The sequence below is a fragment of the Cheilinus undulatus genome, linkage group 4, assembly GCF_018320785.1.
Source record: "Cheilinus undulatus linkage group 4, ASM1832078v1, whole genome shotgun sequence".
NCBI classification, from domain to species: Eukaryota; Metazoa; Chordata; class Actinopteri; order Labriformes; family Labridae; genus Cheilinus; species Cheilinus undulatus.
In genome coordinates, this window is record NC_054868.1 from 12,963,231 (window position 1) to 13,107,409 (window position 144,179).

Sequence of the window (144,179 nt, forward strand, 5' to 3'; positions counted from 1 at the left end):
GGTCTTGTCTGTTCCCGAGCTGATGTGGGCTAGTGTCCTCAATCCTCTGCCCTTTATATGGCTTCCTATTGTTTAAAACACTCACCATATGTGCTTGTGCAGTCTAGGTTCATTTTTTCCTTTTAGAATAAAACGGCATTTTATCTATGAAATAAAGAGAAAAAATGAGACAGGAACCAATAGAATAAAAGTTTCAGGGTTCAAGGCCACAGATGTTACTGAACAGAGCTTAAATTCACACACAGTAAATTGGATTAAGTTGAATTTTGGACATTCCTGACATTATTCTCCGCTGAGCACTAAGAGAACCAGGAGAGCAATGAAGAGTGAAGGAAATGGCAGGGCAGTAAATAAGTAAATAACTAAATAAAATGCTGTTCTTTATGCATTTTAAAAGACACAGTGCCCCAATAGAGAAAAAAAAAATCTACATTTCAATTCAAATTAACACAGATTTTTAATTTTTTAATTTAATTTATCTATTTGTAAAGAGACAGAGAGGCTCATTTTCATCAGTAGTCCCTTTACCAGATGTTAATAGGCACCATAGAATAAAAGATAACATACAACAGTAACAAGAAGTAATAATGACCATATAGACATCTACAGTAATAATGACAATATGAACATCTACAGTAATAATGACCATATGAACATCTACAGTAATAATGACCATATGAACATCTACAGTAATAATGACCATATGAACATCTACAGTAATAATGACCATATGAACATCTACAGTAATAATGACCATATGAACATCTACAGTAATAATGACCATATGAACATCTACAGTAATAATGACCATATGAACATCAACAGTAATAATGACAATATGAACATCTACAACATGATTTACAAGAACAATTATTATATTACAACGGTAATGGTACAGTGATTTTAAGTATGGGTAGCCACAGCATCAGTGTTGACATTGTTTGTTTTCAGTCAACCATTTTTTAAACATAATATTTAAATGAATGACAGAATGGTGACTCTCTAATTGGTTGGGATATTAAATTCCACTGATGTGACCCTCTAAACAAAAAGACAGTCTGTCCAAATTTGGTTTTCCCGAGTGGTATTATGCAGTCTGTCCTAACTGCACCTCTAATGGTTCTGTTTGCATCATTTATAAAGTAAAAAAAAAACCTGATAGAGGTGAGGGTGCTAAGCCATGTAGAATCCTATACACTAGACAGATGTTTTACTATTTTATCAGGTTAACCCAGCTGAACGGGCTATGCTTCTTAAGGATGTGGCAGTGGTGAAACTGAATGGTTTCTTGTCTAAACCAAACAGAGACCATCTTTTAACTGCTTGTTTATATAATGATTCCAGTGGTTTTAGGGCTGTGGTGCATGTATTTGACCAACAAAACACACAATAGGTGATGTTAGAGAGAATCACTGAGTGTAAGTACATCTTATCTGCAGCAGTTGATATTTTTAATAAACCTTTGTTACAGACTTTTTGGATATTTTTTTTTAAGTCAAGATTACAGTCAATATGAAGCCCCAAGTATTTGTATTCTGACACAATTTGTAAGTTTTGTCCTGAGATAACAATGTCTTGCTTTATGTCCAGAATTTGAGCTTTAGTGAAAACAGGCAAACTGTTTTTGAAACATTTAACTGTAAACGGTTTTGATTGCCAGGAGGTGATCTTACATATTTCATTGGTTAGTTTGAGCGCAACCTACTCAGCACTTCTACCATGAGTAAAAACAACAGAGTCATTAGCATACATTAAAATATCACACTGTTCACACATAAACAGCAGATTATTGATGTACATGCTGATTGGACCAAGCACTAAGTGCTATGGAACCCCAGTAGATGGGTGTAGGAGCTCTGATTTGTAGCTGTCATTTTTCACAAGTTGCGAGTAGGATGAGAAATAGGATTTGATAAGGCTAATGGATTCTGTGAAAACTGAAATTGAGTCGTTTATGCAAAAGAGTGTTATGATTAACCTTGTCAAAAGCTTTACGTATAGATCGAGGAACACAGCCCCTACAACACTACTGTCATCCATGAATGCTGTGACTTTTTCCATGAAGTAGCAGGTAGCAATTTCTTATGTCTGAATCCAAATTGCATAAAGTGAAGTGGACGTGAACTATTGTCACAATGACTGATAATTTTGGTTAATAACCAGTTGGTAATATGGGTAGGATACTGATGGACCTGTAGTTGTCTAATAAAAGAGGGTTCCATACAAGTAATCAATGACCTGAATTTTAAGAAAATACTATATATATATATATATATAAACATATATACAGTGCTTAATAAATTTAGTAGACCACCTGTCATATTTGTCTCAGAGACCAGTGAGCTCTCCACGTTTTACCATTTTGAACAGGAATGAGGAATTTCAAACTGAATTCACCCAAATTTGAGCCGGCTCACTGGGCTTCTCTGAGAAGTCAGAAATGAATCAAGCTTAACATTCAACCACTAAAACTCATTTTTCTGTTCAGGAAGGCAAGTAAATAACTATAATTTGACATATTAATCAAGAAATAATAATGTGCTTTACTATTTTTTCCATTTTTTTGTAAATCAGTAAATTTGAAAATCCATGGATAACAATAATAATTATATTTTAGCATTAAAAATATCATTTGGGTTAAAGAGCTTCTACATATTGGTGTATTAACCATTGCAGAAACATAAAAATGATTTTGGTAATTACCAATGCTGTTAATTTAGGGCAGCTGTGGCATAAACCTTACTTTGTTTAGGATTAGGGTGGTCTAATAAATTTGTATATATATATATATATATATATATATATATATATATATATATATATTTAAAATAAAAAAACTGTACAAAGTTGGACCATGTCTCTCAAAACTAAAAGGAAAGTACTGGTTTTAGAAACAATGTGATTTCAACACTGACCACAAAGTCTTTCTTCACGGGACATTTTAAAGGAATTGTTGTACATCCTAAAAGCAAACAACTTCTGTGTTCGTAATTGTGGTGAAACAAAGCAGCAGTGACAAACAGCTTTGAGCAGGGCTGGACTTGCCTTCAGGTATTTCTTATCTAAAAACAAGAAAAAACAGCTGCACAGGATCTTCACATACCTCTGACAGCAAGAATCATCTTATGATCTGGATCTCATCACAAACCTGAAGCAGTGCTGTTCCCACTTTGGAGCCCAGTGGTAAGTGTCAAATCATCAAATTATTGAGCTTAAATGATCTACTGGTTCAATTTTATCATTGAGGCGGGGATTTTTGCCCATTGTTTTTGTGTAACCTTCTTTAAGGGGTGACCAACCCCAAAATATCATATGCCAGCATGTACTGATTCACTGTAGCTTAAATTGCAATTAAATGTTGAATTTGATATACGTGCCTATGGAAAGTATTCACCCTCTTGGATGTTTGGCCCTTTTATTGAGTTTATAAATCAATCATGGTATATAGCTACACACACACACACCTATATATATATATATATATATATATATATATATATATACAAGTGTGGGTGGGTGTGTGGGTGTGTGTGTGGGTGGGTGTGTGTGTGTGTGTGTGTGGGTGTGGGGGGGGGGGGGGGGGGGCATATTACATTTCTGTGTAGCTTTGACTGCTTGCTTCAGGTCATTTTCCCAAGCTGTAGTTCTAAGTAAGTAAGATTGCTTCACAATGGGGATGGTGTGTTTGTGGTGATGTGCTGTGTTTTGTGGCACTGGTGGTGGCCATTTCAATAACATTTTCTTTGAGTTTCTTGGAGTGTTCTTTTGTTTTCATGGTGTAATGGTAGCCCGGGGATACTGATTAACCAGTGACTGGTAAGTGTCTTTATACTACAATCACTCGTGGCACATTCACTGCACACAGGTGACCTCTGTTTCACTAATTGTGAGACTATTAGTACCAGCTGGCGGGGCCTCTGTTGACTTAGGTCAGTCCCTTTAATGCACTGTTTACATTTAGTCAGAACTTAACCTTAATGTCTTGAAACCCATCATAAAAGTAAACAAAGACACAAACTTCAGCCATCAGAACAAACTTTAAAATATAAAGAAAGAGGATAAGAAAAGAAAAAGAAAAAGACTTCAACTCCACTAATAAGTATACATAGCCAGAGTTTACAGTCGATATGGACCGATTTCCACAGTCTTTGCTGAAAGCTGCCAGGTGATTTGCTAATGGTAGATTTAAGCTGATCCTGTAAAAAAAATGTGTTTAAAGGGTATGGTCACAACCTCCTAGTTTTATAAAGCATCTTTTGCTGTACTGGTGAGGTACAAATGAAAATAGACTGAATGATTTATCAAACTGTGTGTAAAGATGCAGGTCACATAAAACTAACAGTTACAACAGACCAAACAAAGCTGCCTCTTCATACTCTCCTCTTCCATGTGTCCTACTGTATTTCATTCCTTTGCTTGATTTGTGTTTTTAGCGTGTAACCTTTCCATCCACATTTTTCATTAGGATTTCCACTGACTCTTCTCCTTATTTTATGTGTTTTCATGGGTCACTCTGGTGCATCATGTTCATCAAGTCGTTGGCATGCAATGTGCTTTAATTTTCTACCCAGCATCTGTCAGCTATAAGTAGTGTAGCAGTGCATTAAACCCTTTTAAGCAATGCTAGCAGCCCTCCCTCCACCTACTCATTCGTTCATTCTTTCCTTTATCTCTTATCAGTACTACCAACTGTTTCCACAGCACTCAATATAATCTCTGTGGCTCCATCGTATTCTACATCTTACGCAGTCAATGTTCTCACTGTTCTCTTACGGGTTCATTATCTTAATCCTCATCTGTGTGCTCTGTCTTATAAACATCCCTATGACTCTAATCTTTCCTGCATCTGCAGGTCTTCATTCACTTCTATTCCAAACTTCCAAGTGTTTAGAATATTTAAAGAAGTGGTGTTTCCTTTTGTTTGGTAGGAGTCGTGTAGCCTCCTCTCATCATTTGAACTCCCTCACTTAGAGGTTAAATAATGTCCCAGTTTAACATCATAATCCTCAGAACGCACACTCCAGATAATCTGGCCACTTATCTTAGTCTTGAACTCACAGCTTTTGGCATCAATTAAACATCATGATCATTATGAGCCACCAGAGAGATTCAAGGTGATTTCACTCTGACTTATGCAACCATCAAGGTCATATGAATAGCTGTCCATTCATGTAAAGGCAGATTTTTATGGTGTGTATTCAGCTATGGAGATATTATGTCTGTATGATGTGTCGATACAAACAAAAGCGGTTAGTAGTAATTTTTGCAGTGATTAAATAACTTTTGAGTTTAGAACTCAAAAGTTTACACTTTAGCCTACTGAATCTAAAATGACACCAAACGGTGTCTTTGGCCATGAGGAAAGTTTTTGTCAACAGTGCTGTCTACTTAACAATTTTGTCACACGGACCGTATGTTCATGGCAGCCCTGTTCACACTCAGGGAAGGAAACTCATAAGAGAGCCGTCGGCCGTATCGTCCTGTAAACCTTGGCTGCAAATCTGTAGAAAACAGTCTACAGTTCCTACGTGCTGACAGGAAAAGGAAATGGTCTTCTTGGCGTATCCATCTTCTAGGGATGTCCACAACACAGCCTGTTTCTGACGTCCCCAGGTATATGGAACTTGGCCTTCAGTATGCAGATGGTTCAAGGGTTCACTCCAAATAATGAGGGAGCTTGGTTTTTTTGGAACACCAGCTTAAAGTCCCCCCATCGCACGGGCCCTTTCCAGACCAGTAAAAGGTGACATGCCGGTTCTTGGAGCAGACACCTACTGAGTACTGCCACAGGGTCCATGCTCACAAGTGATGACAATCAGGTGTCAACCAGGCACCTGATTGTCAGCACCAGGGGGTATCAGAAGCTCAAAAAATGTCAGTAGTCAAAAATTTAACAAATTTTTCATAGATGCAACACACATGCTCAGCTCTGCTGTTCATGCCACACATGTGTGTTCCTTACACATGTGGCACCATTTAAAAGAGAAAAAAACAGGCTTTTCAACGGTATAAGATTTACTGCTAAAATGCATCACTACAACAGCGAAATAATCTACCAAACGGACATTTCCTTTCTTTTTGTGCTTAGTTTGTATAACTGTAAAGTAAAATGGCCTGAAATCACTGACATGCCCCTGCTTTGCAAATGTACTTTTTCATCTTTTTCATGCAACACTTCCTCTGTCCTTTTTTGCTTTTTTTCATCTTATGTCCTGTTTTTGCAACCACAAGTGTTCTCAGTTTAGAGAAAAAAAATGCCCTGCTATACAGCTAAAAAAAAAAAAAAAACACAAAGAGAGATGTTGATGAATGCAGAGGAAGTGAAAATGACACAAAGTGCCAGAGCGAGGGAGAGAGATAGATAATCCGCTGTTACTGAATGGTTGCGAGGTAGGGGCTTTATATTTGTCAGTGTGACCTGTTAGCTCTAATCCTGCTCTGTCTTTATATTCTGAATCTTTACTCTACAATATTCCCACCAAATTACAAAAAAAGAACCTCCATGGTAATCCCACCCTGCTGTGGCCTACATTACACCTCCGCCTGTGTCTGTCAGTCTGATTGAGAGTGATGGACTATTGTGATGGTGTCAACCAGACAGTGAATCAAAATGCATACCAGATTAAAAGAAAATCAATCACTCAAAAGGTGGTTGTACAGCAGCTCGGAGTCAACGTGGTCTCAGATTACAGGACCTGAAAAGCATAATCCTACTTTATGACATGTCTGTTAAATCAATGCCGTAGTGCTCTCTGGTGGCCAGAATAAACATAGCATGTATTCTAAACCTGAGAACCAAAGCAACTGGTTTACCTCCCTTTTGATTTTATGATAAGAATTCTTACCTAGGTTCTGTTTTCATCAAATGTAATACAATCACTTGCAAAGCAGAGATTATTTTCTAGACTTACTTTATTCTTTTGACTGCCCATTGTAATCATTTGACCTCTGTGTTCTTCAGTAAAAGTGTGGCCATGTCTTTCATTTTTCCTCTTAGTTAACTTGGAAATAGCAATTTATGGGAACAGGCACATTAAGTACAAGGGTTTAAGTTTTTTGGTTTGTTTTTTAGTCCCTTTTAGTAGCAAAAGTGACAAAAAATAACCCAACGTCAACAAAGATTTTTCCATTCTCAGGATGTGTCTATCACAGTTATATTTTGCATCGACTTAAATCACAGTTTCAAGGTGTTTTCTTCAGGACACTTACTGTCACTAAATTACATGCCTTGACTCCTGCTTCCCTTGGTAATGACTTTATGGTCTGTTTTAAATAGCTTAGTTCAGTGCTTTTAGTGGAAGAAAAATAAGTGCCTATCTCTTCTCCATCACCCGGTGTCAGTGTGTCACAAAATCACAGAACGAGGTTGGGTGATATGGACCAAAAATCCCAAATAAGACTCTTTTTTTGGCTCAGTTGCAATGCATGATTTGGCCATTTTTCTGCGAAGAAGTCACAAAAACATAGTCACATCTACAGTATGTCAAACCTACTTGGATAAAATGCCAAATGTCACAGCACTTTGATTAACAGCTGGCTGTACAGTGTCAGCGTGCCATGGCATGAAAAGAACATGGAAATATAATACATGTGGGGAACAAATCATAGTATTTGATAGTATAATATCAAATAATATTTAATTTAAAAAAAGTTCCTTCAATAACACTAGACCAATAAAACGATAATTCCCCAGTAGCCTAACATTTCAAAAACATTATCTTGTGGTCAGTAAGCATATTAGGCTTCTGTTAGTGGTTCCTCATCTGTTTTTGTAGAGTATTAAGGCCTGCTGTCAAATTTATTATGTAATAAATTATTTTTTTAGCCTCATAAGCACCAAATGTAACTCACTCGACACCCTGAGTCAGTCCATACCCAGGCTTTTAGTCTTTGCGAATAAGCCTGTTGTTCAGAGAGCAAAATACTGCCCTTGATCCCTTGACCAACAGTAAAGTAATGGCTGAAGTGACTGCAGACATCTCATCTGGTGTTATTGTCGACAGGAACAGGTGTTAGTGGAGCATCAGGCTCTCTGGAGGAGGTGCTGCCGCTCGGTCTATACTGGAATGTCCAGGAGAGGTGAACGTGATCACTGTGTTTCCTCAAACACAGCGACTGCCGAGATCACTTGAATTTGTGCAGCGAGACAAACATCACACAAAGAAAGGTACAACATGAGCCATGACAAGGTGTTTTAGATGCTATCATGAATCCCCCTTAATAGCTGTGGAGAGGACAGGAAACTGGTGAGAAGTCCCAGTACACCTGAAAAAAAGTCCCAGTACACCAAGGGGTAAAAAGGGCAGTGCTGCTAACTGGCCCACTCAAAGCAGTGGTTTACTGATTATTGAGGCCCATATTTGGCATCTTATAAGTATCTGCATTTTATTTTCAATAACTGATAAAGTGCATTCCTCAACAAATGTGCTACTTTGCTTCCACTTCAAAGTGGATCTTCCCTAACCTGGCACGCCAGATGGATGTGTGAAACACATCCATCTGGTAAACCTCTCATGACAGCATTTGGGAAAGGGCAAAGCCTTTGAAAAAAAACTTGGAGGGTGATTGCATGAACGTTCTGTCTGTCACATCTTTACAGGCCAATCAGAGAAACAAAACTTGTTATGTAGCCGCTACCAAGGAATAAACTCAATGTAGAACTGCATAACATGAACCATGGCAACTATAGACATGTCAGTGCATGACTTTTGTCTTTTTTTTTTCTTTTTTTTTTTTTAGATTTATTTTTGGGGCTTTTTATGCCTTTATTTGATAGAAGGACAGTGGATAGATTTGCGGTAAAGGGCCACAGGCCAGATTTGAACCCGGGCCGCCTGCGTACATGGGTAGCGCCTTAAATCACTCGACCATCTGCGCTCCCGACTTTTGTCATTTTTGAAAAGAAAACGGTGCTGTTCTTTGTTCTTTGTTCTTCTTTTAATGAGGAAATGTCGTCAAGTTCTGATAAAACTGGCATTTTAACAGCATCCATGCTAATGTCTTCCGCCATAATTGCACAGGCCTCTTGTTGCTGCTTTCTTACGCCACGACTCCGCCCCCCCGAAAGCACTGCCCCTTGTCACTGATTGGTCCTGTCACTTTCTAACCCGGCCCAAACAGTTCAGACGAGAGCTTTGCCAGATGGATTCACAAATTTTTGCAAGGTTATATCTTCCCCTCTGGCTTTATTAACATCAGTTTGGATGGTTTTCATTGACATAATCCCAACATAATAGGCCTACATAAACTTGTTATTGACAAAAGATCTATGTATAAACTATACATTATTACAACGTATTAGGGACTAAAATAATGAGGGTCAGTTAATTTAAAAACATTTCTTAAATTTTCAAGCTTAATAAGTCTAAATTTTACAAAAATTAACCTTGACCAACATTGTCAAAATTAATGTAATGTTATCACTGTGCTTGTTAAGCCAAAAACTTGAAAACTCAACAAAGAAGACCTTCAGTTCAAGTGACTTCCGGTATTAGAAGACGAGATATGGCGGGGATTTTCTGACTTCCGGTATGAAGTGGAGGACCTCGGCTGCATCCAGGTACTCTTCGAGATTTCTTGCACCCCCCAGGGGTACTTTTGTATTGAAAATGGCCAATTTCAGGGGAAAAATGTGGTGGAATAAAGACTGTGAAAAATATTTTAGAAGCCATTTAAACATAGTCAGAATGCAGAAACTTCTAATGATTGTTTAATGCTTGATTTAAAACCACGATGGACATTTTCTTGAAATACTGACATGCAAATGTAAAGATATCTTTACTTACATTTGAAAAAATAGAAAACAGTCCATCCAACTTATAACAAATACTTTTTTTTTTTAACATACATCTGGTCATTAATCAAGCATTTGATTTCAGCGACAATTAAAAAATTAGACAAATGTCGGATTTCTCCCGAGGGACCACAAATAACATCATCAAATTTCAGGCAGTTATCAATGATTGAAATACTTTAGTGGACCAAAGTGGTGAGTGGACCCACCAGCCTTCTGTGTGTTGTTAACATGGTAGAAAATAGTGTGAAACTATGCCCCTCATTTTCAGCATCCTTTAGTGGCATTAGTCTTCATGTCATAGATCTAACTGGCTTAGCTCAATTCATCTAAATCTGACAAATCATTACCATTCAGTTAACTCAAACATGAAGCCAACATTCCATGAGTCTTTACTTAATGAAATAAAAACAAGAAGGTATAGTTCTCATAAATGTATACAGCGTGGGATTAGGCTCTCTTTGGACTCCTGGAGAAGGCTCTTCTTGCCTGTATTCCAAGCTTTCCGTATTTTCACTTGTTTTTCAATACAGCTCCACAGTTTTCCTCATCTTTATTGAAGGTTTCAACCATGTTCCTCCTCACTTTCCAGTTCTTGTCTGGTACCTTCCATGGGTCTCTCCTTGAGGCCAACAGAAGGTGAAGGTTGTGAAAAGGAGGGCTGATAGTCAGAAGGTGGAGGTGAACATGAACCCTTTGGTGACCGTGGCACTCCAGGGCTCACATCCCGACTGCTTTTCCGCCTGATGTGAGCTCTTAAACTTTTGCCTGGCACCATCAGTAAGCCCCCTCCTTCCTCCACCAGGCCATCAAACACTGCTCCCAGACTCTGTTGTATTCGAACACAAAAGTTTGGACAGCTGAAGGCGTACAGAATGGGGTTCAACACTGGATTCAGGAAGGCAAAGGTTGTGGCAAAGGGAAGTCCTACCTCCACCAGGTAGAGGTTTTTTTGCCAGTACTGGGCTGTTACTTCAATAATGCAGAAGATATGATAGGGGGCCCAGCACAGAGCAAATACTGCTATCACAAATGTCACCATCTTGGTGAAGCTCTGGGACAACTGACTGGGACTAGAGGAAGGAGACAGGGTACTCGGTGTCAGGGTTAACGCTGGACCAGAGGATAGAGGCTTTAGAAATATACTGGTGCTTTTAGTGGTTGTAGGCGTCTTTGGTGTTCCTGATGCACCATTTTTGTTTGAAACCATTAATACATCAGTGAGCCTGCTGGCGCTCTGCTTCCTCCTCATTCTCCTTTTTCTCAGGCTGAGACCAATTTGGATATAGCTCACAGCAATCACCACCAGAGGGATCAGGAAGGCAACTAGCAACTTGGAGATGGCAGTTGCTGCCTGCCTCACTTTACAATTTCTCCCCAGAGTCACTACAGAGGATGAATACAAGGCAAAATTATGATAGCACAGTTTCCTCCCATCGTGTTTCTTAGTCACAGAGCGGAACAGGAAGTATGGGAATGTATTAAATGCTGCCCACAGCCATCCCAGTGCACACACCTTCCACGCTCCTGCAACCGACCGATGATTCTGGCTCCACACTGGCTTGACCACCAGAAGGCAGCGATCCAGGGAAATAGCTGCTAGCAGGAATGCGGACACAAACATGTTTAAGAAGAAGATGGAAGCCTGTATTTTGCAAAGTGGGCTGCCAAGCTCCCAGCTATGTGAGGAACTAAGGTAGAAGGTGAATAACGGCAGGGTCAAGGTTGCCAGGAAGTCAGACATGGCCAGATTCAGTACCCAGACAGAAGCTACAGTGCGGCGCTGAAGACGGAAGCCCACTACCCAGAGGATAAGGGCATTCTCCAAAATCCCCAGGCAGGAAACCAGACCGTGGATGCAGACAACAACAATGTTAGCCTTTGTGTTATTGTTGAGGCTGTGTTCCGTCATGGCCTTCAGCAGAGGACAGAGCTGCACATCTGAGCTCAAGGTCCCATTTGACGACATGATCTGGAGAAAGGAAATGAAAAGGAAAGATGAAAAATTTTAATCAGAACAAGCCTAGCAAAGAATGTTGTAGCTGTGGTGAACTGTTAAATAGCCTTGAGTTGGTAATTAGCCCTTACAATCTTGTTTGACCCAGATGTGGTGGAGTCATGCTGGACTTTCTGTCTTCATAGAAACTTTTCAACCACACAGAGACACTCTCTAAAGCAAAAACCTTCTTTATATCGATTTGTTCTCTAGTTTTTTTATTTCAAAAAATAAACATGGTTTCAACCCTTAGAAGTCCAGAGGCTATTTTTGACGTTTGTCAATACTTTTCAGTATAAACCACTCAGACAATGTCTACCATGTTCATGTTAGTATCAATTTTTTATGCACAACCTCAACTTCATGAAATGAAAAATATTTCTAAACTTAAACATACTGTACTAAATATAGGACCTCTGAGCACACACACAAAAAATCAAAGGTCAGATATTTAAAAATTGGTATCTGAAATTATACATGCACCACCACTCAAAATTTGGGATCACCGGCAAATTTCTTAGTTTTCCAAAGAAAAACATTTTTTTGTAGTTCACAAACAGCTACCAGCAATTGTCAGTCCTCTGCATTAATCTCCTAGTATGGCTGCTAATCCAAGTTAATCAGCAGAAAACTATTTAACTAATAAGGGAGCAAAAAGATTGGACACTGGAAGACTGGAAGAAGGTGTTGTGCACGGATAAGTCCAAGTTTGAGGTCTTTGGATCAAACAGAAGAACATTTGTGAGACACAGAGCAAATAAAAATATGCAAGAACAATGCTTAAAACCATCAGTCAAGCGAGGTGGAGGCAGCGTGATGGTCTAAGGTGCTTTGGAGGTGGTAGAATAGGACATTTGTGAAGAGTGGAAGGGACCTTGGGGAAGGAAAACTATCACAAGATGAAGTTTTCATTTGAAGAATTAGGTATTTGGAAAATGTTGTAAACTTACACATAAAAATGGTAAAATTACGCATACAAGCTAAAAATGAAATCTAACTATTTTTGGACAAATATCAAATATCTATAGGTGTAATTTTTAGTCCACTAATCAATGTCCCAGTTTAAATAACTTTAGTATTTAAATGTACCAATGTAACAGTGTAACAAAATGGCATTTTCTGCATTCCAAGACTGGGAAGGGTTTCCAAACAGCGCAAATAAAACATAATAAGATGTATAAATGAGCCAAACTCAAGCAAATTGCATAAAAATACAATTACATACATTGATGGTTTGTTTTTTTTCAATTTCATCTGTCCCTTTGTAAAATATTTCATGTGCACAAATACAAGGATGGTTAAATTACACAGACCGCATTTTCACAGAATCAATAATTGTCAGATTTTAGAAAATAGAAGAAGACTTTCCTTTTTAGAAATTGACATAAAATGGTGAAATTATGAAAAAAAAATACCAGTGCCATTCCTGTACAGTATGGACCACTGCCACCTATGTGTAAGATTAATTTTTTATATCAAATACAAATGACCATATTTCCTGTTCTACCTGGTCTATCTACTTCACACAAACGCTAAAAATCACACTTTGACAAAAAGTGATCATAACATGTGGCTTTGTTGGCATGCTATCTCCTAATGACATGTGGCATGATTGTGGTCACTGAGAATAGGAAAGGACTGAGAATAAATCAATTCAGAGAATGTTCACTTGATATATCAGGTGTACATTTTTATTGTATTATAGAATCAATCAGCAACCTCCATTGCTAAAAATGAAGTCAGTGCAGAAATGTAATTCTTTATGTCCTCTCTGAGGCTAACTGCAGAAAACCCCATAAGTCCAATGTACATCCATATTAAAATGCCCCTTTATGCAGGAATTACATTGACTAGCAAGGGGAAAAAAATCATTTACTGAAACAACAGAAATAACTACATGCAGTATACTCAGAAATGCTGCAAATTTAAAAGCACATGCAAGTTTCAGAAATGTATGCAATACCTGAAAATTTGCTGTGTGGCACCTGGTGTGTCCAGATTTTTAAAATAACAATTTCCACCAAGAACCACTATGTGGGTGAAATTTCTACAGGAGTATTAAAAGTAATTGGTCAGTAAAGCTCAGACTGCAAAAGTAAACCAAAAGACTTGAAATAGTTAAATCATGACTCAGCTTACAGATTCTTCTTTATGTAGATTCTGTAAATAGAATTAATTAGTCATTACCTTCACTTCTCATTTAGTCTCTGCTGAGTGGATGATTTTTTCAAGCAAATTTCCTTTTACATGTAACCTTCAGCAGTAGATGATATTCTTTACTCATGTCTGTGATTGTCTACTGTGGAAAAACTTGAGAGTAGCGAGACAGTGCTGATGATGGTGATAAAGATGATTTTATGACCAACGGGCTTGCCCTTGCTTGTAGATGGCTGATAGAGTAAATAAATCCCTTTCCTACAATGACTAAAGGAAATGAGCACTGTAATTGTCCTGCAAGTCATCTTTAAGCACCACAAGATAATGTTATAAAATGTAATTAAGCTCATAATGATAAGAATTAAATCAACATGACTGCAGGGAAACTGCTGATAAATCCTCCTGAGCAGCAAAATGTCTGTGTGTTTTCTCTTTGATACAAAAGATTAATATTATATTTAAGAAGATGCAATTTAATGTATTATACGTTCACCTTACACTGTAGCACTGCTAGTCATAACAGCGCACTGATGTAACGACATCCCTAAGGCTATGAATACAGTAGAGGGGAATCACTCCATGTACCAGCTGTGTGCAAAAAAGTGTTATAGAAACGTCTGTGGTTTGTCTTTAACTCTGCATTTTCAAGAAAACCAAACGGGACAATTCTCGACATTGTCCCTGATACCAACATGTCAAAGCCTGTTCATGTGGTCTAACCACATACCAACTCTGAGGCAACGACCCAAGTTTCGTGAAGCAAGAGAGTCTGGGAATGTCTTGAGAAACCTGGAAGATAAGGGCATGTGGTGTTTAGGAGCAGTGCTTTTCTGTCTGTCCATCAGTCCATTAATCTCTTTTCTTTTGAAGTAATCCCTTTGTGCTATCAACCCCCAAGTGATCCTGCCAGAGCACAGAAGTCCACAGAAAGTATCCATTTTTAAACAAATAATTCATAAAGATCCTTTTTGTTAATCACACAGCAACTCACATACCAAAGCCATCTTATCACCAAAGGAAATAATCTTTGAGGACTGATCACTTATAAGGACATCTGGAAAACTTGTCTGATTTTTCATCAAGGTAAAAAGTGCCTCTTCAAACAAGTGACTGATAGTCATGGATGAATACTTAAGTCATGTCCCCTTATTCCACCTTATTATAGATGAGGCAAGCACAGCAGCTTGCCTGCACATGAATACAGACATGAGCAAAGTTATCCATGACATCAGGCTGATGTGAATGCTGCTCCTGTAAGTGTAAACTGCACACAGGGTTATAAGTCAGAGGGGATTGTTGCTTCATTAAATGCTAGCACAGAGCTGTTTTACATCGACATTAGGAACAGGAATCAGATATTTCTTTGAAATGCTAGATGTGCAGTACAGACAATTACATGCTCATGACTTAGCCACTACTTCCTGTCTATGGACAAATTTCAACAGAGTTGTGTAATACTGCACAGTGTTGTGGCGTGTGTTGAAAGTTTTATGTGGAAATATAACTCCCTAGCCAAACCAATTTGTAAAAAAGTAAATGCTCCTTATTAGCTACTCTTTTTTTGGCTTTTGTTCTGTTTAATACAGAAAAAATGTAATTTATTTCTAATTCTGAATGATGAAAATTAGATCTAAAACCCCTCACTACATACAGTAAGGCAATAAAATAACTGTTGTTATAACTGGAAATGAGTAACTGGGAATTGTGGCCAACTGTTCCTTGCAGAATTGTTTTATATAATTCAGCCACATTGGAGAGTTTTCAGGCATTAACTGCCTGTTTAAGATCATGCCACAACATCTCAATCAGATTCAAGTCCTGACTTTGACTGGGTCACTCCAAAATCTTTTTTTTTTTTTTTTTTTACCTTTCAGAGGTTGACTTGCTGATGTCTTACAGATCATTGTCCTGCTACATGCTTGAGTTTGAGGTCTGATGGCTGGACATTCTTGTTTAGGATTTTCTGGTAGACAGCAGAATTTTTGATGCCATCACATCTGGAAAGTGGCAGGTTCTGATGCAGCAAAGCTAAATTAACATTCTCAAGTTAACTGTTTCCACATTATTGGAGTCAATAAGGTCAGACTTAAGTCTAAGTCTAAAAGCCACATAATATTTTCTATGTATAAGATCCAAGATAAAGTAGAAACCAAACCCTGAGAGAGGTTCATAGTTGGCAGTATTTTAAAGAGCAGATAAGGTAGTATTTGGTAGGCTGAATTAATATGCTGTATATTGGCTATATCTGACTTTTGAAACTTTACCTGTACTGTACTGAACATCCACTCTTTGCTCTTTCCTTCAACCCCACAGCCTTGACATCTACCAAAGATTGCATATTAATGTCAAGAGCACTCACTCCATCCCCATTTTAAGCAAAATCAATAACTTAATGGAAGAGCAAGTCACTCTGCGACGGAATAGGTTCGGGGCTTTTATGAAAACATCTGGGGCTTAGGCCCATGTAGCCACCGCCTAACTCCACCGATGGTGAGATGAGGCTTTGAGTTCTTTTTGGTCAGCAGTGGTTTTGGCCTTGGAACTCTCACATGGATGCCATCTTTGCCTAGTCCCTCTCTTACTGAACCTTAACTGAGTCAAGTGAGGCCTGCTTGTCTTTAGATGTTGTTCTAGGTTCTGTTGTGACCTCCTTGATGAGTTGTCAATGTGTTCTTGGAATAATTTTGGTTGTAAGGTTCTCCACTGCTCTGACTGCCATGACTGCCCTTCACCATCAGCCTGTTTGGGCTGGTGTCACCAACATGAGCACTGGAACCTGAACATGTGGAGGATTTTTATGTTTAGCGATGAGTCCAGATTCTGCCTACAGAAGCTGGGCTGGAGAGTCTAAGTGTGGAGAAGGCACAGAGAATGCTATGCTGATTGCTTCACTGACAAAATGACATATTCTGGTGGAGGCAGTGTGATGGTGTGGGGCGGCATCTCCCTCACTGGAAAAATGAAGTTTGTCATCATTGAGGACAATCTCAATGCTGAGAGATATCAAAATGAAATTCTGCAAACACAAACTCACATCTACAGTAGGGCTGCAACGATTCGTCGACATAATCATTTGTGTCGACTATAAAAATTTGTCGACGCTGGAATTCAAGTGTCGACGCATCGTATTATTGTTTTTTATATTAGTAAAATCTAGTACCGGCCGGTAAGGACTCATCTGTACTTGCAGTTCACTAAAGGAAGTGGTAGGGGCAGTATCGCTCCCACTGTTTACATTATTCACAGAAACTAAGAAAAAGAAGTTAAGCATGGCGGAAAGTACGGAGAACACACCAAAAAGCCGACCCAAAGCTTCTAAAGTTTGGGAACATTTTACAGAAAACAAATAGGCGAAACAAGTCAACTGCAAACTGTGTCAAGTCAAACTCTCGTACCATGGCAGCACTACGGCAAGGCACGAACACCTGAAAACGTAAACACACTAGCTGCCGCGTCTTCAAATACCGCAAGTGGGCAAGTTTGCAAGTTGCATGAATATCTTTTAGATCTTTTGCATTTAGTTACTGAGCCCTTTGTGCTTCAGGCACGAGGATTAATTCCAGTAGACTATTTATAACGTTGGTGCCGTACGTTAATCAGTCGGAAAACCATCTTTGATATTTGTTAGGGTAACGTTTTTTTCAGTAACGCTATTTAGTGTGCAATTTACTTTAGTTATCAGTTTAATACTTTTATATTAGAGGAAAAACAAACCTTGACAATGTAGCAACTTGACATGTCTTGTCAATTTGCTAAACCATTAAGTTTTCACAGGTGTGCATGCATAAGAAGGCAAGGTAAAACGGGAATCCAAAATAGTATGCCAAATAGCCACGATTAGTCGACCAATCGTAAAAATAATCACCAGATTAGTTGACATGAAAAATAATCATTTGTTGCAGCCCTAATCTACAGTCTACAAGTCTGGGACCGAACTCCATCCTCCAAGATGAACACACTCGCCACCAAAGAGCAGAGTTTATCAAAGACTACCTCCAGCATTTTTAGACCTTGTTTCTTCAGACTTCTATCATCAAATCCACCAAACAACAGTAAACAAGAGTCAGTGGCAGGAAAGACTTGGCAAATTGGGCGAAACCCATATACTCAGCTCTGCTGCTCATCCCACCAACGTATGTTCCTTACAAATTTGGCACCATTTAAGAGGGAAATAAACAGGCTGTCCACATACGTGTAAATATATATATATATATATATATATATATATATACAGAGAGACAGAGAGAGAGAGAGAGAAATTTAGGTATAAGCAGGTTTGCTAATTCCAAATATTGAAAAGGGTCACAGATGACTGCTGGGCAGGCTGATCTTGATAGGTTAGAGATAAAACCCATTATTTCTTACTATCTTTGAGCACAGAGCTGTACAATGCTAAAACAACTAGGTCTGCTAGCACCAGTGATCTGATAAAAGATAGAATTTGGTCAGCATTACAGAGAGACTGAAGCAATGACAACAGCCTATTGAGATGTGAAAACAGTGTATTGATCGGCATGATGTTTACTTTTAAAGGTAAAAATCAACCAGTAAAAACTGCTGCTTTAAGGCAAACAGCAGATGAAACAGTTGTAGGATGTTTAAGTCTGTCTGCTCAAAACAACGAAGCAAACGTGAAAAACACTCACCAAGATGTCAGGTTACATCTGTGGAGGAGAAAGAATGTTACTCTGTCTCTGAAGTTCCCCTCCTGCCTTTCTCTTCTTTCTGTAAAAGTCACTCATCTCATCCCTCCAGTTCTGTCACTTTCTAAAAGCTCTACTGACATGGTAACGCCCACTGTAACCCTGCAACACACACATACACACACACCCACCCACACCCACACACACACACACCCGCACACCCACTCACAACCTTACCTTTTCTTGCTCTGCACAACGCTAATGACAATTCTGATGATTCTATGTGAACACTGATGCAAATTTGACAAGACCCACTTTAGTAAGTTGTGGGTAAAAACATAAAGTGTTTGCTAAAGGCAAACTGCAGATAAAAAAAAACTGAGTAGATTTGCATACACTGAGAGGTGATATCAGTTTTGTGTTGTTGTCTGACTGATCATCCCGCCTGCTCGACTTGTGAGAACTAGTTTATCTGACACCTCAGCCTGCGCTGTCATTTCCATGACGATACATTACATCAATGCAAAACACATGTTTACATAGTGACACATCTTTATAATATTATCTACTAATGTAAAACTTCACCTGTAGCCTTTAACAAGCTTCTTCAGTTCAATAAACACCTTTGAATAATCTTAATAAGCAGTTTGGTGTACAAAAGCAAAGTGAAAGTGTCATGTGGTTAAAAAGTCTCTGTCACCATCTGGTGGCATTCACCAGTTAAAACACATCACTGTCATTATACCTGCAGTAGAGGAGATCAGTCAAAGTGAACATGCCAGTCATTTTTTATGAATTGAAACAAACACTGATTATGGAGGCTGCTACATGAGGAGTTATTTATTCAAGAGACACCACTCATTAAGACACTGCCAACTGTTTTATTAATATATTCTTTTTAACTGTAGTATTTTTAGTGCAGTATTTGTGTAGTATTTCTGTATCCTAAGAAAGTACACAAAAAAGGGCAAAAAAGTAGGTTTTAATGCATTTTTATTTATCCCGATAACTTTATCCCATAACTTACTTTGCCTAGAACAGTACAGGACCAAGGCTGACACAACAAAGCACCAAACCAGCATATGCTCCCTTACCTGACCTGACACAGTTTGTGCGCCTTACAGTCCTTCTGTCACCTGCATTGCCTTATAGTCTCTGAGTATCCACACTGACAGTGTGGCAGCATTGTTATATTTCAATCATGAAAGCCTGGCTGTCATCAGCATTTGAGTTTGGGTCAGAGCCAGTCACAGGGAATGCACTCCATTGGTGAAGACCACATGTTTTGTCACGTTTATGTGTGCTACTGATCAAACTTAGACGAAACTACAGCACTGTCACATTTTTGTGGTATGAAACTGACTGTGATTTCACCTGTTGGGTCATTTGTCAATGTCAGTGTTTTTCACAGCTTACATGAAAATATGAATAAAAGCAGCACCCCTGTATGGGGTCAATCTAGGAAGATTTATGAAACATCAGGTTGTAAAAATATTGTTTAGGGGATTTTTCTTTGCTTTTAAAAACAAAAATGAGTCATTTTGACCTGAGGACCAAGATTATAGTATTGGGATTTTTCATAAGGTTTTATTTTTATCTTATTTTCACTTTCTATGTTCAATTTCAGTTTCGTTTTTATTAGTTCTGACTGTTGGTTTGTTAGTTCAGTTTAGTTTTTATTTTGTAAAAAAAGCTTGGTTTTAGTTTGTTTTTTTTTTTTTTTTTTTTTTTTTTGGTTTGTTTGTTTTTTTTAGATACGTACATGTCTGGGCCGAGTGAACATCGTGCATTTTTAAAAACATATTCAAACATGCTACTCTTCACTTATCATTTTATTTATTTAAAGTTGATGCTTGAATACAAGCCCAGACATAAAACTACTGCTGTATGAAGTCTTAACCAATCAAATCAGGCCATTTTACTCTTCCCAGACTTGGGTGTTGTGCCAGTCAGCATACTAGTGTCAATGACTAAAACTAACGATATTTGTAAGCACACTATACTGGTTTAGTTAGTTTTCTTTTTTTGGTACAGCTTAGCTTTTATTTCGTTTCAGTTAACTAAAAGGAATTTCAAATTTTAGTTTTAGTTATTTAGTTAGTTTTAGTTAACTATAATAACCTTGCCAAGGACAACAGGAGGGTTAAAAAACAACTGACCCTACCACTTCCCAAATTACCATAACTTTAGACATTTTTCAGGCTTCCTCTTTAACTTAAAGATTGTTTCATCTGTGTATCTCTGATGTTGGGCCAAAACCTCTTGTGTCCATTTTTTGTTAAATTCATTTATCAGTGCTATTGGACACCCTTTACAGCAGTCAGTGTTTTTTTTTTTTTTTTAATGAATTTGACACCAAAAAAGTGTCAAAAAAATGCTATCATCTTTCAGTGTTAAATTTGATGGATAATTGCAGTGTTTTTTTAATTCTCTGAAAGTGGTGATTCTTCAGGTTTTTTTTCTTGATGCCAGCATAAGCAAAATTTATACAAAATGATAAATCCACTAAAAGTGATGCAATGGGTTGTGAGGCAAAAGATCAAGGAAGAGAAACTTCCCGCATGCTGTTCTTCCATCAGAAATAAATTATTAGAGATACAGTGTTCCTATTCTTAGACCTTCAGCAGTTGATGTTACCGCAACCTTTTTTTTTAATTAAGAGGTGAGGGTGTGTTTATTTATGCTTTTATGGACAAGATCATAGAGACTGACAGGGTCTGACAAACTAACTCTCAACTGAAGGCTGTATAGGTCTCACTGGTGACAGTACGAGTAGTACTGTGAAGCAGGTACAACCAAAAATAGTTTAATGCCATTTTAATAAAACCCAAATTATGGAGAAATATTCAAATAATTATTCAAACGATTGTGACTTGTCTAGAATTAATCTGATTTTATTTTGATATCATCCCATCTGTTAAGTGGTAAAAATACCTGGGTATAAGTTTGGCCACTCTTATTGCAAAAGTCTGGACAAAACTTCAGGATGGATAAGTTCACTTGTGCTTTTTGGTTTCTGCTCTCTTTCTCTTGATGATGGTGCTTTTTAAGTTTCTTTGGGATGGGCATGTTGTTTAGGCATAGCACAATAAGAAAATTAAATCAGTCAATGCAGCTAAAGCACCATAGCCACCATACCATTTATTAGATATTAATATTAAGATAACAACATGTGACGCTTACATCTTCATGTGCCAAATACATGGTTAAATTCAGAGTGGGCTTTAAACATAAGGCCAAATCAATTCAGAGAGAATGTCAATCCTCAGAACAGTTAAGACCATAATCCAGACCAGCTCCCTGGCAAGCTTTCACTAAGTCCTGTATATCCTGGATACAGGTCAGGGTGACGGGGATGATATCTGAAGCACAATGAGGGTGAAAGAGAAACATCCCACATGACAACCAGATTCAGAGTCAGTCTCTGCCTGTCTGAGACTCAAAGCTGAGTTGAGTAAACTTAAACTAGAATCAGTTTCCTTATCGAGTGAAATGCAGAAACAGTGTAAATGCTGTGTTATCAAAGTCTACATCATGATGTTGGAGTCATGCTTGCTCCACTTCTAACCCAGGGTGTGGAGAGAACATAAAGGGCCCCACCTTTGTTTGAACCTTGGAGCAGTAAAGATTTTCTACATACATGGGTCTAGTTTTTCTTTTGAAAATGCTCGAGTGTATTTCACTCTGAGTCATTGGTTAATGTAACATGGGTCATCACCATCCTGAGAGCCAGACCACCATAAAACCAACATTTTTTATGTCTTATGGCATGTCCCTCAGGACATCAGTAAGCTTGAGTCATTATTTCTCATATTTCCTGTATGCAGTTCTGCATCAGACCAAAACCCCTCCTCGAACAACACCACTGAAAAGTGAGTCAACTTGAGTATTGTTAGCCTCTCTAGAAGTATTCTTTCCATTCAACACAAGTGGCTATTTTAGTAATGCCTGAGCTGACAAACTTAATCTCAATATATACAAAGACCACAGTTTTCTCTTCAGCTAAAGGAAAAACCTCAGTAAACTGATGTACCTCAATCTAGGTTTCAAAATACTTTAGCCACACTCAGCCAGCACAGACCTCTGAAGTCAAAGTTTCAGGACTAACATGTGTGGTACCTAACATTTAGGCTGAATCCTCAACACCTTTAAAAATTCTTTTAAAAAAATTCTTTTCTGGAAGTATTCTTGAGCCCATGCATTGATTTCCAGTACAGACTAATGCCTGTTGACAATGCAGAGTCACCTGAGAGCCCAAACATCCAAAGCATCCAGCCTTGACTTTTGACATTTTCCGTTTAACACAGAGATTTCTCCTGAATGTCTGACTCTTTTAATGATATGATGTACTGTATATGGTTGGGTATTCAAAGTCTGCACCATTTTTTGTTGAAAATCTTCCTGAAAATTTTCCACAATGTTTAGATGCAGCGTTTCATCGATTGGTGAACCCCTGCCCATCTTTACTTCTCTTTAATATTCTCCTTTTGTACACAGTTATGTGACCCTCTGCCAAATAACTTAATTAGTTGCAAAGTCCTCCTCCAGGTGTTTTGCTGTAGAGCCACTTACTTTTCCAGCCTTTTGTGTTGCTGCCATTATATTTAAAACGAGCTAACATTTTTCTTGAAATGGTCAAATATCTTATTTTCAACATATGATATATTTTTTTCTGTTGTATTGTGAATAAAGTTTGAGATATTCTAATCATAGCATTTTGTTTTTATTTACATTTTAACACAGTGCCCCAACTTTTTTGTAATTGAGATTGTTCAAAACAAGATCTTGAAAAACAAGATTAACTTTTATACCCCTTTTACAATCTTTGTGGTTGTTTATTTGCAATAGTATTCTTGCTCAGGACACTCTTGAAAAAGAGATCTTTAATCTCATTGAGGTTTTCTCCTGGTTAAATAAAGGTTAAATACATTTTTAAAAAAGTATTGGTTGTGATCATTTCCCAGCGTTCTTAGTAATAAATGAAGCGTGGTTTTATTGAAATTTGAATCTCGTATGTGTCGTAATCAATCATTTTTAAAAAATGATTTTTTTATTTATACAGCACTAATTTTTAACCAATGTCATCTCAAGAATCTTTACAAAGCGCGCACGTCTAGTCCATACTCTTTTAATATTATTAGTAAAAACCCCAATTAACCTACCACCACGGCTCCAGGCAACATTCAAGTAACTGTGTAAAGAAAAAAGCCTTTGTTTGTATTCCTTAATAGGCAGAAACTTTGATCAGATCCAGACATGTTGAACAGCCATGTGCTTTAGCTGTGCTGTGTGTAAAGGGAACACCCTGCACTGTAAAGCACAAGTGTTTACAGCACGGTAATGAAAACATACTGCTTTTATGGGGGAAACCCTTAGAATTAACCAGGTTACAGCTGAGTCTCACCGGTTATGACATGACAGCGAGGAAGATAGCATACCCCCCCCCCCATCCCCACACACACACACACACCCACCCCCACACACCTACACACACACAAAATCCCAGCCCTTTTTTAATGTATAGTCTCCACCCTGTAACATATAAAGTACTGGACGCTGAGGCAGCACACTGCACTTTTTCAGGATTCATTGAAGTAATTACAGCCAAGAAACGAAAAGGTATGAAACATAACTGTTTTTTACTCAATATTGTGCCGTTAAGACACTGCACCAGAAACTTATTTCCTCACGTTACTTCAAAAAATGTTTTTTTTTTTTTTTTGACAAATCAGTTCAACATATTTAACTTCTTAGTACTGAACGTGAGTGACTTTGTGTTTGTTCTTCAAAGGTAGAGTGGGAGAAGGAATCAACCATGAATGATTTAATGAACCTTTTTTTGTCTTAAATAAACTTTTGAAATATGTTTTTTGCTAATCAATTCATTATGGGTTTATTTGCAACAAATTCATGCATTCTTATATTCTAATTTTGTTAACTTGTCTAGGTGGATACCATTGTCTATTTCCTTTTTTATTTAGAAATCAGCTGGGGAGTACCGCAGAGAACTTAATTGTGTTTGAAATGTGACTTCACTCACTTTTTTCAGTTGATCTTATATTCTTCTTCTATCATATTCTTTTAAAAACATTACAACATTTGTTTATTCTGTTATCGTTTATCATCGGAAATCATGCTATTTTAATCCTTTTTTTGCTCTTTCTGTAATTACCTGCCTTAGGACAATGGATGAAATTTAGCTATTGTGCTAATTCCGGCATATTTACATTTACGTGTTTTGCAAAAATGCTGATTGATGTGCACTGTGCTAATCAAATAAATAATATATATTTTTTTTTTAATTTAAAATTGTTTACAAGATCACAAATCAAATTGGTTAAATTAACCGTTTTATAATTTTTACCAAACTGAGAACTGATGTATGTTTATTTTCTCTATCTGCAGACTGATAATGACTTCAGCACTGATTATAGCCCTGCTGACCTTTGGCCTGTCAGTGTACAGTGTGGCCTTTGTCCCCATTGGTGGTGGTGCATCCACTCATGTCAGCATTACAGGAACAGCTTTACTGCAAGAAGTGACAGAAACGTGTCGGTCGATGGCTGAGGCAGCTGGTCATGAGTTTGAGCCCACGGTAAGATGGGAAAAAAAAGTTAAGAAAAGAAGTGCACAACAACATGATCATGGTCACACACAAAACAAAGAAAAACATGATTAAAATAACTGTTAATGGTGCGCTGGTAGTCGAGTTTTTAAGGTGCGTGCCATGTACGCAGGCGACCCGGGTTTCGAATCTAGCCCGTGGCACTATTTCCTGCATGTCTCTCCCTGCTCTCTTCCCTGTTTCCGACTCTATCCACTGTCCTATCAAATAAAGGCAAAAAAGGCCAAAAATAACTGTTAATGTTTTATCCTGTTAGCGGTTGAGTTTTATTTTACGACACTAATGTGGCTTTCAGCAAATATTCTCCTAGTGGACAGCATTGTTCCTCGAGATGTCTTGTAATAACTTTGATGACTCCTTCACTTTCATCCTCTGCCCTTTTGAGGTTAAATGTATCATATGGTGTGCATGATACCTGACATGCTGACTGATAAGCTGAGATCTACAAATTGTTTTAGACAATACCAATATCAGCCAATAGAACCTGAAAGTTAAAGGATAAAAACAGAAACAAACTTCAGTCCAAAAATATATTTTAAGTAATGAGGATGAACAACGAGCTTTCATGAATCTGTTGGTCCTGCCTATAACCTCATGCATGCATAAGGCTAATATTTACAGGCAATATATCAGTTGCAAATATTGGCAGACAATGTCTTTTACCTAATGACAATGCTAATTTATCTTTTCTAAATATCTATTATGGGCCTGCTATTATTGGGGTAAGACCCTGGGGAATTATGTTAGAAAGGATCATAGGTGATTTGAATCCCAGCCGCTTGCACATGAGGTGCAACCTAAGCATTAAAACATCAGTACCTTGATCATTAACTGTTTAAGCCAATGTCTGCCAATACCAGTATCATGCTGATAATACTGTGCATCCCTAATTAATTGATCACTGGTTTGATCATTTGGTTCATGAACTAATGCCATAAATACAACAAATACACTAACCTGACACACCTGATAGACTGTCCTTATATCCATTACTTGGATGTATTCCACATTCATCTGGGAAACCTCCAATTCAATGCATTTGGAAGGACAAAACTTTTAAAGAAAAAATCTTGGAAGGTGATTGGACAACTGTTCTGTCTGTCACACCCATTACAGGCCAATCAGAGCCACAAGACAAAATGAGGTAGTAGACAGCTGCGGTAGTGAGCTAGTGCTGTCATAGTTTATACATGGTGGAGCTTGTTGGTAGATGAAATTCATGCTGAGGCCAGTCGGTAGAAGTGCAGAAGTATCTTCCCTGCCAAGAAAAACTTTCAGTGGAGTTCTTTGCTCCTCTTTTTTAATTATGAAATGTTGCAGATTTGAGCTTTGCCAGATGGATCTGTCTGATGATAGACATGGAATCTGGCCAATCCATCTGCTTTACAAGGTTATCATGGTACTCCCTTTAGACTTATTTTAACACTGCTTAAACATCAAGATTGAATGATGAACAGGGAATATTATCAGCAATGATAATCAAATTGATGTTGAGAGGCTGTTAGCATACCCTGTGAGTTATATAAGCAATAGCCAAAAGACCCTTGTGTCTCATTGTCACATGGCTTCAGAGTCTTAGATTTTTATTTTCTTGCACCATAATGTAGATTACAACAGAAGTTGAAAACATTAGACTATGATGTGAACGACCAGCTCTAGTCTAGGGTTCCATGACCAATATGTTCTGTATTTTTGAAAACCAGATAGAGCCTGTCAGAGCTTCTTGCATCTCTGAGGATAACCTAAATACAAAGCCATTAGTTCCTATAACCATAACCTTCAGCTTTTGACTCCTCAATGCAGGGTTCATCTCCTGAGGAGCTGGTCCAAGCTTGTCTAGGTCCCTCAGCACCAGGACAAGTGTCTGGAGAAAAATTTCACTCTGCCCTTCAACAAATCTACACCCAGAATGGGCTGGTAGACCGAGACTTTATCAACAGGTGAGATGAAGACGGTAAAGGGGCAAATGGGACTTAATGTGTGTATAGGTTTAACTGTGATTTTTCCTTTACATTTTCAGTGCTCCACACCACTTCAACTCAGAGGCCTTTCTTGAGGGACGTAGGCTTATCACTGAGGGTGTTGTAGCCATAAAGGCGAACATTCGTAGTGAGAACTTCCAGGCTGCCAGGGAGACGCTGGGCAGAGTACTTCACACGTTGCAGGTAAGGAAGGTGAAAACACAGGCCTTTATTTTAAGAACAAACTGGATTGAGGAAAGATCATAAAGTTCACTTAACAGTGTGGACTAGTACAAGATCCAAATTCATGAACAACAAATGTTAATGTCTGAATGCTACGTCAGGATTTCTACAGCCACAGTAACTGGGTGGAGCTTGGATACACAGAGCCATACATCAATCTCATACGCCCAGACCTTCCACTGGAAAACCTTGCAGGTGGGTTGGTGTGTTGTATGTGTTATAGTCTTATTAACGGAGGGCTGTGCTAACAGTTGACCAAGAGGAGTTAAAGAACATAAAGTTGGCATCATGTAGTTGTACTATGGCAGGGCACTGAGGAGAATATCTATAGCCAGGTGAGTTTATTATTGTGGCTACAAAAAGTTTAAGATTATAATTTACTGATGAATGTGCCTTATCAAGAGATAACCATACAGATCCAATGTAAATTAATTATTCTATCAAAGTTTAATAACACAGAACTGAAGTTAACCTAAAGAAATACAGTGATGCACATTGTCATAGATTCATACTGATTTTTCACTAGTCTCATGGACCTTTTTCTTTGGCAGATGTGGACACAGCTACCTGCAGGGACTGTGCCAGTGGAACATGCCCCAATCCCATCCTCCCAAACATCCTGAAGGAGAAGAAACTCACATCTGGCTATATGGGGATCTTCTCTGCTGCCAAGCCGAAAGGTATCATCCTCAAACCCCTTTTAAATACAAATGCTTATATTCTGTCCTACTCACACAAAACAAAAACCCTTGAGGTCTGTACTTTCTCTGAAAAATAATAACCTCAGCCTTACACATTAAAATTAGCATTTTGGATCTGAAGTAAACACCACAAAAAGACAAATGTGTGACGGTGCTTTGCCCCACCCTTCCACCCCGCAATTGTCTCATTGTCCTGAGATAAGAGAATAACAGAGTATAAAAAAGGAGATGACCAGAGGCATTGAGGGGTCTTAGTCCATTTGGGGTGCCAGCTTGTGTTATTTTTCCTCATCCAAATTCACTGACTGGTTTGAACTACTTCATCTAATTCATGAACTTTAAAGATGCCACTAGATCATTGGTTCCTAACCTGGGGTCTGGGACCCCCAGGGGGGTCAAATTAGATTTACAAATATTGACAAAAAAAACATGATGAAACAGTTATTAAGTAGTTTATACGAAGGTCTTCATATAAGAAAAGCATGCATAGGCCTTTTTAGGGTTTTATCAGTGAAACAATTAAAATCTATGTTGATTTTTAAAGGCGTTGGACCACTTTTTCTTCTCTCTTGGGTCCTGGGGTGCTCTACTTTTGTTAGGTACATATAGTGGGGGCAACACAGAAAACTGGTTGGGAAACAATGCACTAGATGGATGTTGTTACCTTTGGATTCTGCTAGTTGTCCAATCTCTGTCTCTGTCTCCAAGTCTTTATGATCAGTTCAGCAAAAATGTTAACACTGAATCTTCAGAATTATGGATGATATTTTCTCAGAAATAGAGGACAAATGAGTGCATATCCTAAACTATTTCTTTTAGGCCTATTAATCAAATAATTATGCTTTACCACACACATCGCTCTATAATTGCTTTCAAGACAACACAAAGGTCATCAACAAATGTGCCCCCCGTCCTCTGCCAGGTAAATGCAGCCATGGAGGCGAAGGTGACCTGACTGCAACAACAGTTCCTCGTGGAGGCATTAACAAAGACGAGCGTCGCTCAGACAGCGCGGCCCTCCACACTGCTGCTGTGAAAGCAGCAACAGAGGCCAGCCTCCAGCTTCTGCAGGACATCCGATTTACTGCTGGAGACAAGGACTTTTTGAGGTACATATCTCAGACATGGAAAACATTTAGTTTTATGGTGACAAAAAATACCTAATCTAATATTCTTTACTCCTTATTTACTCACAGAATGATGGGGATTGCACGCTCCTCTGTTGTGTGCTTCGTTATTGACACAACTGGCAGCATGAGTGACGACATCGATGAGGCCAGAGCAGTAGTTTATGAAATCATTGACAGCAAAAAAGGAACTCAGGATGAGCCATCTGAGTACATTCTTGTGCCTTTCAATGACCCTAGTAAGAAAATGTCTACCTTACTGATAAATTAAAGGAAAACAGTTGTTTTTTTAGAGGTGGTGTCTGGTAACACAACTGGATCCCAGTGCTGAGCTGTATAGCTGTTTACTTGTCATAAATGTGATTTTATGTGACACGGGTCAAGCAGACTGCAGAGGATCTGTATAAAGGCTATTGGACAAAACATGATTTACAGAAAGATGCAACAACTCAAAATATTTGGAATAAAAGATTCTTTGGGCAACGAGTTATTACCCAACAGCCTTAAATTATGTTTTTTTTTTCATATGTAGAATTTGGACCTTTGATCAAAACAACAGATGCTGAAACTATGAAAAGAGAAATCTCTAAGCTAACAGCTGCAGGGGGTGACGATGAGCCAGAGATGTGCCTGTCAGGACTTCAGGTACTATGATTGTGTCAGATTTTAACAAGGCTGGTGACGTTCCCAATTTTTTTTACAGGTTTAGTAATGATAGTGATCAACACAAACTAACAAAGTTTTTATTTTATTTCACTAGTTGGCTCTTACTGGGGCCCCTGACAGCTCCCACATTTATGTTTTCACTGATGCTACCGCCAAAGACATTCACCTCAAGGACGCTATTGTTGCACTAATCAGGACGACCAAGTCCACGGTAAATGTTGACACACAGTAAGCCCTATCTTCACTGGGTCTATTTAAGTGACTTCAAATAAAAGCTGCATATTTAATAACCTCGACAGGTGTCATTTTTTATGACCGGGGGAGCCAGAAGGAGACGTCGTTCTCTTACACGTGGTTCTTTTGAAGACTACAAAGACCTGGCTTTGGCCTCTGGAGGACAGGCCATCCAAGTGTCTAAGAACCAGTTGCCTCAGGCCACAGATATCATCCTTGACACCTCCACTTCAGCACTGGTGAGCCTTTAAAGCTCTGATTCTGTAACATGTACTGGAGATTTTTCTGTTAAACCAGTTGGGAAAAATTGATTTTTTTTTAATATCCATTTTGCTCCTCTTGTTCTCCCTCAGGTGACAGTTCTTCAGCGAGCAAGGAATCCAGGGATGCAGGAAACTTTCCCTTTTGTGTTGGATGAATCTCTAAGAAATATCACAATCTACATCACAGGAACATCCATCACTTTTACTCTGACCAACCCTGCAGGTAACAAACTATCCCTGATGACATTTTGTTCAGTGTTAATGGTTGATATTCTGTCTAAAAATATCAATTTTATAATTTTTTTGAGTAATAATGCAGACTAAAAATTCCAGGTGTTAGCCAGAGCCATAATGAGGCCAGTGGAAAATTGGGGACCATACAGACTGTGGGGAACCTGAGGAGAATTAGTCTCAATGCTGACAGAGAGATGGGAGCCTGGCATATCAACATCAACTCCAACAATCCCTACACACTGAAAATCACAGGTCAGATACTTTATATTTCTCTTAATTATGCAGAGCATTTCTGAATCAACACTATGTTGAGATGATTGTGTTTCAGTCAGCAGTAAATGCTAAAGAGACTTGTGTAACCATTATAACATCTGACTACTTGGAGCACTTTTTAAATACACTCACCCTTTTACTTCACATTCACAGTAAAGATAGCCCTGCAGAGTGTCCAGCAATGGGAGTTGGAGCTCAAATAAGACCTGGGGATCAAACCCACGATCTTCTGACTAGAGAACAACCAGTTCTACCTGTTGAGCCGTAGCCACACCAGTATGTTTCCTAGTTAGGCTTTTTGGTTAATGCAAACCGTTGAGTTTACACCAATGTATTCCTCAGTAGATTCATTTTGTAGTTGGAGTGCCACAAAAATCCATCTTAGGACCACTGTACATCAATGATCTCCTGTTGGTGTGTGAAGGTGCAAGGACCCTGATGTAAGGGGAAGATGCAGTCTTGTATGCATGTGGGAAAAATCCTAGACAAAAAGTTATGAAGTGGCTTCATTATCTCTGTTTTGCTTGACAAAAACAGTAACTAAGCATTTTTTTTTAAATTAGCAGAAACATATAGTTTTTACAGGATGATGGAAAAAGTGTGCCATACAATGAATAGCCAACTTTTGGCATATTGAGGGCCAAGTAACAATCAGCGCCTCTAGAATTTATTTGAATGCTATGATCATTTTACTTGCATTCCTGTATGTTGGTCTCATGCAAACAACAGTCTTAAAACCCACTCTGCAAACAAGCTCTGAATATTCTGAATAAGAAATCCCAACAGTATCATCAGTGTGGTATACTTGAAAAATATAAAAAGCGTAGCCAACAGCATCCCCAACCATGGCTATGCCATTACACAGTCTGCTTTTTCTTTTAAAGTGTAGATTTTTAAGTATTAGTTTATGATTATACAGTGATAACTTGTGGACCCTTAACCCTCAAAGTGTTACCATTATCTCACAGCTGTTGGTCAAATTTATTTTGGTTTGAAATCATGAAAAGTTATAACCTTGCAAAGCAGATGGATTCACCCGTTTCCGTGTTTCTCACTGGTGAAGCTATCTTGCTAAGTGCCCATCTGAACCGTTTCGGCCTGGTTAGAAAGTGACAGGACCAATCAGCATCAAGGGGCAGTGCTTTTGGGCGTGGCAGAGTTGTGACGTATGCAAGCAGAGAGAAGAATCCGGTGCAGTTATGGCTGAAGACATTAGCATGGATGCTGCTAAAGCGCTGGTTTTATCAGAACTTGACATTTCTTCATTAAAAGGAGAACAAAGAACAGCATTAATTTGTTTTCTTTTCAAAAACAACAAAAGTTGTGTACTGACATGTATACATGGTACAGTACATAGTTTGTGTTACGCAGTTCTCTACGGAGTTTACTGCTCTGTAGTGGCGCACCTCGGTTGGGGGCTACGTCAAGTGTTTTGTTGCTCTAATTGGCCTGTAAAGATGTGACAAACAGAACGTTCATCCAATCATCCTCCAAATTTTTTTTTTTTCAAAGACTGCCCTTTCCCAAACGTTGTCTTTGGGAGGTTTACCAGATGGATGTGTAAAACACATCCATCTGCGTGCCATGTTAGAAATGTTAAAGAAGTTGTCTTAAGGTGTGTCTGTTTAACGGTTTACTGTCTTTTATCTCTAGGCCAGAGCACCATTACCTTTATCTATGACTTTGTGGAAAGCTTCCAGGGACCTCACCCCGGCTATGCAGTGCTCAGCGGGCGTCCACAAGCAGGTACACCTCATGCAATAAAATGTCACATAACAGAAGCATGAAAAAAAGCTTCTATAATGGAATGGTGTTTTTTAGTAATTTAGTAAAAATGATTGCTCAAATACATTAACATTTGGGATCCTTTTAAATGTTGGTTGGAACATTTAGTATGATGCAGTGTGAGTTATTTATCCTTGTAGCATTAAGCAAAGCAAATTTAGTAAAAATGAAACATATTGTATTTTTAAGCAGATCTATCTAAATTATTGTTGAATCACCTGCAGAAATATGAAAATGTTTTATTTTTATTAACTTAGAATAAGCCTTTTATTTAAACTGAGGGAGGATCTAACACAAGGGTTGGCACAAGAAAAGGATTCATGTGCAGACTTGCTTGGGTTATTCAAAAAGGCAGGTTGTTTAATTCAGTCGAGTTCAAGTAAAAAAAAAAAAAAAAAAAAAAAAAAAGCAGATAAACCAGGCAAACAGATCCAGAGGACAAGGCTAAAGGCTGAGTCAAAAACACGAGTAGGTCTAAGGCTGGAGGGAAGTCACATGGGGGAGACCGCTACAAACTGGCAACATGGGGGAGCACACACTGGGATTAAATACACAGACAATCAGGGGCTGATGAGACACAGGTGAGGGTGATCAGGAGAGGAGCAGACACATGAGGCGGGAAACACGAGGAGTAGGATCTGAAAGACAGAGATGAGGGTAAGTATCTTCAAAATAAAACAGGAAATAACTAAAAACACAAGGAAAATAAACACATGACCTCAGGTAACTTGACCAATGGTGTCAGGATCTCCTTCATGGAGTCCACCCATCTTGAATTTTTATTTATTGCATGTTCCTGCAGTACCACAGAAGGGACCAAATGATAATAAAACAATTTTACATCTTCAGGTGATTTAACACTACTTAAATAGGCATACTTATAAATATTGTGTTCCATTTTTGTCAAGTTGTTTTTTCTAAATGTGACTTGGCTAAACATTAAACACTGCAACTTTAAGATAGTACAATTTCACCATGTCTAAGAGGCAGATGTTCAGTTTTGAGCACCCAGAAACAATTCCGATTTTGAGAATGGAAGTATATGCATGCCATTAAATCTTTCAAATAAAAGAAAGCTTTACTCATTAGGACACCTGACGCTAAACTGCAAAGTATCTAAGAAATTAAAGAATAGACAGGGAGAAAATATTTACCCCTTACACTTTTGTATAGGACATTAAAGTGGTATAAATAAGTGTCCTTCCACCAACACTGATTTATACCGTGAATTTCTGGCCACAGCAATCTTGGATGGTCACCATAACTGCAGAGGTAACACTGCAATGTCTACTGCTGGCTGTGTAGTTGCAGAGGCAGTTGTATCATAAACATTACACAACTTCTGATAAAAACACATTAATAAGATGATCGTAAAAGTAGTTAGATTTTACATTTTAGACATCACTGACCTTTGTCATGTCTAATATTTTTTCAGAAATAAAGACGCTTGGCAGTGCCATATTGCGATGAAGCAATGATTAGATGCAGCATTTACATGATTATGCTCGCTATTCAGTGAGGAAACAAGATTATTTTATGTATCCCTAAAGGATGATCACTCAGAAAGGCTAAAACCATTATACTTTTCTTGATCTACTTCTCTACAGGTAATTTCTGTTGTCCTTTACATCATTGTCAAAAATAGAAAATACATAGAAAGTAATATTAACAGAAGAAAAGAGTTGACCTCTTTAGTTCATTCAAACGAGGGAATGTTATAGTAAGATTCTTCAACAGTATTGCAGCTTGTGAAGAGTTGCTTTTAGCCAAGATTTGTCAGTATATAACTGATGTTATGGTTACTACTCATAGAGTGAATCAATTCCCTCCTCTTCTTCCCCCTTAATTGATTTTCATTTCTGTCTTCTGGAAACCCAGGCCAGCCAGCTACTCTAATGCTCTCAGTAATGGGTAGAAAAGGCCCGTCATCATTGTCTATTGGGGCTGTTGGTCTGGTGACCATGTCTGGCCCTGAGACTGTCAGCAATGGCACGACAACTGACATGGGCACTGGAGACATCCTGGTGACTGTGGATGCAGTTCCTGAGGGGGAGTTTGTGGTCAGTATGAAAGGAACCGACAAGATGTCAAACAGTCTATTTCAGAGGCAGTCCACCACCCAGATGTCTGTCTCCAGGGTCAACATACAGGTTGGTCTCTTCACTTCCTCTTTACAGCTGATGTCTCTTTCAGGTTTTATCTTAAAGTATGATTAAAGTTTACCTAAGCATTAGTAGTTTAGTTTGAGATATAAGAACTTGATTTATTCTGTATTTTTCTTTCTTTTATCTCTAGGCTGTGGTAGACAGCAGTGCAGAGCCTGGAAAAGCCTTCCAGCTTCCCTTCAGCATCAGGACCCAGGGCCCTGGAGGTCAATATTCAATTGCAGCCAAAAATGACAGAGGTATAAAAATGACCTACCCAACCAGGTGAGTAGAAGCAGCTTAAAACATTTTCTTTGAAAAGTAGCATTATCAACAGTGTGATCTTCCTGAATCTGGAGTTCCTCTTGCTGTTGCCTGTGGCTGAGGGTGAAGCTGCATCTGTGTAGAGACAAAAGAAAGTGCAGCCCCTCCCAAAAGGTTAGGTAAAGGCCACGGACGGGCTCAAGGCATCAGTATACCTATAATAATGTAGCTGTAACTTGAAAAAACCCAAAACAAAACAAAACAAAACAAAAAAACAAAACAAAACCCAAAAAAACAAAAAACAAAACAAAACATCAGCCACACTTTCACATTAAACCTGTTCTATGATTACACTCTTTAAAGTGTATTAGGCTGTTGAAGTAATGTAATATTTTGCATGAATCTAATCCAGTTTTGTGCTTCAGTGGTGGAAGTTTACTTTTGTGGGCTATTCAAACTTGAAATTGCAAGTTTATCCTTTAACATAGAACTTAGCTCAGGTAAAGTGCACCAAAGTCACCTCAGTGATTGATTAATCTTCAGCATTTTTCCAGCATGCCTTTAGGCAGTAGACACCATTGCACCATGAAGGAAGTTACAGCCTCAGTTAGAAAACTCACACCTGTGGGGTTTAACTTAAACATTGTAAGACAGATACACTGAGCTCTCTAGAAGTACACTTTGGGGGTTAAACGCACCTTTCAGTCTTTAACTGAAAGAACAGACAAGGCCGGCTACACACTAGATGATCCTCAAATCTTATACAACTTTAGAACTGTGAAAGTCCATGGATACAAGGACAGTTTCAAATGATCTTGTATCTTTAAACCTCTGAACGCACACCACAAATCAGCCAGACTGTCAGATCACTGGAGACCACAGACCTGACGTGACTTCCAAATAAAACAAACAAAACCTTAACATGGATGTGTGTCGATATCCTCTTGCTGTCCCTCAACAACAGGCAGCCCTGGGATGTACTACAGGTTCAGCAAAATTCTTAAAACAGGGAAAAGAATCAGGATGAAATCCTGGCTTGAAGGAAGGTAATTGGTGAAAGTACATATGACCTGGCTGGTGACACTGCCTGATCTGCTTGCCTTCATTGGTTGTTGTGATTTGGAGCGGTAAAACAATCATGTTGATGCCACACACATGAGGATTATTCAGACAAATAATCGTTGATTTGTCTAAAACAGCTCTTTCAGTTGTATTTGTCTGCATTAATACGCCATTTTTACTTTTAAGAGAACAGAACTCATTCACTTTAAAGGATTTTTGGAAATTATACTCAGATTATTTGACAATAATCCCTTAATCTGCAATTTCCCAGAATGCCTTGGGGCATTAGTCACTTAACTTCACAATGAATAAAGTTACTGACTCAGTCAGAAAGTTCCCAGCTATGGGAAGAAATATATAATGTCCAGTACGACTATGATGGAGGAGGAGTTTCTTGTTGGTGTACATCTTTCACTTATTGTCACATGTATTCCCATAAAAGGGACTACCTTGTGTGGCATAAGTATTCAAGATTAAAGTATGTGATAGAAATAAGGGAAAACTGCAGTGGATGAAGACCACATAGCTGTACAAATATATTCTTTTGAGTTAAATTTGAACAGAATTTTCAAGTATAGTGTGGGAGCTGAAGATCTTGCTGCATTGGATTTAAACGTGTATGTTTGCTTGAAGAGGAAGAAACCTCCACAGGACTCTGACGTAGAAATGATTAAACAAATACTTTAATCCACAGTTAGTTAAATCCTCTTACAGGAGTGTTCAAAGTTATGTTCTCCAAATCCTCAAACTATACTACAGTGAGAAAAACATGTGGTTTGGTCCTTTGGCCCTTGATTAATCCTCAACTGACTGAAGTCACTTCGAAGCTGTCTTACTGCTCTCACAAAGCATATCTTTCTTTAATAAACATTGATTAAATGTAAGCAATTTTAGCTGACTTTTTTTTTTACATGCTTTTATGAAATTACCAAAATAAATATTAACTTTTAAAACCAAAAATACAGCATGAATGAGCTTATTTAATGTCTTAGACATGCATAAATGTAACTTGGAACACCAAATATGATTGGTATCGGTATCAACAGAGGCAAAAAATAATAAAAAAAATAAAAAATAGAGCTTCTGCCAGGCCGTTAAACTCCTCTGTGAAGTAGCCAATTGCTGGAAAGTGAAAGTGCTATTGTGGGTAAAGAGGGACTATGGGGTTTTCTGTGGTTGTGTGATTTTTAAAAGTTATGGCCGGGCTGACCTTTAGGCCCAAATACCTTGATCAGATTTTTATTTCATGTACTCATTGTGTTTTTTTTGTTTGCTGACAGCCTCACCTTGACAACAGGACTATATGCTAATGCTACTTTGACCCTGACTCCACCTGCCAGCATGCCTTCAGGCACTGATGTTACTCTGACACTGGAGGCCAAGTCAGCCAGTGGTGTTGACTCCAATTACGCAGTATTGAGGATATCTGTTATCACCAAGGTAACCAGACCCATCCTATAGTTGCATATGATTGAATCTACAATAGGCTTTAAACATGTTTCCATCAATTTATTCATTTTGTCTTTGCTTTCGCTATTTTTTCCAGGTTACTGATTTTGTTCCACCTCAGTGCGATGTAGTTAGTGTCCTCGCTGATGACTGCCCTAAAGATGTGTCTCAATGTGGACCTTTCCAGTGGGAGTTTTTGGCCAACCTTACAGACAGTAACGGCACTGGAATAGAAGCAGTTACTCTGCAACAGGGCAGTGGAAACCTAACCTACACCTCCTTGAGTGCTCCGTTTGTTCAGGCAAACTACACAGCCTCCTGCTGCTCACAAGTTGTTGAATTTACAGCTGTGGATAAAGTCGGCAATGTGGGCAAGTGTTATCATTCAATTGCCTATTCTGCCGGCCCTCCTGCCTTAACCCTTTCTCTGCCACTCTGGTTGTGTCTGCTGGTATCAGCCATCATAGCAAGGTCTTAAAATGTCTAGGTGGCATCACTTTCAGTGTGAACGCTGAAAGGGCAATGGATAATGTTTGGTTTTAAAGGATTTACTTGTATTGCATTGTTTAACATTGACCAACTTGCTACAAACCCATCTCTATGAAGAAAACTAAATCTAACATATCTAACATAAACATAGCATGATTACTAGCATCCAATGCTGTGAGGGGCTGGAAGGGGTACGTTTTAAACAGGCAGGAAAGAAACAGTTTATAATCTGAGCAGGGGCTAGGTCACTTTCCCCGTTGAATCATTTTTACTATAGAAATAATATTAATGTTTTAAAAAAGAGTTTCAGGAATCCTCTTTCTATCTTTCATTTTAAAAAAATTGACCACTGAAATGGAAAATTAAGAGGGGTGAAAAGTACGTTTTGGAATGTTGGTGAAGGTTTTCAGTCATCCACGCCATGGTTTACAAAGCTTGATCGAAAAGCTTTGGATAATCTTAACCAAGAATAGTCATCTATTGACCAGTAGAATGCTATTGATCTGGCTGGTCACCTGAGAGTCATTGATGGAGTTGTTGACCTAGTTTCATCTGGGGGTGTACCCCCTCAGCCTTCTCTTAGAGTCACAATAAGATGCTGGGTCACATGATCCTGGGTGGGAGTATTCTTTTGACTGTTGATGAAGGGAATTCAGAGCTACATTGTGTATTGGTGATAAATAGTGTCTCGGGGCACCACCTCTGCTCAGGGATGTTTTTTCCAGGTTAACAGAAAGCTTTATTGTGTTTTTCCACCAAGCAGTCCTGTTCAGCTCAATTTGGTACAGTCAGAAGTTGCATGCATATCCACTCTCAGAAAATGGGAAAGATGCCGATTTTGGCACTCTTCTGTTCCAAGCATACCTATCCCACTGTAAAGGGTCAAGCTAAAACAACTGCCGCCGCCTACCAAGTAACGGTCCGGTTAGGCTGACAAACACAACTGTTGTGTTTCTGAATGCAATTTGTATTTATCATTTCTTTATATCAAAAAATAATTGCAATTTGTTTTCTGTGACTTTTGTGGAATAAAATTCATATAAAGATGTGTAATTATGTGACTCCAACTTGGTGTTTCACATTCTATCCATCTATCTATCTATCTATCTATCTATCTATCTATCTATCTATCTATCTATCTATCTATCTATCTAAACATAATTGGACCTACCATTCAGGCAAAGGGAGGAAGCTACCTCATTTGTCATCTTTCTATTGCACTGAAGATTCCCAAGAGCACAGTGTCCATGGTTCCATAAATGAAACAAGTTTGGCACAACCAGGACTCTTCCAAGAGCTTGTCGTCAAGCCAAACTGAGCAATCAGGGGAGAAACCTTAAAGAGGTGACCAAGAACCAGATGGTTTATGTGGATTTTGTTGTAAACTCCAAGCAGGATTTCATGTGTCTTAGACACATTCAAAAAACGATAACTGAATAATAGCTGTGTGGTAAAACAACATGCAATAGCTCAAAATTGATTTGTGGTGTAAGTACTGATATTGCCAAAAGAGTGGGTATATTTTTTCATTTTTGTAAGTTAAACATGGCCTAGAGACATACTGAAATATTCATATGTGGTGACTTTGGGAATGATTCTGTCAAAGAGATGTAATGTTCATGAATGATCCGAATCTTTTGAACGGCTCTTTAACACGAAGACGGGAATCGAGTCAAAGTTGTGAGCCGTTTGTTTTTTTTATCCATATGTTTCACACAGATGCACACACAAGCTCCTCCTTTGCTACTTCACTGTGAGACTATTATACACCCAAGGACAGTTCAGGAGTCCTCTGCAGGGTTTAACTTTTTTACAAAGCAGCTATATGCACTCCAACAGGTCATCAGTCCATTGCAGTATTAATACTAGTAGAACTAATACGCTGTATGTACATTTTTTTTTCATTTATTATAGTTTTATCTATTGTTCTAATACTTGAAATATTGTTTTGTCAAAGTATTGTATTTTTCTATCAAAATATTCTTGTGTGAAATGTTTTCTCTAAAACTTGCATTAAAAACAGGTGTACTACATACATATATGCAACACTAACAGTACAGAACTGTTGCAGAATGTGGTACTTATATTTTTCTCTTGTTTACAAAATTTTTTAAAGGCGCTTTCAGTGATTTTATCACCAATAGAATATATATTTGTGTGATGTCTATGTTTGAATGATTCTGACCCAAATTGTCCCCTATCAGTCCTTCCAGTGATTATTTCTTGGATAAAATGAGTTAACGCCTGGCTAGCTCTTTAAAAAATAAAATAAAAATTGAGCCAGTTTTTTTAACGGTTCTTTGACAGGAACAGATCCGCAAGAGCCATAAATCCCATCTCTATTCTGTTAGATGTGATGAGGAAGTACTTTAGGCTATTTTCAATCCAGATTGGTACATTTTACATTTTTATGACTGAAAGACAAGAAAATGAGCTATATGGAAATAAAAGCAATTCAAATTTTCACATTTTAAAAAAAGGTCCCAAATTCTGCACGTTTATTATCATGCATGTTTTCTTTAACTCTTAACAAAAAATGAAAAACTTACTTCAACAATGTTGTTGGATTGTTAAATAGTTTTAACAAAGAAATGAAAACATGTTTCTCTGCCTTTTGTGACAATTTGTCTTTGCAAACAACAACCACAAGGCTGCATTTCAGTTTAGATCAGATTTGAATGTACAGAGGTATTTTACAATCACAGCTGATGTTAAAATGAGCCCCACTGTGTCATTACATGTTGGACTTGAATTAAGTAGGTGTGTCTGGATACATCTGATTAAAAAAGTAAATTAATGCAACATGGCCTAAGTCCTCTGTTGAGTCATCCTCATAAAGTGCTTTATTATCCTTATAAACTTAATTTCAACTGACTCATGTGAGTACAAAGGTTTCCACTCATTCCACTTTTTCTTAATCTGAGACAAAGGTGGTATGCTTTCCTTATTTCTTTTCAAACCTTCCTGCTTTCATTTCTTTTTTTTAAATTATGAATACGTCACATTCTTTAAAGAAAAGGCTAAATGCATTTTCCTTACGTCTTTTCTGCTTTTGATTCCTGTGGTGTCGGATAATTTTTTTTATCCATTATCTGCTCATATTTAATAAGGATGTGTTTTTTGGGTATACTCCTAAAATTAAAAGTCCAGCATCCATTAGAGCAGAGGTTTTGAAAGTGTGAGCTGAACTGACCCTGGGGGGGCAGGGGGACCACAGGACTTCAGGGGATGCATGGAACAACCACAAAAAGGTGATTGGCAGATTTATAGTTAATGTAGACTCCAATATTAAAGTAAGGATTTTGCTGCATTGGTTCCGATGATGCTCAGAGACCAGTGTTTAATTAGCAAAGAGCTACAAGCTCATGACAGCATAAGGCTGTGTCAGCACTGGGCTCATACTGAGACAAAAGCACAGTCTAGAGACCAAACCAGGGGAATTTTTTTGACAAAGAGTAAAAGGAAATTTGGTCAGAGAGATATTTAGTGGTGTTTGGCACTGGCAATGATCAAAAGCAAGTACTAGGTACTGTGTACCAAGTACCGGCTAAAGGTGGAGGATGATCTGCTGTTATCCAATCCTTTATCATCTGCACAGACGCAGATCCTTAGTTTTCACTAAATTATAGCCTAAAGCATAAAAACCAGGTAGCGTAAGCCATAAGTTCATTACTGAAAACAAATAACTGCCTGGGAGAGATGGATATTTGAGAACATATACTACAGAACAAATATCAAAAATATAAAATTGTTAAAATAAAAATGCTTGAAGATGAGACATAAATGTTTGAAAAATATAACATAGCTGGTTAAATCATATTTTTGTGGGGGTGGGGTCCACAGAATAAATTATCATCTCTTGGGGGAGGCTCACTTACCCACACTCTGGAAACCCCTTCAATAGGGCATTAATTCCCTACCAATCCCCCTTTGCCCCCTCCCCCCCAGGGTCAAAGAGGGGGAGGGGCAAAGATCTCAGGGGGGCACAGGGCTTTGTTTGCTCTGAGGCAGCCAAAATAAGATTTGCACATATTGCCTAAACTATGATAAAACAGTGAAGTAGTCTATAAAAAGCTCTTTTGAATAGAATAAGGCATGCTGGTCTTATCTAAGGTTTAATCAGTGAAGCGATTGAAATGTATGCATCAAGGATCCATAGGAACCTTCTCTTGGTATGCAATTTTAAAATCTTCCCTGTTTTTCTTTTCTTTCAAACACAATGACAGTAAGCCCTTCGACTAAGTGCATATTGTACAAGGAAATCTGTGGCCTGTTCCAAATCTTAGGTGATGTCTTGAGTTTTGTTGTAAATTCTGCACCAAATCCTAAGTTGAAAGGATTTAAATAGTTGCTAAAGTTGTGCCATTGTTTGGCTGCACAAGGTGCAGCTCAACAAGTAGGGCAGAATGTCCAAACTAACCACATTATCTCATGTTTTCATTTCATTTGAGCAATCACAGGAAGATTTATATTGTAGTGTTTGTGACGGTGCTGACACTGTTGCTGGATTGCTTGTTTAACAAAGCACTGGGATTAGATAAATTATCTTGAAAGAACTTTGGTTATGAAGATGATCTAGACAAATAAATAATAATTACCAACTCTCGTCATGCCCCAAGTTATCACAATTTACAAAAGAGGATATTTACCATGACAACATTGAAGCTATCTCAGCTGGTGCAACATCATAAATGAAAGCAGAGCATTAACTCTATCTCAAGAATGAACTTGCACTTAAACATGACTGCATTTGAACTAACTCATAGCTGGTGCAACCCATAGCTGGAATAAAGCAACTGTTTGGTTTGATTTAAGTGGAAGTGATGTATTTGTGCACGGCAATTCAAAGTAATGTACAGTAAAACCAAATGCTCCAAATGCTTAAAGGAAAATTTAATATTTAAAGGAAAATAATGAGTCAACTGTTTTTACAACATGGAATATTTATGAGTTACAAATGATGAAAAAACATTTTGATGGTTAATGTCTTGCAGACTAAAAATATTCTTTATGCCCACTGTGATCAAACATGTACAGTTGTTGTTTGGAGGCAATTTACAGAAAATGTCTTTTCAACATCAAGATTGCAGCGCTTTCTGAGAAAATCAACAAATCTAATTTCTGTGGATTTTCAACTGTCATTCAAACATAAATAAGAGAGAAAATTAACCATCACATTTCCTGGATTTTTTAGGTCAGTTTGCAACAAGTCAAATTTACAAATTTAAGTGACATTACAACAGTAAACAATCGGACATTTCCATCTGCTTGCACTACTCTACTAGTTCTTTTTGTGAACAACAGAAATCTAATTATGAAAGAAAATTGGGCAATATCTTGGGCATGCAGAAGGGTTCATGTCCAGAACATGGCTCTTAACACCACTGAAACAAGTTGTGTGTGATTCCTACTAACCTTAAATTTTAGCAACAAAAAGATTCTACCAAATTCTGCGAATCAACAATACAACTACAAAATTATTCAAGGAAGACACTCAGTACTTTTACATTCATTAATAAAGTCAGTTTATTGTGTTAGGTCAACTAAAATTAGACCTTTAACACATATGTAAACATAGTAGATCATAGTAAGATAGATAGTATAGATCATAGTAAACTGAATATCACAACTCTGACTTTAAAGATCACACAGATATTCAGCAGTTGGAGATCAATTTACCTAATCTGACCTGAACTTGACTGGTGTTCTCGCTGGGTTTTGACCTGGAAAATGAATGGTATAAATGCTAAATGTTGCACACGTTGTGTTGTTGTGTATCAGCATTAGCTAGGGGTATGCCTTTCTCATTTGTCCCCCCCCAGAAAAAAACAAAACCAAACCAAAAGATAAACTCAGCATGCATACAATATGCACAAAGCTGTTAAGTGTGCTCAGGGTTTCACAGCATGACATAAAACCAGTTCACTGCTTACTGCCATGTTAGCAAGGTCAGAAGGAAAAGGTCCAAAGTAACTACCTAAAAGAGCGCATACCACCATCTACCCTAGCGAAGTCAGACATGCTCCTGTCAATAATTTGATTCTCCCGCTCTGCGTTTTTTTTATTGGACAAAGACAGTAGTCCAGTTAAATTGCCTAACTGACCTATAACCAATCTGATCTGACTTTGCTATGCATGTAAGCGTACTGAGTGTTCAATAATGTTTAAGTGCAATCTGAAAATACAAGGTCATAATTATTTTGACTAAATTTTATAGGTCAACTTGTGCCTACCTTTTTAAAGCAGCCAACCTACTCTTTGTACAATGGTGACTGTGCTCATAACTGGCGCTTGAATCAGAGGACAAACATTAGCAGCACATAACAATGGGTAAGAGCGAAACACAGTCTAATGGTGTCAAAACATGTTAAAAATCTCCTAGTCTTTTTTGCATGGCCAAAGAACTTTTCAAAACTCAGCATGCACACATCCTCTTCCAACCTCAGCAAGAACTACCTACACTCTTAAACTTCATTACGATTAAATAATCATTTAATCAGCTCAACATAAGTTCCTTGTCTCAATTCACATTAACTTCACAAATAAAATTGCACTGGAAAAAAAAAAGAAAAAAGAAAAGCCCAAATGATCCCTTCAGAGCTTTTTTCCTCAATGAACAGGTGCAAGAATACCATAAAGCGTGTGAATTCCAGATTTATATCACACAATGTGATATATTACAAGCCGTTTTTGTCTAATCTTGATGGCTGTGGCTCAGACTTGCAGTGCGTTCGCTGCATGTAGCCACCTTGTGGCAGGCACCGTCATTGCTCTTATAACGTGCATGTGTGCTACATGTTGGCTGGGTCCCCTCCTGCCACAGCCCCGTCTTTCTTCATAAGTCTCATCTTAATAAACCTTTCTTACAGAAACTTGATTAACTGTATAGCCAAACTGAGCCAGAAAAGAAATTCAGAATAAAAGCATTCTGTACAAATGAAGTAAGGTTCTTAAAGGAAATGCGAAACCATGCTTCTTCTTATAAAAGCACAAACCAGATGCATACCCGTTCTGTTTATTTTGCCTATGAAATATTCTACCACAATGCTTCACTAATAGTAGAAGTTCAGAGAATGACTTTATATTGACATACACATTCAGCTAGTGGCCTTGATCTGGTTGACATTTCTGTTTTAAAAAGCCTTTTTAATTGGTCTTATGTAGTATGCTTATATTTCATGAGCTGTAAGCCATAATCATCAAAATTAAACAAAAAAAGTTTGTAATATTTTTTCTATTACTTCACTGTATGTGCAATGAAACCACTTTTTGAATAAATCAATGGGAAAAAAATCCAACAATATTCAATTTGTCTAAGATGCATAAGACTTTAGATTTCCCCACACTTACTAAAAATGCATATATACAAAAGAGCATGACGTTATAGATGCCTATCTCTTATACAATTTTATGCACGTTCTTCACATGCTTTTTTAGGTGCCCTGACTGTGTGAAACTCTTAGGGCAGTGTGGACAGGAATGTGGTTTCTCTCCCGTGTGAATATATTTGTGTCTTTTCAGGTTATTGATGTCTAAAAACCCTTTCCCACAATATGGGCACCAATGTCTCTTCTCCCCATTATGCCACCTCAAATGCATATTTAGTTCTGTCCTCCTTGCAAATTTTTTTTCACAGAGGTTGCAATGGAAGGGTTTCTCTCCTGTGTGAATCCGTATGTGGGCTTCCACATCTCGCTTCGAGAAGAATCCTTTGTTACAGATCTGGCAGACAAATGGTTTAATCCTGCCATGCACCATCTGGAGGTGCTTTGTGAGGCCAAAACTGTAGACAAAACCTTTTCCGCAACGTGGACACACATGGATCCTACCATTGCGGTGCACCCGTCCATGCCGTTTAAGACCCTTGGAGTCTGGAAAGCTTTTACCGCAAAGTCTGCAAGAGAAAGGACGGTGACCTGTGTGGAGACTGACATGGCTCTCCAAGGCAGCACTACTACTGAGGACACGACCACACTGCCCACACTGGTTCTTTAGCAGACGCCAACCGATGACTGACAGTGGTTGTAATGGTGATACAACAGGTTGTCCTCTCATAGGTATGGGATGAAGGGAAACACTGGGAGGGTAAACTGATGGCTCATTCTGAGATTCTGTCTCTTTCTTCACAGATGATTGCAGCACCCTCTTTCTCCCTGCTGGGGCCTTTTTCTTAGTTGGATATGCAGGAGGAGTCCAGACAGCTTTAGTAGTCATTTTCTTTGTATTCTCTGTGTTAGCACAGTTTTCCGCTAACTGGCTTGTTTCAGCTTCACTCTGCAGATCTGATTGATGCTTTTGAATTTGGGCTTTTTTATCTTTTGCTGCTTTAGTGAACTGCTTAGAATTGACAACTCTTAAATTCTTACTTGGACAAGAACCTTTAACTACTCTGGGTTTCTTAGCTGGGGTGGATTCCCAAGTCTTACTAGGACTGACACTATGGAGATTAGTTCCACTTTTAATGTTACTCGGAGAGTCACCGTCATCGGCAGGTATTTTGGGGCTAGAACCACTTTTACTTAAACTAGATGTCCCAGGGCCAACAGGAATAGATTTAGTCCTTTTAGGGGTTTCAGAATTAATAGGATCAACAGTTTTGTCACCTTTTGGGCTAGGACCATCTCTAGTTGAACTAGTTCTCTTAGGTCGCACAGAGGTAGTTTTGAGACTTTTAGGGCAAGCACTTTCTTCAGTTTTGCTGGACCTCTTAGGACTGACAGATGTTTTTCTGGTCTTTTTAGGAGAAACACTTTCCTTAGTTGAAGCAGACCTTCTTGGACTAACAGATGTGCTTTTAGTCTTTTTAGAAATTGCACTTTTTTTAGCCAAACCAGGCCGCCCAGGACTAGCAGAAGCTCCTTTGGTCTTTTTAGCAATAGCACTATCTCCAGCTGAGTTTGACCTTCTTGCACTCACAGGAGAGGACTTTTTATTTTTTGAGTCAATGGCATCTCTGTCTGGGATAGACCTCTTAAGACTCACAGGTGTGGATTCAGTAGTGGATTTTGACTTTTCAGGGGACAGTTCCTTCAGAGATCTCTTGGATCGTACACCGTCTATACTTATGCTAGATCTTTTTGTGGAGACAGGAGGGGAGTCACTGGTTGTCTTTATGGATGTATTATCCAAAACTGTGTCTTGTTTTTCATTGCTCAGAGGAATGGGTTCAACAGGTGTGCTTTTATCATCTGCCTTGTCGTTCTCTAGTCTAGGTTTGTCACACCTTTCAGTGGGGTTTTCCGTTCCTGTGCGTGATTCTCGATTTGTCTCAGAGTTTCTAGCCTGCAAGTGAGTTCTGAGGTGACGCCGGAGTTTTGCCACAAGGATACTTTTTTCCAACTGTTTCTTGTCACTGGTGCAGGTTTTGGGACCGGAAGCGTTGGCATCTACTGAGTCATTGATGGAGGGCTGTGACAATAGAAAGAGGAAAAAAGTTAGTAAAAATGCAAACAGAGCAGTCAAAGTGTTGCATGCGGGTATTCTGGTGTGGTATAAAAAATACAAATATTGTGTGCAAAAATACTCTGAACAACATGAATGACATTAAAAGATGTAAAGATTAATGCACCTCAATCTGTAACCACTCCTGGTGATAAAGATCTGATTACAATGGAGCACTGGACTGGTGAAAATGTTACACAAATTAGTCAGTGGCCTGACCTCAACTCTTTAATAATTGCAGAAGTAATTCACAATTCACTTTAGAAATAAAATCATGGTGACTTAATATGAAGGGAGTATAACGTTTTTAAGTCTGTCCTCTACACTTTGGAGTAAAACAATTGGGTGTTGTGACGACAAGAAAAATCTCATGTAGTGAAATGGCAGAGCTATAAAATCAGCTAAGATGCTCACATTAATAAGCAACAGTACAAGCAGATTAGAATATGTAACACCTTTAAAGGTCACAACTCTACTTTCCCTGTTGCCATAATGTGATGTGTAGTAAAGGTGATGCAGTGCTGTTGAAAAGTACACCGCCTGTCTGTGGAATTATGGCCGGCATTACAGCATTATACTGATTTAGCAGTGCAGTGCTGTAATGAAAGGTTAAAAAAAAAAAAAAGATAAAGTTTTCCAGGAGAGAAAAGAGACTGCACAGACTGTACTATGCACATCTCCGCATTTGTGCGCAGCCTGCAGGACACTTGATATGAGACAGCGGTCTGTTTGTGTCTACAGACTGTAGAGAATTTTATAAACTTCGCCAGCTGACCTGGCACTCATACAGAGCATAGACCGACTTTATGATTTAACTCCCGTTTTGGTAGTTTCTTTTCAGCTAGTGAGTAAAATAAGTCTGATAGCGCTCTGGATTGTAGCTCATGTATAGAATGGTGCAGCAATTAGTCCTAAAATGCGGAAGTAAATTAGCATTTTAGCAGTTTTCCAGTTCCCTCGTCTGAAAGTCTATGGGATTTTTGACTGAGTTTTCTGTTAACTGCCTGAAATAAGTTCTGTGGTGAACACAAGCTCAAGGGATTTTAACGTTTTATCCCATGACATAAAATACATCTGAAAAGTGCCCACCTCTGAATTGTATATATTTTCACATCTTAAAGACGGTTGCCAAAGGACAGCTAACTAGGACTACAGCATTTGTCTGGATCATATAAACCATCACCCCAAGCACGGCAACTGAGCCTGCCGCTCACTCCTATCCTCAGTTGATGACGCTGAATTTGGTCAACTGTGTTGTAGTTCAATACAGCATGACGTCAGCTTTTTACATTTGTTATATTAACGAAGCAGATATGATGCAAAATATCAATTTCTGAAGATTATCTTTATGAACAAAATGTGTAAGTTTCATAAACTTTTACTGGACACAGAACTTATTTTCAGCAATGATCCAAAAACCCATTGAAATATCCCATAGGCTCACCACCAAGGGAACCCATCCAACACTAACTTTCGGGATTTGCCTACAAAATTAAGTCATGACTGCACCACTCTATTAGCTGCCTATTAAAGGCTGCCAGGATGTGTAGGAACCAGTATTTAAACATGTTGTCCCTTTTGCAAATGAAGTACTGAGTAGCTTGAGCTTTTTGGAGTATTATCTCACCTGTTTTGGGTCTTGCAAAATTGGTGTCACAGCTAGTTGGGCAAGGAACTGGGTTTTGGTCATTCGTACATGTGGGTCCGATGTGTCCTTGGATTTGATGGGCATTAGATGAATGACAGCAGGTGACTCTTTTTCCATGGGAAGTGGCTCTTCTTCCATGGGAGCTGACTCCTCTGTGGGAAGTGGCTCTTCTTCTATGGGAGCTGACTCCTCTGTGGGAAGTTGCTCTTCTTCTACGGGAGCTGACTCCTCTGTGGGAAGTGGCGCTTCTATGGGAGCTGACTCTTCGTCGTCCTCCTCTATGATAAGTGGCTCTAACTCTGTGGAAGGTAACTCTTGTTCAGGGTCACTGGGTAAGTCATTGTCTTGCACTGGCTTGCAAACTGTTCTGTTTTCCAACTTTGAAGTAGTGGGTTCACTGGCCATGACTGATAAATCTAAAGGTTCGGTAGAGTCCATGTCTGTTGTTTTCACACAGAATTGTGCTGACAGCCAGGAAGACGTAGAGGATTCCAAACAGATGCCTTTTCGAGGGGATAGTGAGGCCTCCATTTCAACGTTCTTTTGTCTGTCTGACATCTGAGAAGTTTGAAGACGCATAACAGCAGAAGTTTCTGCAGTGGTAGAAGAAATGCTGGAGGATGAAACTTCATTTAACAAATATTTTAATGCAGAAGCTCCACTTGTAGGCAGACTTGACACTAGAACTGCATCTTTGGATGAGATTGGAAGTTGGAGCCTGGTTAGTCTGACGATTGCAGAAAGTTTTTGTTCACAAGATGGTACTGCTTGTGATTCATGGGTTGATTCAAGCCCTGATGACACATCTAAAATAGAGCTGATTCCTGAAGGTTCTTTTATTGGCTCAGTAAAGGAAATGTTTTGTCCAGAGGATTCCAGGTTATCAGAAGTCTTCTTTGTTGACAGTACAGTGGCTGCTTCATCCAAAGTAGTCTGTGTATCTCTTGACTTGCCGAGATCCTGTGAGGACGACATCAGCGATGATGATGTTGATGATGACAACGTAACTGTATCAGATGATTTAGCCTCATGCATAGTTGTAACAGCCATCGTCTGTGACTGTTTCTTTGAAGCTATAGCTGAGGTCTGTCTTGGAATTATTATTGTTATTTTAGGGTGTGGAAGAGAAACTGACTGCAAGTCTCCTAAGGGGTCAGTTAACTTCGACTTGATGGCAGGAGGTGACTTCTGTGATATAACAGAGGAAAGGGGAGATTTTTTTGGTGGTACACCTGTGGAGGTTGAGCTTGGTAGTTCACTTTTGTCATCTGCAACCACAGCAGTTGGCACAACAGTTGGAAGCAGGGCTGGAGACGGTGCTGCACATTTATGAGGTATCACGGAGACTAATGAACTTGCCATAACTATTTTCTGTGGTACAGTTTCATCTTTTTTAATATTTGCTACTGATTTTAACTGGTGACCTGAAGGGTGCCGCTGAAGTGACTTTATGCTTGTCTGAGTTGCAGCAGTTGATATTACCATTGAAGATTTAGCAGTGTTGGCTGGTATGACAGTCAGAACTTCACCAGTTGCGGTGACACTTATAGTTTGAAGATCAGAGTTAAGTTCCTTTTTTGTCAGCTCTGTTGTTGTGGAAATCTGTGTTTGAGGTACTTTATCAGCAGGCTCCTGGGCTTCAACGTTGATTGGTGATATTTGCTGCTCAATTTGCACCTCCTCCACGGTTTGCAAGGTTTTGGTTGTAGCTGGTTTTTGTTGTGGGGAACAGAGTGTATTTTCTTCTGCTGACTGATTCATGGCTTCAACTAATAGCATTGCATCCTGAAGAGTAACAGAGGTGCGCCGTTCTCTTGTCTGTACTGATGGTGCTGGTAGCAACTTAGTTTTTGGAGTGTTTTGTGTTCTTACAACAGAAGGGCTTTCAGTTGATGACGCCTGAACGGTCCCATCTTCCATATCCACTGAGAGCTGTAGGGACTCAGCTGGTTGTTCATTTTGGGAGGAACACTTTCCAATAAAAGATAAACTCAGAGAACCAACCTTGCCTATCTCCACACCTTCTAGAGCGTTTTTTTGTCTCCCCTTCTCTGATGGACTGATAATAGATGAAGACCCTTTAGGCTGAACAGGGGATCTTTTTGAAAGTCTGGATGAAGTGATATTCACTGAATCCTCAGTGGCAGAATCTGTGCTGTTTTTCTTCCCTCTTGTGCGGAGAGTTCTCACTTCTTTTTCCTTTTCAGAAGATGATGGAAGCATTTGTTTCACTTGCTCTTGTGCGGTCTTTGCTTTCTTTGGTGGTCTTCCTCTTTTGCGTTGTACAGGTAAGTCAGACTTGGAACTATCCTCCCCCTCGGTCGGGCTTAATGTGAGTGAGATTTGTTGTGAAGACTCTTGTTCAGATGTCTGGTTGTGGGCTTCAGGTGGACTTCTGTCTATTCTTTCACAGAACCGTGCTGGGGCCACTGTAGTCTCTTCATTTCTTTGAGAGGAAGGGATTCCTGTTGTAGAACATTGCTGGTAAATGGAGTGCCCTTTATTTTCATTGCCACCAGCAGACAACTGTGATGAACCTAAACACAAAAGTAATAGTGAAAAGAATGGGGTAATGGTGAAAGGCTTCACTGAATCTTTTAAATGACCAAACTTTAGCTGAAAATATCGTCTGGATTTCTTACCGGTACTTTTTCTGAAGGCTTGCCTACGGGCTGCAATGGGCTCAGCATCCTCTTTCTTGAAACTAGACTGCTGGGAAGAGTCACCAGTTGCCTGCAGAAAAAAGTGTCATTGATTGAATTCAGGACATACAGACATGTAGACATTTATTCTGCTTAAATAATCACATACCTCCTGTTTCTCAAGTAAAAGCCCTGTCCGAGAATTTCGCTTTCCACGGCTCTCATAGTTGTGCTCCTGCCAAACGTACTGCATTGCGGAATTCTCACACTGTTGCTCTTGGTTTTGCCATGATGAGGGCCTCAAAGGCTCACACTGCTCCACCAGCATAGTGTGGGAAGGAACAAGATCTGTAATACAATACACAAAAACACAGTTGCCAAAACGGGATTTTTTTAAGAATAAGGTCCTGAATAGTTAAAGAAAGTACTACTGGCAAATCCTCACAGGATATTTGGTATGTTGAAGATTGCATTCTTAATCTCCAGTGACAGCAAATATTGTCAGTCAAACAACAAAAATAAGGGGCCAGAAATGTTAAGGTGCATACCTTCAATGAAGGAAAAATAAATGCATGTAACAAAGATTCAACAAATCCCTTGTGTTGTCAACATGATGTTTTTTGTTACACACACACGCAAAAAGCAAATTTCACCCTGCTCATCCTTTAAGCTATCAAAAATATCAAACAGCTGAAGGCTGAAGGTAAAAGCTGGTGAACGAACTAATGCCATTAAATTGTACACACACACTTCATGTGGAAACTGTCAATGCAGCTCAAAGTGGGGGGCCTGTGTGCTCTGTAAAACTTAAATGGACACTATTCTCCCTGTTGAAAGTCAGCACTTTCAGCTGCACAGTGAAGTCTTGCTACAATTTTGCTTAAAAGGCAGTTTAACAGCGCGATTGTACTTGCTGCGGTCTTACGTTGACCTCCACTTTTCCTTTCGTCTATTCTGAAAGTTAGAAAAAAAAAAATTACTCCCAAAGCCCTTTCCTATCCACTTTTCCTTGGTCTCGACGAAAAATGTCACAGGGTCAAGGAAAGGTGTGAGTAAGAGGAAAGGAAAGGAAAGGAAAACCACAGTGATAAAGGAATCTAATTGCTCCTACAGTAAGTGGATAACCTGGGACACCAGATGGATTTGTTTAACACATCCATCTGTTTAACCTTCCATAGACGCCTTTGGGAAAAGACTGAGGCTTTGAAAAAAAAAAAAAAAAAAACTCGGAAGGTGACTGGAAGAATGTTCTGTCAAATTTTTACGGGCCAATCAGAGCAACAAAACACGTGACGTAGCCTCCCAACAAGGTGTGCCACTACAGAGCAGTAAACTCCACAGAGAACTGCGTAAGGCAAACTGTGTACTGTACCATGTAGACATGTCAGTACGCGACTTTTGTCGTTTTTGAAAAGAAAACAACTCAGTGTTGTTCTTTGTTCTTCTTTTAACTCATTGAATGCCACTGACGTATATATATGTCATTTAAAATCCAACACTTGAGTGCCATTGACGTATGTATACGTCAGTGTTTTTTCGGCGGCTGGCACAAGGGGGCGCTCTCATGCTCCCTGTGAGTAATTTTGGGGCTTCTGGGATACATAGTCGGAACACGGAAGACAGTACATCAAAGCAACTGAGATCAAAACATGAAGTGGAGACGCAGGGATGGAGGTAATCTAAGCTAAAAGTTCAAAAATATTCAGTATCAGCACAAAATGCCCCCCAAAAACTGAGGGATCAAGTGGCCAGTTTCGCTTGCGGATGCTGGAAGAAACTCTAAACTTTTGCATGAGAAATCGGTAACTCACTGAAACCGACAGCAAGTCCAGGCATCAGCTCTTTCATTCATCTGCCTTGGCCGGCCGAGAGGCTAAAGGATGCTGTGAGGTCTGCCTCCGTACGTCGGCATCCACTGGCCAGCTTGATACTTACAGCGATGACACTTCAGAGCAGACTTTTCTGACCCAGACTCTGAGGAATGGCTGCCAAGTGAGCGCAGCGGGTCTTGTTCTCTGTCCCAGAGCGATGGAGGTGAGTTAACATTAGAAACCCATTGGTTATTCAGCCAGATTTATCGCATGAAACCATCACTCATGCGTTCACTCGTGTGATTTCAGAAGCAGACTTGAGAGAAGAGCAAGCCCCATGCAGTTCTGCAACACTGTTGGCAGAAAAAGAGCTAAGAACAAACAAATCTATATTATAGATTATATATAATATATATAACATATTATAGGTTATATTACTTCTATAATTTACAGGTAATGCCAGGGGACACTCAAGCAGGAGAGGACGTGGTTGTATAGGGGGTCATGTGGCGGCCGTCCAGTTGTAGTGTGCCGTATTTTGTATTTTATTTATTTTACGATAAAATAACTTTTGTAATACAATTTTCAGATGTCTTTTATGTCATTGAAGGCAAAATCATAACATTCAAATCACTGTTTTGCTTGACAGATGCTCTTTCACAAAAATGCATTTTTCTCAGCTTTCTAGAAAAAAGGTGGTCTTTCTGGTGAAACTAGCCTCTATTCAACTTCAGATAAATCAAGAACGGAACAAGGTGCAAACAAAAGTTTTTTTCCATGATGAAATAGAGAGTTTCTTCTTTCATTTGAGCTATTCTGTGTTTTCAGAGTCATAGTACAAAATATTCTGTGGGTCTTGAAAGATGACTCAAAATGGCCAAAAACGCTGGTACAAGCCACTTCCCATTTTATAAAAGGGCTGACACTCAATGAATTAACGAAGAAATGTCATCAAGTTCTGATAAAACTTGCACTATAGCAGCATCTACGCTAATGTCTTCCACCATAATTGCACCGGCCTCTTCTCGCTGCATGCTTACGTCAAGACTCTGCCACACCCAAATGTACTGCCCCTTGACGCTGATGTGTCCTGTCACTTTCTAAACGGGCCCAAATGGTTCAGATGGGAGCTTTGCAAGACGGATTTGCCAGTGAGAAACACTGAAATGGGCAAATCCATCTGCTTTGCAAAGTTACTAAGTGGATGTTACAGATGTAAAAAGCGAAATTTTACCATTGATGAACTACAAAATATTTAAAACCACCCAGTGCATTCTCCTTGTTGTTTAATAACGCAAATGAAACATGAAAACCTCCATGAGAAATATGAGCACTATTATTTTACTTATGAACATCTCCTCATGACGTGCAATGTCTGACATCACCCGTCAGTTTTATATTTCTTAATTCAAACCTTTTTGCCAAGTAAACCAACAGTTTGATGAATTGATATTTCTACTGTAATTGTGTGGTAAAATGTCCTTGTTTTATCTCTTTCTAGCCATTCTATCTTCAACTTTTCATGTTTTTCCTGGTAAAGGTGAAGTCTACTCTAGTTCTGTTGTCTCTTAGCTTGCTATGTGAAGAACAATGAAAATACTTCACCTTTACAAATAAATAATTTCTTAATTTCAACATTTTAAACTTTGGTTTCAGACCACAGATCTTAAAGCCCCCCTTGCAGACCATGAGATGCCACTTATGTCAAAACAGAAATACCCACTAAAACTTTAAAAATAAAACTGGATTTAATATCCATTAAGGGGTAGGGAAAGGATTAAAGTAAGGGTACCAGAAGTTCGATGTCTTAAACCTGACCTGCAAAACTTAATACCCGAGTATTTAATAATGCAGAGTAAACGGTCTGCTTAGAAGACAAAAGCTTCTCCTACACAAAAACACTAACACAGCTAACATAGCTAAGGCTAAAGCTAATGAAGCTACATTGACTATGTAGGTAACATTGCTCTTGTAACTAATGTAGCTAAAGATAACAAAGCAAGGTTAGCTTATGCTACATTTGCTTAAGCTCATGTGGCTACGTAACCTATACAGCTAATGTAGATATGCTAGCCTTAGCTATGTTTGCTAAAACTCCCACTGCTAAAGCTAATGTGACGACATTGAATTACGTCGCAATGTTAACGATGTAGCTAGCGCTGCTACGTTAGCTTTAGCTGTTGAAGCAAGCCATCACGTGTGTTTACTTCTAAAGCAGGTCTTTACATACTTTAAGCCTGGATTAGAATTTAGATGGCAGTAATACTCGTAACTTTTTTCAAAATGCTTTTAAACAACTAACGGAAAAAAAGCAGGAAGCGGGAATAACAAAACACATGAAGAAGAAAGGGTAACTGCATGTACAATAGCAGAGGAGTGGTGAGACTGCTGGCTTCTTTCTCTTACCAACTTCTCCACTGTGTTCTTAAAAGCCTCTGGATGTAAAAGCAGAGAAGTCGAGGACCTGAGCGAAAACAATACATTTACCCATACGCAGGTATACAGAAGTATAGAACAGCGGCTACAAGTATGTATTTAGTAGCTTTGCTTAGACCCAGCTTCTATGTCCCATCCTGTGTTTACATGGTCTATTTTGCAGTCCTTCCATGGTTAACACTAGTCAAGATTTTGCACAAGTATACACTCTTTAGCTAGTGTTCTCAACCTCTACATATCCACAATCAGCCTTTAATTTGCTGTTTACTAAAAAATATGTAATTAATGGTGTCGTAGTTCATCTCATTACACATGGACTAAACATGATGCCTTAAAAAGGCTCTTAAAATGTACGTGTTTTATTTTCATTAATACCTTTTATTAATTCTACCCTTCGCAGGAGATATTACACTGTTCATTGCTGTGTTGCCTTTTTCGTCTTTTTAAAATCTGTTTTCCCCTATTTTCATGCTTAAAGACCCTGTAAAGTGAAAATAAATCTGTATTTACGTTTGTCTTATGATAGATCACTGTGTTATGAACCCCCAGGTCAAATTTCAGTCAAATAAAGCATCTCCAAGTTTATAAAATTAAGCTTCAAATCATGAAAAATGAGGCAGTAAAATCTGCTCCAGGGTGGTGTGGGCGTGTCTGTTGAATGAGCTGAAGCCACGCCCACTCAGGAGGAATATGATCCTCTCAGGTTTTAAAAATGTTACAATCTGAATGGAGGAAAACACTCATGCCATAAGTCTGTCTCTTGACCTTTTGTTGACCTTAGAAGAAGAGACAAAGTCTGTTCAAATCTCTGCTATGATGCTTTATATGATCCACAGACCACTGTGACAACAGACTGTACTGAGATGAACTGCTCTGTGATTTTAGATTGTGGCAAACTGTGATGAGGAGTGGCTCATAGATAAGTTAAACGAGTTAAACAAGCCCTCATGCAGTAAGCATGAGCAGCTATCTTTTATTTAGAACCACAGATAAAGACACATACAGGCAGGGTAGTCTGCAGCATTACCCCCCTCACTCATGCAGTCATGGTGTCATACTTTGAAAAATACTTTGCCCTAAAAACATGAACCAATAAACAAAACACACATAACTATAACTCTGCAATGAAACATGAACAGTATAGAACCGTACAAGAGTGAAGTCCTTTGCACAAAATGAACCCAGAAATCCCTGCTCCAGGTGACTGCTTCCTTCCAAAATATTGCAGTGTTAGAGGGGTGGGGTCATTCCCTACTGTGGGCTCATAACATCATGAGCTGACATATTTGCCCCACCCACATGAAACCAAGCTAGGAAAGAGGTGAAATGGCCTAAATCCAGAATTCAGTCACACGTAGATCTCAGTGTTTTCACATGCTTACAGCAACCATATTCCAACATATCTACAGTGTAAAGACAAAAACTTTGGATTTCACTTTACAGGGTCTTTAACACAACCCAGGCTGTGCCAATTACCACAGGTAGTTCTTAATATTACGAGATGGTAAAGTAATTGCTACACTACAGTCAGCTTAGAGTAAAAGGAGGGAAACCTCAATTAAGGCCTATTAATGCAGGACTTTATGTAACTCTTTACTGATAAACCAAACCCATACCATACCCAACCGTGACCCCAAACGGATGTGCAAACCGAACTGTGACCTGTCAACCAATCACAGTCTAATCAATTCAGGTAACTTCACCTGAATCTGCTCATTTTGATATGCCAACAGCCACGATAATTTAAGGATTTCAGTAATCTAATTATTGCACACAGGTGAGTTTATCACTCTGCCTACTTGAAGAAGATGATCTTGGTCTTGTTGTGAGGTGGTAATTACCACACAAAGCAGATAGCTGGGAATGCTAAATTCCCAATAGAAGTTCAGCATTCCTAAAATTAGAATTATTAAAAGTTGGCCTCCCTCCCTTTTTCCCATTTACACTGTGGGTTTTAGAGTTGTCTCATTATCATATTTAGTCCTATTTTGCCACCATAGTGGTGATTTATTTAAGCTTTTTCACCATAAAAAACCCTCATCTATTGCTTCAATGCTAATGCCATTGGTCTTCTCTTATCTTATTTGGTCACTTCAGTGCTACAGTTTGACTGGTGTGAAGCTAGAGGGCAGCAAGCTTCCATTGGCAAAGTGCCAACCAATACCTAGTTTAACCTTTTTTAAAAATATAATCTATTTATCATTTTCAACCAACAAATGAGTAATTTGACAATTTAATATTTTAGAAAATTCTCCAAGAATCATGTTCAGATTAGAAAAAAAAACATCACCATAAAAACATTGTAAATGTTCATAAAATGTAATAAATTATATAAATTTGAATAAATATAAGAAAGCACAAATTAAAAAGTACAATTGCAATGGGTTCAGTTGACATATAAATTCAGAATTTCAAAGAGTATCAAGGCACTTCCTACTTTCTATTTTACCAAAGACTGAACATATACTGACTAAATTTCAGATATACCGGTAGCCCCTTGATGCATCGATGACGACGATACATTGATGCATTTAACTTAAAAATGTACTATTGCCACCGGACCCCTAGATAATTCTCACCCAAGTCTCCTTAATTCCCGGGGAAAACACTAAATTCGTTAGATAATCGTGTTAAAAATCACACTGCAAAACAAGTTTCATGATACGTTTCTTGTTGGTTGAGTTGGTGATGACCTGATTCTTGAGAATAACCAACAGCAAAAAAATCTCCCACAACAAAGGCCCTCCACGAGTTATTGTGTGGAAATGTATATTATTAAAAGTAAAACAGGGCCAATTTAAATATATAAACTTAATAAAAACTAAAACCAACTTAAGACCCATTTATGAGCGATATCAGTTGTGTTTGGTAATCGTTTAACACCTATTTATCTAACCGTCATCACATCCTCTGCTTCGAGCCAAGATAACGTGGTATGGTTTCCCTCCTTCTGTAATCGACGTTTTAAGCTAAGCTAGGCTAAGCTGCCACAACAGTTACACGCGTACCAACGAAGAAAAGCAAGAAAACCCAACCCATTAAACGCGATAACGACTACAGTTTCCTTGATTATCACATTTTTTAAACGTCTTGACAATACCAACAGCGTAATTATAGAAATTACCGAGCCATTGATGAGAGATGGGTATCAGAACTTACCACATTGAGTAGCTGTGTCACGTTTCTCAGAGTCGTCAGGTTGTCTCGGAACTGGCTCGCTCTCTTGGCGGTCGTTGGTATTTTGCCCTCTCGCGTTTTCAAATAAGCTACATCTTCTTTTGAGGTCATCGTTCTCCTTCTTGATTCTGGATATTTCTGCCTTCAGCTCGTCGACCATAGTTTCGAAAAGTTTAGTAGTTTCTGCCACAGCACTCTTAAGCATACTCTCCATGACAGAGGCATACTTCGACTGAAAATCGTCCGCAGACATTTTGGTTTCGTAATTTACCCCGTTTGTCCAAGTGTTGTCCTGAATCCACGTTAACAGTGCAGTGCTGCGAAATTATTAAAAACACAGCCAGCAGATGACCCAATATGGCTCCCTCCCTATGGCTCCTTCCACCAACGCGGTCTGCTGAGTGTGACGCAAATTGATTTAAGGAGGGGCTTATGGAAACAATATCCTCTGATCCAAACTGTATTTTAATTTACTCGATAAAGAATAGCTGTATTTATAAACGATGTTCATCATCGACCCTGACAATCATGTACATGTAGAACTCTCGACTTAAAACAGGTTATTCCTCACCAGACCTCAATAAATCCGAAAGAATTGTCCTTCATCCCAACCCGTAGTTTGCATCCCGGAAGTGGGGTTGTTTACGGAATCAAGAGGAAACGCGTTAGCTCAGCTTAAACAAATTGAGACATTTTAGCTAAGCAACTGAATAACGACTATTACTAAACCAGTCTCAATCTGCACTGTATGCATGTTGGATAAGTTTTAAATGTTTTTGACGACAGATTATCCCGCGGTCTTACTCTGTTACGCTAAATTGATTCAAAACTGGCTTACCTAGCTAGTATGCTAACGATTTTTTAAAAATCACCTGTGTTGTTTATTGAGTTTTACGTGCGTGGAAATGGAAGTAACCAAACGATAAATGCGGCTAAGACAATTTACTTGTACTTCTGTTGAACGCTGTAACACATTGCGCCGTCAGTTCACTACCTTGCTGTGACAGGCAAATTCCACATTGATACAGCTTTTGAACTGCTTCTCGAAAGATACCTCTTTATTGAAATAGAATCTGAGGGTTGCAGACAAGTGGCATAATGGCTGAGACGATAGTAACCTTTCAGTCCCAGCTGTCGGGGGTGATGGAAACAGTCTTCAAAGCTGCCATGTATGAAATCACCAGGCTGGTGGAAGACAGTTTTCTGGAGGAGGTGACACGGTGCAGGGACCAGATTGAGACCCTGAAGAGGCGATTGAAGTGGTCGGAGAGTCGACGTAAGGAAAGAGAGGGAGAAAAGAAAGGGAGATGTGTGAACTGCGAAAGGGCCGGGGGTGCTAGTGAGGAGGAACCCAGAGCGACAGGTGAGTCTAAGTGGTTTTCAGCTTCATATCCAGCCACTATTTAGCTGGGAAACATAATGTATGGGAACAGCTATTTGAAAGGTGCTTTCATTAATATTTTCATATTAGCAAGTGAAGTCGTATTTATGATCTTGCAATAACAGCCCTTTATAATGTTCATAATAAACTTTTAATTTACTGTTACTATTTTCTTCAATCTCTGTGCACTTGACATCATTGCCTGCATCAGCTGAACGCAGCTGTGGATTGTGTTCTCCAGCTAGTTGCCAACTGTTAACAGGAAGAGAAGATGTTTACATATAGCTCCTAGCTGTTCCAAGAAAATTACTGTTAGAGGCAGCTAGAGAGAGTTTTAAGTAAAAAGCTCAGTACTAAACAAAATCAGCTGTTGCAGGTCATTTTGGGGGAGCTGCAGAAGAGACTTTTTGCTTCACAACTATAGGAAGTCCACATAATACAATGACATTCAAGCCTTTTTATTTTAAGAATATTGACTGCAGTGTCTTATAATTTGACAGAATAAGTGTCTTCCAAGATCCTCTAAAGGAACTGGGAGTGAATATACGATCCACTTCAAACAAACAAAAAAGATAAGATGTATTAGACCCACAAGGGGAGATTCCCAAAAGGATACTGATGCACAATATAGAATTTCTGCCGATATTTCCAAACTCAGTTCAGCCATTACTGACACCAATATATCTTTTATATCCTGAAGAATACCAAGCCTCTCCTGTAATAGGCTTGACCTGTAACTCACTGTAACTATTCTATTTTAATGGACATAAAAAAAAATGATCCCATGAATGTGTTCTTTTCAAATAGACATTAAGTATTTAAAAAGGCAAAGTACTTTCTTTAAAATACATGTACAGCATATGCAAAATGTCTTTCAACAGTTAAAATAAAACCATCCCTCATCTGCCTTTCTAGGTGCTACAAACAGCTAAAGATAAAGTGCTTTAAATTACACAAAAATAAAGTGAAGTGTAAAAAATTAAGCCAGTTGGAGTTCAACATATTGGTGATACATATCAGCAGACATTTTCACACCTTCTAGTACTTACGGTTAGCTTTTTAAGCTATGAACTGCTCACTCTGATATTATTCTGATAATATAGTGCATCCCTAAGGAATAACATTTTCTAATCCCTCAACAGAAATAAGTCTAAAGCAGGAGAGTGTGCTGCAAGAGGAGACAAATAGCTCCACAGGACATGGTGGTGAGAAAACTCACAATGAAGCTGAAGAGGCACATAGTGAAATAAAAATACAACAGGTAAAAACAATTAATGACCCCAATTAAATTACAAGAAATAACTTTAGATGTTTCACTTGTTTGTTGAAATGTTTTTGAGATCAGAATAAATTTCACTGTTACACACTTCTTTCTTTATGTCATACACTTGGGCGTAAGGAAAAAGAGGGCAAAAATAAATAATGTATAATTTTTTTAACCATTTTTGGTATGATTTTTTACTATACCTACTCAATAACATAGCACTAAATCAGATTTACTTGTTTATCTTTTACCAAGCTTGTTTTCTTTTTATAATATTTTTGTCTGTCTTTTTGATCACCAGTCTCCAGATGAAAAACTGGAAAGACTGCTCAAGGAGGAAGCCCTTCAGATTACACCAGAAACGAATGAGTCGCAAGAAAGATGGGTTGCCAGTGTGGAGGGTCAGTATGTCATATTATGCAGAAAGAAAGATGCAATCAGAAAGACACATTTGAAACGGTTTTAAAGTTATTTACCATTTTGATTTTCAGTCATATTATCAAAAAGATAGTGACCTCTGCAGCACTGTTTTATATATATATATACAGTGCTTAACAAATTTATTAGACTACCTGTTGTATTTGTCTCAGTGACCATCCAGCATCATGAAGTGCTTCAATGTGGACTCTTTCATTTTCAGTGAGCTCTCCACGTTTTATCGTTTTGAACAAGAATGAGGAATTTCAAACTGAGTTCACCTTTTTATACCAAATTTGAGCCGGCTCACTGGGCTTCTCTGAGAAGTCAGAAATGAATCAAGCATAACATTCAACCACTAAAACTCATTTTTCTGTTCAGGAATGCAAGTAAATAACTATAATTTGATATTTTAATCAAAAAATAATGATGTGCTTTACTATTTTTTCAGTTTTTTTTGTAAATCAGTAAATTTGAAAATTCATGGATAACAATAATAATTATATTTTAGCATTAAAAATATCATTTGGGTTAAAGAGTTTCTACATTTTGGTGTATTAGCCATTGCAGAAACATAAAAAAATGATTTTGGTAATTGCCAATGCTGTTAATTTAGGGCAGCTGTGGCATAAACCTTACTTTGGCTGGTGGTCTAATAAATTTGTTGAGTATTGTATGTTCCACAACATGGGTATTCAAAACTGGCTCCAGTGTCATGACTTTCAGTGGTCATATAGTTATTTTGCCATTTCTACATAATCATATGAGCAGCACATTTTCAGATCTCTTGTTTTCTCATTGTTCAGAAACAGATGCATCAGGTCAGCCGGGGCCCAGTAAACGTTACAGTGACCAGAAGATCCCTAAGAGCCATGTGAACTGGGAAGCTGGTTTCAATCAGAGACCAGACTCAGGCCAAGGTGGTCAGTCAGGTGACCCATGTGAATCAGTTTTTCAGACCAGGTATGGAATGGAAGACTTGGGTGGTTTTGACAAGACTGGCTATGGAGATGCAGACATGATTGATATGGGTAACTTGGACGGCTTACATGGATCACCATCTCACTTAGGTGAGAATATGAGTTATGTTGGGAACTATGAGGGGGATGTGGATGCACCAGAAGGGGCTGAGAATCATGTGTACCAAGCAAGCACTCCACAGAATAGAAGGGGCCTGGTCAACTGTAGTGGAGTCTCACCCTCAAGGACTAATGTTGAGGTGAGTGGTGAGTTTAGCTGTTTATTGATCAATGAAGAAGGGTATCTACAGGACCCAAGTGTTTTGTACCCTGAACAGGTGCCTGGTGATTCCGGAAGCAGGTTGAGCCTCCGAGGCCATGGTATTGACCCATCTTTGGAGGGCACAGAGGATATGTACGGGCCCTCAGTTGGCTACAGTGATACCTTTATCTTGGGTGAGAGGTTGCAGAATCAGCAGGGAGGAAGAGCAGGCAGGAGACTTGCTTGTAATCAATGCTCCATGTCCTTCCCTGATACTGCCTCATTGAAAACACATAAGCAATCACACAAGAGTCTTGGACAAGTACCACCATACTCCTGCACTCAGTGTGGAAAGACCTTCACCCAAGCCTGTAACCTCAAAGTCCACCAGAAGATTCACTCAGGGCAGGGGCTCCACCTCTGCAGCCACTGTGGAAAAGGTTTCCCTTCTTTCTCTGACCTAAAGACACACAAATGTAGCCAAACAGGTGAAAAACCTTACTGCTGCACAGTGTGTGGGAACAAGTTTAGCCGGCTCTGGAATCTAAAGTTGCACAGGAGAATTCACACACAGGAAAAACCTCACCGGTGCACAATGTGTGATAAGAGTTTCACACGGGCAGACATACTGAAGGTTCACCAGCGTACTCATACTGGGGAACGACCATACTGCTGTGCGGTCTGTGGCCTCAGCTTCAAACGCTTGGATCACCTGAAGTCACACCAACGCAAACATATGACAGATCTTTAAACATTGGAATATTTGGAAGAGTGTTTCAAAGAAGAAAAGATTATGCAATTTGAACACAAATACACTTATTTCGAACCCAAAGTTACATATTTTTCAAAGTACTTTGTTTTTTGTTCACGTTCTTTTTTGCACACAAAACAGATTACAAAAACAACACACAGGCGTGTCATGTTTGAAATAAGGCACATTTGCAAACATTTGTTGTTCAATTTTCTGTTTATGAAAAAAGCCCTAAGTAACTTTTTGCCAGTGATCACATTAAAGATTAAAGTCTTCATCTATAAAATAATCCCAACATGAATGGTCTTTCTCCTCAGTTGTAAAATTACATTTCTGTTATTACACTCATTCAACAAAGTATTATTTTCTTTCTTTTTTAACAATTATTCAAGTTTCAAGGACCCAGTCTTTTTCACCAGACTGTAACACGGCAGACACCAACTGTGTCATGGGGACTTTCTTTATTATTTTCTTTTTGAACTAGAGTCTTCATTGAAACTCAGCTGTGTATTAAATACCATGAAGGAAAACTGAGGATATTTGAAAATTTCCTTTTCAGTCAAACGTATGCTGGAATTTAAAATCCTGAATCAATGACTAATAAAGATACCAATTGTCAAGGATATTTTCATGCACCCATGAAATCTGAGTCTTGTATCATTTTTGGTTTTAACCTCTTTCAGGACCTGTGGCACTAATTATTCTCTTCTCTTTACAGTTCTTTGAGTTTATTAACGTAGAAAAAAGGTGGGGGAGTGCTACATGGGGTCAAAGTATCCAACACTGTGTAGTCAGGATCAGGTGCTCTTCAGGAAATGGACAAAAAATTGTTTGCAAAAAAAGGAAGCTATGACTTGCCTGTAAACATAAATAAAAGTCCATATTATAGATGACAGTCAGAACTGAGAATCCGAGGCACTCTGATGTAGTAAAAATCCTTTATTTAACCTGGCGTATCTACGCGTTTTTTTTCTTCAGTTAGTCTTCATCAGGACATAAAGGACATTATGTCCTGATGAAGACTAGTTGGAGTTGAAACGCGTAGATATCCCAGGTTAAATAAATTATTTTACTACATCAGAGTGCCTTGGATTCTCAGTTCATTGAGTTTATTATTGGTGTTTGAGCTGTCTACAAAATATGTAAATTTTGTTTTTTTGAAATGTGATATTGCCAATACAAATGCCAGGCCAAATAAGGTGATGTGATCCTAAGTCACTGTCTGAAACTGCACTGCATCCAATTAGTTTTAATCAGTCAGGGAAATTGATATGCTATTTATCACAGACTATTGAATATTAATGCATTATATTGAATTAATTTAATCAGTGCACAAAGAAAATGTGCAAACAAAAATAAAGTTGTACAAAGAAAAATATAAATTACATGCCTATTAACGTTTGTTATCAGAATTTTGTGTTTCACTTTTGATCTGGTTGGACTAGATTATTTTACAATCTTGTCATCAAATGGTGTAGAAAAAAAGCCCATCCCAGTCTCATAATCAGTAAAAGGCATGATCTATCATCAGTATCCACATTGATGGACTCACTGAAATTTTTGAAAAATAAAGACAAAAACAATGAAAAAAAAATACTTAAAAACTGATACTAACAATGGTATGCATTTCTTTCTGTTTTTAATGCCGCTAAGCACTGTGTAACTCTGTTTTTAAAGTTCCATATGTATAAATAAAGTTAAATTAATTGTGATGGAAAATCTAAGTCTGTTATGTATTTTCCGTACATGTTTGCAGACGGCAGCATGAGGGTGTTTGCATCACATTAATACTTGTTATAAAATGGCACGTTTAGGTTTAGGACGAGGAGCTTCGGATAAAAAATGACTGCTCGGAGCAACCTATGGGTTTCACTTTATTAAAACGCGTTTTGTTATTCTCAGAGCCATCGTACGGCCACCGTACATGAACGTAAGTGGCGTCACGAGTGAACACAAGGCTCACTAGCGTTTGTTGAAACGCTAGCTCGCTAAATCTGTTAATGGACGCAGGGCCTTGAAAACAGTCGTTTCACATGATATCAACGAGCGAATTTTAAAAGGATCAACGCGTTGGACTGGGCTATGGTTTATACAGTTCATAGTTTGGTTGGACTTGTTGACGGTTTGTCGCCGTAAACGATAGCTAGCGTACAGATGCTAAGCTAACTAGGAGCTAAGGTGTCACAGTTGATGTTTAGTTTACACATATAAGTGGTATGAAGGTAATTCACGATTGTAGGTCGCTCGTTTGGTGTCGTTAGACTATAATAACAACGTCCGAAAACTAATTGATATCTCAGAGCCAATCAACATCCACAGGTAGTGGGTTTATGCAAGAATGGTGTTCGGTGTAAATAAATGATAGCAGCGCTAGCCGGGAGTTGTCAGTTTGATTTTCTTCACAAACCCCCCGGAATTCTGTTGTATTTTATTGCGGGCAGAAATCAGTTTGGCAGTCATAATGTCGGAGCTGGACACTCTAATTGTCACTTTCCAGACTCAGCTTTCCGATGTGATGGAGACGGTGGTAAAAACAGCCATGTTTGAGGTCACAAGATTGGTGGAAGACGGCTTTTTGGAGGAAGTGAAACGTAGGAACCAGGAGGTAGAGTCCCTGAGGATGCAGCTACAGTGGGTTGAGAGAAAACTGAGACAAGGTGGACAAGAAGTCAGTGATGGTAATGATGGTGTGCAACTGTCCTGTGATACTCCAGAAGAACAGATGGATGGTAAGAACAACCCCAGTGTTTACAAGATGTTCAACTCCACTCCGTATGGCCTTTATAATCCATATTATCTTATACGCTGATCAATTATCATTTTTCAGTTGTTAATCAAGAATCTGGTATGAAAAAAGAAGCAAACTCCATTGACAGAAGGAAAGGAAGCATCAGGCAGGAAGTAACACAAGCAGCAGAAGAGACCAGGGCCACTCACATGATTGAATCACAGGTTGGTCACAGTGCCATTATAGCACAATAATGCTGCAGTCAGCAATGCTGGATCAGTTTGTTTGTCTGAGTGGCTGTTTGTATTTCTGCAAATTTGAAAATGGCATGGACCAACTAACAACTTGATTTAAAGAACACTTTCAGAGTCATGTATTGTGTTCTCTTTGTCCTGTTCAGGCAATAGAGGAAGAGGCTTTGCTGCCGGAGATGGATGTAAAGGAAGAGGAAGTAAATAAGCCGGTTTGTTCTTCAGTGGATGTAGGGGAGTGGCATGGTACTATTGAAGGTAAGTATTGTGTTATGTCAAAAATATTTAGCAAATGTCAGTTAATTTGTATAAATATTATTAATTTGTAACAAACAACCCCGATACTGCAACTACCACTATGATGTGGCAGGTTAAAATGACAATGAATCTGCATTTAAGCATATGGATTGTGTATTCAAGGGTTACATCTTCTAATGCTGGCAGTCTTTTTGTTTGCTTTGTTTTGCTTTGTTTTGTAAAAATATAATACAAAGCAGCTGACCCAGACTCAAGATGTATCTCTTGAAGTTTAAGCCTTTAAGTTCACTTAAACTGTTGACTAGTCTTGAAACTTTTGGAAACGTGTTTAATCTTCTATTAAGATGTTTTTCACATGCTAGAATCAAGGTTGTCAACACAGCATCTTAAATTTAATATTTTATTCAAAGAGAAACAAATGTTAACTTCACACAGCCTCATAGCCTTATCTGCTGGCTTTGGTAAAATTAAGGAGAAAATTAATGAAACTGCTTAACTATGAAATTTGATTATCTTCTTACCCACCTAAGAAGTTAAAGCCTCCTGCCATCAGATTTATTAACTAAACAGTCTTCATTCTCTCAGTTAAACACCTGTGTACACTGATTGAGTTGTGACCTTCCTCTTTAAAACTTGGTTCTATTTCTGTTTTTAAAGCTTGTTTAAGGTGCCAGTTGCCAGTAATGCAAAGGGCTACATCCACAACATAAATACACTTACTGTCTTGTGATTTTTCTTCTGGGCATAAATTAACGTGTGTGGCATTTTTTTAACCTTGCAAAGCAGATGGATACGCCTGTTTCCTTGTTTCTCACTGGCAAATCCATCTTGCAAAGCTCCCATCTGAACCGTTTGGGCCTGGTTAGAAAGTGACAGGACCAATCAGCGATGAGGGGCAGTGCTTTCGGGCGTGGCGGAGTCTTGACATATGCAAGCAGCGATAAGAGGCCGGTACAATTATTGCGGAAGACATTAGCATGGATGCTGCTATAGCGCCAGTTTTATCAGAACTTTACGACATTTCTTCGTCTAAAGAAGAACAAAGAATAGCAGTGAGTTGTTGTCTTTTCTAAAAGTTGACAAAAGTCGTGTACTGTCATGTCTACAGTTGAAATGGTTCGCGTTATGCAGTTCTATATGGAGTTTCTTCCTTGGGAGCTGTGCACGCACACCTGGGTAGCAGCGAGGACGTCACATGTTTCATTGCTCTGATTTGCCCGTAAAGACGTGACAGACAGAACGTTCATCCAACGTTTCAAAGGTTCTGCCCTTTCCCAAATGCTGTATATCGAAGGTTTTCCAGATGGTTGTGTGAAACAAATCTATTTGGCATGTCAGGTTAGCATTTTTTAAGGCATAAAAGACATTTCAGTATGATCCAGATTCCTGTTCTTCATGCTTACTTTGAAATGCTATCCAAATGCAGCTTACATGTTGTGGAAAGTCAACTGCAAGGGAACAATAATCCAATTTTGTGGGATTAACACTGTCTAAACAGCACCTCAGCTGCTCAGAAAGGCAACAAAGTGCACCCAAGCTTTGTATCAAGTCCCCTCAGTTGAATATATTGATCTAATGTTGAAATCAGGAGAATTGAAGGTAATAAACAGACTTAACGAGCTAACAGACATTTATATTAAAATACATTCAAGGTCAGCTCAGTAAAAAAACAAACAGACAAAAATGATTAGGCAAATGTACATGAAATATCATGGTGTGTTTAAATGTAACATCAGAAAATTAAAAAATCAGTTTCTGATGAAAAACTTCAATGGACACAGTTGTGAGGATGAGAAATGTTTGTATTTTTGGCAGTATAACAGATTTTACAGATGGAGGCATAACTTTTCCATCCTTTTAACTCAAGCGCTACTCATGTTATTCAACATCTCTTCAAGATGTATGTTTGTTTCTTCTCTCTTTCAAACAAAAAAAAGTATCAGTGGTATTGTTAAGGACTTTGGTTGATAGGAGCTTTGGATTGAAAATATGAATTGTATGTTAATTTTTTCTTTGGTAACTTTGGGGGTTTATTGTCCTGTCAAATGTAAAAATAACAGATAATGTATCATTAACTGTACCTTTGTTAATGCACATTTGATAAGAGTTTTATCTCTACTTTTAAGATGTTAACGTTTATACAAACACAAGGTCTACAGTCCCCTCTGCAGCTAATCTGATTGTGATTGAAAGTGTTTTTTATATCAAACTTAAGGAAATTTCAAATGACAAATCAACACTTTTTGAAGATTTAAAGCAAATTGTAACAATACCATCATTAAACTGATATTTTAGGTCACTATAACAGTGATACAACATTTTAACATCACAACATTTCCAATGCATAATTAGGAGCCCGATCACTTGTGTAGTGGTGTATGCAAAAATGGGTATGCTCTTAACTTCTTACTCTTTATTGGGTATAGTTCCCATTCAGATGTGGGTACACTATATGGAGACAAATAAGTGGGTATACTCAGTTTACCTGCAATACGATGCACTACACCACTGAGCACAGTAAATATAACTGGCTTGATGTAGCTGTTTTTTCAAGAGGCTTAAAACCTGCCTCTTTTTAACCTCCTTGGCTTTTACTAGGTTGATCTATAGTTAGTCTGGAACAGTGTCTGCAATATAGCAGCCATATGGCAGTCTTAAGTATCACATGACTGATGCGACTTAGGCTTTGTATTTTCAACAGTCTGTGGAAAAAACAACAACTGGAAACTTAAACAGACAGACGAATTCTGTTTATATGATGTTTAATTTATTAAAAATACTGTATATCCTGCATTGATGTATTTCTTTTTTAAAACATTTAGCTCTACCATGTATGTGTTGTATATTAATGGAAGATTGGAAGAGGTATTTAACAAACCCTGAATGCAAAAGAAAATATTCGTTCTTTAGTTTGTGTCCAGTGGATGCCAGAATACCAAAGTATTGAGTTGAGAGTATGGAAAATAGCATTCTACTTCTGAAAAGGACAGTTGAATTGAATAATATTCAGTTACCTTCTTTTTCTAGGTAAATCTCTACCTGAATCCAACAGTGCCAGGGAGCCACCGGATGCACAACCAAGACAAACTCCAGAAAACAGTGGGGAATTATTGAACGATGCCATTAAGCATGACATTATGCAGGTCTCGACTGGTTATGTTTCTCCTGAAGAGCAGAAAGAAGCACACATGGCAGATGATTTATCTATGGAGGTGAACAGGAGTTGGGCTGGTCTGAGTGTCCCACCTGCTGAGATTATCCAGAATCAAATACATGCAGCAGAAAAAGACTGTAATCCAGCCAAAACTACTGGATCTTTATCTGAAGCAAAACATGAGCTGTCAGAATCTGTCACAGCAGACGTTAATGCTCTCATTGCTCTGGGTGGAGATCACATTTCAACTCCGACGTCTCCTCAGGCAAGACTCCTAAAGAGTGATGTGTTGGGTGTGACTATCAAACAGGAGGTCACTGTTGGATTTGATGATTGTATGGAAAGCAAGTCAAAGGAAAAGACAGTGGCATCATTCTCTTCATTTGTCAAACAGCACAGACTGAGTTCAGAGGCACTCAAGCATAACCCCATTTCCCATAAAGCCAAAGTGCAGGAGCTCATGAAGCTTCATTCAAAAGTGGGTACAGGTCTCAGACTGCAAACTGCTGTACAGCAGCTCAATCGACCAATGAAGAAGCCCCATCATGTACTCTCAAACAGCACCACCGCAGCACTTTCTGTAGCTCACTCTCAGGTTGTAAACTTTAAATCCATCAACAGAATGCCCTCCACATCTAAAGCAGCTCCTCCTCCTCCTCTCTCAGTTCAACGAATCCACCTGGGGGACAAACAAGCTGCTGCACATAACAGAAGTGTTGCCCCATGGGTTAACATCAAAACCCAACAACAGTCCACAAATTCTCATCAAAACAGCGCCTTACCACACCCTGACTCGCACCCTGTTGTAAGCCCCAGACAGCTTCAGCGTTGTGGCCAGTGTGGGAAATGCTTTCCACACCCCAGCAACCTGAAGGCTCACTTGCAGACTCACACAGGTGAGCGACCTTTCTGTTGCTCCCTCTGTGGTCGCAGCTTCACCAAGCTGAGCAACCTCAAAGCCCACCGACGGGTTCACACAGGAGAGAGACCATACTGCTGTTTGGCCTGCGGCAAACGCTTCACCCAGAAATGTAACCTTAAACGCCATCAGAGGATCCATCTGGATGTATGATTATGGGCAGCCAAGTGAGAAATAGACAAACTGTTGGGCTTTGTTAAAGATGCTCCAGAGTTTTGTTTGCAATGTAGTGCAACTGCTATATTCACTTGCAAAACTTCTTTTTGTGAAGGGTATCTGTTGTGTCAGATTTTTCCATGTGTACCTGAAAGGTTATTAAAATAAGATAAGATAAGATAAACTTTTATTGATCCCCCACCAGGGGAAATTTGTTAAAAAAAGGTGTGGTATTGTTATTAAATAATGGATAAGTGTATGTTGTGAAATGTATGCTGCACAGAGAAATGCCAGATTTCGATTTTAGACAATAAATATTTATTCTGTGTCTTCTCAAAGTTAATTATATTAATTGCACTAGTAAAATTGACCTAACAAAAATTTTGATTGTCAATCATGCCATGCATTCATCATCTTCCAAATTTGAAATGCAAATTAAGAGTTTGTAACTGTTGCAGTTACTTAAGTTAAACTCAATGTAATCAGTGTAAGAAAATGGGTAAACAAGAAGGTTTTAGGACATGTTCATCATAGGTTATGTTGAATAAAGTGTTTGGACGCGCACTAAATTTGAAATTGTGATTTTGAATATTGGGTAGTCTAAGGTTTTTAAACCACCTTATCTTTGTCTGGTTTGGTTGTCCAGTATTTCACTTTCCATGTTTCTCCTTGATGTGTGTATTTGTTTTTTAACATTTTAAAAATATGCATTTTCTATGTAAATCACATGCAGATTTTTCAAACTTATGAACAATAGATGTGAAATCTAAATTTGTCATTGGTGTTATGATTTCCTTGTTGAAGCTTTTACAAAAAAAATCTCTTTGATAGAGTTTAAACAGAACCTGTCATATTAAGCCCTGGTAACTTATTGCATTTACAATAGTGTATTTTCTATGTATGTATTGCATGTTTGGCAAAGAAACGCACAAGGTTTTCACTTCTCCACATATTCAGTTGCCTACACTACAGCACTCCCTGCTGACGTAAGGTGGTAAAAGAACCAGTGTGCAGTTGAATAGTTTCACTTTTGCTGAGAAACAGACAGCCGCACAGACGCGTCAAAGATAAATCGGCTGGACGATCACCTAACCCTCTGGAAAAAAAAAAATTAAAAGACATTTAACAGACTGATTAAAGCTAGAAATAAGCACAGATCACGCTGTGGTTCATTAAGAGAGATGGAAACAAGTGGAATCATTGTCAACATGGAGCGTTTTTATCTGTATCACCGGGTTTCCCCATGAGTTACCTACTAGCCAAAACTAGTTTTGAATGTAAAGTGCTAATGTAGTGGTAAGCTAATAGGGCGACCATATTTAACCCCCATGACAAGGGTACATAAGTTTTATTGCAAGCCCACATGTACGAGGTCATGGCACACTGTCAGGACATAGGACACAGCCTGGGAAGAAGATACGTTAAATCCTGTTTAATATGTAACGCCACGGTACGGTAAGCTAGCTCAAATAGCACGTAATTATTCACGAAATTTTAATGTATTTGTGGATGTTTTCGTTCATATTTGAACGGAACTGTCAAAATGGATATGTTCAACCCATGTTCTCATAATGCAATTCATGGTTCAGAATGTGACATATGCACGAATTTATTTAGTTATACAAACAGAGAATGTACAAAATTTTGTGGAAATGTAAACTATGGTAGATGCTGATGAACACAGAGGTGGAGAGTAATTACATTTACTCAAATTATTGTAATTGTGTAGATTTTTTTGGCTACTTGGACTTTTTAGAGTACATTTTAAAATCAGTCAATTTACTTCCACTTAAGTTAGTTTTAACTGTTACTGCACTTTTACTTGAGTACAGTACTCTCATACTTTTCCACTTCTCTTAAGTTGGTGGTAGCACATAGCCAAAAATGAAGCTTTGCTTTATTATAAAATTGTGATTTTTACCTGAAAATCCTTTTTGGAGCTCTATATTCTCATGTTATTTTCAGTAAGGGAAGTTCATAACTTCTTGTACAACTCCTGCAAGTACTAAATCTGAGCAATTAATTGAAATTTAGATCAAATTTTAATATTCATATACATGTAGAATTATTTTATAAAATCCACACTAAATTATACCAAGGTTATTTTTTCAGTATTTAATGGTGGAAATCTGTTTTAGGGCAATCTTATACTTTATTATGTGTATTTATGTGTGTTTCTGTGATGATGGGCTGTCTGAATCTCTTCTGCTGTAAAGAAGCAATTTTCTGCAAAGGATTAATAGAGCATCCGTCTCCATGTCCTACTGCAAGTTTTCCATTGTGTTCAGCCCTAGTAGCTACTCAGTACTTAAAGTTAACTTTGAATTGAATACTTTTCACTTTTACTTGGGTAGATTTACAGACTAGTACTTTTACTTAAGTAAATGTAACCAGTGTAACTGTACTTTTACTTAAGTACAACAGTCATGTACTTTTACAACCTCTGGATAAAAAGAGTTGGCAGTTTAAAACAGAAAGATGATTGAAGAAAATGATTTTTCCACAAATTTTGTTTCTCCTTTGGTGGGACTTATTCTGAACTACGTTGAAGTACGAGTCCCTGCCATTCTGCTGCCCCTGGTTTTCATCATGCTTCTCATTGGTCCTCAACAGACTGGTCCTCACCATCATCAACATGGATGGACAGTCATCTGGGTTAATGGTCGGGTAAGAACTCAAACAAACTTACAGTAGTAGTTAAAAACAAAGAAGATAAGGTACTAGTTTTGTGTTTTTCTTTAAAACGAGGCTGCATTTTTCTCTGCATAAATGACACAATGGGTATGTTACTGTAAAGAGCAAAAATATACTTTTGTTAATGTTGAGAAACAGAATACTGTGCTAAAAATAAAAACAAACAGAGAAACAATAATACTGAAAGGTTAAAAAAAAGTCAGAATTTTGTGAATTATTTAAACCTAAAGGTATAAGTCATACATCACTACTTTATAGACTTTACCATTCTCCTCAAAAAGCCTAGACCTTAGAAACATCTGCAAAAACACCCAGACAGAGAAGGTAAATCAAAGTGATTTCATTCAGACAGATGTGCATGGGAAGCAGGAGAATACAGCAACCTTTTAACATCACTATACAGACTGCAATGAACAATGACAGGCTGTGGGACTGTATTCTGAAAAAATGTTTAAAATATAGAGATCTACCATGTTTTTTGTACAACATACATGCAAAAAAGACACTATTGTTGTCTGGTTAATTATATATGGCTTAATATACAGGGTTCCCATTGTTAACAACAGTGTAATATCCTCAAATACCACTTGGTGTCACCCTTTTTCCTAACTGTGTCATTATCAGAGCCAAACAGAGATATTCAGATGATGTAAGTCCACCTCTCTTGCTGCTAATGCTGCATGAAACAGTGGAGTACTTTTAAAGAATGCAATTTTATTGGAGTGCAGTTCATGGTTATCCATCTAAGTGCTTAAGCTTGTGTGAGTGTGTGCATAACACATCTGTAGTTCAGGATTAAGCTGGATTCGTTGTATCCAGCTGTACTGAGTAGCAGCACTGCACAGGTGGTAAAACTGATAACATTTTAATCTTATTTACAGATGAGGTAAAAGCAAGTAGAGGCTAAACCCTCTTGTGTATGTGGGTGGATGGATGCGTGTTTGTGAATGTGAAAGATAGAATGTAGATTAAAGCAGCGCCTCTGTTCCAGATGGTATCTTTCTTTTTGATATTTAAACCAAATGATGAGACAAGTTATCTTTAAAGGACATTTGAAAAACACACATTTAACCAAATCTGCAGTGTGCGTACCATGCACTGGTGGTTGTGTGTGAGGATTGTGAAACCAGCCTGTTGGTTCTAAGATTAGTGTGTGGGAGTGATAGCATGTATAGGCTAAACATATTTCTATTTCTTAGCCAGCATACACCTTGTGTCGGTCGGTTATGACTGATAAGCTTAAACATGCACTGCCATATGAATTGAACACCTGTGTGTCCTAAGAATCTCTTCTAATTGGACGACTGTGGTATAAGCACTTTTTCCTCAAGATGCTTAATTACCGAGAAAAAAAAAAAAACACCCTGCAAAAGACTTTATTTCCTAGTCCTCTTTAAGCCCTTTATTTGGTTAGATGATTCCTCCTACATACTCCTTTTTCTGGCCCTTCAGTGTATAGGTAGCCAGATGGTATTATGAGGAATAGTAGGCTGTGTTCAAGGAGCAGGTGTCTGATTTTTTGGTCTTGTGCAAAAGTTATTTCAAGCTAACCTGGTGTTTAGCTGAATTTTTGTAAAGGAATCACACCAGGAATGGTCATAAACAGACTCAATAATCATCTTTATATTTAGTTCAATAATAAATGTGGTAGAAGAGTCCCAAATGTGACTTAAGCTGAACGTCCACTGCTGGCATGGTTCTTATTTAAAGTATGTAGAAAAACACTGACACTGGGTCAAGCGTTGTACTACACGTACCATCAACCCAAGGATGACTGTTTGCGTGGCGACTAGATATGTCCCACTATAATTTTTCCTTCCTGAAACCAGAGTGTTGGGTATCAGCCAACCGAGTACTCATCTGATACCAGTGTAAACCAGCTGGTCATTCTCTGTCTCCACACTAAACTATGTTCCCTCTTTATTAATGACTGAAAAATTAAGGTGTTCTGACTATCTAAATATGAGTACATTTAGGCACAGCACAGCCGTCAGCTCACTGGGCAGACACAGCAGCCTGGTTGTCACTCACTCTGTCTGTGCAGAAGCGGACCAGCAGTCCCTCCGCCACACGTCCAAAATATTTAAAAGTAGCTTAAGTGAAGAGATTAATCAAAGTCGCAGTTGTGCAGGCATACCACTGTCAGAAAATGGGATAGGGCACATGAATGGCACAGTTTCCCATTTTCTTAGTTTTTAGGTTGCAAAACCAGGTTAAATACTGAGAAAAAACACCCTGCAAAAGAATTTATTTCTATATTAAGGGGCATGCTATGCTACCTTTAACCATGATTTCAGAGAGCGCAGATGGTCGAGTGGTTTAAGGCGCTACCCATGTACGCAGGCGGCCTGGGTTCGAATCCAGCCTGTGGCCCTTTACCGCATGTCTCTCCCTACTCTCTTCCCTGTTTCCGAATCTATCCGCTGTCCTTTCTCTATCAAATAAAGGCATGAAAAGGCCCAGAAATAAATCTAAAAAAAAACATGATTTCCTACAAAAAAAACAAAAAACAAACATTACCTAACACAAATTGCTGCTGCGTTACAAAGCAACTTTGTTTTAATAAAGCTTGTGACAATTCTTTTCTTAAGGCCCCTTACACTGGAATATTAAACCCTTTTCATACAAAGTGCAAATTAAAAAATAATTATATATCATCTGGTGAAAATCTTTTTTATGTGACTTTTTAATCTCACATATACAAATGATCAAATTACATGAAAATTCAGAAAAGAATAGAAATATAACTTCATTAAAAAAAAAAGAAAAAAAAAAGCAATACTACAGTCCCTATCCCCCCAAATAATTTTGGTACAGTTCCTCAAATACCCACAGAAAAGCTTTAAAAGTAGCTCTGGAGTATTCCTTCACAATTCAGACCTTTTTCTGGCTTGCCTCTCCATCCTTAACTGTTTTTTTTTAATATGTTTAAAATTGTAATGATCAGCTCAATGCTGTTTAGGACTGTTTATCCACTGTCTTTCATTACAGACACAGTCAACATCTCCCTGAGCTGGGTGAGACAAAGTTAAATGAGAATAGGAGCAGACAAGAAAGCAGCCAAATAGAGGGTTTCAAAGGAATATGCCACAGTTAACAAAGACACATAATTACATCTATCACAAATCCCCCTTTTTTTCCCACAGGAAATCTTCATCACCTTTAATCTGTATGAAAAATTAACTGAGCAGTCAATAGTATCAACAGACTTGACTAAAACAACTTGAACTCAAACTGAGGGCTATACCATAAAAGAAACATCTTCTTCTCTCTGCTGTGCTAAACCACTCCAATATTAAATTCAGTGCTTAACAGGCCATGGAGTGCACAGTGGAAGATTTATGCCAAGTGTTGCAAGGCTGGTGTGCCTTATTCATAGCACCTTCATATTTCATAAAAGCAGCTCAGGCAGAAGAAATTGAACTTTGATGTGTTCCTCATTCTAACTTTTATTCCCATTTGTTACAGGTCCACTAAATCTATATAGGAAGCCTAAAGTCCTTGAGTTTCACCTTTCTTCTTGTTGTGTTAGTAAGTGTTGCTACAGACAGTACCATTTTCCTTGTTTCTTCCGTATGAAATGGGTTTTTATCACAAACATCTGAAGATTATCGTCCTTACTTAACCTTTTGGCTTTGTGGAACTTTTCATACATTTTTCAGCAAGGTGGTAAGGTTGGCGCTGTTGTTGTTGTACCGTGTTTTCTTTTATATACTGTGAAAGGTGATGCTGTATGATTTGACAAAGCCTGGAAGGCTCATGGGTAGAAAAATAATCAAGATTCTGAAAGAATACTGAGGACTTTGAGGACTGCATGTACAGCCGCTGATGTTGTTTACCACTTTTAATAAGCATGTGTGTGCGATCAAATTTGGTAGTTAGTGAAGTATGGCTGCTGCTGATGGAAACTGCATTAGTTTGACCTTGAACGAAAATATTACGTTTAGGAGAACTGAGATGATGTGGTTCATGGTATGACCATCATAGATGAATTTGGCCTCTCATTTGGCAATCTGCATCAATATAGATGAAGTTGATGGGCCTCCATTTTCAGCACCAGAGGTGCTTTGTTTGTGGGGTTAAAGTTTTCTTTGGAAGACTGGATCTTTGGTGTTTCTTAAATTTCACCTTAGTTCTTGCAGCTAGCTGTGTTCTTTTCTTCAACATGGAGATGTCACATTTCAACTCTCAACATGACAAGCATGAAGCCAAGAGTATTTGACAATTTTGTGTCACCGTTAAAGTTTGCTTCATCATTGATTGAGGAGGCTTCTGTCTAGGCTGGGGGTGCCAAACTTCTGGCCTCTGGGCCACTTCCAGCCCACCAGCAGGTGTCATCTGGCCCGTGAGATGTTTGAAGGAAAAAAAAAAAAAAAATTTCAACCAATTTATTATGAACAATCTAGGAAGAGCTTAATATGAAGCCGTACTTAAGTTAACTATGGCACGTTGAATTCTCTTTAGAAATCGAAAAAAAAGACGCACAACAGAGCGCACACCTGCTGTCCAAAAGAGAGGCTGATACTGCATGCTTTTCAACAGAAGGGGAAGTATGTATTTTGTCTCATTTTTTTTCCAAAAAAACAAGATTTTTACCACCATGCACAGCTGCACTCTGCTCTCTTATCCTAATGGAGTCTAGTCCTGTCCACATCCCTGACCAGTTTCTTGCATGTCGGGCTTAATGAATATGGGAGTTTTTTGCCTTGTAAAACAAAACTTCTTCCCCTGAGTGGGCTAAAAACTGCTGCTTTCAGGATAGCAAATACCTCTCTGCGTAACTGACTGTCTGCCACAAACGCAGCCATCGTATCTTATTTAGTTTGGGGAGTGACTTGGTTCAATCTCCAAATTGATTTAATCCTTTATTATAATAAAACTGTTTAGGTACACATATAATATTTAAATGCATTTTAAATTCATATCAACAGTTTATATATGCCACAGGATTTTAAATTTCACTTCTTGTTGACATTGGTCTTGTTTGCTCAAATTTAAACAGGACAACATTTATAGATCCTGTGGCATACTGCAGGTCGTGTCAAATGGTAAAAAATCCTCTCATAATGTGAAATTACTTTATAACTGAACATTTAACCCCAATCTGGACACAAACTATACAATTAAATGAGAGGTCAGCATGTTTGATTTTAGTGCAAGATGCCCCATTTCATTAACCTGACTTGCCTGATTGATTTGTTTCACACATCCTTCTGGAAAACCTTCCATAGACAGCGTTTGGGAAAGGGCAGAGCCTTTAAAAAAAAAAAGGGTGATTGGATGAACGTTCTGTCTGTCACATCTTTACGGGCCAATCAGAGCAACAAAACACGTGACATAGCCGCGACCAGGATGCGTGCGTGCTGCTACCAAGGCTCAACCATGGCGACTATAGACATGTCAGCACACGATTTTTGTCGTTTTTGAAAAGGAAACAACTCACTGCTGTTTATTGTTCTTCTTTTAACGAAAAAATGTTGTCAACCTCTGATAAAACTGGCGCTTTAGCAGCATCCACGCTAATGTTTCTGCCATGACGGCACCGGCCTCTTTTTGCTGCTTCCTTACGTCATGACTGTGCCGCACCTAAAAGTACTGCCCCTCATCACTGATTGGTCCTGTCACTTTCTAACCAGTCCCAAACGGTTCAGACGGGAGCTTTGCCAGATGGATTCTCCCAGTGAGGTCTCTTTCTTTGTCTCCTCTCTGGACTATGTGCACTGATCCCAGGCGAAATAATCTTAGTGTCAGATCAGACAACAGATTGCTGTTTTACAACCGTAAACAGCCATACTGAATGATGAATATTCCAGTCCCGTAAATTCAGCATTAGTGAATAACAGAAATGTTAAAATCAGAAAAAAGTGTCATATGATGCAAGAACAGCATGATATTTTTGTCTGATTAATTTAGGAAGCTTGCAGGTAAATACTCTGTCTAAAGTACCTGGTTAACATTTTTGTGTGTAAATAAATATGCGGCATCTAATATTAAACAATTTATATAAATTAATATCCTTGAAGCTTATCAGTCTCTGGCTGTATTAATGTTGCAGGATGTCTCTTTGGTGCAAATCTGGCCCCTGACCCAAAATGAGTTTGATATCACCTGGTCTAGTCACTCTGCAATAAGCCTAAGTTGTTAGAGTGCTGCAGTGATGGTTGTCCCATGGGAACTTTGTCCCCCACAGGAGTTTCTGTGATTCTGGAGTTCAGTCAGCGTGGCCATCAGGTTCTTGGTCATCTCTCTCACTACGTGCTGTTCTTCCCCAATTACTCAGTTTGGCCAGGTGACAAGTTCTTTGGTTGTGTCAAACTTCTTCCATTTGAGAATTATGGAGGCTGCTGTGCTCTTGAGCATTTTGTGTAACAGATTTGTGTTGTAGCCTTTCCCAGATCTGTGCCTTACAACAATCCTGTCTAAGCTCTGCAGGCCATGACCTCATGGCTTGGCTTTTGCCCTGATATGTAGATTTTCACTTGTTTTAACAGGGTCTGAATAGCTACATCCATGTAATATTCTTTTTTTTTTTTTTTTTTTTTTTTTTTTTTGATTTTGCAAACATTTCTAAAGGTCTCTTTTCACCTTTTCCACCATGGGGCAATAACTGTAGATTAAAAAAGGGGAAAAAATTGATTTAAATGACAGTAGCATCAGGCTGCAACATAACAAAACTGAAAAAGTGAAGGGGGCCGAATACTTTCTGAATGCACTGCATATACATAGCTTCTTGGAAAGGTTTTAAGAGGAAATTTTATATTAGGAGCATTAAGCAGAACTCCTATGAATACGATAATCTGTAAAATGGAAGATGTTCCCTGAACACCAATGAGCCCTTTTCTTCCATATTTAGTGAATAGGAGTAGGAGAGGCCACTCAACATTGGTATCTATTTTATGAAAAGGATTTTAAATTTATTTTTCCTTTCTCTCTGGACACAATGTTTGTGTGTTCTCCGAGGGAAAGAGCGGGAGTTAAGCTCACCAGTGGGTTTCACCCTGTCATTATCAGTCGACAGCTTTGTGCATCTTTCATTGCTGACAGTGTGTGTTTAGCTGAGCAGTAATAGCTGTGTTGGACCCCTTTTCTTGACAATCTTACAGTCTGATACTTGTTTGTCCTTTAAGTTTGGCAGAAGCCTTGAACCTGAGTGAAAGTGTGCTACAGGAAGGACAAAGTAGCAGAAAAAACACTGTTTATGCAAGAAGACTCAATGCCTAAATATCCTACTGCTATAGACACGGTGATGAATCTGAAATTTAAAGGGCCTTACACATTTTACAATTGTGTACAACTCCAAGGGCATCCTTCTGATATGAAAAAGGTGGTTGAGTTCTTTTTAATGCTGATTTTACAAGTATGTAAGGGCCTGCAGTATTTTTTCTTCTATGAAAAAACCTGTTTGTTCATAAATATCCTGTATATTATAAATGTATGATGCAAAAAAAGAGGTATTTCTGAATTCATAGATATGTCAAAAATAAAAATCTGAAGCTGTTCTGTCATCTTTGTGCATATATGTGGATACTTTGCTCAGATACCAAGCCCTATGTTCTCTGGAGTGAATTACCAAACACTTTTGAACATAAAGACACCTTTAAATCAAATCAATTAAAATAAAAGAAATCAAATGATGCTTGTATTATATACAGTATTCCTAGGTAACAATAGGATAAAACAACTTATCATTTTGTGTGTCTAATAATTATAGAATTATCCCTTAATATCTACACCTGAAACATTTTTGCATTTTTTAACTCATTGCTTCTCTGGGGCTGCATGGTGGTTCTGTGGTTAGTAATGTTATCACATAACAAGTAGGTTCCTGGTAAAATCCTGGTTGGACAGGATCTTTCTGTGTTTCTGGGTATCTGACTCCCTCACACAGTCCAAAAACATGCTCATTAGACTGATTGTTAAAGTTAAATTGCCCATAGGTGTGACGGCTTGTTTGTTTGTGCCAGCCCTATGATTGAAGTCCAGGGTATATCCCACCTCTCAGTGACAGCTGGGATTGGCTCCAGCACCACAGACCCTGCATATGATAAGCAGTATAGATTAGAGATGGATGGACTAGCTCTATTCTATTCAAGCCTTTTCTTTTTGGTTTTGTTTTCTTTGCGTGTCTACTTTGACCCTTTTTACATTAGTAGGTACAAAGATTTTATAATAACCAAAGGCTCCATTTTTGTTATTTAAAAAATAGAACTATTTACATACTGAAACAAACAACTCATTGTCACTACTGCTTGTCCTGTTGTGGGTCATGGGGACTAGAAGTTAATAAATTAATTCAGCCAATATTAAGACTTTCAAATAGATTCAAAGTCTTCAATGCAAGACTAGAAGATCTTAATTTGTATTCATTTTTATAGCCTATTCATCTAACAGGTTGTAGACTACTTTTTCTGCATTTTCTTGTATTTAAATTTAATCACACATGAAATTTCTAGAATCTGCAAGATCTGACCAGAATTCTTCCCAGACTTATGGAGATTATTGAAAATAATACGACTCAATTATTGTGACCTACGGCTGATCAGCTGCCACAGTAAAATGATTATTGACACATCAGTGATTTAAAATCAGAATTAAAGATTATTGGTAACCTGCCATTGGCAATCATTCTATTTGATCTTAAAATCACATTTACGTCGTTGAATGTATTAGTTTTAACCACAATGTTTGTAAACAGGTAGTTCTAGATGGTAGAATAACTACTTAAAGCCACTTGTGTAAAAATAAGACCTTCTTTTCAATTACCTTATGATATCAAGTTGTTTTTATCATATTCTAATCTCAAAATGCTCTGAGAAAGCTTTCTTTGCATACCACAATACAATTACACTGACACTTTCTTTTTGCCACATTTTGTTTTCTTATCAGCAAAACATTAACCCAGCTGCTATTAATGTAACAGATTAGAAATTGAAGATGGGATGGATCTTAAAATGTATGAAGAGGGTCTTAAAAACATCTAAATGTAAGATTGTTTGTACATACCCTGACACCCTGGGAATTAAATTCAAAGCTGAATAACATGCTCACACTCACATAGGGACATTTTAAAGTCACAACCTTATGAGAATATTCTTGGACTGTAGGAGAATGCTGGAATACCTGTATAACTCATGCAGAGAAAAGGCATGAGGAGAATATTCAACTCCACTCAGAAAGGCTTCTACTCTAAATTAGGTACCTTCTTGCTGTGAGATGATAGTGCTAACCACTGCTCCACTGTGCAGCCCTGAACCAAATAAAGCCTTTACATCAGCATGTGGTTACTAGTATATACTGTCAAGTAGCATTACAGGAGCCATAGAGACTTGACTTTAAAAAAACAGTCATGTCAAGTCTCCATCTGTCATAAAGTGGCAAAAGCTCAAGAAGAGGGCCAACATGCAGGTAAAACAAAACTAGTGGCCAGTCCCATTTCTCACCCTGAACCCTTCCCCTTAGCACTTCTCTTTTGTTTACCCCTTCCCCTCGAAACAGAGTGGTGAGGGGTAGGGGTAAAAACCTTCCCTGAAGAAATTAGATGCCACTTGATTACTGTTAAGTATCTCACATTTCCGATAAACAGTGCATCCTCAGAGGTGACAAAAAAGCTTCAACAATCTCATTCATAATGATGGACTCTGTGTTGATCTTCTCCTTATATTTATACAGTTAATAACTCTCTTTTACACGTATACATACCTAAAATAAAATAAACTCCCATCCCTAGTAGCTAAAGACTGAATATATGAGAAAACACAACTGTTGTATTTTCCTCCATTTAAAAATGCTGAAACTATTTACATTTACACACCTCCTTCGTAGTCCGTTGTGCCATTTTGCAAGTGAATGCAGTGCATGGTGGGAAATTCCTCAAGTGTGGTCCTAAAAAGTCTTAATTTCAAGGGCTATGCAGCCCTTGGCCCTCTATTCAAAAGAGAACTTCACCCGATGTGAACGCACAAAACCAAGGGGAAGGGCTAAAAGATAGAAATGAGACTGGCCCCAGAGCTTCCACAATCTCAAAAATTTAAGTCGCTTGGGTCTCCCCATAGACTGATGCAAAGGATGATGGGTACATAAGGGCCAATGGTGACTGTAATACCGACTTTATGACCTAGGACCTACCATTTGAAACTGTCACGTGTCCTCGATGACACCAAGGCGCTTCTGTCACCACAATACAGCAACTTTATCTGACTAGCAGAAAAAAAGAACTAAGACTAAAAATGTATTTTTATGTTAAAAATAAATTTCAGACTTTTATGTTAATATATATATATAATACTGTGTGAAAAAATTCTTTCCAGTCTTGATTTGGGAATTGAATGCAAAGAGATGTATTTTTTGTTCTGGACTTTCAGATTCTCATTTAAACTAGTGCTCTAAACTAATGCCTCCTTAATGTGGTCTGAGACCATTGCTTTTTTTCAATTAGTTTTTTCTGGGAAATACGGGGTTTAGTCTTCTTTTTTAACACAGGACAACACTGTCACACATATAAAACAAAGACGAGACTCCACTTATTGAGTGAGGTGAGGTTAACAGAGGAAAAATTGTTGACATGATGAACTTATCCAAGATCATATTTGATCACTCACTGATGTCCAGTGATCAAATGTGATGGCATTTGTACTTTTCGGGAGTTGCTAATTGATTTCTCTGTTGTGTTAAACTATTGTTCTTCATGATGGGACTGTATGTGGTCTCTACATGCCAGCCTGAGGATGTCCTTCAGATGCAGGCCTTCCACTGTGTTTCGCTGGCCGGCAGTCAGTTGTCCCCCCTTTAGCAGAGGCTGTAGTTACCATCTTGGATTCACACACTCCAGTAAAGTGCTCTGTCAGCTTTGGTGAAGGAGTCACAGATATCAGTCTAATTTTTTGGATGTGTATGCTTAGTTTGTTAAACGTATTGTTAAAGTACCTTGAAGTTATCATGATTTACATGTTTACGCTGACAGCACTGATAAAAACATGTGAATTTGCCCTTTAACAGGAGGTGGCTCAATCCACTGTCTCAACTCACTATGCCCTCTCAGTCTGGTTCTCATGCCAGTTATTGCCAGTATTTCATCATGCATTAATCAGTGTTGAACTGAGGTTACCTTAAAATGTGTTCATAGCCTACCTTATAACTTTTGAACTCTGACAACTGCACCACATTTCTAAACACATTTTCACTGTAATCAGGGGTTTTTCTAACATGGCACACCAGGTTTTCCAGGTATGGAAAACTTTCTATACTAAGCGTTTAGGAAAGGGCAGAGCCTTCGGGCACATTCACACCAGAGCGGTTTGGTCCACTTTAAACATACTCTGGTCCGTTTTCCTGGATAGTCCAGTTCATCTGGAGTGGTGTGGACCAAACAAGCAGACTCTGGTCCGCCTGAAAACAGGGGATCTCAGTAGAGATGGGCGATACCAGTGTTTTTTTAATTCGATACGATACTGATACTTTTTAATGTAATTTTATCGATACTGATACCGATACTGATACCGATACTTTTGAAGAAAGAATAAATATTGGACTTGCAAACTTTCAAAAGTTACACATTTCAGGCAGTTTAAAAGGTGTATGCAGGTCATTCAGAAATTCATTTGGGGGGAAAATTAATTAAATAAAATGTTTTAGCAGGTAAAAAATAATAATAATAAAAATAAAAAGTAAATAATAATAATAAATAATAATAATAATAATAATAATAATAAAAATTAATAAAAATAAAATAAACATCATATCACGTCATAGCACAACCTTGTGTTTAGAATTAAAATATCCACAACATAACCAATTTCTTTTCTTTTTTTTTTAAATTCAGATAGAAGGGCTATATTAGCCATCTGTACCAACTAATTTGAAACAAAAATGTAAGAAACACAAGTCAGTATTTTTTTTATGTTTTCTTACAATTTTAAAATTTACTAAGGGACCACAATGAGTGAGAAAGACAGCCAGGTTCACATCACAAACTATAAAATGACTTCATATGCGAGCGAGTGGAGTTGCTTGAATCTGTTACTCATTAATGATTGGTCCTCAAAGTCACTTAGTACGGCAGGATCGACATGTCATGTCTGATTGGTCCTTAAAGCCATGTGTCACGGACGAGCAGGCAAGACATGTTTGATTGGTCTCCAAATTCACGTGACACGGACTGGCAGTAAAGCCAAAACAGTCTGGATGAGAGAGAGGCAGGGAGGCGCTCGGTGGACAAGCGGCTGTGAGACGTATTTTATAGTTCTCATTTGGTATTGTTACTTTGCTAAAGGGATCGATACCAAAAGAGTACTTTGTAAATATCGATATATCGATACTTTATTATCGATACTCCCACCACTAGATCTCAGTCTGCTTCCAAACGAACCCTGGTGTGCTTCGTTGGAGGTGTAAAAGCAAAGCAGACCAACTTGTAAACCAAAGACAGGAAGTGGCGTAAAGCATAATGATATAAGGATTTATATGTGATTCAATACACTCAAATACATGTCAATACCTCGCTTGGCATCTGTTTAGCCGTGGCAACAAGTTGTAGTCCGTGCTTATTTATTCATCTCATGTAAAGAACGACATGTTGGACAGCTCACCGTCTCCTGACTGCTCCTTATGCCCTAGTGCAAGAGCAGAAACCCAAAGACAGCATAAATTCTGTGTTTTTTCATTGTTTATGTGGAAAAAAGACCGGTGGAAGGAGCTGGATTTCCCCGCGTCATCTTCTTTCTTTTTCTTCTTTTTGTTTTTTGGCGGGTGGCAACCACCCCGCTTCGTCTTCTTCTACGTCGGCTTTTCTTCTTGGTCGCCATTTGTTTGTGACGACAGCAGATGTTGTAGGTGTTCAGACGGTTTGGTCCGTTTAACAAAGAGCAGTATGAATGCAAACCAAACCAAAGGAAAGTGCAACATTGCTGCAATTTCCGTTCCAAAATGGACTGAGTCCCCCAGACTATCAGGTGTGAAAACGACCTTAGAGGGTGATTGGATGAACATTCTGTCTGTCACATCTGTCACAGTGCCAGTTATGTCCTTTTTCAAGTATTTAGTAAGTTGTTGTGTCTAAATTTTATTTGCATGATTTTGTGTGGTTTTAATTGAGTGATTTTGTTTGCCATTTAATCATTCATGTGTGTTTTACTTGTTTTAATGGTTGTACCATAGACTTTTAGTTGGACACAATTGATTAACACAACTGGAACTGATTGGACTGTGCACCTGCCACTGTGATTGGACAGAAGGACGCTGGGCTGATTTTAAAGATGCACAGGTGTGACAAACGCGGGAGAGCAGACTGGAAGCAGACTGAAGGAGAGCACAAGGGACGAGAGCAGGAGACAGAGCAGCAGAGGGACAAGAGACAAAAGGAGGACGAGTCAGAGAGAGGACGGAGACTGAACAAAGGGAGCTGGAAGTGGATGTGTGGCTGGAGGACCAGAGCAGAGACTGTGACAATGTGCTGTCAGAGCTAAGTAAAGAAAAGTGTCCAGTCTCCTGCTGATTGGGTGTGTGTATGATTGTGTAGAGTAAAGTAGTGTTACTGAAGACAGCTTCCTTCCTGCAGCTGCCGGTATGAGTGGGGAGGACGTACAGCGGACTGGAGCTGGGCCACGACTGCGCTGAGGCAGGGGTTGAGGACCTCAGGGAGTGTTGAGACACAAAGGAGGCTGGATACAACACCCCTAACAGCTAAGTGAAGGAAAGAGATCAAGCCTACTTGTCCTGAAGTGTGTGTGGGTTCTTGTTCTGTTTGCTGTGCTGAGACTGAGACACTCTCCCTCCTCTACAGCACAGCGGAGCGTAGGAGGAGCGACGGCGAGGTGGCTACGGAGACGAAATGGTACAGTGGCCCAAGAAGGGAACAGCGTTGCGCCAATACAGAGCCTCGTCTTCTGCTCTCTTGTAAAGTGGCCTTTCAGTTTTTTTTTAAAGTGGAAGAAAAAATTTTATGCTGGTGAAATATTGACTGTATTTTATCATTGTGTGACACATCTTCACAGGCCAATCAGAGCAACAAAACACGTGACACAGCCGCTACCGAGCAGTAAACTCCATAGAGACCTGCATAACGCGAACCATGGCGACTATAGACATGTCAGTACACAACTTTTGTCATTTTGAAAAGAACTAAATGCTGTTCTTTGATTTTCTTTTATCGAAGAAATGTCATGGAGTTCTCATAAAACTGGCGCTTTTGCAGCATCCATGCTAATCTGTTCCGCCATCATTGCACCGGCCTCTTGTTGCTGCTTGCTTACGTCACGACTCTGCCGCATCTGCAAGCACAGCCTCTTACTCCTGATTGGTCCTGTCCAGAGGTGGGTAGTAACGCAATACATTTACTCCATTACATGTACTTGAGTGGGTTTTTTTTTTAAAAATCCTACTTTTGAGAGTAGTTTTTGAGCAGAGTACTTTTTACTCCTACTTTGTTGCATTTGTGGTTAAAAAAACGATACTTTTACTCCGTTACATTGGGCATGCACTGGTCGCTACTTTTACTTGTCTATAATTTATTTTCATTAAGTATTTTTACACTCAGCTGAGCTCTCACAGCAGTGTGAGGTAAAATCCTCAGCACCACAGAGTAAACGGAGGAATGACCCCTCCCCCTTAACTATCAACAGTTGGAGATAATGGCTGAAGCTGTAATACCTGCGTCTCCTTCAGAGGAGCGTGTTTATCCTTGGACCAACATCAAGACTCTTTGCCTTTCAAACTACGAGGAACAACAGACACATAATGCGCTAATTACCGTGTTTACCTAAAACGGTGGAAATGTCAAGCTTCAAAAATAGCACATCAAATCTAAGAAAGCACGTTATGGTACGTAAGATAAACAAGCTAACGACTGCACTGCTAGTTAGCTAAACATATAAGTTCAAATCTCTGTTTTGACCTACAGACTGCAAATACACAGTTGTGTCAGTGATAAATGACGTCACGTGTCCGACCACCTCTGCAACTCTGCCACAAATGGGATTTTACACGCCATTATTTAACGTTTCATCGTAGGTGATACTATTATCATGTGTGTGTGGCATATCTCTGATTATACCTAACCTGGTTTTAACGTGGGGCCAGTGGGCCAAAGTTGTCTTTAGTTTTGTTAAGTTTCAGTTTGGCTTGCCGAATTTGTTGAGTGATAATCAGGATAAAAATTCATAAATTGGAGCTTAACAATTAAATAAAAAGGGCAAAATGTCAGTATTGAGGCCAGTTCATAAGATTAATTTCATAAATATGAGCCAAAAATCATTAACACATGATAAAATGAACATAATGTGATTAAAAAGTAAGAACTGCAAGGTATAAATTCATGTATGAGATTAAAATCATCATGTAGAAATAAGATAGCTATAATGAGAGAAAGAGTCTGTTTTTTTCTCATTATATTGAATTTTTCATCCCATAATTTTGATTAACAAACATAATTTGACTGCTGCTTTATGTTAAGTTTTTTATTTCTTTTATTTTTGGCAAGTTATGCTACTTTATTTATGAAAATGTGCAGTTTACATTACTACCCCTGAATAATATGTTGTAGAGCAATATGTTTTAATAAACTGCACAAAATGAAGTTACTCATAAAGTTATTCACTACTTGAGTAGTCTTTTAACATGGTACTTATTTACTCTTACTCAAGTACTTATTTTTATGAGTACTTTTACTTCTACTTGAGTAATTATTATCGTTAAGTAACAGTACTTTTACTTGAGTACTGTAACTGTGCACTTTACCCACCACTGGTCCTGTCACTTTCTAACCGGGCCCAAACGGTTCAGATGGGAGCTTGGCAGGATGGATTCATGAGTGGGACACACAGAAACAGGCGAATCCATCTGCTTTGCAAGGTTAGGGGTTTTGGGTGTTTGCAGGTTATCATAAGAGATGAACCTTGAATACCTGCGTGTTTTCCTTTGTAGTGAGTCTGTTTCTAAATTTTTCATCTTGAGTTTCATCATGTTGTCCACTCATTAATTTAATACGTGGTCTGCTTTTGTTTTTGTCCTTTCAACCTTCTTTCACAAAACATGCTTTTCACACTTTTGGACCCTTTCCTTTCCTTCCCATCCCTATACCCTCTTCCCATAGCTCTCCTTCATCCATACTGCACAAAGGGCAAATGTTTCTATTGCTGAATTTATCTGGGGTTTTTTGTTCATGGGTTTAAATGAAACTGTATTAAAGTCTGCAAACAGAGAGACAAGGATAGGATAGAACAAGCAATACAAATTGAATGGGAGGAAATACAACATGAAAATGATTTATAAAGAAGGCTGATTAATTGTCACTGAGAACACACACATGCACACTGATATGCTGTTCCACACTTTCAGCCTAACATAGAATTACTCATGTTGGGTTGGTAGCACAGCAGCACTTCAAAGATACACAACACTGAAAAGTGCCATTCTGACTTGTCATTTCCCCTCTTTTAGCTGTAGGCACACACCCACCCACTCTCCCAAAAGACAGCAGCGCCTGTCGCCACTGTCATCAGGCAGCAGATTTATTATTCTGTTTAACTACTTTCTCTGTCTCCTTGTCAAACAGCTGAAAAAGCCACTTGTGGGTCTGCATTTACACATGGAGGGTGAGTGCAATTCTTCACTTCTGTTCTTCTTTGCTTAAAAGTGTTTTTAAGGGTCTGTTTTCACATGAACATCATAGTAATGACTGTTCTCCCCTTCTGTCTACTAATTTCTTCCAAACAGATGACAAATCCAGATGATATGATAAATAAATTCATGTCTTGTGTGTATCTAGTTATGAAATTAAAAAATAGGCAGATATTTCTTTTAAACCAGATGGTCTAACTTAATGAAGTGTCAGAGTCCCAATTATTGGGTATTGGATATGTACAGGCTTGTTTTAGTTTTATCACAGCCACTATTGCCACTATAATTAATGGGGACAATAGACCATGAGACAAAGGTCCACCAAAACAGATAGGGTTCCTCCTCCAGGATCATGCATGCCTGCACAAAACTGAACTACAACTTATCAAATGGTTGTTGAAATATTCAATGTAGATCCAAGTTGAGCTTGCAACCAAATCACATCTTTGATGGGAAACAGTTTATGACTGACATTTACTCAGATTTGGAATCCTTTTTAAACAGCATGTGAGAGCAGGTGAATGCATCTAAGCCTGCCACACACATAAACATTTTTAAAATCTAAAATCAATTACTTCAACAGAAGAGACTCCACACATGGTAACAAATAATCACTGATTTACAGATTTGATCATATAGTGTGTGGCAGAGAACGAGAGGATCAACTCACCGCACCCTTACAGATTCTGTTGCAAGAAATCAACTAGTGTCTCCTTCATTTCTGTTGTCCTTGCTTCATGTTTTCCTTTACCGACCAAATTAAGTTAGTCCCGTCCCTTTCTGGGTGAAAACATTTCGTCAAAATGAATGGATAAAAGTATGGCATTTCAGAGTAGTGATTGGAATCTCAAAATAATAAAACAAAGTTTTAGGTGTATACCAGTGTCTGTTCATACTCTCTCAGTCAAACTGGACAAACTGCCCCATCTTGTGATCTTTAATATATGTGTGTTTTATCCTTGTTAGATTAGTTGATTCTTAACTTTAAAAACATCATTAATATGCTGGTGAATGTCTGAAAGATCTGTTTATAGGCATCCAGACTACAGCTCCTGCTGTTACAGAGCGATTACTAGCTTATAGTCATGAGAAACACAGTTTGACCATTATAATCCTCGCTAGTTTCATCCCAAAGTCACATATTCTTGCCATCGCCATGTTTTTTTTTTACTTCCTACTTTAGCTAGATTACTACCTGATTGGCAATGCTCATTGTAACAATTCTGCTCCTGCTTGCTCTGCTGTCCTTAGTGCTCACCACACAAAACAGGATTTCTGGTTGTAAATATTTATGTTCAATAACAATGTTTAAGTTCTTGTGTTGGAGTGCCTCCGATTAGGTCAGAGAGGGAAAAATTTACCTTTAACACAACTCAAACCACCGTATAATCTGGTAAGATAATCTTTAGAACCATCCAATAATCTGGCCTTTGCTTACTTGGATCAGAAGGGGGGATTCAGGTCAACAAGCAACATGTGGCATGCTTGAGGGCTGGAAAGTAGAACAATTAGCACCTTTGAACAGGAAAATAGCTCAGTGATATTTTCAAATACCCATACTAGAGATGCCTACATTAGTTAGAACTGGTCTTTGTCAGATTTTTTCACTGAAAATGGGCAATCAAGTGTTCTTAATTAATTCTTCTAGTCACCAAATTGATCACCTGTGGCTTATGATCTGGTGTGTGAGAAAAGCACTGTGTTTGCAGTGTAGAGTAATCCGTTTGGCCAACTGAACTGCAGGCCAGTGCATTTTAAGCACATCATCACTATGAATGAAATAAAACTAAAAAGCTGCATCTTTGACTGTTTGTTAAAAAGAATAGCACAAGTCCCCCAAATGTGTTTTGAGTCCCATTAGTTAAAAATATTTATCTGGTGTTGAGATCTATGTTGAAACTGGCAAGATATAAGCTAGCCAGGACTTGAGCTTGTACAATACTTTTGACACCACAGGCCACACTTTCCGATTCACACCAAATTCACACACACTGCTATGTGAACTAATCCCAATCATTCCCCTTCATACATATTCACACACCACCGATGCACTATTGGGAGCAAATTAGGGTGCAGTGTCCTTCCCAAGGACATATTTGAATGTGACTGTACATGTGACATGGAAGGCAGCTGTGGGTCAGTGGTAGAGTCGGTGGTCTCTCAACTGAAAGGTTGATGGTTCAGTCTCCAGCTCCTGCACTCACATGCCATTGTGTCACTGGGCAAGACACTTAACCCTCAACTTGGCATGTGAATGTGTAATAGTTGGATTAGTTATTACTGATGAACACTTTACATAGTAGCCTTCAACATTCATGTATGAGTGGATAAGTGTAATATACGTGTGAAGTCAGACAACTAGAAATGCATTAAACAAGCTCAAGGCCATTTACCATTTTTAAAGCTTAGTAGTCTGACCAACTGCTGCTATAACAAAACACAAAATATGGTTGGTATCAGTATTAACAGACACAACAATTAAACATCAGTAAAGGACATAATTCTTTGAAGATGGCAGGAATAAATCAGCCTCGCCTTCTGTATCAGCCTCACATCACTGAGAATCAAAAACGCACTGACATTAATGGTTCAATCAGCAGACTGATGCCACTGAATTCCCAAACTGACATTTACAAATGTCTTCAGTGCTTCGTGAGCAATGTGCAAAAAATACACCGGCTCACGCTCCTGAACAATCATTGCTTCAGAGGAGGTGAGGGATGAAGGTCATTAAAAACTTCTAACATTGAAACTAAACATAACAAGCATGGCCTTTAACAGCTTGGTGAGAAAAAGAATAAGGTACCAAAGAGAAAAAGAAAGACAGGTGAGTGCCAGAGCTATCTTAAGCAAAAAATTCAATCATATCAAAAGTACTTGTTCTTTCATTCTAAATCAAACTTTTTTTTTTGAAGTGCAGAAACTTAAGTATATGGACGTTTTGACCTTTAGAAAGAAAGACAGAGACTTGCAATTTACAAAGGGCTGTAATGTATTTATATGTTGATCTTTGTTTCAGTCCTAATAGATGTGATGGAGGAATAAAGCTGTTTAGAAATAATATTTCAGTTATTTTACTACCTGCAATCAAAAAAGTTCTAGTAATATGCATGCGTGCTAATATTGAGAGTCTCAGAAAACACAAATATTTGGGTATGAATTAATGTTCCAAAAAAATCTCCCTTGCTGTTTAGACCACCTCTCCGTATAAAAACATTTAGTCAGTCACATTTGATTGACATTTGCCTGGCTCACTGGCACAGCTACAGCTCATATGACAATCCGTGAAATGCAGCCTTTAGCAATGTGTCAACCTGATTCAGAATCAGAGGAGGAAGCTCCCTGTCAGTAGGAAATATTCATTTCATTTGATAACCAACATCCATACTTAGTTTTAATTTTTTGCCAAGGTTATATTCAGCTTTTCCTTGAAGTTATGAGAAAATGTTCAATGCTCACTCTTTAGATAATGAATGTGCATTACATGATTATAATTTCTTTGCTGACAATAAACCCCAGCTGAACTACTTCAGTCAGAACTTGAAAAGTGCCAATCTTAGACTTTCAAGAGAAAAAAAAATATCTGGGTATACACAGCTAAACAGTTCCTGAGCTTTGTGTCCTCTGAAACATACACTATATTGCAAAAAGTATTCGCTCACCTGTCTTAACTCACATATGAACTTAAGTGACATCCCATTCTTAATCCATAGGGTGCAATATGACATCGGTACACCCTTTGCAGATATAACAGGTTCAACTCTTCCGGGGAGGCTTTCACAAGGTTTAGGAGTGTGTTTATGGGAATTTTTGACCATTCTTCCAGAAGCGCATTTGTGAGGTCACACACTGATGTTGGACGAGAAGGCCTGGCTCTCAGTCTTTGCGTTAATTCATCCCAAAGGTGTTCTAACGGGTTGAGGTCAGGACTCTGTGCAGGCCAGTCAAGTTCATCCACACCAAACTCTCTCATCCATGTCTTTATGGGCCTTGCTTTGTGCACTGGTGCACAGTCATGTTGGAACAGGAAGGAGCCATCCCCAAACTGTTCCCACAAAGTTGGGAGCATGGAATTGTCCAAAATCTCTTGGTATGCTGAAGAATCAGAGTTCCTTTCACTGGAACTAAGGGTCCAAGCCCAGCTCCTGAAAAACAACCCCACACCATAACCCCCCTCCACCAAACTTTACACTTGGCACAATGCAGTCAGACAAGTACTGTTCTCCTGGCAACCACCAAACCCAGACTCGTCCATCAGATTGCCAGATGGAGAAGTGTGATTCGTCACTGCATGGAATGCATCTCCACTGCTCTTGAGTCCAGTGGTGGTGTGCTTTACACCACTGCATCATTGCACTTGGTGATATCTGGCTTGGATGCAGCTGCTCAGCCATGAAAACCCATTCCATGAAGCTCTCTATGCACTGATCTTGAACTTATCTGAAGGCCACATGAAGTTTTGCTGTCTGTAGCGATTGACTCTGCAGAAAGTTGGTGACCTCTGGGCACTATGCGCCTCAGCATCTGCTGACCCCGCTCCACTTCATGGCTGAGTTGCTGTTGTTCCCAATCGCTTCCACTTTGTGATAATACCACTGTCAGTTGACTGTGGAATATTTGGGAGCAAGGAAATTTCACAACTGGACTTGTTGCACAGGTGGCATCCTATCACAGTACCACACTGGAATTCACTGAGCTCCTAAGAGGACCAATTCTTTTACAAATGTTTGTAGAAACAGTCTGCATGCCTAGGTGCTTGATTTCATACACCTGTGGCCATGGAAGTGATTGGAACACCTGATTTCAATTATTTGGATGTGTGAATGAATACTTTTGGTTGGTATCAGTATTAAAAAAAGACCTTTGATTACATTCTGATATTAATATTTTTTCTTAGAACAAGAAAGCTAGTCATCTTCCTTTAATCACATCTCAGCAAAGAGCTGTAAATGTGGAATATCAGCTGGGCTGGATAGATCAATCAAAAAGCACAATCTGAGATCATAAAACTTTATTTGTTGGAGACTCTAAAAGGTTTTCTTTTTTTTTTTAATCCAAAAGCCAGATTACTTTCACACATGATTGAAATCACTTTGTCATTTGTCTTTTTCTTCTTAAAAACAAACATTTCCTCTGCTATTATTTAAGCAGATGAGATGTCCAGTGTGCCAAAGAACACAAAGATTTCAGACCCATAGCATTAACCTCAATAATCATGAAGGCTCTAGAGAGAATCTTGTTACACTATTTACAAAAAAAATCTATAAATGACAAACTGGACCCATTCCAGTTTGCTTATAAAACAGGTTGTGGCACAGACGATGCTGTTGCTGCACTTACCCACATTATCACCAAACACCTGGATAAACCCAATAACTATGCAAGAGTTCTCTTTCTAGATTTTTCATCTGCCTTCAATACAATTCAACCGGACATTTTAATCTCTAAACTACTCCATCAGGGAGTTAACCCATATTTGATTCACTGGTATGCATCTTTCCTCATCAACAGAGTCCAGCTGGTCATGGTAAATAAAACCCTCTCCTCTGCTATCACAACCAATGTCGGCGCCCCCCAGGGCTGTGTGAGTTCAGCTCTTCTCTTCACGTTTTACACAGACGATTGCCGTTCATCTTCAAATAATCAATTTGTAATCAAATATTCAGACGACACTGTCTTGCTAACACTGCTGAATAACTCAGACAACCCAGGCTTGCATCAACAGGGTGTCGACAAGATTGTGACATGGAGCAAAAACAACGCTCCGGAAATAAACACCAAAAAAACAGAGGAAGTAGTTTTCAGCTCAAAACCCATACCTGCAGCTCCCATTGTCATTAATAATGTCTGCATAAAACAGGTGGAGTCATTTAAATAATTGGATGTCATGATCGACTCAACATTATCATGGAAACATCACACTGACTTCATCTGTAAAAAGACCAAACAAAGAATATATTTCCTCCGTCGCCTCAGATCATTCAGGGCCACACAGCAGGTGCTCCTACTGTTCTTTAACTCTGTCGTCCTTAGTGTGCTGCAGTACTGTAATGCCGTATGGTACAGCTGCCTCACAGTCACTGCAAAATCCGGACTAAGACACTTGATTAAAATCTGTTCAAAGATTGTGGGTAAACCTCTGGACGCACTGTTTGAAGCTGCCTATCACAATAACACCATGCGAATGGCTAAGAACATCATCTCCGACCCCAGCCATGTTCTAAACAAAGAATATGTGCTGTTACCATCAGGGCGTAGGTACTCTGTGCCACGCTTTAATAGGGTCAGGTTCAAACAGTCCTTCATACATCAATCCATCCTAAAGCTAAATGAGGAGCTTAATCCTCAAAATCATACAAAATCAATGAGGTCGTAATTGGGTAGATGTTTTTTTTTTTTTTTTTTTTTTTAAATGTCCTTGTTGAATGTTATATGTATGTCTGTGTATATCGTCCCTTGAATTGTGTATGATGGAGCTGCTGTTTTAATGCAAAACAAATTTCAGATCTTGCTTCTGACAATAAAATGTTATCAAATCAAATCAAATCAAATCAAAATGTTTCAAAACAAACAGAAATTTCTTACATCCAAACACTTAAACACATATATTACTGGATGACTTCTTCTAGCATCAGTGTAAACCTTCTGAATGGAATTTCTCATCAGAATTAAATTTAGAATCATTCGGTTCAATTTAACAGAGGAAATAGACATGGGGCTGTGTAAGATCACAAATTTTAAGATATAGTTCATTAATACATTTAAAAACAAGAAAGACAATATTATTTATAGGAATTCAGTTTATGATGATAGTGGATTACATATTGATTCCAGGCTTAATGCTCAGTAAAAGTTTTTAAAGTAAAATCCCTAAATTTAATATTTTTATTGACCACAAAACAATGGACTTGTAATGTGTATACTAAATGGGGAGTGATAATTTTATTTATTTTATATTATTCCAGAGAATTTCTATTTACTTTATTTCTTTTTTTAAATTTAACAAATGGGTAGTTGATGTCTCACGAGCTTGTTAATATTGTTAACCTGGCTGTTAATTATAGTGCCTATCTGACATTTTTCATTGGACCCATGGAGATCTGATTGAGAACTGATTGTTGACTCCAGTTTAATGTGTGCTAGTGCATGTTGTGGTATGTTGAATTCTGCATGTAACGTTTGCTTCTGCTGACGTTACATCAATCAATCAATCAATCAGTCAATCAATCAGTCAAACTTTGTATAACATCAGTACATAACCAAAGTTATCTCAAGACACTTTACAAAGAGGGCAGGTCTAGACTGTACTCTCTGTTGTGGCCTATTATAATAGACCAGTGTTAACCATTACACCGCTTTCCACATTATTATGCAAACAACATTTTTCTCTTATTTTCCTAAATATTAATGCAAATGTCAGTCAGAATATTTTTCAAGTCATCAACTGTTAGAGCATAATTCAAATGTTTTTGAACAAACTTCATAATGATAACGTTGCTTTTTTTAAAAAATAAAAACCTTAAAATGCACTGTTCCACATTATTATACGATACAGAGTTTTAAAAGATTTTATAGGTTGTAAAGAACTGAAAATGGTCATTCATTGAATTTGCAGCATTAGGAGGTCATATTTACTGAAATCAAAATCTATTTCAACCGTAAACATCTTAACAGGCAAAGTTACATGTTAGCATAGGAGCCCTTCTTTAATATCACCTTCACAATTCTTCATCCATTGAACTTGCGAATTTTTGGAGAGTTTCTGCTGGAATTTCTTTGCAGGATGTCAGAATAGCCTCCCAGAGCTGCTGTTTTGATGTGAACTGCCTCCCACCCTCATAGATCTTTAGCTTGAGGATGCTCTAAAGGTTCTTAATAGGGTTGAGGCCAGGGGAGGATGGGGGCCACACCATGAGTTTCTCTCCTTTTATGCCCATAGCAGCCAATGATACAGAGGTATTCTTTGCAGCATGAGATGGTGCATTGTCATGCATGAGGAAAATTTTGCTACAGAAGGCACCGCTCTTCTTTTTGTATCGTAGAAGAAAGTGGTCGGTCAGAAACTCTATATACTTTGCCGAGGTCATTTTCACACCTTCAGGGACCCTAAGGGGCCTACCATCTCTCTTCTCATGAATCCGGCCCAGAACACGACTCCGCCACCTCCTTGCTGACATCACAGCCTTACTGGGACATGGTGGCCATCCACCAACCATTCACTACTCCACCATCTGGACCACCCAGGGTGGCACGGCACTCATCAGTAAACAAGACTGTTTGAAAGTGAGTCTTCATGTAATTCTAGACCCACTTCAACCATTTCTGCTTGTGAGTATTGGTTAGGGGTGGCTGAATAGTAGGTTTATGCACAACTGCAAGCCTCTGGAGGATCCTACACCTTGAGGTTGGTGGGACTCCAGAGGCACCAGCAGCTTCAAATACTTGTTTGCTGCTTTGTAATTACATTTTAGCAGCTGCTTTCTTAATCCGATGTATTTGTCCGTCAGAAACCTTCCTCATTATGCCTTTATCTGCATGAACCCGTCTGTGCTAGCCACACGTCATCTGTGTTAACATGTAACTTTGCCTGTTAAGATGTTTTTGTTTGAAATAGCTTTTGATTTCAGTAAATATGACCTAATGACCTAATAAATATAAATGCTGCAAATTCAATGAATGACCATTTTCAGTTCTTTACAACCTATAAAATCTTTTAAAACTGCATAACAATGTGGAACAGTGCACTTTGAGGTTTTTATTTTCTAAAAAAAAAAATGGTTATCATTATGAAATTTGTTCAGAAACATTTGAATTATGCTCTAACAGCTGATGACTTGAATAATACTCTGTCATTTGCATTAATATTTTGAAAATAAGAGAAAAATGTCATTTGCATAATAATGAGGAAAGCGGTGTAGTATTATATAATAAAGAATACACCCTATTATAATAGACCAGTGTTAATCATTAGTATTATAAAAAGACTATATCCAATACCCTATAATAAAAAGATACCATGCACACCTTGGTATTACAGCTTTCAGTCATGTGGTGCAGAGAACAGCTTAATACATCAGCAGTTGCCTGTGAATACTTTGTAGCTCTGCAGCTTATTCTGCAATTCTTTAAAATGTCTCATGTTAACACCACCTGTTGACTGCAGAAAATGGAGAAAATAATTTAAAATCTATGCTTTTATCGCTGTAGACCCTTATGCAGCACCTAGGACTCTTATTAGATAGCTCAAATCAGAAAGTCCTCATCAGAAACTTGTTTATGTACCAGTGTATCTACAGTAGTGGAGAATCTCCTAAAGCCACCACTAGGGTGTAAGTCCACATAAGTATGGACAGGTTGATGCATTTTTGTTGTGATTAACAAATTCTTCATTATTAAAGGTCACATATTTTACCCTTTTAAGACAAGTTTATATTGGTCTCAGAGGTCCCCAAAAAATGCCTATGAAGTTTGTTGTTGAAAAAATACTCCAGTATTGGACTAAAAAAACTCCTCTGTTTCAGCCTGGCTCAGAACAAGCCGCTTCTGTGTCGTAGCTTTAGATGTGAATGAGCTGTCTGACTCCACCCCTGACTCTGCTCGTCTCAGGAAATGGATGTGGCTCTCTTGATCCTCCTTCTCAGCTGGCAGCTGAGAGGAGGATCAGGGGAGGGCGGAACTGTCGTCCAAGCAGGGAGGGCCAACCCAACCCCGGGGGTGGTACTAACTCCCCACATAACATCATGAGGGGGAAATCTGAGAACTGCTTGTTTCAGCACACATTTTCTAAAAGGTGAAGAACAATTGAATGAATGAATGAATAAAATTGGCTAATCGTATATCTCATTTGGATATCACAAGTAAATGGTTGGCTGGGAATCAGGGGATGCCACAGTTTTTCAGCTTAGCATGTTTATTAGATCCTGTAGTGTTTTCAGTGCTCAGTGTTTTTTTTTTTTCTTTTTTTTTTTTCCAAGTTTTCAGTCTAAATTTTTTAAAGTAATGCAAGCACATCTGGTCTTTTGGGTATTCTTTAGATGATTAAATACTTATAGTGTTACATCATGGCTGATGAGCTTTTTTAAGCACCATAAATTAAAAAAAAAAAATCAAAGATGACAAATGAATTAAACAACTTCTCATCAATTTTACAAATGTATTATCCAGAGTATTTACCGACAAACACAATGTGAAATAAGCCAGTTCAGTCAATTGTTTGTGTTGTTCCTGGCAGATGAAAAGGGGTATTATATGCCACCTTTTACAATGACCTTATTGGGAGTCAGCTTGCCATTACACTGATGTATTTTTGTTTTTGTGTTGTTTACATAAAAATAATGAGTTATATTGTGTATCAGCTAAATTAAAAAAAAAAATACACACCTTAAGATATGATTTTTGGTCCTTATTGCTCAGCCATAAAAAACAATAATGATGTAAATAATGTAAATAAGATAACATAAAATGAAAATAGTTACATTTAAGAAAAAAGAGTAATAACAGCAATAGGAATTTTAAAAACAATGGACTCATGCAAGGCAAGGATCCTGCCTCTGTAGAAAGGACCCTCCAAAGTCGTTTCCCACAGAGGTGGGGCAAGAGTCCACCCTGCCAACTGTTAAACATACATTTAGGACAGGCTTGTGAGCGTGCCTGACTTTGTCACTGGAAAGGTCACACCCAAATGTATATTAGAAATTATTTAGAAAGATTCAAAATCTACTAGCATACGCCTGGCTAACATTAAACAGGCCTGCACGTTGGAGCAGTGGTTAGTGTCCCTTTGAATCCTGGGTTCAGGTGGAGTCCCTGTCTTTGTGGAGTTTGCATGTCCTCCCAACTCTGGCTTCCTCCTGCAGTCTAAAGATATGGATTGGTTAACTCTACAATGCCCATAGTTGTGAATGTGACCATAACTGGTGGTTGTTTGTCTCTATATGTCAGCCTTGTGATTGACTGGCTATCACTACTGGATGTGCTCTATCTCGCTGAAAGCCAGGATCAATTTTAAAGTAACAATGAATGGAACTATGGTTAATGGATGGAAGGAAGCATTGAAAAGTGGTTGTATCACACTTGAGCACTGAGATCTCAGTTTATTAAGTCTTACTGCCTGATTGAGGAAGCTGTTCCTCAGTCTGCTGTTTTTTGCTTTAAGGGTCTCGCTCTTTGACCTCAGACCAGCTGTGTTAAGAGGCTCTGAACCCCCCCCCCAGATATATTACCGTCCCTTTGACAGCAGTTAACAATGATTTTACAAGTAAATTGCACAACTCCTCAACCCTCACCTAGACTGCTGAGATAGAAATCGAAAGTTGAAAGATTTTCTTTGAAATGAATGACCTCAGTCAATACAAATATATACTTGAAATCTTGCTATTGAGCCTTATCTTTCACAGGAATGGTATGAAATACTGCAAATAAGATCATCCCTCTCATCTTGAAGGAAGGCTTCTGTGATATGGCTTCATTCAGTAGGGGTCAGTGTTGCTCCACTGAAATGTGTGAGATTACCACCCTCCTGTGTGTTGATTGAGTCGTGTGTGTTTTATGTGTGTTTGTGCTCACAACTTAGTGATAATTGGAGCAAAGCTTGTCAACATAAATGGACATGCCCCCCACCACCACACACACACACACACACACACGTAATTACACACCTCATCCAAATACACATTCATCTCTGGCCATGATTTACAAGGCTATCAAGCAGATGACAATTTTTTTCTTCACTTACTGCCTCCTCTGACTTCCCTTTTCAAACGTATCGGTCTTTTTCCTCTGTTTTGTGAAGTGTTCTTCCCTCTGGCCACACACCCACCCCCACCCCAACACATGCGCACACGCTTGCACGCATACACGTGCCTTAGCAAAACAGGGAGAGGGAGGAGAGGCGAGACAGACTGTGAGTGTGGGTGAGAGTGGAGGGGGATGATAGCTACGGTTAGTGTTCTCTCCTTCTTTCTCTTGGTAAAGTGAACCACCCAAAGCAAAAGGACACACGCACACACTCCTCGGCTTTTTTCCTCTTGCTCTCAAGGGAAAAGAGCAGATGGAATGAATCCCTACAAGGGCCAACAAGCAGAAAGAGTGACTGAAGTGTCAAACACCCACTTTCCTCTGAGCTTTTTTCCATGTGGAATGAATGTGGGGTCATTTTGAAGTGAATTTCCCCTTTTTTATGTTATTTTTCTTGCTTTTTCATGAATGTTTGTTGAATACACAAGCATATCAGTGTCATTCTGGATGATTTTGATTGCTTTTGCTGGATAATTTTATCTACTGTGTGGCTAAAGGTCTCTCACTTTTTACCCCCCTCTCTATCATGCTTTCTCTCTTACCAAAACACATTAGATAGCCTGTTGCAGATGCCAAAAAAGGACAAAATCCAAGGCTACATTTCCTCTCCCTGGCTAAGCCTGCTGCCACTATCTGGACAAACTATTGATGGTCTCCAAGCCAGCAGACAGAGGTCTGTCCCTCAATGTACTGACGAAGTGCGATAGAGAGGACGGCAGGGGCTGCAGATGGAGAAGGAGTCAGATCGGATTAGCTGAGTCACAGTTATTCCACAGTTATTCCATTACCTCTCTGACACACCAGTGTCCATGTGCACACATCCGTGCACGCAGTCACACACCAACTCATGTAATCCATATTTTGGTCAGCGGACTCAAACTCGTCCATGAACACAAATCATAAAGTGAAGGAAAAAGAAAGCAAAGAGGAAAAACTGAAATGTTGAGGAATTGACCGAGCATCCATGTCTTTAATTACATTCTGAATGCTGTTTCTCGAAGCTCTGTGAGTCCTGGAATTAAAAGTATCCCAGGATGTCCTCTGACAATTCTGTCATTTGAGTTGCTTAGCTGCATAATATTTAATAACCTCTGAGTAAACACTGGGAGGAATTGCTCAATAAATAATTGAAGGGAAATTTATAAATAATTTTCCCTCTTAATCTACTCCAGTGCACTGCTGCCAGGTCCCCGAAGTGATGCTCATCCCCCAGGACAGGCAGCAGTTTTCCCTTTTTGCCTCATGGGGGCGCTCTGGCTACACCAAAGAACCACCTCCTCAGTATATTAAATAAAAAATAAATGTAGAAAAGGGTTATTTGCAAAAATAGTGCATGCTTCTAAAAAACGGGCCCCTAACCCTCTATTAAAATCCAGTTTTTGAGAAGACTACTTTTGTTATCTGTGTGGTCTCAGATTTCTGGACGTTTCCAGGAAATGAGAGAGGCTTTGGCTCCAAGAACAGCTGCACAGCTCTACAACCTGCTCCTCGGTGCATAGCCTGTCAGGAAGTATATGGAGGAAGGCTTGTTTGACTTTGAACTTGAATTGAGATGTTCATAATTTACTCTTATCTGAAAATCACAATTAATATTGCTGCTATGGTACTTCTCTTTCCATTCCTTCCCTTTTCTCTTTCTTGATCTTCTTTTTATTTCTTATTCCCCTCATTTCCTCCCTGCCCCAACTGGTAGCAGCCTCATATACAATTAACAAGTGTTTGCTAATGAGAACGAGTGGGGGCTCATTATTCATTACATCATTAACGTTTAATTGCTCCGTGCTAATCCTAATAACCATCTCACACAGTTTAATCGGTTCGCACTTACTGGAGCCACTACAATGTCATTATTGTTTGACATTAGTCTACCATGAGTCTGAGGTTAGGTTTGTGCTGGTGATGACATTTTTCAGGCTCAAAATCCAGACGTAGAGATGATGTAGTGATTAATGACTTGGTGATCAATAACAAGCTTCAAAAGATCTTTGACCTCACTTTTCTCATCCCTCCCTAGTCCTTCCGCCATGTGTTCCCAGTTTGTCTGTCTCTGTCCCCTCTTACCTCACCCCCTCATAGTGTTTCTTTAAACTGTAAATGGTTCACATAGTGGATGATGTTGATGCAGAGCAGAGGCAGATCTGTCCTTCATCATTCATCACCTGAGAAAAAGGATGGAGACTCTGACATGGATATGAATGAAGGAAGGGAAACAGGGAGAAAGATGGGCAGACGAGAGAGACAAAAAAGGGGAGGGAGATGTATGCGGGTGAGAGGGAAAATAAGAGGGTGTGAGCAGCCACCCAACAGTCATCAACTTCTCTCCATCCATCATCTGCCTCAGCCCAATGGCTGCCACCACTTCATCAGCAACAGGGCTTTGTACATGATGTGTGTGTGCATGCACACATTCACAGGCAATTTTTATGAGTGTATGTTTGAAAAAGTGTGTGAAACAATGTGTATTAATGTACATTGTGTGTACAAGTGCTTGGCTGACTTGCTCTTTTTTTCAGAAGTACTTCAATTTCAGTTCAGAAATTAAAGTGCAGTACAGCATTGCACAGTTAGTTCATTTTCCTCTCTGAATACATATCGTTTTCTTCATGGAACAAATACAAGCTATTTTAAAAGGAGTCTCTTTAAGAAGTTATTAGTTCAAAAGTTTATTTACATGTTGACATTTTTTAATCTTTGTAGAGCTAATGGAAAGGCATGCAAAAAGGGCAATGTGATATGCATGCTGGAGATACAAACCTTTTCCTGAAGTGCAATCTGAGATAAACAATTTATGAGATCACTTAAGTTCCAATTCATTTGATGTGAAGCCCGAGCATTGTGAAAAAATCAACAAGCAATTAGTTCCCACTCTTAAATCATCAGCTTTGCAACTTGGCCATTGTCCTAATGAGCAAAAGTATGACATTTAGGCTGATCAAGCTTCATTTCATGATTCTGTCCTTTGTGTGTCAGGTGACAATAAATTTGAAAAAATACCTGAATGGAATTAATGTGAAGTGAGTGAAATATGTTCTAGATGTATTATTATTCATATGAAAACAAATATTGAATGCAAATGTTCTCTGTGGTGTAGTGGTGCATGCATGAGTGGATAGACTCTTAATTTAAGCCCCACAGTTTTATTTAAGCGACCCATCCAGGATCAATGGCCTGTGTTATCAACTGCACTTGCATATTCAGTTCAACAAAAAAATAGGCCTTTTTGTTTGCACAATGACCACCAACCTCTGATGCTTAACTTGAGAATTATTTGGATTTTTCGGGAGAGAAACAAGCACCACCAGCCCTGTTCATCATTGAGAGATGTCTCAGGAAACCACTGCTGTACACTGCATCTTATTGGCTTACCCTGACATTCATACCCACACTACCAATATATACGCTGGTTGTTTGAGTTCTTGCTGATGAAAGCAGCATATCACTGAAGGATGTGCATGAGACAGGATTTAGAAGGGGCTGTACTCTATGGAGAAATAAATGTTGGTATATTCTATAGAGTTGCATATACTCTGCCCTACATCAGTGGTTGTTTCCTTGAAAGACAGAAATAGAAGAAAGATGAAGAAACACACATTTGCAACTCTTGTCTTCACTTCTTTGCATTGAATTACAAGAATGTAATCTTATAAACAACTGTAAGTTTTCAAGTTTTTCTCATTTAGAAACACTCCAAGATTTCAGGACCAAAGTGTGTCTCATAAAACAAAAATGTATTTGTGTTTCTTTCTCAACTAGACCTACTAGGGTCTAGCGTCATCTAGCCAGATGAAGGGAAACCAAGCGGTAACCTCCGGTCCTGAAAAATGAATCCAATGCGGAAGTGCAAAAAATTGTAATACCGCGAGTGTCCACTTGAGGCTGGCTGCAGGAACACTGGAAGTCCCGTCTGGACACCTGTTAAACAGCCGGTTTTTACACTAGAAATAAACTGTTTTACAGCCTGGTTCAAAAAACCAAACGTGTCTCATTAGCTAGTGTCTTATTGTGCTCTCACTGTATGGTCAATTTTTTTTTTTTTGTACCACGATTGTTTGGATTATATTAAGGATAAACCACTTTGCGCTGATTGGTGTGTCTCATTTGATTGACAGATAGCTTGACAGGCAAAGGCTACGTTTTTGTCAACCAGAATGCTAGCTAGCTAGCTGACAGGAAGTCGCACTTAGTGGGCGGGCTTCAAGAGCTGTTTGAGTCTGTCTATAGTAAGCAGATGACTGACATCACACAGGTTTGTCCAATTCTTTTTACAGTCTATGAGGGAAACTTGGGAGTCTTGTACTGAGCTAAGAGGCTAGCTAATCCCCTTTAACATACACTCCCCTCCAAAATATTGGAACTGTTCCTTTATTTTTGCTGTACACTGAAAACATTTGGGTTTGACATCAAAGAGGAATATGACACAAGAGATCAATATTTCAGCTATTATTTCCAAGTATTTACATCTGGGTCCGATACACAACTTAAAAGATAAAATTATTTGTAGCAACGACACGACATGTTCTAACACCAGATTTTTGGTTGAGCAAAAGCATTAGCACACATAGATTTAGAATAGATTCAAGTGAATATTTAGTTGCAGATCCTTTGCTTGCAATAACTGCATCAAGCCTGCGACCCATTGACATCAGCAAACTTTTGCATTCTTCTTTTGTGATGCTTTTCCAGGCTTTCACCGCAGCCTCTTTTGTTTTTTGGGGGGATGAACTCCTTTGTTGTTTTGGCAGTGGGTTTTGGCTCATTATCTTGCTGCATGATGAAGGATCTCCCAATCAGTTTTCTTTAAATTGGCAGACAAAATGTTTCTGTGGATGTCTGAGTTCATTTTGCTGCTGCCATCATGTCCTACATCATCAGTTCTCTACAGCTCTCACAGTGTTTTGCTGTTTTCCTTGGTTTACCTGTTCCACATCTGTTGCTTAGTACACCAGTGGGCTCTATCTTCTTCAGGACATTCATTCATTCTTCAGGACGAATGGTTGTACTGGCTATGGTCAATGTTTGTGAAGTGGCTCTGATTGGTTTTCCATCTCCTCTCAGTTTCACAATGGAAAAACCCAAATCTGAAACTGAGCATAGACATTCAGCGCTATTTATTGTTTGAAAAATAAAAGTAATAGGACACACCCGGGCAACAAAACACACCTGTCAGTCACATGTTCCAGTACTTTTGCTCACATGAAATAGGGTGGGTTCAAACAAAAGGTGCTAACTTCTAATTTGTGTATCAGATCCAGATGTAAACACCTGGAAATAAAAGCTGAAATGTTGATCTCTTTTCTCATAATATTTTTTTGATGTCAGACCCAAATATCTTCAGCAAAAAATAAATTGGCCCCACTGTTCCAATACTTTTGGAGGAGATTGTATAAAAAATCCTAGATTTTGTCATAAAGAGGCTTTTGATCAGAACTGTGATGTACTGCCAACCAAATAAACCTTGTGGGGTGGGTGACTGAGTAATGAGACGCTGTTCATGAACGTGCCTGTGCTACGAAACTGCTCTTTTATGTTAGCCAGCTAGGTCCTGTTTGAGTGCCAGTTTTCTTTCCTCCGTCCTTTGTCAGTAATTACATTTAAAAAGCCAAACTGGCTGTTCGGGAGCTAAAAAACCAGCTCCACAGAGCTGAGCCAAAATAATCTGGATCTCTAAAAAACAGACAGATTTCTCGTCACAATGAGCGAGACTAACATGGGTAAGATCAGAGTTTAATGAACGAAACCATGGCAAAACTGTACTGAACCAAACTGGATCGCTTTGTGGAAATGAACCATACACAAGCAGCTCATCTAGGCTTTGTAATGAGTTTTTTTTTTTTTTTTTTTTTTTATTCTTGTCTGCTGCTGTTTCTCTGTCACATTTGTGAAACCTTCTTTTTATTTTTTATTTTTTTGCCAGAACATTTTACTACTTTCAGGACAAAAAGTAGCTTAAGAGTCAAGATCCTTGACATTGAAACAGTCCTCGATAGCAGTCAATGACAAAATATAATGTAATGTAATAACGGATATAATGGCTGATGTCACTCAGGCTTCAGTCTATACCTTACACTTATTCAACAGTTAATCGGTGAAAAGCATACTTTTCTATACATAATATCACATTTAAATGTTTTCTCCAGATTACTGATTACTCCAGATTGCTTTATGCTCTGTATTTACCCTACAAAATAGTAGTGAGAAAAGGGTGATGAAGGGCAATAAATGGCTGATTTCACTTGTCTGTGATGATGGAGAGAAGGCAGTGTGACCCCCACCCCCCACTCCTAAACTTAAAGGCACAACCAACAGATCACCCAACAGTCATTTGTTGAGCGATAAATACCTGCATCCCATGTATAAAAACCATAATTACAATACTAATGCACAGAGACAACTCAAACTAAAAAAAAAAAAGAAAAAATCAATTTAAAAGGTAAAACTGTGATTAGTCATGCCTGACCCAAATGACCTGTCACACTCACTTATTTAATAAATTGTGAACTTTTAAAGTTGGATAACATAACCTAACGAAAAGAATTAATGCTTGTATGCCATATATGGCTTAATACTTCTCTACCACGCCTTGGTTTTGTTTTGTAAATTTACATTTGATGCTACTTATTTATCCCAATCTAGTCTACTAGTTTTTGTGCCCCACGGCTTTTTCACACAGCAGAGCAGAGCAGATCAGAGCTTGTCAGTCAGAGAACTTACTTTTGATTTGTCATGCATGTTTGCATGTTAGAGCAATCACTCTGCAGACACACTGATCACATGTGACCACAGTGCCAAAAATTTAAAAAACAGGAGACAGCCTTATTTTTCCTGCCAGCAGGATAAGGGTCTCTGCAACAACTGTGAAGACTGTGAAATGTATGCTGTCACTTTGACATAATACAGGAATAATAGCACATGTAATTTCACCAACATTTCAACATCTTTATCTGTAGAAGATATCACAGACACACAAGATAAGTGCAGACATTTTCTGTAGATATTGCTCAATGCCTCTTTACATTCTTGTTGCTTTTATTTCTTACCCTCTGTTTCATTTCTCTGTACTCTTGTTGTATTGCCATTGGTGCTATTGCTAAAGAGCAAGATATAATTGTGCAGAAAGAAATCTGAGAAGGAGGAAGTTTTTAACTTCTTTTTTGGCTAATGTTTGAACCCCCAGGCCAATAGGCCACAGTCATTTTAAAAAATGATCAATATAACCCTTACGCATGGCTTTCTTTGTTAAGTTCCTGGCCATCCGGATGTGACCTCAGATGATTCATTTGACCTCATAAAGCCTCTTTGTCTCAATAGTGAAAACTTTTAACTTCTTCAACAAGCCTTGGAGTTGATATTTAGTCTGAGTGCCCTTTTGAAAGCCTTCTCCACTTCACTATATTTGCTTCCTCTCTTCCACCCTTTTCAGACAGTCAACAAAAAGCTACTCAGCCCAACTTCCCATAACCGTCTCGCTGCCTCGCCTCCTCCTCCTCCTCCTCTACTTCTGAGTAAGGGCAAATGAATGATGCTCACTGTATCAATACAAAACTTCTCCCTGACTCTCCCCTCTACTCCTCTCCTCCCTCTTTGCTAATGAGCAATGCTAGCTCTATTGACCTACTTGTGGACTTAAAGGAAATCCAATCACAAATGCCTCAGGTCGCTTTCTTCCCACTTTGGGAGATTAAAAGATTCAATTCTCCCTGCCTATCCACACTCATCATCATCATTTCTCCTTCCTCTCCTTTCGTCTGTCTGCTCTGCCGCCAGCCCCGCCCCTGAACCCCTACCCCACACCACTGACTGTCGCTCTCTCTTTCACTCTTTTTACTCCCTAACTAAGTTTTCAGGCTCTTTTACAAACTTGCTCTTTGTCTTTCCTATTCAGACACGAGGAGAGCGGAGTAGAGGAGAGCAGCCGTGCAGATAATTATCAGCCGGAGACAAGGGTGTTATTGGGACACAATGGAGCTGGCGGACAGAGTCTGATCTAGTCCGCTGCAGAAGGACAATGAATCATTGGCTGCAGCACATCTGCATTGTGTACAATTAGGCACAGAGGTGTGCGCTGAATTTTGAGCAAAATCCCCTCACACAAAAACCCACACCTTTCTAAACCACATCAAGTTAGTGCAAAAATATATTTGTGTCAACATCTATTATCCTGATCCCTCCAAACACATGCACACAACAGTACAGACTCCACGCTGTGCCTTAAATGGCAGCATGGTGCTGAGCTACTGTTTACTATGCCTATTGCCTGGTTGTTTGTTTGGCTTCATGCATACTGCACAGTAATAGAACACAGTGACCTGCGCTCCAAAGGGGGTCTGAACAGACTGCATGGTAAAAGGACAGGCTCTCCGAGGGGCATGTGCCATATTCCAACCAATATTCAAATCATAGCGTTTATTTGTATGTGTAGCTACAAATAGGATGAAATGCTTCTAACTGTTATGAAGTGGGATGTGTTTGTGTGTTGGATCTGTTTTGATACTACTGACTTTAAAGAAATATTCACTCCCTTTCACACTGCAGGAGACCAAAAACAAGATTTTTACATCTACACAAAGCAATGATCTGCTAAAAAAGAGTCCATTTAAACAGTAACCTAAAACTTCAACTTGACTTTAGGATTTTTTATGAGGAAGCAAACAAATCAATGCAAAAATATTTGTGCAGTATTGTACTTTAGAAAAAAAAATGTGATAATACCTTTTACCAAAAAGGGAAAACAAGGAATATTCACCTAATAGTCTTAGATCAAGACACCTTTGTGTGAACTAACAGGCTATTCTAAATCCAGCATTTATAATGTGGTAGATTAAAACATTTTTCATGTCTTTCTGTTCAATATAAATATGAAGTCAGGAGCAGATTAGCTTGGCACGGCATGAAGACTGGGAGCTGGATGAGACAGCTTGCATGGCTCTAGTCCAAGCTGAAAAACACCCATACCCGTCTATAGCTCACTAATTAACATTGTACAAAACAAAGTCTAAAAAAGTCAAGTTGTGTTTTTAAAAGGGAGGGGAGGTTATGTGCTCGTAAACATGCACAGACTCCAAGAGATTGAACAGCCTGCTACTTTATATAACACACATCAGAGAAGCCATGTAAACCTGTGATCCGTACTGGCGAGCAGTCATAACGCTTGTTATTAAACAGACCGGGACCATCTCTTTTTCAAGCTTCATGTTCCCAGTACCAACAAATATTAAATACTAAAATTAATACTAAATCCTGGTTTTAAATAGTCCCTGGTTTTAACCAATTAAAATACCAAAACAAAGAGCTGAAGATAGCCTTGGCAAGCTCTGAGTGGGTTATATCTGTAGAGTGTCACTTTATGACAGATAAGTGGAAAACATGCTTTAAGTCAAATCTGTAGCTCGTCTGCATTAACAGAATGCAAGGATGGAGCCAAGATGTATAGCGGTATGTACGTTTGTTCAACTAAAGTAGGTTGAATACTGAATGTACAGTCCTAATGCCCAAAAATTTGGGCACTATCAACAATGTCAATGTAAATAGAATGCAATGATTTGTAAATCCCAAAAACAGCATTTATTTACAATAGAACATAAACAACAGACCGGATGACAGATCAAATGAGACATTCTTACCGTTTCAATAAAACAATGAACTTATTTTTAATTTGATGCCAGCAACACGTCTCAACACTTAGGGGCGGGGTCTTTTTTTTTTTTTTTTTTTAACGATTGTGTTGCATCCCCTTTTAAAAACAGTCTGTAAATGTCTGGGAAGTGAGGGCAACAGTTGCTGCAGTTTTAGGGAATGAATGTTGTCCCATTCTTGCCTGATGTAGGATTTGAACTGCTCAACAGTCCTGGGTCTTTTTTGCTGGATTTTTCCATTTATTACTATGAGCCAGATGTTTTCTTTTGGTGAAATCTGTCATACCTGTTAACACTCCTGTTTTTCCCAGGTTTTTTTAAGTATGTTCTGGCCATCTTTCAGGACAGGACAGCCCTCTGTTATTGATTTTTTGTCCGCTCTTCTGTTGCTCTCCCTTCTCTTATGATGATATTTTGGCACCCGAACATCTTGCTTACAGTGTGTGATTTAAAACACCGGAGAAAGTTATGGTAAAGTTCACACTGCCTGGTTTGTAGAAAGTGACCAAAACTAAAGTTTTGAAAACCATTTTATGTTCATATGAACAGTTTTAGATAGAGGGTGAACAAGCCAGACTACAAAGGCAAACATTTCCAGCTTTGCCAAAAATATAATGTGAATATACTCACATGTTGAATTTAAGGGTAGAAAAATTATTTGTAAAGTAACTCCCCCTATTATGTTAAAATCTGGATAGTCAAAAGTAAAGCAGAGAACTTCCTTGGTTTTTGCAGAGCATTATTTGACTGTGGTATCTTATTTTGAAACCTAAATGTTGGCAGGCATGTTTTTTCACCTGGACTCATTTAGAAAAAAACTCTGCTTATGTGACGGATGTGGCATGTGCTTTAACATTGTCTTGCTGGAATATCCAAGGCCCTCCCTGAAATAGACATTGACTGGATGGGAGCATATGTTTCTCTAAGGCTTCTGTATACTTTTCATTATTGCTAGCGTCTTTCCAGATGTGTCAGCCGCCTAACCTGACACGCCAGAAAACTCTCATACACAGCATTTGGGAATGGGCAGAGGCTTTGAAAAACTACTCAGAGGGTGATTGGAGGCCAATCAAAGCAACGAAACACGTGACATAGCCGCTACCGAGGAGTAACCTCGGACTAACCTAATATAGGACTGCTTAACACAAACCATGGCAACTGTAGACATGTCAGTACACGACTTTTGTTATTTTTGAAAAGAAAACAACTCACTACTGTTCTTTGTTCTTCTTTTAATGAAGAAATGTCGTCAATTTCTGATAAAACTGGTGCTTTAGCAGCATCCCATTTTAGCAGCATGTCTTCTGCCATAACGGCACCAACCTCTTGTTGGTGCTTGCTTGCGTCACGACTCCACCACGCCCGAAAGCACTGCCCCTTGTCGCTTATTGGTCCTGTCACTTTCTAACCGGGCCAAATGGTTCAGACTGGAGCTTTGTAAGATGGATTCTCCAGTGAGGAATTCGTAAACAGGCGTATTCATCTGCTTTGCCAGGTTATAAGCCGGCCATGCTTAGGAACTAATGCAGACCCATACCATCGGAGGTAAAGGCTTTTGAAATGTGCACAGACAGCAAGGTTGGCCCCTCTTCCTTTTGAGTCTGCAGGACACAGCTTTCAAGGTTTCCAAAAAGAATTTTAAATTATGATTCACCTGACCACAGAACAGTTTTCCATTTTGCCTCAGTCCATTTTAAATAGGCTTTGCCCCACATGCAGGGCTTCTTCTTTGTTTGAGACAGCTTGCATTTCTGGATGGCAGGGCGAACTGTGTTGTAAGAGATTAGTATCTTTGCAATGCTAAATTTTAGGGATGACAGCTTCCATTTGGTTGGTTGACTGTTGGGTCGAAAAGCTTTTGTCCAATCAAGATCACCCTGGTTGGCCATTCAAGGGAAGCTGATCGTTAACAAAAAGCTCTGCAGACTTCTTCTATGTATTGCTGATCGTATCTGAATTGTTCTTTTAGTACAATATGATAAGGCAAGAAATAAAATAAGAATGTTTTTTAAAAAGGCTTGTTATTTTAGTTTTGAAGTTCATTTTGACTATCAAAGAGGTGTGGTAAGGAATCTGTCATGGATTAAACTCATCCTCAGATGTGTGTGTTTTTAATTCTTTACCTGAAAAACCATTCGATTGGATGGTGCCTGGCTGTAATTTTGGTCAAGCAAGTTGACCACTGGCCTACTAAACTATGCTTTTAACTTTATAAATGGAATAAAAACATCTTCGCTTTTGCAAAGGAATTCATCCAAAAGAGCTATGATTGATTTTGTGTGAGGCCATGAGGCCATAGTTGTCCTCACTATATTTACTATTATTTTAAGGCTTAAAATTTGAAGCCTGTGTTTTTGTTTTTTTTCCACTATGAACAGAATACAGAGAATAGTCTGCTTTAAACAGACAGTGTAAAGAGAAGCCTGTTCCTTCCGAGATTTAAGTGAGTCAAAGTTGGAAGTGAGAGAAAGAGAGAGAGAAGTCAGAGAGGCAGACATGAGAAATGAGACAAGAAGGGCAAGGCTTTTCTGACTTTTTCATCTGATGCCGCTGTTTTGTTTTTCTTCTCCACCTTCATCTGTCTGCTCATGCAAGGCAGCTGCAATAGTGAATGAACTTTTAAACATACGAAAAATCAAACTCACCTTTTAGAGGGATGAGTAAGACAACAATAATGTGAAGGTTGGTTGGATAAACAAGAAACCAAGGGAATTCGAGATTTTCTGGAGTTTTCATCAACAGAATACACAACTTGCCCTGAGAAAGGGAAAGCCAGTGAATAAACAGTCTAAATGATCTAGAAAATTCAATGTCTAACAAGTCACCTGCTTTGGTAAAAATGTGTACAGATAAGATGCTGTCAAAGGTCTGAACAGACAAACCCGCCAATTTATTTCCCTCCTCTCAATTAGTTCAGACTTTCACCGGGCCCACTTATTTTTAAAACTGGACTCAATAGGAATAACATCAGTTGCTTCTGTCAGGGAAAGAGCTTCACATTTCATCCATTTGACATGACTCCTTCCTTCAGAAAATTAGTGGCAGGAGGCAGAAAATAAATTAGATTCATGTGAAACATCCCTCCACCTCTTGCTGCTCTCTGAGCTTACTAAAGCATACTAATTTGGTCCCTGTTTTTAAATCACCTGTTTTTCTTACAACTCTGGACATTAGAGTGAACAGTTTAAGTGCATATGTGTTCCCCAGCTGAGCTGTGTGTTCTCAGCTGTTGTGCCCTTTTTTGCTTTTTTTTCGTCCAACCCCTCGCTTGCTTTGGTCTTCTGTTTTGTTATCTGATTGATCCCTGGACCTCTGCATCTCTCATACGGGAAGTGCATGAATGTTTTTAGTTCGGGAGTGTGTGTGTGTGTGTGTATGAGTGCATGTGTGCATGTGTGTTTCTCTTGGTACTTTTCTATAAAAGTAGACTTAATGGTTTGACCACAGGTTCACGCTTGGGAGTTGTTCTATTTTTTGCTAGTAAACAAAAATCAATATCAGCAAGTGCCTTAAATGCATTTTGTTCTAATGGCCTCTGTCTCGCTCACTTGTTTTTGTAAAAGTGTGAAAGAGATGATTTAAGGTCTTTGAGACTAGAGCATCATGTCGAATCGTGTCCAACACTACCATCAGCATCGATTCATGTGCACTCAAGGTCCATATCAGTAGGCACACCTAAAGGGGCCCCAGTACGACTCATTTTCCCTCGAGAACACCCTGAAATCTGCAGGGGAAGATTCAATAAGACACTGGTAACAGGCAGAGGTCACACAGTTCTTTCTTTTGATGATTTTCAACGCAGGCCACACATTTTACCTCATTCCAAAAATCACACATAATTCATCATTGCCTCAAAGAGTGCAGGTACAAAGAATAGATGTGACACTGGTTGTCCTGGAAGCATTTAGATATAATATTGAATTCATGATACATTGTACCAAATCACCTAGCTTCCAGATCAATTGGGAATGATATGGCCACAATGTTCCAACTTAATTTCAAAGATCAGTGGAGATTTTCCCTCAGTAGTACCTGAAATTCACCAGAGAATAGAATCAAACTACATTTAAAAAAATTTTTCTACTCCTTTTAAGAACAGACCTAACAAGGCTTGACTATTTTACACATGTGCATCCTAATGTTGTTATTTGAGAAAACTGTATTCCCCTAACCTTGCAAAGCAGATGGATACGCCCGTTTCTTTGTTTTTCACTGGCAAATCCATCTTGCAAAGCTCCTGTCTGAACTGTTTGGGCCCGGTTAGAAAGTGACAGGACTAATCGGCGATGAGGGGCAGTACATTCAGGCACGGCACAGTCGTGACCTAAACAAGCAGCAGCAAGAGGGGGTACAATTATGGCTGAAGAGCTTAGTGTGGATGCTGCTAAAGCATAAGTTTTATCAGAACTTGACAACAATTCTTCGTTAAAAGAAGAGCAAAGAACAGCTTGATAGCTGCTACGTCACGTTTTGTTGCTCTTATTGGCCCGTAGAGATGTGACAGACAGGACGTTCATCCAGTCACACTCCGAGTTTTTTTCAAAGCCTCTGCCTTTTCTCAAACGTTTCCTATTGAAGCTTTCCCAGATGGATGTATGAAACAAATCCATCTGGTGTGTCAGGTTAGTATTCCCCTTTACTGTCAGGAAAAAAAAAACAAACATTAAAATTAGTGTCTTTTTAGTGCTTACACCACTGAAGTGAATGAGTAAAACCATGATATTTTATGTAGGCATGCCCGCTTCTCTTATCAAATTAGCAAGTGCAAGTTTTATGAGTTGGTTAAACTAATTAACTATCATTTTTTATAAAGACGGGCTTAAATTCTAACCTGACATAGATGGATGTGTTTCACACATCCATCTGAAAAACCTTCCATAGACAGCGATTGGGAAAGGGCAGAACCTGTGAAAAAAAACTCAGAGGGTGATTGGATGAATATTCTGTCACACCTTCACTGGCCAATCAGATCAACAAAACACATGATTGCTGATTCAGAGGTGCTGCGCTAACAAGGAATAAACTCCATACTGCAGAACACAAAACATGGTGACTGTACACATGTCAGTACATTAACTTTTTTGTATTTGAAAAGAAAACAACCCACTGCCGTTCTTTGTTCTTCTTTTGATGAAGAAATGTCAAGTTCTGATAAAACTGATGCTATGGCAGCATCCATGCTAATCTCTTCCACAATAATTACACCGGCCTCTTGTTGCTGCTTGCTTACGTCACGACTTCAACACGCCCGAAAGCACTGCCCCTCGACGCTGATTGGTCCTGTCACTTTCTAACCTTGCCCAAACTGTTCAGCTGGGAGCTTTGCAAGATGGATTCACCGGCAGCAAACACAGAAACAGGCATATCCATCTGCTTTGCAAGGTTATTTTAAATCCCGATCTAATGCCCTTTAACTGTAATGAACCTCCCACCACTAGAGGCCACTGTAGCTTCAGTTAATAGCAGCCCCCTTCCTGTCAGAGCTTTCCCGTAGCACTTCGCTGGTGGAAATATAAGAACTACTCAACCCAAGTGAAAAGAGGCCACATATCAAAACACAATATTAATCTGCAAAGAGGAAACAAAGGCTGGTGGAGCTAGCAGCTAATGTTAGCCATGCTCCACAGAGTATATCAGGCTCAGCTCATACCCACTGACACAATGACCCTGTGAAGAATTTGACTCTTCTAAGTATTTTGTCTTCTTAGAACTAATTGGTTAAACGTAGTTTAAATAGGCGTTTAAGATAAAGAGAAAATAGACACCTGGGAACATCCTTAATTTTATGTACAATCTGCTGTGGAACTAAGACTCAGATGAACGACGCTACTCCAGCAATTATAGACAGGATCTTTGCTAGAAATCATTAAACGCTGGATGCTTTCTTCACAGGAACTAAGGAAATATTCATGACTGTTCTTAGAGGTGCTTAGTGTCTATCATACGATAATAGATGATGACTGAGTTCGGAGATTCGTACTCATTGTTGTCTTTGTTGGGTAAAAATATTTGGGCAAGGCTGGACATTACACAATTTTAAGCCTGACTTTAGGCCAGATCAGGGGGGTGTTTGTTCCAAGTTGAAGTCCCTTGCAAATATATATTTTTTCAAATAATCTGCCAATGTGTGGATACGATTATTTTACTAACTTTACTGACTTCACTAATGCATTGGAGCCTTACGCTTTAGGTCAGACTGCCTCCAACAGAAAACCCACTGCAGCAGATGAGAGTAACTACACGATGTAAGTCACCAAACGGGTTCAGCATACTTTTGTAGCTCGCAAACATAAACAAAACTACAGCCTACATTCATCTTACCCAGGACTTCATCCTATACCTTTACTCATTTTTTATTTTTTGCTCAGCTGATACATTGATGTGAGAAGAGCCAGCAGAGGGATTGTGGTTGTCCTGTTTGTTTTTTCTTTAAAAGTTATTTTTGAGTGCAGGTGTTTCTGCAAGATTTGTATGGGAAATCTTCACTGTGACATCATTACAACAGCAGATGTGTTGTCTCAGGTGTGGTTGAGTTGTCTGTTGTCTCCTGACATTTGATCCATGGGGATTTGACTTAGAGGTGACTGTTGTTCTTGTTTCTTTGTTGATTAAAAATATCCAAATATAAATCATATATTGCAAATCAGCTAAATTACTACTAAGTTATGATTTTTGTTTCATACTGCCAAATAATTTCTGGGATTATGTGACACTCTGACAAGAGGTGATTAAGGTGAGTACCGGCACTTATTTTTTTTTAGTTAAAGCACTGCTTGGAACAAAAATAGTCAAACAATAGTCAAACAACAAAAATATACACTAAAGACAGGCAACAGATGTTAAATGAAAATGTGTTATTAGTTCTACATGCAAGTTTTCTGAAAACAGAGGCTGTATATCCTCTGCTTCATGGCTTTTAGACAAAAGGGAGCTAAATTAAGTGTACAGACGCTTACGCTTACGCAGATGTAACAAGTCCTGAAATTATTAACTCTTACCCCAAATGAAGCCCAAAGAACAATCACTTTACTTCTAAAACTGTATTTTAAAAATCAGTGAATGCCATATGCATCACTTTTATAACTAGCCATAGTGGAAAATCTTTAGGTGACCTTTTGTGCTCCAGTGTTGAACTGGACTGGCAGGAGGCAGGAGACTCAGTCTGAATTTCAAGTGCTCAATTTTAGCCCAACCCTGACATATGGGTGAAGCTGAAGAATGTCAAATTCTCTCTAGCTGGCTGTCTTTTTCTTGGAAAGTACTGGTGTGATTTACCAGATGGGTTTGTACAAACCTCAAATCAACAACTAATCTGGGCCAAACACTGGTGCCAGCCAAGGCCCAAACCCCATGTGTCAGAAGGCGTGAACTGGCAAGAAACCCTGACTAAGATGAGGAGATGGGTGTGCGTATAAGGGGATTTGGGTGATTATGGCAGGATGGAAGGAACAGACTGAGGGCCACTGCTGGTGATGCTGGGCTGGTTACTAATTATTGTGTATGACTGTGTATTCAAAAAGTTCAGAAGCATTTTAAAGCATACCTACTGATAAAGGGAATACATGTTTACAGCTGTACGACACTTCAGTTTGATCACAATTTTCTCCCATTCTGAGTCTTTTTTTCACACAATGAATATGTTCTATCATATCATCAACATAATGTTTATATTTCACAGAGTTTATATTGCAAATCTTATTTGCATTACAGTAAATGTCAGTTAAAAATGTTAACTTAAATTGGAAGTGGTAAGTGGAACCATTTCCAAATTAAATGGGTATTTTTTGCCAATGAAAAATAGAGTTTTGAAATGACATACCTATCCACTAGCTTGGCAGTTAGGCTGTCAATTTTTCAATGTGAGAAAGGGAAAATGTAGTGAAAAGTCACATTAGTCAAGAAGAGCTGTACCTGCAACAAGGCCTTGAATGCTGATGCAAGGTTTCCTCAGACTTTAAGTTTTATAAAGTGTTGATTCATGGGACTTGTCATTCTTTCACTCTGAGTTTGGTGAACTGAAGGACTAATAGTAAAATGAAGACGGTTCCAAGCTCAGGGTTACACAAACAATGGTATCATTAAAACTCTAGGAAAGAAAGAAGGACGAGAAGTGATGACAGCAGAGTGGCTCAGTGGACTGTTTTCAGCCTTTTTTGAAATTTGGTTCAGACTTAATATTTTGGCTATATTATGCAGTGTAATTATCCACATAAGGTTGATGCTAATGGTCACAGGATGATTAATAGTGAGTTTGCTGGGTCCCTGATATTTCATGCAGTGTCATCAGAAGTGAAACATTTCTACATCTACCATAAAAAAAAAAAAAAAATTGCGTAGGTTTGGGCTCAAACACTCCTGAGTTTGTAAAGGTGAATAATGCATCATTTTGTTTAAGCCTCTCCCTTCAGTTTGATGTTTTCAGTTCCTTTTTTTCCAATGTAGCGATATTTCTATCAGCATTGGCTGCACACACCATAAAGCACACTTTGCAAGTTAGGATGGTTGTTGTAAACACTGTAAACTGTAGATTGCCTAAGTTAAACCAGAACCGATCAGTTTTCATGATGAAGTCTTAAAGCCTGCCTCAAAATTCACATTAAACAAAAACACAATAATCTTACTCAACAGTTTGCATTGGCTAAAGTTATTGAGTGTTAATAAACAACAAACATTCATCTTTAATACATATATTATGGGAAATTTAATACTGCCCATCCTGGCATGCAAGGGCATACAGTATTCATCACTGGCACCTTTGGGAGTAATGTTTGTTAATTATGTCACTTAATAGCTCATTACATGCCACCGCTATTTGCATCGTTTTCTTTTCAAAATCTACTTTTTAAAATATTATCATTATATTTCCAATACAATTAAAGGCGACCTTAAAACTAATGACTTTTCCTCTGATTTCAAAGTTGCAGACAAAATTCCAAAGTTGGAGTAAAATCTTGGGAGTCATGCTAAAGTCGCAGCTCGCTCCCATTACCTCTGTCCTCAGTGTCAAAATAGGAAATCATAAGGTCAATTGACATACAGTTTAGCCTGCAAAGTTACAAATGAATATCATATGCAATACATACAGAGCATGATGATCAGTCAGGAATAGGATTTATGTCTTAAACTAATATTTATTTCCCCTTATTAAGGTAAGGACAGGAGTAGAATGTTGAGTTGGAGTATATACAGGAAAAGGAAAACTTTGTCCATGTCGAGAATAGAAATTCAGATATTGCATCACACTTCTATAAATGCAATGCCAGGCCTACACTGAAAAACCCTTTGTGTGACGCAAGTACAGCTCACATTAGCTTGGCACAGCAAAGATCTACTCCATACAAATAGACTGCTTGCTTTTAAAAACTGCCAGCACCAGGAGCTGTGAGTCAGGACTGAAGTGACTGATTGTAAGATAAGTAGCTAAATATATACTACTCACACTAACTGTTAAGTCTGTTGTCTTCAAAGAAAAAAAAAATTAGCTCAGTATTAAAAACGGCTGCCGTGCTTCATAGAAATTGTTAGTTGTGTCCAGCAAGTTTGGAGGCTGATGTAGATCAGCCTGTAAGGACTTGGTGGGTACTTAGGGCTGGCTGGTTCCAGTCTGGTGTATCAACCTCTTAAAATAAATAAATAAATACATAAATAAACAAATCAAATTAATATGGCTCAAACACAAAGAAACCAGCAGAACAAAGAGTCAAATCTGGACAACAGGGAGCTCTGTTGGAAGTGCATCAGACATTTAACCACAAGGTCCAGGGTTCAAGTCCCTGTTCAGGAAACTGTGTCTCAATTTCATCAGTCTTCAGGCTCTCTCCAGAGGAGCTGCTGTGTTTGTGACCGACTGTGAACCTGATGATTTTACCTTTGGCACGACTGTAGCATGGAAGTAAAACTTACCAAAATCAGTGGCAGTTGTTGCTGCCTTTGTAATGATCACACCTTTAAAGAGGCATCAGCATAGTAGTAAAGCTTGTTTTAGCTTTCTGTGCATTTCCAAGACTAAAGCCATTAAGGCCCTGTGCAACCCACTTCCTTGAGAGATCATGCTCAGGTTGGTCCTTTCCTCAAAGTGTGGAGCTCATTGAAGCCTTGATAGCTTAGTTGATAGAGTATCAGTCTTTTAACCTGAGGGTCCAGGGCTCAGCTCCTTGTTTGGGCAAGGACATTTCCATTTGTTAAATCTTCATGTTCTCTCCAACTTCTTTTGTGACCAACTGTGGACCTGATGATTGCACCTTTGGAGAGGCTTTAGCGTGGAAGTAAAACTTGTTGAAATCAGTTGTAGCTTTCTCTGGAAGTCATTGCAGAGATGAAAGCCATTAAGGCCCTGTCCAACCTGATTCCTCACAATCTCATGCTTAGGTGGGTCTTTCCCTCACAGTGTGGGCTCCTTGAAGCCTGGATAGCTCAGTCGGTAGAGCATCAGACTATTAATCTGAGGGTCCAGGGTTTAGGAGAAGATGCTTGAATAAGATTAATCTTCAGACTCTCTCTAATGAAGTTGCAGATTTTGAGACTGACTATAGACTGTGTTACTGCGCATGTGATGAGTCTGCATGAGCCACACTGGAAGGCTTAAGATGAATCAAATTAAAGCACCTTCACCTGAACAGGGACTTGAAATCTGTTGTTCTACCGACTGATCTATGCATGCTTCAAGGAGCTTCACACTGTTAGTCAATGACCTGCCCGAGAATAGTCTCAAGGAATTGGTTTGAACAGGGACTTAATGACTTAAATCTCAGCAATGACAGACAACCACAAGTATTTCAACAAGTTTTACTTCCATGCTGAAGTCTAGCCAAAGGTGCCGTTATAGCCACCAGTCGGTCACAAAAGCAGCAGCCCCACTGGCAAGAGCACTGATGACTGATCAAATAGCATCTTTTTTTCCAGGATAGGGACTTGAACCATAGAAACACATTAAATGTTTGATGCTGAGCTATTGAGGCTTGAAGGGCTTTTGCACTGTGAGGAAAGAACCAGGCTGAGCATGAAAGCTCAAGGAATTTGATTAAAGAGAGCCTTAATTGATTTAATCCTGGCAATGACTAAGACTGAAAGCTACAACTGATTTTAACAAGTTGTCCTTTCATACTGAAGTCTCCTTAAAGGAGCAATCATCAAATCCAAAGTTGGCCACAAAGGCAGAAGCCCCAGTGGAGAGAACCTGAAGATTGATCAAATAAAAGCATTTTTCGTCTGAACAGGGACTTGAACCCTGGACCCTCTGATGCTGCTGACTTAGCTATCCAGGCTTGAAGGACTTCCACACTGTGAGGAAAGGACAAAGCTGAGCATGAGATGTCAAGGAATTTGATTGAACATCAGCTTGATGGCTTCAATCTTGGCAATGATTTATGCAGAAAAATATAAGAGATCTCACAAGTTTTATATCCATGCGGGGGAGAATTCCCGATGAATTTGAATTCCCGGGCTGATTTTGGTGCTGGTATTGTGCCAGTGTTACAGTGATGGTAAATAGATCATAAAGGTTGGGATGGACACAAGCATGAGCACACATTTGTTTTCGTCCCTCATAACTCCAGTCCTTCTTTCTGCATTCCATCTCTCTCTCTGTGCACTTAGTCAGGTAGGGCTGACTTATCAACAGTGAAAGTAGGGTAATTTAAGCAACCTCAGACTTTGTAGCTGTGCCATGATCTGCTCACACAAAAGGAGAACAAACATAACTAACTTCATTGGGAAAGTTTTGAACCCCAGAATAACTTATAAAGACACTTTTCATCTACAAGGAAGTGAATGTTAGCCTAGCACCAGCACTGCTGATCTTATACACATGCACTGATATCACTAAGTCACGTTTAGTGAGGGCCCTTTACTGGGCTGTTTAGGGGCCTTATAATTTCTGTGGGTAGGTCTGCTAGGCAGTTATTAAAAAAAAAAACCTTCAGAATTATCTTTTTAAAAATGACAAAGGAAGAGATGGGGAGGAATAAAAGAAAGATTGCTTCTTAGCTATATCAAAATTTCCATTTTTTTCTGGATGTTTCTCCTGTCATCTCAGATCTGTACAGGGAACAACAGTCTCTTAGGGAATGCCCCCCCCCCCACTCAGGAAGCACCCATGTTTTTGTAAATCAGTAGGAAGCAACTGTCACTACAGTGTGTGTTCAGAAGACACACAAGTGGAAGCAGGAAAGCTTTTTTTGTTGCCATCTTGTACCGCATGTTGATCCTGTCAACTTTTTTGTTGCCTTGAAAACAAAACCCTTGAAGAAGAAAGAGAGGGGGAAAGAGAGGTGAGCAATTCTTGATCAGGCATCTAGTGGAGATTTCAAAAATGGTTTCTTCATTCAACATTGTTCAATTTTAGAGTCGCAATCAGGTGTATAAAACACATTCTTTGAAAAATAAAAGACGTTATTCCACACTTTATCGTCAAAAGGAGACAAACAATCATCAAATTAGAGAGCACATGTAAATTACGCGCTAAAAGAAACATGGCTGTGAGCTTTAAGCTTGTGAAAGGAAGGGGGAAAATGTGCCTTATATGATTAGAAAGTGTTAAAAGCCTGTAGGTCACGCACAGAGATACTGGATGGTGCTTGGATGACAGTTATGATGGAACGTAGGCTATAAAGTTAAAGTTACTTCCTGGGACTTCCTGAGCTTCCTCTGGACTGTTGGCTTAGACTGCCTGCTGTCATGGACCTGCCTGCATCCAACTGCATAAACTACCAATATGAGCCTTACATCTATTATCATGTTAAATGAGAAGTTCAGTTTCTACTACAATAAACCAGTCATCTTCATTTAATTATCATTACTGTTGCTAATGTTGATTTTAGAATGATCAGTCACTTACAATCCATGGTTGTTTCTGCCAATACCATTTATACTCTTAATCACTGTAGTGGCTTCGTTTGTTGATTTGCCCCTCTCTTTCTACACTGTAAAACTGAACAAGTTGAAACTGCTCAAATCTTTTGTTGAAACTGATCATGTCAATTTTTTTAGTACTTGACTTTTATAATTTAAACTAAACTGTGGAAACTTTTAACCTTGCAAAGCAGATGGATACGCTTGTTTCCTTGTTTCTCACTGGCGAATCCATCTTGAAAAGCTCCCTTTTGAACCATTTGGGCCCGGTTAGAAAGTGACAGGACCAATCAGCATTGAGAGGCAGTACTTTCGGGCGTGAGTCATGACGCAAGCAAGCACTAACAAGAGGTTGGTGCCGTTATGGCGGAAGACATTTGCGAGGATGCTGCTAAATCGCCAGTTTTATCAGAACTTGACGACATTTCTTCATTAAAAGAAAAGGAAAGAACAGCAGTGAGTTGTTTTCTTTTCAAAAATGACAAAAGTCGTGCTCTGACATGTCTACAGTCGCCATGGTTCACGTTATGCAGCTGTATATGGAGTTTATTCCTCGGTAGCTGCGCATGCGCACCTCGGTAGCGGAGACATCACGTGTTTTGTTGCTCTGATTGGCCTGTAAAGATGTGACGGACAGAACGTTCATCCAATCATCCTTTTTTTCAGAGGCTCTGCCCTTTCCCAAACGCTGTGTGTCGAAGGTTTTCCATCTGGCGTGCTAGGTTAGCGTATTAGGTGTGCTCATGGTAGATTAATCTAGGGCCTTTGTAAAGAACATATCAAAGAGTAGAACTAAACCAGGGGGGTAAAAACCAAAAAACAAGATTTGAGGGTGAGCCTTTTCTGTTAGCCATTAAGTCTGAGTCTTAAGTATTACAAAGCCAGTCCTCCATCCAGCCATGGCTGGATCAGCATAGCGGCTAACCCAGATGAGTATAATCTGACAGAATCAAGGAGCTGTTGATCATTCCTCTTCATGCAGAAGAAGAGCCAAGTGACACACTCAACACAACTACGCAGCATGCACAGCTTCATGCAGGAAGCTTGAATGTACAGAGGAGTTCATGTCAGGCTTTGTGGTGCCTGATGTCTCTGTCACACTCACTAAACCAAAGAAAGCCCAGGTATAACCGTGCTGCGGTTTTTGCCCTGACTGACAATATGGGTCCTAGCCATCTGGAGACATTTCTGAACCTATGCGTAGTAGAACACAGTCCTGGGCAGATGGGGGTAAGTTCAAGTGTTGCTGGAGTGTAGCTCTTTGTATGTTTTATTATCTGTTGTCTGTTAATTATTTGTCTACTAGTCCAGTAACACTGCTTAACAATGCTACACCATCGTTAGTAATACTGAGACAATAAACAGTCGTACAGGAGCCAGGAGAAATAAAGACTATCAATGGGGATCCATACATCTCATTTTGATGTTTTGTTTTGAATAAAGCTGTGGGCTGAAACACCAGGACGTTCTGTTTCTGTTAGAGCCTATCATTTTGAACTGCGCTTTCATGCCAGATACCATTTAGACAGAAGCTGGAAAATATTTCAAATAGCAGTTGAATCACAGTGGAGAGCAACAGTTCCAGCGCAGATGGAGAGAAACGGAGAGGAAAGCAGAAGGGAGACAGAGTAAAACTGTGAGGGAACAGGGGGATTCTCAGATGCAGGTGTATTTATAGCTGGAAAAGGAGAATCTGTCTCGCACACACACACGCATACACACACTGCAGGCTATCCTAGTCCTGCTGTTAAATAATGCAGCTGCTTTGAGATCAGAGGGACTCCTATTATATTAAGCTTTTGTGTGTCTTTGAGTGTTTGTGTGTGCTAAGAAGCTTAAGCATGCATGTGTCATTAAAAGAAACGAAGCCGTCCTTCTCTGCAGCATATTCTGCTCTTTGCTAATTGGCCTGTGTGTGAGCTGCTTTGTGTGTTTCAAGGAGGATTCATTATATTCAGTTTAAGTCTCCATCATGCCTCCGTCTCAGCCTTGCCTTTGGAAGTTTGGGTGTGTTTGCAATGGTATGTAATTATCCTCGCCCCGTTATGTGACTCCCCTGAATGTGTTTGTATTAGAAAAGCATTTTTGAAGTGTTCCGCCACCAACTTGTGAGGCCTCTTGTGCCCAATTAGGCATCTCGTCTGAGTCACTGTCGTCACATGGTTCCCTCTCTTGGCAACTCTCTTTCCCTTCATCACTCCATCACGTCTTAGACTTCATCTGTCCACCCTGCAGTCTAGCAGTAAGTAAGGCAAAATAATGAATGTCAGACTTGCAGTGTCCCGGTGAATCTGTGTCTTTGAGCCTCTGCAGACTCGTCTCAGGTTACAGGTGTGCAAACTGTTGGATTTGGACTTGTTGGGGAACTGTTAGACATGACAATGGCTGATTGTATCAAAGTGCAAACATGCAGAGCCTTCTGCCAACACACATACACTTTTTAGTCTTGATCTTCTTTGACATTTGAGAGGATGACAGGAGGAAAGATCCAAGACAGAGGAGAAGAGGAGGAGAGGGGAGAGTGAGAGGAGTTCTCTGCTTACCTTCTTTACCAGTCAGTGGATCTGTCTCCACAGGAGAGGGGGCGACACTGATAGCAGGCTGGGTCTCTGCCAGCTGGCTAGGGCGCAGACACGCACACACATACACTTTTACATGCTGGCTTTTCCTCCAGTGGTGCACTGAGACTTTATGACCTTGGTAGAAGCAGTAAACTGTACAGCACAAACATAGGCACAAACTTATACACAAACTCTCACAAGAAACTCTAACAAGCCACCTGCTCCTATCTAAATGGTACTCCATGTCATCACTGACCTGTTATAAATTCTGCAGGTTGGTTTGTTTGTGTGTTTCAGTGTTGAGAAAGGAAAAGAACAGTGTCCAATTCTGCTCGCTCTTTTGGTCTCTCTGCTGTGGAGATAAACAGCTGGAAGTTTCTTGCCTTGTGTGTGTATGGGTGTGTAGATGTTTGTGCCACAGAACTGTCTAAAATGCTAATTTACAGCGCTGTCTGAAGCCAAACATTATGCAAAACTATGTCTATAATTACAGGTGTTGAAGTGTTTTGGCTGGATTTATTCTTTGAGGTACATAACATTTAGGTTCTTTACAGCGTGCATGAATTTAACTATGCACATCACTGATTGGACGGCAAAATATTGATGTATGCGTTTCAGTCTGGGAATGGGACACAAGAGTAAGAGCTGGAGTGTGTTTGTTGAGTTTTCTGCCAAACAGATGTTCATCAGCATTTCAGAGTCTTCCTGTGAAGCCATTAGACTGCATTACCACGAACACGCCAATTATGTAGGTGAACTGAAGAGAAGCAGGCTTCACATACAGACACACAGGCGATAACACAAAGATTGAGAAAACAACTCGTAAAACACACATTTAAACAAAAAAAACATATGTAGAGAAAAAAAGCTGCTGCTAGGTGATAAAAAAATAACTATGTGGTTTTGTGATTAATTAATTGTTATTTATTTGTGAATATGGATAATATGAGTAGGATTGAATTACAGGTAGATTTACTGTATAATCCTGATTTTAATTGAGTACAGACAAACAATTATGTATTCATTACAGTGCTGTGAAAAAGAACTTGCCCCTTCCAGATTCTTTCTTTGAACATTTTTCACACTTAAAAGTTTCAAATCAACAAACAATGATAACCCACGTAAAAGAAAAATGCAGCTTTTAAATGATTTCATTTATTAAGGGAAAAAGCCATCCAAACTTACCTGGCTCTGCGTGAATAAGCGATTGCCCTCTTCTTAAATCATGAACCAACTGTGTTTAACCACACTTTTTGGAAAGTTAAGTTCAGTTTCACCAGCCACACCTAGGCCTGATTATTCTTAGACCTGTTGAATCTAGACATCTCTTAAGTAGAACCTGTCTGACAAAGTGAGGGAGGCCAAGAGATCTCAAAAAGCAGCACATTATGCCACAATCTAAAGAAATTCAAAAACATATAAGAAACAAAGTCACTGACCACTCAGTCTGGAATGGGTCACAAAGAACCATGCTGAGGGCCATCATCCCCAAATGGAGAAAACTTGGAAAAGTGCTGAACTTCCTTGGAATGGCTGGCAAAAATTACTCAAAAAGCGCATTGACAACTCATCCGGGAGGTCACATATGAACCCAGAATAACATCTTAAGACCTGCAGGCTTCACTTGAATCAGTTATGGTCTGTGTTCATGATTCAACAATGGGCAAAAATAGCAACCATGGGAGAGTCCCAAGGCAAAGACCATTGCTGATCAAAAACAACATAAAGACTTGTGTCACATTTGTTAAAAAAACATAATCTTAATGATCCTCAACACTTTTGGAAGATATTCTGTGGACTGCTGAGACAAAAGTTGAACTTTCTGGAAAGTGTGCATCCTGTTAAATCTGGTAAAAAACTAACAGCATTTGATAAAAGGACCTCATGCCAACAGTCAAACATGGTGGTGGCAGTGTGATGGTCTAGGGCTGCTTTGCTGCTTCAGGACCTGGACTACTTGCCATAATTGATGGGACCATGAGTTCTGCTTTCTACCAGAGAGAGAAAGTCTGGCTGTCAGTTCATGACCTCAAGCTCAAGCACGTGGCAGATGTGCAAAAAAAAAAAAAAAAAAAAAAAAAAAAAAAAATCAGGCAGGGGGTAAATACTTTTTAACTGCACTGTTATACATTGTTATTCATGTTTTACACTGCTATTCAAATTATTATCAATTTACTTGTGTCCGATCTGTAACTATTGACTCTTCAGTTTTATTCCCCTTATCCTCCAACACACACTCATACACTGACTGTCTCTCTGCATGTCTCACCCCTCTTTCTCTCTGACAGCCTCTTCATCAGTGTTTTGTTTGTCTGAAAGTTGCAATGTTATTCCTCATGAATCAGTTTTTATTACACTTGAGCCCATATGGGAAGCTCTTGTTAGTGACGTCATAAAAAGCATCAGAACTTCTTTTACAAGGTTTTCAAGCAGCGACAGGACTAACCTTTAATGTAGCGGATGTTGGCTTGTCTCTGCATGTGGCTGATTGCACTTCTGTCTGTGTGGGTGTGTCTCTATCTGTGTGTGGATGTGTGCGCTCAGAAGAGGCACGTAGGGAGTAGGAGAGATAGAGGCACACTGGTTTATTAATCAAACTTGAATGATGCTCAGATGTATAGAATCATAAAAAGCAAAGGCCACAAATTGTTTTTTTTTTTCTTACTGCTCTTGTGACGTCACAAAATGACTTTAATGAAAGAACGTGCTTTATATAAACTGACTTAGCTAACATACGTTTGTTAGGTTAAGCAACTTTAGCTTATGTAGCTAAAATAAATGTAGTATGTCAGCTTTAGCCACATAAACTTACATAGCTAACGGAGGTTTGTTATCTTTGACAACGTTAGCTTATGTAACTAAAGCAAATGTAGCTCTGTTAGTTTTAGCTATGTAAGCTACTGTAGCTACGTTAGCTGCATTAGAGTGTTTTTATGGTTGAAAAGCTTTATTTTTTCTGAAAGCAGACTATTTAGTTGGCTTTATTTAATGTTTTGTAAATAGGTTTTTAACTTTTGGTGTCCTAACCCGCAACCTGACCCTTATCCTAAGCCTTACTGGAAGTTTAATCTAATTTTATTTTTTAAGTTATTGCATGTAATTCTGCCATTCGCAGCCAGACAGTCTTGGCATAGCGGTATTGCATGTCTCTGCATGTGGGTGAGTGTGCCTGTCTCTGTGAGTTTGTGTGAGTGCTCGCCCACAGAAGAAGTGCAGAGGGAGGAGAAGGAATAGAGACAGGCACAGGCTGTCTATTAACCATCCTGGGATGGTGCATATCTTTAGGACACATAAAATAATGGCAATCAAGAGACCAGGAGCCGTTTAGCTGTTGTTTCTCTTTTTTAATAATCATAACATAACAATGCTATGGTGGAGGTTTTTTTTTTGTTTCTTTTTTTGCACTCATGCTGTGAAAATTAAATTTGCATTCATGAAATGAAATAATAATATAACTGACTGGATAGTTTATAAAAATGACTTTGGGAAGAGCAAGTTTGAATGTCTGTTTGGTTGTGAATGTATCACTGAAAACAATTTTAAAAATGTTGGTGATTTTAAAAACCTTTTTGTGAGGGTCCGAGGTGGGACGACTTTATTAGGCACATGTGAGTTGGGAAGCACTGAAATACTGCAACAGAATGGCAGCACACATAGCAGCTCCTTTTCCTTTTGTGGCAGTCTTTGACATACCATCCTGTCTTCACAGAAAGGACAGTGTCTGTTGTGGCAACTTTGTCATAGCAGACTCCACGACAAGACATATCCTGTTACAGCTGTACAATGTAAGGATTTAATGCTTTGAAAACTGTTGGATATTTGAGTTAATCAAAGTTCTCGATTAAAAGATTATATATAACAGGATATATGGCATAGGCTAGCCCATTTTAAATGTATTTAGAAATTTCAATGCATGCATATAAGACTTTCTCAGTCTTTAAAACTGGATTATTTGAGGTAATGTAATTACTAAAGAATAAACAACATGGAATTACATACATTCTACAAATGCCTTTAAACTGAGCAGTGGAATCCAACCAGTCATGAGACATTATGCACCATCATGCACACAAACAGAAAAACCTTTATTGAAGGAAGTGAGTAAAAACCGACTGGGGATGGCACACACATGCATACTAAAACACACTCTTCAAGGCTTCAACAAATGTGTATTCCCATTGTAAAGAAATCTGTCTTTCTCTGTTTTGTACTTTCATCCACACTGAGCTGCCGTTCTTTTTCTCCCAAAAGTGATTTTCTGAAACACTTTTCAGAGCTCATGATTTACAAAAAACTGACTTAGTGTATAATACATGCTGATGTGCAATTGTCACAGTCATGGTGGGGTGCTAATGTACTGCAGTGACAAAAAAAGACTGAAATTCTCTGTCACCCCCTACTCTTTGTGCTGTGACATTTGAAAAACTAACACAGACATTAAAAAAATCCAGCTGTTCAGTTACATGTGGTGTGCGGAGTGACATCACCTCAGTACAATGGTACGTAGAGTTTCTTTTTGATTCATTCCTGTTAACTGCAGCCTCATCCTTCACTTTAAATGACTTCTGTGTCTCTTCACCTGCTCGTCACACAGTTCTCACAAAATATCACACAAAACATGGTTCAGCTGTGACTAATGCTGCTGCTGTGTGGGCTCTTCATCTGTGTGAAAATATGCAGCAGTACAAAACATTTGACTCTGAAGTCAGTCTGCATTCATTTATAATGGCACAATCTGAGCCAGTCACCTGCAGCGTGTGAAAAAGGAAACAGAATTAAATATGAAAATATCTTTTGGGGAACAAACAGCTGCGCGCAAGGTTACTTTGTCATGTTGGAGGAAAGAATCGTTTCTTTTTGACACCAACAGTCCTTTAGCCTGCAACAATCATTTTTATGGTAAATGGTATGACACAACAAAAATGATGTGAAATAATATTTGTAAGATGGAATTTGGTTTGTAATGTAGTCTTCTGATTTTTATACTATGTTATGAAAATAGAGAGTCAAATGTGATGTTAGACTATTTGTAGAGGGTGATGTTGTACAATAATACAAAGGTGGCATACCAAGTTTGGATACATAGTGTTCCTCAAGTTTCCTCTTCTCTGTCTTCACTGAATGTGATTCTTTGTTTACCAGCCGTAGTCTCTATAGCTCATTTGATGAATATGATGCAGTGAATTTTTAAAGACCTTTGGAGAAAACAGCTGCCAGCTGCTATAGAAATAATGTATGTGAAATAGCTGCAGAAGTGAAGAGGTTGAATCCAACAAAAGCATCTCTAATCTAGCTGTACTTAGTCCCTTTTCATGGCAGTAAGTTGTTTTACTGCATCTCACAATTTTCTTTAAATGAAGAATCAGATTCACATTTTACTTGGGGAATTTAATTTTTTTCTTATAATTCTAATTTTTGTTTAAATTTGTAACGTTTACAATAAGCCTACATACTTAACATTGATTTAAATGGAATGAACGAATGAATATACATACAGTGCATAGTTACTCATGTAGCTGCCATGGTTTCCAAATAGGCAGAGAGGAGTTTCCATGCAGAGGCATTAACCAGGCTTAAGGATGCAATCTTGCACTACAGTTATGGGCAGGTAGTTAAAGATCCTGATCGTTAAAGTGAAATCCAAAATCTTTGTCTTTATAAACTGGATATGTTGGAATATAGTTGCTGTAAAACACATAAAACTTAATGTGTGACTGAATTTTGGATTTAGACTATAAGAACGTTTTTCACCTCTTTCCTCACTTGGTTTAATTTTGGAGGGGCAAATATATTGGCTAATGATGTCACCAGCCTACAGTGAGGAATGACCCCACCCCTCTAACACTACAGTATAAAATCACAAAGCAGTTCATCTCAGTACAGTCTGTTGTTAGCTGATGTCACTGCCTTTATTGAAAGTTAACAGTCAGTTAAATGCTGTTTTTGTTTTCGTTCATTGTAAGGTACATTTGCCAAATCTATCAGCCACAGTGGTCTGTGGATCATTGAAAGTATATAACAGAGTTTTGAACCAGAAAACAGACTTTGTCTCTTCTCTGGCACAGAGCCAGGCCGCTGCGCTATGTTCATAAGGTCAAGGGCCAGGCTAATGGCGTGAGTGCTTTCCTCCATTCAGATTGTAACATTTTTTTTTTAATTTGAGAGGATTGTATTTCTCCTGAGTGGGCGTGGCTTCAGCTCATTCAACAGACATGCCCACACCATCCTGGAGCAGATTTTACTGCTTCATTTTTCATGATTTTGAAGCTTAATTCAATAAACTTGCAGGTGCTTAATTTGACTGAAATTTATACTAGGGGTTCATAACACAGTAACCTGCCATACAACAAACCTGAATACAGATTTATTTTCGCTTCACAGGGCATTTATGAGCGTGCAATGATATTTTCACGGTATGGATATCTGCAGATAATAGCAAAATGTAATTTATAATATGCAAGAAAAAATGTAGCATTTTGTTTACGGGGTTGCCAGAGCTGATATAAAATCAAAGCATCTGACAGTGGCTTTTACTTTTGGTATTATTGCAGTTAAGTTTAACAGAAATTCTTAATTTTCAATTTTCAAAATCTCGACTTTCCAAAAAACAGATTTATCGATTTAAAAGATTTATTTCCCAGCCCTACCCCTGGCATAAAATATAAATATTATACATCAAGCATGAGTCCTTTATGCATGGGGGCCTGTGGTATACAGTGTGTATGCTCCTATTTTGTCAAATATCAAAAAGAGACAAACAACACAACACTTTAACATTTATAAATAAGAAATGGACAACCAGGTACAAATATGCAAACTGTTTTATGCTGTTAAGATTTACATGGTCTGATCTAAGTGCATTTTGAAGAATATCATCTTCATAGTCCAAGAATTGGCAGTAACAGGTGGAAAGATTCTTGCCAACATGGTGAGTAAAACAATCACAAGAACAAAGTAAAGCATTGATGCCAAATTAACTTTGCATTGGACATTCAGTATTCAGTGTGAGATTTAAATGACAATTCTGAGTCATCCAAACACCAATTTATTTAAAAGATTCTTCTAACGTATATACAGAGAAGAACCATTGTTATGTGTGGCTGGCTGCTGCGTGTCTCCATCTCTCCTTGGCTCTCTGGTCTCCCTCTATCTGTGTGGCTGCAGCACACCTGAGTGCTGTTAGCACCAAGTCATGTTTTTGGTTAGATATAGTTTTAGTTAGGGGTGGTGACTGGTTCAGTGGCCCATTGCATGGTCAGCCATGTTCACCATCCCTCTTTTGTTCTTTTTGGCCTACAGCCCTTTTTATATCATTGATTATTGACTGTTTGATTTATTAATTATTGCTTTCAAATATAAAGCTTGGAATTTATGTTTGAAACTCCAGTTGTTTGTCTGTGTCCTTTGTATATGTTACTGGTCTCTTTTTGTTCGAGCCTTATTCTGTTGTTTAAATTGATTATTTTAAGAGGCTGTAACAACCTCCTTCAAAGGTATTTACAGTTAAGCTGGGTACAGATATGAGTTTCATTTAGTACCAAATAAAATCATATCATATAACTTTTTAATTTATAGTGAAGCTGATATTTTTCTTGTTTTATATAGGACAGTGTCATCAGCATAAAGTCATACATGACACTTATCAAAGACAGATGGTAAATTATTGGTGAAAATTGTTGATATTGATATTATTTTTTGCCTTTGAGGATTAACAGTAAAGATTAGTGATAGACAGGTGGGACATGACGGCCAGTGAGAGAAAAGAGGAAGAGGAAAAAAAAAAAAACTAAGATAAATCTATATAAATAATGATAATAATGATAATAATAATAATGAGCAATAATAATAGAAAAGACAGCAATACAGACTACTGGAAGCCATTGGCAGAGATTTTCAGAAGAATAGACATTGTGAAGTTTTATTGTTATGGTCATTTGCATGTGAAGTTTTATCAGGTGAAAAATAATCATGATTCAAAAGAATTAAGAAAATAGGACAAAATTAAACAAAGAAATACGTAGTGCAAATACAATAAATAAATGAAGAGACAAAAAAAAGACACAAGCAAATAAAATAATATTGGTGGAAGTTATCAACAAATTGGTTGTATCCATAAATCAGATTTATTTCCCTTTGAAAGGACACATTGTTCACATGGTACTGTTTTCTGAGAGAAGCCTATGGCATGTAGTTTATCTTCAAGCAAATATATAAACAAAATAAAAGCTTTTGTTAAATCAATAATGATTATGCCTATGAGATCACCCTTATCCAGGGCACAGACGAACTGTTGGTCAATTTCAGAGAAGTATTTGTTGTGGAGTTGTTTGGTCTAAATCCTTATAATTAAATATTTTTAAGCTTACATACTTTGAAACTTAGTTGCATGATTATATGTGTTTAATCAACTGTTACTGACTTCACCACTTTAGGAGAATACATGTTTGAACCTTGAACACATCTAACACTTAAAATGACACGTTTCAGTACATGTGGAGCTATGAATAGGAACATGCTTTTTAGAAGTATCAGAGGTGAAAAATTAGACAATTTTACTGCTGACACCAAACAGATTTTCCAGATTTATTTGCTGAAGTTGTACTTGTATTCAACCCACACTGAACAGAAAGTTGAAATAAACACATTACATGTTAGCTAATGGGGAAAAAGTGTTTGAATGGGGATGGAAGACATCTTAAAGACACTCTGAAAGGGGCAATCTTACCAAGAACTTTGATGCCAACACTTTGTTAGTAAAGCCACAATTAGTGTTCTCTGAGATGGTTACCACACACATTCACACAGTTTAGCAACCATTGCACTGACTTTCATTCATCCCTAGAGGGCTAAGCCTGACCTTAACAATAACCCCAATTAAGACAGAGCTGTCATACACTGTGCTGAAATGAAGTGCAGTAAAATCTGATTTGGGACGTGGATCATATCTTGGCTTTGACAAGCTGTCTCCACTCAACTGGTGCGAAATCTAGATTTTCTCTCCAGATGTGGCATATGACAGAAACAGACACTCAAGTTCCCCAAGATGGCCAGCAGCCAACAAGAGTGAAATTAAGAGTGACGAAAGGAGTGCGAAAGGTCTGCTGTCGCCCCTGTGATCTGACTGATCAGAGAGAGAGAGACAGCTATGGGTTCCTAAACTCACTCAGCCTCACCCACCCCCTCCCCCTCCCCCTCTATCCAGCTTCTCTTCCCTTTTGCTTTTCACTTTTTTCTCTTACCACCTGCCATACACGCACACACTGCACTGACCTCCTCCTTTCCTCTTTTTTCTTCTCCCCTGTCTCACCCAGCATCAGTCTAATTCAGTGGTTGGGCCTGTGGTTAGCAGCAGTATGGTTTTTTATGATCACCCTCTGAGTACACAGTGACCTTGGACATTATTCACACACAATGGATGGAGCTGTCCACACCAGGGAGTGCTGCAACTGCTGTGGGCTTGTGTGTGTGTGTGTGTGTGTGAGAGAGAGAGGGAGTGGGGCAGAGAGAGCGAGTGGGAGGCAGAAAGAGTGAGTGCACCAGTTTAAAAGGAGAGAATTTGAACTAGAAAGGAGTGTTGTTCCATTTGTGGTGGTGTAATGAATGTACTAGTGTTTTTGTGAAGTAGCCTGTTCATTTGATTCTGAAAGCACATTTACTCATCAGCTCTGACAGTCCAAAGAAATGCTCAGGTGCTTTTTAGGTAAGTTCTAATTAGTTTTAGCCTTTGAAGGTGTTAGCCAATGACATCTTTTTTTTTTTGGACTAAGAGCAGAGTCAAGCTGGATTTATACTGCGTCAAATCTACAGTGTAGACTACTCTGGAGAATACATATGGATGAATGTATTTACCATTACATTAACAGGGACATTGTTTTCAAATACAGGTACTGTAATATGTAGTTAATCTTCCCTTTTCAGCTATGCAGCCCCAACTCTTCTTAGGAAGGCTTTTCCCACAATTTGGAGTGTTTTTGAGGGAATTTGTACCTATTAGTTCTGTATCACATTTAGGGCAGGCACAGATGTTGGACCTGAAGGCCTGGCTTGCCATCTCCATTCCAGTTAATCCCAAAGGTTGACGATGGGGTTGAGATCAGGGCTCTGTGTGAGCCAGACAAGTTCTTCCACACCAAACTCATCAAACCATGTCTTTATAGTCCTTGCTTTGTGCACTGGGGCACAGCCATGTTGGAATAGAAAAGGGCCTTCTCAAAACTGTTACCACAAAGTTGGAAGCATAGCATTGCCCAAAATGTCTTTGGTATGCTGAGGCATTAAGACTGGCCTTCAATGGCAATACAGAGCCTGGCCCAAACCCTGAAAAAAGCCCCATACCATTATCCCTCATACCATCAAACATTAGCCTAACCCAGACTCACCCATCTGACTGTCAAACTGAGAAGCTTGATTTGTCACTCCACAGAACACATTTCCACTGCTCCACGGTGCAGTGTTGGCTTGCTTTACACCACACTATCCAATAGTTGGCACTGGACTTAGCAGTAGAAGCTTGCATGCAGCTGCTTGGCCATGAAAATCCATTCCATGAGCCTTGCTGTTGTTCTTGAATGCTTCCACTTTCTAATAATATCACTTACAGTTAACTGTTAATTATCCAGCAGAGATGAAATTTTATGAACCATCCACCACAGTACCATGCTTGAAATCACCAAGCTCTTCAGAACGACCCATTTTGTATCACAAAAGTGTGCAAATGGATACTGCATGACTAGATGATGGCTTGATTCTATACACCTGTACTTTACTCCATACAGTATTCATGTCGCTCTGAACCGAACATGCACCTCCTAAAAAATTTAACAAACCATCAAAACCATGCAGAATATAATCCTTGTGGCTGGTCTGCTGGGTAACATGGGTTGACTACCAGTCTTTAAGTTATTTCTACACATACAGTGCTTAACAAGTTTATTAGACCACCACCCAAAGTAAGGTTTATGTCACAGCTGCCCTAAATTAACAGCACTGGTAATTACCAAAATCATTTTTTATGTTTCTGCAATGGTTAATACACCAATATGTAGAAGCTCTTTAACCCAAATGATATTTTTAATGCTAAAATATAATTATATTGTTATCCATGAATTTTCAAATGGACTGATTTACAAAAAAACTGAAAAAATAGTAAAGCACATTAATATTTCTTGATTAATATGTCAAATTATAGTTATTTACTTGTATTCCTGAACAGAAAAATGAGTTTTTTTTTAATGTTATGCTTGATTCATTTCTGACTTGTCAGAGAAGCCCAAGTGAGCCGGCTCAATTTGGGTAACCTAACCCTTCAAAATGGTAATGTGAAGAGCTCACTGAACATGAAAGAGTCTGCATTAAAGCACTTCATGATGCTGGATGGTCTCTGAGACAAATATGACAGGTGGTCTAATACATTTGTTAAGCCCTGTATATTGTCTGCACTTTGAAGTAAGATAAATGGCTGCAGACAATTCCCAATTCATCAGATCTTCTTGCTGACATCCAACAATATAGTAGGTCCATCTCCTCATCCATGTCTCTCAGAGGCAAACCAAGCACAAAGTAATTAGAGACCAAAACTATTTTTGCCACAATGTCTATACTGCAATACTTCACCCTCTGGCTGTGGGTCACTGATAAAGAGGGCTGTCTCTCAAAAGGAATGCCATTGGTTCAGTGCCAAACTCCTGCAGAACAAAACAAAAAGTCTTCAGCTATTTTAGCACAGATGCTATCTCAATTACATACAATAAACATCACAGTCAGCTATAGTGATGGGAGTTAAAACTCTTTATAGTGATCTGGATCATTTAACTCAGTCCGGTAAGAGTCTGTTTCGGCTCCCAAACAGCACTTCATCTGGTAGCCTAAGACTCTAACTATTATCATATCAGCCAAATTTAGCATGCTCAGACTCACAAGTGATATATGTACATTTATGATACTTAAATTATTCATTATTAAAAACCAAACCATATTCTTTGGCTCCCATGATTCACATTAAAGAGCCATTTCTAAAACCAATTCATCTGTAAATGGCACATCCTTATAGCAAGCTGGGCAGCCACACATCTTTCCTGCTTGTCCTTTAATGTTAGATGTGGATGGTACATCAGAGAGGCCATCCTGCAGTGGTAGGCCAAATTTAGAAAAACAAAACAAAACAAAAAAAGCTGGCCCATGGAATGTTGTAAAATTCCAATATAAAGCATCCTTATGTGGCGAGATAAGAGTCAAGACCATAAAATGTGGGATGTAGACAGACTGACACAGTGTCCTAACTGCGTGTGAGTGTCTGACATCATGTTGTATCATGCAGCATCACAAGCTTGGTGGCCACACTGCATCAGTTAGATATTTATGTCAGGATGTGGTGAAGAACTCAAAATGAGGACCCAAATGTAGTTAAACACAAATTAAATTTAATTAACAAAAATTCAAGAATCTTTAACAAAATCTTACTCTAGTTCACAAACCAGGTAACAAAACTCCAGGAGAACACGGGGAAGACTTCACAGGCAGTGCAGCAAACTTCAAACAATGGACTGACAAAAGACAGGGAGAAACACAGAACATAAATACACAGGGGGAGATTGCAGACAGAGAGACGGGTGTGACTAACGAGACCCAGGTGACACTAGTGAGGGTAATCACAGTGGAGGGAAACTCAGGCAGGAAGAAAACTAGAATCACACACACAAGAGAATGAAACTTCAAAACAAAACAGGAAACTACACAATGCACAAGAAAACTGGACAAGGGGAAAGATATCCAAAACATTAGTAACACTAGGAGGGGAGCATGGAGTCAAATACAGGTAGTTAAACTAGACATGAAACCCAGGGGACGAGGAACAAATGCCAAGACTCCCAAAATACCAGAGTACAAACTTGGAAAAATCTTAAGGAAAACCAAATACAAAATAAAACCAGAAACATGAAAATAACATAGTTTTAACAAAGGAAAACACCAGAGAAACTCAGGAACAAGGCAAATCAAAATCTGGATGATGACAATTTAATTCTCTAACCTGTTGATTTCAGTTTTCCTATGGTAAGAAAATCTGGTCCTTTCATTTTGAGTAGAATTCTTGTGCTTTCTTTTGGCGAGCCTTTGACAGCTGTGAGAAAAATACACTATATTGCCAAAAGTATTCACTCACCTGCCTTGACTCACATATGAACTTAAGTGACATCCCATTCTTAATCCATAGGGTTCAATATGACATCGGTCCACCCTTTGCAGCTATAACAGGTTCACCTCTTCGGAGAAGGCTTTCACAAGGTTTAGGAGTGTGTTTATGGGAATTTTTGACCATTCTTCCAGAAGCGCATCTGTGAGGTCACACACTGATGTTGGACGAGAAGGCCTGACTCTCAGTCTCCGCTCTAATTCGTCCCAAAGGTGTTCTATCAGGTTGAGGTCAGGACTCTGTGCAGGCCAGTCAAGTTCATCCACACCAAACTCTCTCATCCATGTCTTTATGGACCTTGCTTTGTGCACTGGTGCACAGTCATGTTGGAACAGGAGGGGGCCATCCCCAAACTGTTCCCACAAAGTTGGGAGCATGGAATTGTCCAAAATCTCTTGGTATGCTGAAGCATTCAGAGTTCCTTTCTAACGGGGCTAAGGGTCCAAGCCCAGCTCCTGAAAAACAACGCCACACCATACTCCCCTTCCGCCAAACTTCACGCTTGGCTCAATGCAGTCAGACAAATACCGTTCACCTGGCAACTGCCAAACCCAGACTCGTTCAACAGAATGGCAGATGGAGGAGCACGATTCTCTTCTCCAGAGAACGCATCTCCACTGTTTTAGAGTCCAGTGATGGCGTGCTTTACACCACTGCATTCGACACTTTGCATTGCACTTGGTGATGAATGGCTTGGATGCAGCTGCTCGGCCATGGAAACCCATTCCATGAAGCTCTCTACACACTTTTCTTGAGCTAATCTGAAGGCCACATGAAGTTTGGAGGTCTGTCATTCCCAGTCGATTTCACTTTGTCATGATACCACTGACAGTTGACTGTGGAATATTTAGGAGCGAGGAAATTTCACGACTGGACTCGTTGCACAGGTGGCATCCTATCACAGTACCACTCTGGAATTCACTGAGCTCCTGAGAGTGACCCATTCTTTCACAAATGTTTGTAGAAACAGTCTGCATGCCTAGGTGCTTGATGTTATAGACCTGTTGCCATGAAAATGATTGGAACACCTGATTTCAATTATTTGGATGGGTGAGTGAATACTTTTGGCAATATAGTGTAGCTTTGCGTCTGTGTTGACAAAGGTGAGGGCATAATGTTTTAATAATAAATTTTATAAATGCTAATCCATTTCCACTTTGTGAAGCAAGCTAATAAGCTCTGTTGTTTAAGGTGAATGAAAGAACCTTAAGTAAATATTCCTGCCAGATTCTCCTGATGTCTTGTCATCTACCTCTTTCCTTGTGCCTCACCCATCTCAATGTGAGCAACAGAGAGGGAAATATGAATGGGGCGATGGGGCAGAAAACATTCTGCCTCATCCAGCTGTATCACTTGCATGCTGCCAGGACACTACAGTTAAAATCAGAGCAATCAAGCAAAGTTTGTTGCAGACACTTGCTCGCATTGCATGTAGTTGGGACCAGGTGTAAAGTATCATTGCAGCAAAGTTTCTATGCTTTTTGATCAGGCAAAGTGAGTAAGCCGTCTGAACTGCAAACTTATGACAAGTGGTAAATGGATTTGTATGATGCTTTTTATCATCTGAACCACTCAAAGTACTTTTACACTGCATTCACATTCACCCTGAGATTGAACTGATGACAGACTCCACCACTGTTTCTTTTACAATCCACAGCCACCCACTCAGCCACACTCTTCTTCCAGATTCTTTCATGTGTCATTTAATCATTCACTTACTCACCAGACTACAAAAATACCTTCAACTTCTTTCAACAGGTTCAAAACAGCATTTTCAAAAGCATGCCCATCATTGTTAGCCATTACACAAAAAGCCACGCTGGACTAAACTGGAGGTATTTCAACAGCTGGCAGTTTTATAATAGTAAAAATTTAATGTACAAAGGGAACAAAGACTGGACCACAAAGCTCTATTAGGACCTGAGGAAAAACCAGCAGCCACATGAATGGTTTCCAACAGGTTGGTAGGGACAGGTAGAAGGTAGAGTGGTGGGCTATGATATAGACTTTGATGGTTGTGTCAGATATGAATGGGACAGAGTTGGTATTGTCTAGAAATGAGATCTGAATATGAATGAACCTAGAACAGCTGTTTAGATGGAGAGAGGAATAAGGTTCCGGGGAATGGCTGTTTATTCATGGGTATCAAGCTGATGGATGGAAAATGGCACTTTTGTGCACAGACATGTTAATTTTCAGGTAAGAAACGGTTTGGACTCCAGTAAAGAAACAAAGCCCTGACTGTACTTCTTTACTTATTTTAAGTGGAGTGCCTGATCTTGTTAAATGTAATCAAACTTTTCATTTATGTTTATAAAGAATCAACAACCATCTGGTCCAGTTTAAAGGAAGACATTAGAGATGAAAGTACATGTTTATAGATAATCAAAGTTCTCTCTTTTTGGGGTACTTTTCTTTAGATTTTCAGGACATAGAACTCAGTAAGGCATTTTCATTTCTTAAAACATTGACTTAAAACATTCCAGTACTCGATATGGAAAATCAGAAAGTCGATGTGTGTTCAACTTTGTCAGAAAAAGTCTGGGCAATGTATTTTCCTGTTCAAACATGACAATTGTTTCATGCAGAAAAGTGCCAAAAATTGTTTCTGAGTCCAACCCAATCCAATATCTTCGGGATGAGTGGGAAGCTGACTGCAAGGCGGGCTTTATCACCCGACATCTGTGCATGACCTCAGTGTTCTTTTGCACATTCCTGCAGCCATGTTTCAAAAAGTTATAGAGTGAGCAAAATTATAATGCATAGTTTTGTTTGCTGAGAGAGAAATAAGTGCAACTTTATTGACCTCTGGGGAATTGGTTGTACGTCTAGACATTTTGTTAAGCCAAAGAATAGCAGCCTGTAGAATGTATTCTGAGAGTGATAGCTGAAGCCAGCTACACAGCAGACTTAATGCCACATGTCCATGACTTCCTCCTGTCATGACTCTGGATATGGCTCACTGGAGCTGAAAATGTTCATCTTGGATCAATAAATATGAGGAAATATTGTGCACTGGCATCAATTTAGCCAAGATAATAGCCACATGAAACATTCATTTTAGAACATTTCTGTTTCTTTAT

At 38.8% G+C, this 144,179-nt stretch overlaps 5 protein-coding genes across 8 annotated transcripts; 3 read left to right on the forward strand and 2 right to left on the reverse strand.

Annotated features, from left to right (window-relative positions):
* Nucleotides 1-3,006: 3,006 nt before the first annotated feature.
* vwa11 (von Willebrand factor A domain containing 11) lies at nt 3,007-40,825 on the forward strand. Its single transcript, XM_041784244.1, has 18 exons — nt 3,007-3,183; nt 24,995-25,184; nt 27,018-27,154; nt 27,235-27,379; nt 27,520-27,613; nt 27,970-28,098; nt 29,042-29,228; nt 29,316-29,485; nt 29,779-29,891; nt 30,007-30,123; nt 30,212-30,385; nt 30,500-30,632; nt 30,743-30,895; nt 32,570-32,662; nt 34,580-34,851; nt 34,997-35,130; nt 37,452-37,611; nt 37,718-40,825. Exons 2-18 carry the CDS (start codon nt 25,002-25,004, stop codon nt 38,096-38,098), a joined length of 2,775 nt encoding a protein of 924 aa, XP_041640178.1. The 5' UTR covers nt 3,007-3,183; nt 24,995-25,001; the 3' UTR covers nt 38,099-40,825.
* On the reverse strand, nt 10,359-11,762 carry LOC121508656 (prostaglandin D2 receptor 2). Its single transcript, XM_041785647.1, has one exon. It carries the CDS (start codon nt 11,760-11,762, stop codon nt 10,359-10,361), a length of 1,404 nt encoding a protein of 467 aa, XP_041641581.1.
* Nucleotides 40,826-42,994: 2,169 nt separating the features above from the next.
* On the reverse strand, nt 42,995-59,643 carry LOC121507850 (proteoglycan 4). 3 transcript variants are annotated; one of them, XM_041784212.1, is made up of 7 exons: nt 59,247-59,373; nt 56,058-56,115; nt 53,652-53,855; nt 52,010-52,188; nt 51,841-51,931; nt 49,178-51,735; nt 42,995-47,517 (listed from the first exon to the last, which is right to left on the reverse strand). In XM_041784212.1, the coding sequence occupies exons 3-7, from the start codon at nt 53,686-53,688 to the stop codon at nt 45,508-45,510; spliced, it is 4,875 nt and encodes a 1,624-aa protein (XP_041640146.1). In that variant the 5' UTR covers nt 53,689-53,855; nt 56,058-56,115; nt 59,247-59,373; the 3' UTR covers nt 42,995-45,507. The 3 variants fall into 3 exon arrangements, with proteins under 3 accessions (XP_041640146.1, XP_041640147.1, XP_041640145.1); XM_041784213.1 differs by lacking the exon at nt 56,058-56,115 and having other exon boundaries at nt 59,247-59,288; XM_041784211.1 differs by lacking the exons at nt 53,652-53,855; nt 56,058-56,115 and having other exon boundaries at nt 59,247-59,643.
* Nucleotides 59,644-59,784: 141 nt separating this feature from the next.
* On the forward strand, nt 59,785-64,928 carry si:ch73-109d9.2 (uncharacterized protein LOC565042 homolog). Of its 2 annotated transcripts, XM_041784215.1 has the most exons (5): nt 59,785-60,627; nt 61,788-61,906; nt 62,211-62,310; nt 63,133-63,545; nt 63,624-64,928. In XM_041784215.1, exons 1-5 carry the CDS (start codon nt 60,363-60,365, stop codon nt 64,296-64,298), a joined length of 1,572 nt encoding a protein of 523 aa, XP_041640149.1. In that variant the 5' UTR covers nt 59,785-60,362; the 3' UTR covers nt 64,299-64,928. The 2 variants fall into 2 exon arrangements, with proteins under 2 accessions (XP_041640149.1, XP_041640148.1); XM_041784214.1 differs by having other exon boundaries at nt 59,787-60,627; nt 63,133-64,928.
* A 1,317-nt stretch (nt 64,929-66,245) lies between these two features.
* On the forward strand, nt 66,246-72,909 carry LOC121509155 (gastrula zinc finger protein XlCGF48.2-like). The gene is made up of 4 exons (XM_041786398.1): nt 66,246-67,027; nt 67,126-67,250; nt 67,427-67,535; nt 70,563-72,909. The coding sequence occupies exons 1-4, from the start codon at nt 66,760-66,762 to the stop codon at nt 71,759-71,761; spliced, it is 1,701 nt and encodes a 566-aa protein (XP_041642332.1). The 5' UTR covers nt 66,246-66,759; the 3' UTR covers nt 71,762-72,909.
* The last annotated feature ends 71,270 nt before the right edge of the window (nt 72,910-144,179 follow it).

Coding starts and splice junctions, on each gene's coding strand:
- LOC121508656 (XM_041785647.1), bottom strand. CDS start 11,762: ATGTCGTCAAATGGGACCTTGAGCTCAGATGTGCAGCTCTGTCCTCTG.
- vwa11 (XM_041784244.1), top strand. CDS start 25,002: ATGACTTCAGCACTGATTATAGCCCTGCTGACCTTTGGCCTGTCAGTG. Junction 27,155..27,234: donor GACCGAGACTTTATCAACAG/GTGAGATGAAGA, acceptor TTACATTTTCAG/TGCTCCACACCACTTCAACT. Junction 35,131..37,451: donor AAAATGACCTACCCAACCAG/GTGAGTAGAAGC, acceptor GTTTGCTGACAG/CCTCACCTTGACAACAGGAC.
- LOC121507850 (XM_041784211.1), bottom strand. CDS start 59,517: ATGTCTGCGGACGATTTTCAGTCGAAGTATGCCTCTGTCATGGAGAGT. Junction 52,189..59,246: donor TGACACAGCTACTCAATGTG/GTAAGTTCTGAT, acceptor ATTGTATTACAG/ATCTTGTTCCTTCCCACACT. Junction 51,932..52,009: donor TTTTACTTGAGAAACAGGAG/GTATGTGATTAT, acceptor TTTTTTCTGCAG/GCAACTGGTGACTCTTCCCA.
- si:ch73-109d9.2 (XM_041784214.1), top strand. CDS start 60,363: ATGGCTGAGACGATAGTAACCTTTCAGTCCCAGCTGTCGGGGGTGATG. Junction 60,628..61,787: donor GGAGGAACCCAGAGCGACAG/GTGAGTCTAAGT, acceptor ATCCCTCAACAG/AAATAAGTCTAAAGCAGGAG. Junction 61,907..62,210: donor GTGAAATAAAAATACAACAG/GTAAAAACAATT, acceptor TTTGATCACCAG/TCTCCAGATGAAAAACTGGA.
- LOC121509155 (XM_041786398.1), top strand. CDS start 66,760: ATGTCGGAGCTGGACACTCTAATTGTCACTTTCCAGACTCAGCTTTCC. Junction 67,028..67,125: donor TCCAGAAGAACAGATGGATG/GTAAGAACAACC, acceptor ATCATTTTTCAG/TTGTTAATCAAGAATCTGGT. Junction 67,251..67,426: donor CTCACATGATTGAATCACAG/GTTGGTCACAGT, acceptor TGTCCTGTTCAG/GCAATAGAGGAAGAGGCTTT.